We start from the raw sequence: 144,179 nt of genomic DNA, 5'->3' as shown, positions 1-144,179 counted from the left end.
TATATGCTATATCTCGCCACATAGAAAATATTTTCTGGGATTGCTGTAAATAAAGGTATCGAAGTATGGACATGTGCTTTCGTTTTTAGGGTTGTCAAAGTGCCATTGGATTTGTTATTCATCTATGAAGTGAAACCCGCCTTATGAAATATTATTATTTGCTAAGTATATGTGAGAAAACTTCAAAAGCTTCACAAATTGTTACACTACATATCAATGCATGGTAAACAAATACATGATTTGATGTTATTCCCCAATGTTTTCCTTCGTTCAGCCAAAGAAAATACGAGTGACCTAAGGAGCCTTTGTCACAACGAGTCGCTAGACGAGTAGTAACAACCTTTAGGTCCCGAATATTTTCCCGCTTATGAAGAAAAATATTTAAGAATAACAGAATTATACAAGAGCTAGTAATATCAAAGAAAAATCGGCGAAAATAATGACAATTTTGAACGTTTTGACTCGTTTTTCGAACACAGCAGCACCAGTGACGTAGACACGCGTTGTTGTGACATAGACGCACGTTGTCGTGACGTAGAACGACCAGAGTATATACATGTATATAGTCCATATTTTTGTTGAACCTGGCATGGTATAATGACTAATATTGAACATTTGGTCGTGTAATTACAGGCACAGCAACGAGGTCATGATAAGAAGAAAAGGAAAAATTATAAACCAGTCGAATATGGATACTTTGTTTAAGCGGCAACAGGAACACACAAGAGATTATAATTACGAAAAAAAAAACATTAGAAAAATTACTTTTATTCTCACCATTTTTATGTATCGTGTACTTTTGGTAGATATGATCTAGTTGAATGTTATGTTGATGTGTATTGTTACTGAGCTTAATTGTAAATAGGGAATGACTGTAAAATAAGCACTTCAAAGGAATTTCACAATTATTCTAGGTAATGTACGCACACCCACACGCACCCAACCTCCCACCACCCAAACAGACAGACAGACAGACAGACAGACAGACAGACAGACAGACAGACATACATACATACATACATACATACATACATACATACATACATACATCCTGTTGTCATCATTACTGAACAACACACGTATTGTCCAGTCAAATCTGTAAATTTTAGTTTAACCAACTATAGCACATGGTTTGATACACATAAAAATAAAGTAATCAACACGAATGGAATATTTCAATGTTAGACTATATTTCATGAAAAAGGTCAGGACATGAGATTTACAAATGCGTGTTGAGCTGTGGGTGTCTTGGCTTCTTATGACACTTGCTCACAAACACTTTCTTTACACAAGTGTATGGATGTCCCATGCTTGAGAACAATATCGTCAAGTATTCCAAAATAAAACGGTTGGTGTTCAAGAACTTGAGTGCTCTAGATGAAAACTTAGTACACCTGCTTTATTTCTGATTCTAACATCCTGTTGAAAACAATGCATGAATGTCAGCATCTACATTACAGTAACGTCAGAAAAAGTCGTTTCATTAGCGAAACTGGAACACCTGCCTTTAAGGAAATTATACCACAGATCGCATGCCGAGCAAACCACCTTGGCCGGAAACCACATTGAACAGTCATGTAAGGTTATGTTTAATTGTCCGTAACGATTTCCCCCACAAATGTCAAAGGGTTACCCATGAAAATTGTTGGTACAATGAAAAGGGAAACGTTCATTATAAATTCATAACAGGATGGTAGTCGTGATACAAAGACTCAAATATTGTAAATGTTGGTATGTAGATGATGTCTGAGAACGAAAAGTGAAGTGCTAGACATTCACAACTTATCAATTCCAATTTCTGTTATCAAGGATATATTACACACATTATTCGACTAAGTTAGTAAAATCGCAACCGTTTAGGAGATCTAAAATTCGAAGAGAATGGACTAGTATTCTGTTCTTAAAGGTCCTCTTCGGATCATGATTAAAAAAATTAGGGTGTAAAAACAGTTGTCTAGCAAAAATATTATAGAAAAGGTTAGTCCAGAACAACAGCATGTATGTTATAATTGTGTGGTAAAAATTATGCGAGATTCTGGGATTGATTCCATGTCCTTTAAGACCACAGGTCAACATCTTGTGATTAAAGTCAGTTATTGCATTCTACCCATTTAAATGCAAATCACGAAAGTTCAAGAAAGAAGTGTGTCTTTCTTTTTTATCAGCTGCATTTAGGGAGCAAATTTTCATCATTCGTCTTCTTTATTTCTCGTGGTTTTTCAAAATCGGAACGACTTTATTCAAACTCGTAGCCAGGCGAAGAGTGCCTCTGCTGTTCACATGTACCCCATCCCTGGTGAAGAGATACGAATCCAGCGTTCCCGTCTTTCTGATGAAGGCGTCTTCGTGGTCAGCGAAAGGACATTTTTCCTCTTTACACAGTTTCCGAAAAAGATCGTTCATCACACGACAGTCGTTGTAGTAGTAGTCATTTCTTGGTACAACACCGGACACAACGACGTTCAAATGCTTGTATTTATCACGCAAATCTTGTAAAGTCTCTCTCATCTCAGTCACGGATTCTTTGATGGAGCTCATCTTCCCTTCTTCGCAGTCGAAAGTGCCGCCGTGGATAACCAACGTATGAATTCCCCGCAGATCTGCCTGCTTGGTGACGTGCTTTCTGATACCTTTAATAGTCGACTTTTTGAGTATGGTCGTTTTGACATTACCAAGTAACGTTCCTTTGTTGAAATTTGTGACGACACAGTCTCCGACGATCGCAATGGATTCATCTGGCACGTCAACATCGTATTTCTGTTTCTCATATTTCCGTATTGCTTTCACTCCCCGTGTGCAAACATCCAGAGGGGGCTCGGCCAGAGGGTTGCCGTACAGAAAAAGTTTCTTCAGTTTCCTTAGTCTACAACCAAATTGCTTCGGTAGCGATGTAATCTTGTTATAACTTGCATCAAGATATTCGAGAAGTTCAAGTTCACAAATACTTTCAGGGAATGACATCAGGTGGTTGTAACTGATGTCTAACACTGCAAGGCTGGTTGATAAGCTGCAAACAGTGGATGGCAGTGTTGTGAAATTGTTACTTCCTAGCAATAGGATCCGTAGATACTTAAGTTGTCTGAATTTGTAGGGCAAGGCAGATAAATGATTGTGCTTGCAGTCCAGTGACCGAAGCGATTTCTGATCGCACACATCCACAGGTAATGATAGCAACGCCCTTCCGCTTAAGTTAATTACTTTCGCCATATCATTGACTGTGCGCTTTATGAGAGTCAATACGAATTAACTACCGCACGTTTGTGGCTGGTGCTCCTTTCAGACAACCCAGTCTTCAGAGTGCCTCAGTAATTTCGTATAATATCCAGCCCGAGACAATGTTGTTATTCCAAATATCAGACCAATTCACACGTCATCTCGAAGGAACAATTATTCAGCGTATTGTCACACCTGAAAAAGGAATAGAAATATTTCTTTAACCCCACAAGTAACTAACGTGTTGGCACGTTAATCGAATGTGGAATCCACGGAGTATTGTCCGGGGACTGTTTACATTGCCGTTTACTTTAAAGTTAAATAGAATGGACGCATACCTTTCACTTGCGTTCGCAGGTGACTGTAGTCTACTCGACTAACAATGGCGATTAAACTCCGCCTTACACAGTGCTATAGGTTTAGCTTGCGAATTCTAAACACTGGGGGATTAAATCAAAGCTCTCTCATAATCAAATGAGCTAACAAAAACTACACGGCTATTCATGCCTAGTTGTACAAATACTGTGTTACCGTCGATAGCAGCTGATTATGATAACGGTCCCGATATATTGCGGTTCCAAGGTACCTGTTAAAAACAGACCGACTACCCATTCACCTCGAATGAATGGCTAGTTGTTTTGATTGTGCTTTTGCATAAAGGGCCTAGTGCCGTTGAGTTGAACATTCTGAATAGGGCGATCCGCTCCATTAACATTTGTAGGTGATTTTGTTTATACAAGTCAAAACCATTCTAGCGAAGGAAATATACGAAAACGTACCAGTAATTTAGTTAAAATCGATGTTAAAGACATTACAGCAAATCTAGAAGCTGTATCCTATAGCCTCATATTTCACAGCTTACATGTTAAATTTTAAACATGCAGCACTCTCATTACGAAAAGATTAGTTTTTTTCCAAGGACGCCGAATGGTGTTATGAAGAACTTAAATTACTGAGGGGAATTGAAACATTCAAGTGTTACTGCTGCTAAAATGATTACTGGGATTTAAGCATTAAACTATTGAAAAGCTTTACCTTCAAATTCCGATAATGTAATCAGCTGGTTGCTAACGTGGCCGTGTGGATATGATGCAACCAGACATATATATATGTGTGTCCTGATTATGTCTGAGATAGATAATTCGTTGCCAATGGACTGGTTAATCTCAATCATTCAGTGATGAGAAATGTGAAGAAGAAAAACAGCTAAATTTATGAGTTCATCCCGTCGTGCTCAATCCACGTACCAATTTCCACAATCGCCAAATGCCGGTAAAGTATTTGTGTCCAAAATGAGATCAGATCGGTTATTCACGTCATATATATATAAACACGACAAACTGTCCCGTCCATCAGAACAGTGATGTTTGCTCACAAACTGTGAAACAATAACAGTTAGTGTTTCCAATCACCAGTAACTGTTGACAGCAGCAAGCAGTATGCGATGTTTTGCTTGTGATTGTGCTACCGCTGTGCGTAACGAAGCGCCGGCTAAGATCTGGAAGAAATGAACCCTTGACCTAAGTAAACTATGTGACGTCACCACGGCGCCTCTACAGCGTTGCATAGCGACCGTCATTTTGTTTCAGTCAAGATGTTGTAAAGGTACTCAGTTCCGTTCTATTCATGAATAACAACATTGTTCACGTGAATTTGTAATGTATCACCCCGACTGACCTCTCCAGAAGTTCAACTTCTGATAACTCTTTTGTGTTATTTGATCAGTATTAAAGGCATTTATTATGACATTCTTCCACGTGAATTACAGCTCTATCGCGTGACTTCAAACCGCTTTATTTTCTGGCTGGCTGATGGGATATTGTTACTTCGAACAATCAATAATATCTGTGTGTGTACGTCTACCGTAAATATGAGTTTTAGAATGTAGCATTTATTGATCTAGGCCGAGAACATTGTGATAAAATAAAGGCACAAAGAAATTTGATATTGATAGTTGGTGATTTTGAATTACATCACTTTGTAATATTCCTTGTGCATTGATATACAATATATGGCCAATATCCTCAACATTTTACTATGGTCATTTTTTTTAAACATCCACTTTTCTCAATTCTCCCACCACCACCACTACCCCATCCCAATTCATTTTTCGAAAGCTAATGTTTGGAGGAAATTTAGATTGAAAAAAAATAGGTTTTAATTTGTATTAGCGGGGGTCTAACGCCATTTCTACCTCAAACCTAAACATAAGTACCTGGTGTCGATATAAATAAATCCTTATTGTACATGCACAACTCCACTGTTATTTATTTTCTATTTGCTCACATGCAAGTTGAATGGGATACGGATAAGTCAGCTTCATGAAACATTTTATCACCGGTAATAAGTTTCCGTTTCAGTTGTCAACTAATTTCAAAGTGGTTGTTATGTTTTTGTAAGGCTACAATTATTCAGCGAAAAAGTCAATCATTGCACCTTAAAACTGTTGCAGGCCTACATCTTGCTCCGTCAGCTAATTAATGCAGTCAAAACAGTGACGACAGGTGGGAAAATCGTTCACATCTCTAGCGTAACGATGACACCTACGGGTAACGTAATTACACTTCTTTTTCAAACGTATGCCATCAAATTACGTGCCGGGCACAACATAAATAAATAGGTGACAAAACCTTGGAGTGTGTACTTTCTTACGAAAATAAGCTCTAATTAGCTGAATACATTACACTCTCTACAGCGTTGTGTATTGGTTGGAATACGTACTTTGTGCCTGAAGAGAAAGCGCTTGGCTGTTAAAAAGTCAAGGCTTGCTGAAAGCACTCAGATCTAGATATACAGAAATATAGCATTGCTCGTAGCACAATTCTGTTCTCTTTATCCATAGTCGAATGTTGTCATAGACGTAAGGTAAACATATCAGGCTATTAAATACCCGGGAATATTTCATGAGCTTTTCGGTGTCACATTTAATTGGTTACCACTGCTTTGAACAATACTGAGAAAAGATGGTTCTGTTGGAAAGCTGTACAGAGTCTTGAACCCCTACACAGTACAGATTTACATGTGTATTAATTACTTATAATTACTATATTTTGTGAAATTCTGAAAATACTCACAGAATTACATGTAGTCGGGGTTTCATATCTGCTAGCTTTTTCCAAGATCGCTCACGAAGCAAATATTTAAGATGCCATTTTTTTTCTACGCACAAAGGCGATGACAGGAAAGCTTGTAATTCATGTCACTGAATAAGCTATTAAATCTCAAAAACACCATTACCTAACAAGGACATTAGGTTTATTTCACCATATAACACCACTACTTTACAAGGTGAGTCTTTACTGATTGCCCATTTCTTCTGCCAATTTGACGAAATTAACAACATAAAAACAATTGTTATGTTAATGATACTAGTTAAACCTTGATATAGAGGTGAACAGTTGAAAACAAAACAAAAGGTGTCATTTGCTCTCAAACAAGTGTAATCTTTTGTCACACTATACTATAGTAGAACTCGTTGGGTGGTATTTAACAAGGTGTTAATGAGAGTGCAATGACTCCTTTTTTGAATTTTTGTGTCCTTACATAATGGAAAGGCATTGGGAAGTATTATTATGGAGGTACTAACGGATTACAAAGTCACGTAAAATACAATTGGTTCGTGTTTTTTTAATCTTGCATTTATATACTACCGCGTCACGCACGACTAACGGTATTCGACTCTTTGTGTGTTTAACATTGGCATAGCAAGGCTTTAATAATTGCATATCATAAGGAATTATTCAGGCGTGACTGTCGCTGTAAAACTGGATGCGCAATATACGACTATAATGGACGTGCGGTCCCCGACTAACAATTGAGAAATACGGTTGGCTAAGGGGAGAGATCAATAGTTCAGTGTAGGATTTAAAAAAAAACAATTCTGTTCGTTGAGGTAGGGGTGAACCATTTCAGCTTTCATCCGACAGAACCTATTGTACTGTTAATGATATCGGTTTTGTACCGTTAATAGAAATATTTCTGAAAATTGTCGCCAAATCAAGAATTGGAAGAACTTTCGCTATAGTAAATATGCATCTATTGGTAATAAAATACATTAAAAAGTCAATCAAAGAGCACTTTTCTCACTATATACTGGCTTTGTATCCATGGTTATACTACATGCTGATTTGAAATTGATTGTGCTGTCTGAAAAAATATCACCTTTGGCCAATTCAGTGAGAAGGGATGAGGGTATGTGGACTAACTAAAAGAATTTATTTCTATCAAAATTGACCTATTGATTTCGCCCCTAAGAATAACGCGTCAATAAGGCAATGAGACATGGACACGGGGATTATTTACTTACGTACAGAAGGGGGGGGGGGGGAAGATGGCGCACATACATACCAGGGGTAAGTAAATCATCATTCGAAATCTTGTGGGCCTAGTGATTTAAAAAAAACATCAGGTCTTGCAGCTCCTTGCCCTAATATTTGTTACTATAATGAACAGTCTTGGCAGTTTAAATTAGTAAAGAATTTTGATATCGAAAATAACTTTACCTATCAAAACACGTTTTTTTATTATTTGATTTTAATTATGTATGTGCCCATAAATATTTGTGTAATTGCTGCCCTAGTCCTGCAAATAGTAAAAATCAAAGCCATTATAATATGATAAAAATCACGGTAGGTACTTTGATGTTTGTTCAATTATCAATTAGCCAATAGCATCAGTCTCAACATATTAAATTCTTTTGATCGTATGGGTCAATTTGTACGAAACCTTGTTCAATATCGGGTATAGTAGTTCACATGGGTTCATCACTTCATTCTATTACTGTTGTGGTATTGTCTGGATGGCGACCATTTTTGCCATTTTTCAGACCAGTTAAACGTAGATCACACTTCAAGCCATCATGAATTCGGTAGTATGATCGCCCTCTATCAACTCGATCTTACAAATCTCTTAAAGATGATACCATTCATAGGATCTGTAGCTGCCCAGTCGATTATTATATACACAAAAAGTCGATAGTTTACACACACACACACACACACACACACACATGCTGCTCTATGAATAGCACCGTTCACCAGTGTTAACAAATGGATGACATGTACCATTTACATTTGCTCACAATGACAATTTTTAATGGTTATCATTTTTAAAACCTCACCACTGTATTGGATACCACATGCAATCACATATACATGTACCTACCTTTGAGCGTTTCCGTTTCTACACTGTCCAGTACTTATGTAGGTGAATAGAAAATTTGCAAAGATATTAGTTTTGAGGACAAGATCACCCTGGTTGAGTTTAGTACTTTTACTCAATTCCTAACTTGCATATCACTAACATTGTTCTGCCAAGGTTTGAGTCAGTGCAGCCTGACGACCGATTACCCGAAAATGTGGAATCATTTTTGGTAAAAGCAGTTTTTTTGTACCATCATGGTCACATTTAATTATAATACACTTACTTTACGATATGTTACAATTTGATTTACATATAAAACATTTTCAGCATATAGTAAACGTGGCATAAATAATCTGTTTGCTATGTACTTTGACATGTTAAAGACCACGGTGTTGTCATTTATGTGGGAAAAAGTACATTGGAGATAAACAAAAAATGAAATATACATTTTCATGATTAACAGGAAATTTTAGGTGGCACAATTGCTAGATATTGATAATTATATATTCAAACTGTCTGACGGCACCGTGTCATTTCCAGGAACACAACAGAGTTTTATAAGTTAGTCTTGGCACAAGACTTGGTCTGAGAGCGGTAGCATGTTATGGTACGAAGTGTGTGACATTGCTACTTTTCCATACTGTAGGTTACACTTCGTTCACGGAAGTCGTGAATAAAGAGCTAATCTAAACATAAGATTCAATAACAATTACTGTTCAAAACATACACAATTCACCAAAAATGAGCACCTAAATTTGTATACATGATAATACTTATTTCCATAATTCCTGTCCTTTCAAGTTTCAGCGCTGGGTTCACCTACTTGTACTGCTACATACAATAGCCACAGCCACTATTTTCTATCAGACTCGCCATACTTGTACATTTACTATTACTAAAATGATCGCTTGAAGATGTGACAACAAGTTTTTTTTATCAAACTTCATGAGAACTTAGATCAATATCTCAGACATCACAGCGGAGTTCAGAAAAGCAACGTGAACTGACAAATTGATTTCATTGAACCATGCGCGTTTGGATACCTCGTTTGTCACTGAAATGCATCTCAGAACATATATAATTGTTCACACCTATCTGCAAATGGTATGATCCATAAACGTTCTACTATATATCGATGTTCTACAAGGTTACACGTGTTTAAGAGTTTATTAAAATATTGTTTCAAAATGGTATCACAGGTATAGTATGCTACTACATAACCAATGATTAAACGACCCAACGTCACATCTGACCAATTTAGACTATTGGTAATTTGGTAGTCTATTTTAGTGTCATACACTTCAGAGAGTTTTTTTCTTTCAGAAATAAAAAATAGTAATATCTACAGAGACAGTGTATGGATGTCATTTATTTTTACAACACATACTTTTGCTATAACTCTGTCCAAGAATACTCCAAACAATTCTTAGTTGAAAACAAATAAAACAAGTGACCAACTAAAAAGTGCGAAAAAATAAAACTGCCAATTTTGTTTGCACTAATACTTGGGACTTTGGCTAGGCTATGATCCACTAGAGAGCTTTTTGACATCAACGGTTATATAGAACACGACAAAGGCATCACTGGATGCCATCAAATTTGCTGGGAAAACTAAAACGTTAACAATACATTATATATGCAAACACTAAAACTGTTATCAATTAACCACATGAGGGCATCTTTTCAAGATTCTTGCACCTAGTCAACGAAACCTGAATTTGATTAGCGCATTAATATTGTATTATAACCAGTTTTAGTAGTTTATGCAACAAGTTTGTTACGATCTTCCAGTTGGAAGAGTATTTTGAGGATATGTTTTCCCGGTTGCTTTCCTGTACCTTTCTTCCAACCAATGAGAGAGATCACGACGCTCAACTTCTTCCAACTGTGCATGAAGCTCGCAAATCATCAAGTCTACTCGACTTTGCCGGGGGTTGGCGTTCCTCCAATAGACAAGAATTTCAAAGATCTGTTGGCTTGGGTTGTTACGGTTAGATTCCTTGATGTGGCTGATCTGTGCTTGAGGAATTTTCAGGTATGTTGCTAATGACTCGAACTCCTCTGTAATCTGCTCTGCTAGTTTTCGAAATGTCACATCCGACAAGCACACTTGATTGATTGATTGATTGATTGATTGATTGATTGATTGATTGATTGATTGATTGATTGATTGATTGATTGGTTGGTTGGTTGGTTAGAGAGAGAGAGAGAGAGAGAGAGAGAGAGAGTTTGAAAAAAAATTATAAGGTTACTAATGATAGCAATCTTGGTATCATTATTTTATTTTAAAATAATCCTCTATGTATTAATAACCACAAACGTAATTTCTCATAAACGCCCATAAACGATTACAAGATGCTCTTATCCAACAGTAATTTAACCAATTGCAAACGTCCTTTCACACTCCACGTTAAATACAGTGGAGCACCAACTTTGACATACACAAACTTACACACAGAGGAACTCATACAGGTACACGGAAATGTATGTATAAGGTGAAAGGCACAGAGAAAAAAATGAACGGGGAGAAAGGAAGAGAGAACTAGTACTGTTATGATCCTCATTGCTTTAGTGAACCGATCCCTAATTTGGCAAACCTTTAGGCAGGGACCCTGTGAATCCATTGGATCCATAGGTTGAAAGGCTAAAGGTTACTGAGTTGGCTTCTCACCTGCCACGGAATAGCATGTTAAACACCACGACGCACACGCAAAATTGGACTAGTATTTAGGGGACGTGGGTTCGACTCCTACAGGTGTTACTTTTTTCTCTCATATGTATACGAAACACTAACCTCATTATCTTGAAGCTCCCGACGAAGATCTTGTAGTGTCTTGACTGGTGATTCAAGACTTATGATTGCCACATCGACTTGTCTGAAAACATTTGTAAACAAAAATAAATTAAAAATTAGTAGTAGGATTGTGTACCTGGAACATGTTACTCAATAAATTATTATATGAAAACATGTCAACCTTTTCTCCTAGAAGTTATCACCCTTACACAACTATTTTACAAATTGCTGTCTTTGATATATATTTCATGTGTTTTGGTGCCTTTCACACACAAATTAGCTCTGCTCCAGTACATCAAGCCAATTACTGAACAGTTTCAAAAAAATATACATCTGTAGATTCGAAACTCTGAATGAATGAAATCACATGAAGCAATTTCCCTATAAAAGAATGAATATCACTTTCTTCTCTTTTTGCGACAAACACATTTTTCAATATTCGTCTTCGTTCAGCCATGGCAAATATGAGTGACCTGATCAGTATAGCAGCTTTGTAAATACGAATCGCTAGACGAGTAGTGATGAGACAGTTAGGTTACGGTTGATTTTTACTGTGTGTCACAGTGTGAAGAAAAAAATATTGGGGAACTATAAAAGTATACCTCCTCGAGCTTAATTCAAGACAAAATGGGAAAAAGAAATGTGATTTATAGAACGTTTTGACTCATATTTTGAGCAGAACTGCTGAACAGTAACATAGTCAAGGTATGTAATGACGTAGAACGACCAGAGTCTGGAATTTTCTGTTCAATGCCAACAACTTGGCTTGGGCATGGAGTATACTTTAATGTCTAAATCGCAAGCTTGGCTGGGGCTACAACCCTACAGAAAAATAAAGTGAAATTGGTGATTAGGAGGATATATATGAAGAAATACAACCCTTACCTATAAAGTTCATCAAATCGACGGGTAAACTCAACCATTCTATTGGTAGACACAGAGGTTAAAATTTCCAACAATTGCCATGAACCGTCGTCAACCTTAACACATACCACGTTATAGTTATCAATTCCCTGGGTTAATGTAGTCGAATAACAGGGCTCTGGTGATGTCATTCTTATTGCGACAAAATCGGTTGGACGATGAGAGAAGACAAGCCGGTACAGTGTCGGATGTGCATGTCTAATTAGGTCTGGAACAGTGTTGTCCTCAGGGATAAAAGTCTGGAAAATTGTGGAAAAGGTAGAGTGAATTTATTATTGAGCTGCAAAAGAGAACAACCACAACATTTTTTATTTTGAGAGAAACATGGCTATTAGGAATATCCTGCCAAGCACATCCCACCTGAGCAGCCCTGGGGGGTGCCAACGCAAGCTCTGTTAAGAGAGTGATAGCATCTATGATGACTTGCTATCACCCTGTGAAGATTCAAATCCCAATAGGCGGAATTGTTTGGCGCTACGCTTAGACATTTTCTAGACACGCTGGAACTTAAATTTGACAATGCAATCTGGAAACTATTCAAGATGGGGGTTCAGTTGAAATATAGCCGAGGTCAGTCATTATTTTACTGTTTTCACATACAGTCAAAACCTTGTGTGGTGTTTCAGTATATTCTGTGAATTGATTGTTTTAGGATTTTAGTCAAAGTAGGAATAATTTGATATGTGGTTTTGGTCAACCCATGATTATATCCAAGCCACTGTTCAGCCCATTCTCTTTTTTGCAGCTTAGTGAATTTGCCTTATAAATATAACTATTTCAACAACGATTCAATAAATATTCTCAAAATAAATATTAAATGTTCATCTTAGCCAGTTTGAGTATAAAAACACTAGTATGCCTTGAACCTGCCTTGCAGATGTAAAACCTACATAACAATTCCCACCATCCAAAATGCGGGACTTGAAAATCCCCCATTTTGAATGGTGCTTCATGAGAAAAATCACCAGAGATTTTTATCTGAAGTTGATAAGTTTGAACATCAAGTGGGTTAATTTTTAGATTAACTTACCGATATGGTAACTAGACCTCTACCCTGTAGGTTGCCTGGTATAATAATGATTGTTGTTTTACCCTCACATCCGGGTATGATAATTTCACTACCCTTGGCACCAAAAGGTTTGGTGATGTTCTTTGTCCTGTGGATAACAGCATATCGTGATATAGACGACAGCTGTTGTATTGGTAATTCAGCAAATACTGTTTCCTGGTTAGAGAGATATATATCAATTTCTTATCATTAACTTAGCCAAGATTTAGGCTCTTAGTTGATTCTTCCTACCACCTGTCTCACCAACTCACGCCAAAATCAAGAACAGTGCCAACGGTTTTGTGATTTTAAACTACAATGGCACAGTCCCAACTTCGACAACTCCTCCATGATCTATCACTTTGTGGTACCACTCAATGTGATAGTTAAATTTACGTTACACAACTCCACTCTCGTTGTTTTTGATGACGTGATGGCACTACTAATGCCATTTGACTCAAATGGGCAGGTTAGATTTTGAAATTATTGGGTTAATAGCTAGCCTTGAAAGCTTTAGCTGTTCAACAGCTTAACAAGTTTAAAGTCACATCACTGAGAATTTGCGCCCATTTTCTGCTGTCCAATTCTTTATGAAAGTAAAATAGAAGAGACCTGCCAAGCCTAGAGTCTGGGCTAATTCTAAAGCAAAACTAATTTATTACTATATACAGCATACACATGAATATTATTTTGAACACTGGAGTACTTAGAATGGGATCAAATAAGAACTCGTTGAGGATATTGTGAATTTTGCATTTACCCCTAGATATTTGTTTCACAATGTTTTTAAGAACGTAACATGCTGTAGCAAATTTCCCCATTAGATATTTTTGTATGAGATTGTCGAATATATTTGCAGTTGCTTCGGATATTTGCCCCACAATGTTCTTGAGAATGTACGAAACTTGATGCTGCAGTACTTACCTTATGTTCATTAAACGTTTTCATTGGTTCTGATATGGGGATTTCCTGCCATGTTCTTGTCACATCCGAGTACACTTTGATAAGAACGTCAAAATTGTGTGGATTGTATTCGCATTTCCAGGGAATTCCAAGAAACCCAAGTTGGCACAGTGTGAAAGGGCACGCTATGCCGTCAATCTGCACTTTTACAATGTTACTGACTAGCTTCTCATCCTCGGTTACAACATTTACTTTCAATTCCTCGTTGTCTTCTATTTGCGCAGAAACGTGATTCTTTAGTGTTTGGTTGTCTTGCATTCCTACATGTATGATGCACAGTGGGTTTTGTTGTTCTGGCAAACTAAGGAACAAAAGACAAGAAAAATAAAATCCCAAAGTCAAACACCAGTAGTAAATTAAGTATTTCTCATTTCAGACATTTTGTGTGCGATATATAGTACTTTCTCATATTTCCGTTATTTAAAGACACCATATAATAAAATTGTACTCTTTGACCCCTGGGAGGCTGGGAAGCACTATTGAGAGACAACTGTAGTTTGGGCTGTGATAGTCCAGTGCAGCAGTCTCCTTTGAAAACATTGCGATTCGATTATGGTATCATCAGCCATTCAAGATGCTTTTTAGAAACTCGTGACTTTTTAGCCACTTTTTAGAAATTAGTTCATGTATGGCCATAAGATTTTGCCATCATTTTTCTCATCTTGAGTGTTCCGTTTCGAAAATTACTAGAAGGTGGGCAACTGAAGTATGGCGTATGGTATCGGGAGTAAATCTTTTGAATGGAAAGTTCACCATAAAATAGTCAAAACCTAAGCTATACCAAATTGATATGGTCTCTTTCCCCAGTTATATCTAAGCCAGTAACAATGTTTCCTAAATAAAGTTTCTATACATTCCAGTTATTTATTATGACATCTGGTTATTCATTCTTGCTAAGTTTCGACATCTTTTGTGTTACCATCATTTTACCTCATCAATGGCCAACTTCTACGATCAGCAGCTTCCACTCTACTATAGACGTCCCCAATGTTTTCAATCATATGTTTGGCTTCATCAATGTTATCTTGAGCCTGGGAGATTAATTCATTCTCGATCAAATGTCTTTTATGTGCCATCTGTTGTTTTGAAATGTTCAAGTTCTCTGTGAGCTCCCCCGCCATCGTCTCACTTCGTTGTATCGTCTGCCTTGCCAATTCATCCAATTCAGGGCTGCAAACAGTGCTCATTAGAAGCTCTTTCAACCGTTTGGAAGATGATGCCAATTCTCGTTTTCCATCAGAGATTGATGCCAACATTTCTTGTACCTTGGATTTATTTGAATCAGACTCGATAAATCTCTCGAAATTAGCTTCGGCTTGTTGAATATTTGTAGTGAGAATGCAAAGTAAGCTGTTTAGTTCAGTACACGAAGTTTCGAGTCTTTCACCGCAGCTGGACACGCCTTCTTCTGCATTACCTGCTTCAAGGATTGCCTCAGTTTGCTGCATTAATCCCAGAAATTCATCCAATTCAGGGGAAAATTTCTGGATTTGGCTATGTACGTTACTTTGTATCTCCCTAAGTTTATAAAGCTGCCCTGCTGTCACCATTCCCTCATTGTATTTGGTTGCATTCTCTTTCACGGTCTTTAAATCGTCTATTAGGCTTGATGCCCTATTCTTGATGTCTACAGCTTTGCCATAAAGTTCTTTCGCAGGATATAATTTCTTCCTGAGTGTTGATTTTCCAAGACTTTTTCGAGTTCTTCTCAACCGATCAATGTTCACTTTTAAGTCCTGTGTGGCCTCCAGTAGCGACTTTTCGATTTTGCCCTTCTCACCTAATGTTCGATGAAGAGATCGAAGTGACTTTCGCAAGACAACCTCTTCATACACCATCCCTGTAGTTTGCACTTTTTCGATTTTAATCAGATCTTTCTCCAGCACAAGCAAATATGAATTCGATGTTTCCATAGTATCTAACAGCTTATTTCGCAACCGTTCTCCTTCTTCAATTAAAGAGTCAACCGTTTCATCGTCGTAAAGGGTTCCTTCGGCAGCTATACTTGCGGAGGTTTCAGTAGTGTTATCGGCAATCTGTGTTTTGCGCTTTATTACGTCAATTACTTTCTGGCTCTCCCGGGTTAAGTTCTCGGCGTGTTCGAAGAGCTGATCTGACTTTTCATTTGCCATGACAGCACTGCGAGACAATGCCTTGTTCACGTCGGCCATTTCTTCTGCCGATGCACATATTTCTGATGCCACCAAAAAAGCAGAATCTATAATTTTGGTCAGCTTCATAGCGCTATGACGAAGTCTTACAAGAGGATCTAGTCGAATACCTTTACTGTTCGGATCGTCCTGACTATGACTTTCTCCTTTAGATCGATCCCGATTTCCTGATAACGTAAGAAAGAGTTAGGCAAGTTAAGTACTGAGAATAGGAAAGCGAATACAGTACACATATGTTCCTGGGGAAGCTTGTTAGGGAGAGTTTGAGCACGACATACCCGTATGTATATATGTATGTATGTATGTATGTATGTGTATGTATGTATGTATGTATGTATGTATGTATGTATGTATGTATATGTATGTATGTATGTAGGTAGGTAGGTAAGTAGGTATGTATGTAGGTAGGTAAATGTGTGTGTGCATGCGTGCGTACGTGTACGTACATACGTACATATACATACATACATACATACATACATACATGCATACATACATACATACATGCATACATGCATGCATGCATGCACGCACACACACACACACACACATACACAGAGACACATACATACATACATACATACATACATACATACATACATACATACATACATACATACATACATACAGAGAAATGCATAAGGAACTAGCGAGAAAGTCCGAATAAATAGATGTAATCCGACGTTTCGAATAAAAATTCTTTTTCAAGGTATTTATAGACAAGACATATTTGGTAAACACCTGAATATATCTGGATGTTATGGAACAGAACGACAACCGCGCGTGATTAACGGTTACGTGTGAAAAGTTCTAATATTCGCACGCCCCAAATAGAACCCAATAGAATACGCCTGAAATATAAGATAAGTGTGATTAGACTGGGAATGACGTGAATAATCTATTAATTCCAAGGGATTCCAGCGTAATGATTTCCTCTTCGAATTCCTTCAACCTCAACCTTCCTACATACTCACATGCATATGTGTAGCTGGGTGGATGGCACAACACAACACAACACAACACAACACAACACAACACAACACAACACAACACAAAAAAGATACTAACACGAGAGTACCACTTGGAAACGAGGTGGGTAATGTAGTATTGTATAAACCTGCATGGGGAATTGACATTTTTTTTCGTGTACCTTTGTGTTTTCTTCTCGTTCTTTCCAATTTCCCATTTGAATCGCCACCTTCGTCTTCGCCGTTGTTTTTTTCGTCGTCTTTAACGAAGTCTGTTTGTATGACCATTTCAGCTCGATCTATAGCATCGCTGATTGCATCAGCTAAATCTTCAATAGCACTTGCAAGCGCGGAACCGATAACCTTACAATCTTCCAATAATGGCCCTGAATCTTCCACCATTCCGTTCAGTTCTTTCAAAACCTCTTCAACGGAATTGGTATCACTACCTTGTTGAACGTTGATTTGACGAAAACACTGAGCTAGTACTGCCATTTTGGCCTTACAGCCAAGATTGTTTCCTTGTGTTGGATCTTCAGTGAACATTTTGTAGACAGGTGGTGGTGGTGGTGGTTGTGGTGGTGGTGGTGGTGGTGGTGGTGGAGGTGGTGGTGAGGATGGTAAAGATGATGTAATTGTAAAGATGTCTGAAAAATTGAAAATGTATATTTTAACAAAGTTGTTATATATATGATTTTATTTTGCCGATTAAAAGTTTAAAAATATCCAAGTAAATATCTGAATAATCTGTATAAGTTCTGGTGAAATAAATTGCAATTCAATTCAATTCAATTCAATTCAATTCAATTCAAGTGTTATTTTTAAAACAACTCGAAACATATACAGGTGTATTGATTTATTTTCCGTTTGATGATGAATTCAAACAGGTATATATATTGAAAGGAAATTTATTGGACATTCATGAGAAATTATGCACAGACTTGTCACCATATATAGGTATATGGTCATTTGTTTTGTATGCAAATCAATCTTTGTGAATAATTGTGAACCACCCACAAATTCGACAGTACTGTAAAGGTAATTTCATCACATAATTTCTGTGTGCCACGCGGACACACACAAAGACACAGACACGTACGTACGTACATACATACATACATACATACATACATACATACATACATACATACATACATACATACATACTTGCATACAGACAGACAGACAGACAGACAGACAGACAGACAGACACGAGTACTCACGCACACACACAAAGCACCATTCACCCTTACATACACCTTGGAACACATAGACAGAAACACACATAGGCATGGACATACACATAGACAGTTTGGACAAACACATAGGTTGAAACACACATACTATGAGACACGTGCGCGTGCAACTTAAAATGTACACAGAAACGAACACACATACACATTCACGCATACAAATGCACATACACACGTATGCATTCACGCAATATACGCATTTGGCACCAATTATTTCTTCCATTATACCTTGACCTTGGCCCTGACGCATTTTTCTGAACGATGACAGACCGCCCCTTCAACGCTCACTTTCCCCCACTTAAAACTATTTGTACAGACTGAAGTAAATATACATGGAGCTACATGTCTTGACACGTTAGGGTGCTTCGAGGAATACAATAAGTAGGTCTTAAATTTCAAAAGCAATGGATGACTTAGGCTGTTCACTTCCAATAAGACATCTCTAAGTTATGGACAATTTCAGGAATTCGCAATAAAAAAACCGTCTTGGCCAACTTGGGGACTTCCCCGTTTATTTCCCAAGCATATTCCATCATGATGATGAGGTTACACAATTAAATTATAGAGAATTTCAGTACGTGACCGTTAACATTTGCACCAAACAATGGAGACGATATTTTCTTTTGGGGGGATTTCCCCAACCGGAGTCTTCTCTGACACAATAAAGCTTATTTGATGACCAGCTGTATGAATTGTTACTGTAATTATGTTTGGTTTTAGTCCCACAATTTAATATACAAGTTATAATTTGAGTAGTGTTATTTCAATCAGACAACTTAAAATCAACTGCAAAATGTTGGCCATAATGGTGAGGATTGTATAAAATAAAAATTTCATCATGGCTTCTTACCTGAAATATCAATGCGAAACAACGTATGCCAAGTCCTTGTTTGTAACTCAATAAATTGCAAAAGATTAATAAATGCGTACGTACAATAACAAACGTTTTACACATATTTTGTAGCTTTTCTCAGTGTATTGAGTCAATCATATTGCTTTGTTCAGGCAGGATTCCATGATAAAAGTGTTTAATAAATTAATAAATAAGAACCAAATCCTCATCCATATAGCCACGTTAAAATACCAATTACTGGACATTTTACATGTTAATCAGGGGTCAATTGCATCCATACATTAAACAGCAACAGGTTGAATTTGTGATCGCATGTGTGGATGGGGGGGGGCGCTGATCCAATAACCAATTTGATTGAATTTATTGTACCATACTATGTGCACTGTCGTAAAAATACATTTACCCACAAGTAATTCAATACTGTTTAGGGCCTACAATATTACGAGTAAGTTATTATATCTAAAATTATACATAAAAATAAAAAAAAAATCGCTCCAGTTGCAGCTAGTAAATACAAACATGTAAGTTCAGCATAGCATAATACTGTACTTACATAGTGATTATGCTTTAGTATAAGTCTCAACGACCATTCATTTTGCCTTTTTCCGTTGTTCAAATTTTAGTTTATAATATTATTTTTTTACTTTAATTATTTGAAGTGGTATACAAAATAACAAATGGTAAAGCCCCAATGTCTCCTCCAAAATTACAATGTATTCTTTCACCGATACAAGCAAAGCTATGGCCGTGCACCTCTATCCTGGGACAGTGTCAAAGGTCATAGCTCTTGGGTTTATTTATGTATCATGCATATGTATAATACAAGAAATAAATAAATGTTAATTAGACGTCACTCCCCAATATTTTTCTGCTTTCAGCTATGGCAAATACGGGTGACCTAAGAGGCCTTTGTTATAACTAGTCTAACGACTCGTAATGACAACTTTTAGGTCACAAGTATTTTCCGGCTGAATGAAGGAAAATATTGGAGAATAACATAATTATACCAGTGCCAGTAATTTCAAAGAAAAATTGGGGAATGTAATTGTAATTTTTAACGTTTTGACTCAAAAGCAGCACGTGTTGTCGTGAAATAGAAGACCAGGGTATATATTCCATATTTGTTGTTCAACTTGGTTCGTGCATGGTATAATATATTGAGTATTGGTGTGTCGTTGAAAATATTAACGTATAGGTTGGGGATATTTGTGCATCACGGCTAAGACAATAATCTACAATCTCCGATGACACAAAGAGATAACCGAAAGTTAAATCATAAAGCATCAGATTTAGACTTCCGCAGTTGATTTCACATGCAGTACACATTTTAAAACATGCGATCGCTGAACTCGTTCGACATAAATGAAAGGTTGTATCTTCAGGCATTGATGTAACAAAAGCCCATTTACCTTATGTGACCTGAGACAACTGTACCTTAGGGAGGTCAAGCCTGTCCATTGTGTCTTTCACAAGTTAAAAAATTGCAAACTCACTGTATGTATAATAAAGAACAGTTGTTCTAATGTCACATTCAGGGGTCGATTTGGTATGAAAAATAACTAAAAATAATCAGACTATCATAATGGAAATGAAATTATAAGTGTTACAACACAAAAGGAAGGAACACATATAGCTCTACCATTTATGAATTCATATGTTCAGCCAATTTGGCTGTATTGCTGCCAAGTCTGCATTTAGAGAATACACGCTAATGGAGCTAGCTAGTAGACAAGTCCTTCAAAAAACAAAACATATCATTTTCATTGGTGTATATCTGTCTAACAAATTGTAAATATGATTTTTAAAAATCTATTTCAGATCACTTCAATGTCACGTTAATTAAACATCTTCAGATTACTTTTCTTATACGACAGATGTCAATATTTAGTATGGACACTTTCGAAAATGTGTTCGATCTCGTTACACTGGACTGTAGTTAGCTAGTATTGTTACAGACAGTAGAATTGTTCTATAAGACGTAATAAAAAGGCGGAGCGTTTCCATTTATCTCTGTGTCTGACCATTTAGAGTATGTAATCGAGAGTATAGTGAGAATATCATAATGATAACATCATCATATAGCTCCAAATTATCAGCAATGACGTAATAACTTTACATACATGTGATACAGAATTGTGTGAATATCCTAACCTGATCAATGTCTTCAGCCTGTGTTACTTTCCCAACCAAAGGTGACTGTAACGTACGGACCATACAAATGAAAGTTACTGCAGTGGGTCGGTAGTTTGACGTGGATATACTGTTGTTATCGTTCCGAATCACTGGTTTCCGAATGTTTGCGCGAATCGTCAAAAGGACTGGCACTGATGCTTTACACCACGCATGCTCACACTTTTATGAATTCCAGGAATATCTAATGTGATATAAAAACAGGGATTTCCCCTACTTTGCCCTGGAATAGTTTTCTATAGAAGATAACGTAAGTAAATTGTAGACATTGATTGTTTCATCGCCGGATTAAGAAGTCAAAATTGAAGTTTTTATTCGGGTTTAAATCTGCCCGCATTCCAACACTCTTGACCAGACGAAAGTCTTTATAGATGTCATGTTCTTGTACAAGTCGGTGCATAGTTTGCATAATTAGATTGCAATTATTAACTTGTGAAAGACACAAGGACAGGCTTGACCTACCTGAGGTACAGTTGTCTCGGGTCATATATGGTAAATCGGCTTTTGTATGTTAATGCCTGAAGATACTTCCTTTCATTTAAGTCGAACGAGTTCTTTTGGCGATCGTATGCTTTAAATGTGCACTGCGTGTGAAATCAACTGCAAAGGTTTGAATCTGATGCTGTATGATTTAACTTTCGGTTATCTCTTTGTGTCATCGGAGATTATAGATTATTATCTAAGCCGTGGTGCACAAATATCCCCAACCTATTAGTTAATATTTTCAACGACACACCAATACTCAATATATTATACCATGCATGAACCAAGTTGAACACAAAATATGGAATATACACTCTGGTCTGGTCACGACAACCCGTGTCTACGTCACTGGTTCTGCTGTGTTCGAAATATGGAAATTGCAACTAATTCCCCAGTTTTTCTTTGATATTATTGGTGCTGGTACAATTATGTTATTGTCCAATATTTTTCTCCATTCAGCCGGAAAATACTCGGGACCTTTTTCCATGGCTGAACGGAGAAAAACTTTGGGAATAACATCTATTGTCATTTTTTCTATTTGTTGTATTATGCATATGCATGATACATAAATAAACCCATGACCTTTGACACTGTCCCAGGATAGAGGTGCACGGCCATAGCTCTGTTCGTATCGGTGAAAGAATGTAGTATAATTTTTGGATTGAGGCTGTGCTATTTTTATTATGCATACCACTTATAATTTTACAAACTATTTTTTTTTACAACGGTAAACATGTGTCGTTCCCCAATAATTGTTCCACCCGTACCGTAAGTGTCTCGTCATTACACGCCGTCTAGCCACTCGTATTGACAAAACCCCTGTACTGATGAGACCACCTATATTGGCCATGGCCAAGACAAATATTGGAAAAAGTGTTTGTCGCAAAAAGAGAAGAAATGATATTCAATCTTTTACAGGCTTCATTTGATTTCATTCAGCGTGTCGGAATTTACAGATGTATATTTTTTCACTTCACAATAGGGAACTTGCAATCCAAACTGAGCATGCTCGGATACCAAAGGACTATAGGATTTTCTGTGGTTATCGTAATACCTAATCTGGAGCTACCGATGAAAAAAACCTCCCACAATGGTCAGGGTAACTATGAATTGATTATTTGTGGTTACAAACAATGTCTCAACATTGTTTACAATACTAATTATTAATTATTATCACATTTTCCATGGGGCAACATTCAACATGGCGGGTTTGCAAGTTCCCTATTAGAGTCACGTGCGTTTCATCGTACCTTTAATAAGAATTACAATGATAATTCATAAGTAAGATACGAATTCGAAGTACTATATGTGCAGCATGATTATATAAGTCAAAAACGTCAATACATACAGAGTCCGTTCAAGTGTCTAACCCCATATAACATTGTATCATCAAATCATCAAGACGCCCATTTTTATTCTACTCTAGAACTTGTAATCACACGATCTCCATATGGCGAGATCTACTTTTTTTATGGGCTGAGACTAATCACACCACCAGTAAATTGTGCATTATATCTCTCTAACGCATGGGAATCATTGTTGATCAAGTTTATTAGTTCGGTGTTAAGGATATTTATTATTTTTGTAAACTGAAAGACAGGTTACCATAACTCGAGGAGTTCATATACTGTGTTAAAATAGTTTTTTGATTGTGAAAACTTTACTAGTACGTATACTGAGAAACATCATTGATTGTTTCCTTTCCTAAAGAAGTTGACATCCCATATCATAAACAAAGCAAGCAAGAGTAATTTACTCTTTACTTTCTGTAAGTCTGAAATTTAAAACATATATCTATATATATATATATATATATATATATATCTATATATATATATATATATATATATATATATATATATATATATATATATATATATATATATATATATATATATATATATATATATATATATATATATATATATATATATATATATATATATATATATAACTCGGTGAGTATCAATCTGCTAAGACAGTGCTCTATACCGCAGTGTCAGAGTGTAATAGTTTTGGAAAACTGCAAAAATTCTGGACCTTATACCAAAACTAAATATATATTTATATATATTCACACACACTCACACACACACACACACACACACATATATATATATATATATATATATATATATATTTATTTATTTATTTATTTATTTATTTATAACGATATAATGAAAGAAGACGACTTCGTTCTTTCATTTTATATATGTATTGCACACACGCGCACGCACACACACACACACACACACACACATATATATATATATATATATATATATATATATATATATATATTTATTTATTTATTTATTTATAACGATATAATGAAAGAAGACGACTTCGTTCTTTCATTTTATATATGTATTGCACACACGCGCACGCACACACACACACACACACACACACACACACACTCACACACACACACACACACACACACACACACACACACACACACACACCAATTTACCTGTATCTATGCATGGATAACATAGCCTGATATAGATTTTATTCATGAAGTCTTTGTCACTTCAAAAATACAAAATAATGGCAGGAGTATTCAACTGAAAATAACCAATAGAGATATAATCTATACCAAAGTCCATATATGTGTACAATTTATTCATGTAGAGTATCAACAAAGTGTGTTACTATGTACACAAGGACACCCTGTTCCATGTCACCGTAATAAAAAAAAATCAGAATACATATCACAAAATGTGACGTGTATAGTTCGGTTGCACAGCAATTCTTTGAATAACGGCGAAAACAAATTGTTAAATGAATTTTGAGATATTGATTTTGTTTTGATCAAGTTAAGATAAAAACATACCTGTAAAATTTCACCTAGCGACGGCCCTTCTACTTACATATTGACTGTTTTTATTCTATGTTATTGATAAATTATTATCAAATACTCGCCGAAGCATTATGTTCGTCTGTCGGTCGGTAGTATGTATGTATGTATGTATGTATGTATGTATGTATGTATGTATGTATGTATGTGTGGGCGTGTGGGGGGTAGGTAGGTAGGTAGGTGGGTATGTAGGTAGGTAGGTAGGTGGGTATGTTTGAATTGGTTGGTTAGTTGAGATAGATATTTCTTTGTGTGTGTGTGGTTTGGAGGACGTTATCGTAAGGCAGCAACAGCGATCAGTTGTACTTTGTGGCTCTATCTAGAAATGTCATCTATGGTAAGGAGTTTTTTGATGTCTATAATTTGTACCAAGTCAATAGCAAACTATGGTATGTAGTCTTATGACGTAGAAAATAGAATCAAAGTATTGTATGGTATAGCCCTATACGTATGTCGCAAGTTGGGTAAGTTTAGAATAGGATCTACCCAAGTCCAAGACACTAACTTTAAGTCGCTGAGACATACACACGTATTACAATATTAAAGTCGTAATTCGGACTAAAATGTTTTTGGGTTTAATTTGTTTGCACTTCTTGTAGAACATTACCTTGTTTTGTTGTCACCGTGATGAACAACAAATATAGTATTTAAACTTTGAAGTCTCTTTGAAATAGATCGAGTGATCAGACAGGGAGTGACAGGGATAGAACTAGATCCCACAAGTATGACAGTGATCTGTCTAAAGTTTAATTAAATTTAGCTGAAGAAAACTGCAAAAATTGTGGACCTTATACCAAATGCAATTTTACTTCATGCAAATCCATTGTATAAAAAAGTATTTCTTCATGCGTGTTGTTGGATATCATAGCCTTCGAAAGAACTGGTCAAATCAAAACGGAAAAACGGAAATAAAAGTGAAAAAAGAGAATAATTTTTAAGGACAGTTATTAAAAAAGTCTTTCTAAACTGTTACGACGACCTACGACTATCTACATTTTCCATCCGGGTCACCGAAGACATCTGGCATAAATAAAGTACCCCTTCCAATTCTCTGCTGTTCCACCATGTAGGACCACGTAGAGACAGCCGTTCCAATAAACATAGATGCCCCTGTGGGGAAAATTAAAATACAAAATATTATATGATTATTTTCGCAAATCAGAGCTGTTATTTCTTCCGCGAGACTGCGCATGCGACTTGGACGGTGTCGTAAAAGAGGGTGGTGGTTTACGACTTTGAGATATGATGCGATATCTTAGTTACGGACAAGTAATTATATGGTGTCTTTAGATGTACGGCAAAGCAATAGAATACTTTAGTATGGAAATACTTACAGGAGAAACAAAGACCTCGATGCTCGACCTGGTAACTTGCAGACTCCAAGCAGGCTTCTCTAATCTTTCGAAGATCACGACTTTTTTCTCATAATTTGTTTCGTTACGGTAGTTGACAGATTGCTGTTTTAATAAACTTAACTCTGTTCATATATCAAGTGATAGTGACATATCTAAGAAACTCAAACATTTCTAATTTGTCCTTTTACCTTGTCGACGTGTAAAATAGGTTACATGTGATTACAGCGCAAAAAAATTGCAAGTGTGTACTGTACACGATTCAATTATTATATAAAATGACGAAAACTTACGATAACATAGTTCTTGCTCGATAAGGGAAATGATGTAATTGTCGTCTTCTAATGGTGACGTCAGTTCCGGAACATCCAGATCCCGCAGTCCTGATAGTAGGTTTGTTGAGTTAAATGCATAGGGAATTTTTGTTCGCACGTTATCCCAAACCCTTTGCTATAGAATACAAACAAGAACACATACATTGCTTGTATAGATCAAACAAGATGGAAAAAGAACAGTTATACAGATTACAAAACTCTCTTTATATATCTCATCAATAATTTTCTTCAGAATTTCACATTATTACCATGGTTACTTGAAAGCTCAACTTTTAATAAAATCAAAGTCTTGATTTTACATGTTTACCTGTCTTACTGAAACTTTCTTGCCACTTTCGAAATCTCGATGGTTCACGACTAAAAAACAAAAGTATTTTAGACCGTATTGAATGAGGGCGCAATTCCTCAAGATGGCGCCCATGAAAGTCTGTGTACATGATAATATGCGTTATACGAACAGTGATTTGTGGCATTATTATAAAGCAAGGGTTAATATCATTCAAGGAATATTGAATACTAAATAGTTACCCTTTGCATAGGTGGCGATGCGAAGTAAATAGCACTAAGATTAAATGCTTGCATAATGTTTACAAAATAGGACGTAATTTCTTCTGAAGAATTTCGTTTGTAGATATATTGACAACCCCAACGACACTCCACACGGCGACCACACCTGTAAAGTCAAATTATCATTTTTATGTTTATATAGTCATTTTATATCATTTCTGCACTTGCCTTACCATGTACGCACTAAGGTTGTTTTTTTCTCCCGGTTACCAGAAGCCGAAATCATGACCCAATTTCGGGTACATTCATCATTTCAATTAAAAGATTTCAACAAACTGCGTCTGGGGATCTATAGTGCCTTCCTCTTCCTTTTAAAATGCTGATTTCTTCATTTTTCATGAACAGGGCAAATTTATTGAATTTACCTCTAAATCCACTTCATAAATTCACATTTATATTTTGTATCTTACTTATTACTACATTTTTTTTTACTTTTTAAATAATGTTTCACATTTTTGATAACTACAAAAAAGAAATCCTCATATTTAAATATGAGCCTTAATTTTTAAACTGTTTCATTTTTTCTTTCAAATTGGTAACAAATTTCACTCACTTATCTAACAAAAAATCTAGGTACACACTTCAAAAAAAAAATATAGACTCAGTCGACTGTATAATTCATTCTAAAGGAACTTGACTTACTCACCAAACTATTTTGAAATCATAATTTAGTCTCCAGTGCACAGCCATAAATGGTCGGTTTTCCATCGTGGTTCGGATGAAATGGTCGGCCATTTTTCTTATATACAGCGCCCTCGCTAGATGTTGCTCCAATTTCATATAGATATCATTGCTATATGCCCTCATCATGAGTTTCATAAACGGGAAAGGATAAAACATGGCGGCGCATTCAGAGTCTGTCCTGAATGAATCCTTAATCCTGTACAGATAGTCATAAATTGATTCGTGTGTGAAGATTGCAGGGTCCGTTGGCAACATGGTTATTGGCATTTTTGTTTCGTCCCCATCTTCGAAACTTTCTTTTGACGGAAATTTTATCCCTGTTAAAATTTCAAAAATTGGAATCATAGTCCGATAAATAGAATCAAAGTAACACGAATGAGGATTTACACAAGGTTTTGTGTAAAGTACAGCGTCAACTTTATTGTGACAGTCTCTTCTGAACTCGTCAAGGGTAGCTACTCGTACAATGCCCCCTAGCAAGTTTGAGTTGAAAGTTTCCTCGAACGTTCTGACGTCATCCTCCGTTATACGGTGATGGTTAAAAAATGGCGGCAAAACAACTGTTTTATTGTGCATCATGGCGTACAGGACGACCGCCTTGAATGCGAGGTACTGGTTATTGGGTCCTTGCCCAATACCACGAAATACTGGTAAAATATATTGAGGGCGCTGTACGATGTTAGACGAAAAATTTGTTATGGGTTCTGCGACAGGGGGCGCTTGCCACAATGGAGCCTCGTCTTCCTCAGATTGCTCCTGTTCTGTCTCTTGTTGTTCTTCCTACAGTAGAAAATAAGTTGGCAATAAATCAACCAGTCACTTAATTATTTAAATCTGACATTATGCTCACTCTGCCAAAGAAATGAAATTGCATTATAGGGAACGTATATACATTATTTCAATGGAATGATCTCTTCAAAATTGGGAAATCGTGATCAGAGGAGGTCTGCTGTACTGTACATGGGGCGAGGCATTATGGGAAGTACATACTATCAGTTGCTTCACATCTCTTGGAGATTGCTACACAATGTTGAAGCCAGCTGGGCGAACAAAAAGAAACTCCTGACAATGTAATCAAAATTAGTCTCACCTCTGTTTCCAAACAGTTCTGTAACGATTGAAAAAAACATTCAACTTACACTTTCATACTCTTCGTAATCTTCCCCATTATCATAAGTGTCTTCCTCTCTCTCGTCATCGTACTCATCTTCCATGACGTCATCAGTTTGTGGGTAGTTTACCTCGTCATCGTTTTCATCCTTTGGATACTCCACATCATCCATCGTGTCGTCTTCCTGTTCATCTTCGTCGTAATTAACTTCAAGTTGGCGGTCATCCCCCGGTGATCGTGAGTTGTAGGTGAACATCATCTGCGTAACGTCCTACCAATGAGAGATGGGAAGATATTTTGGCAAGCATAATTATAGATTTTGAAAACATTGCACAATAACATACTTATGCTGTTCTGAAGTTGCAATTTTTTTTTCAAGGTCGTGAAGAATATTATATTTTTCTCACACCTTCGTGTTGGATAATGCAAACCAGTAAGTGTACTTGTTCAACAGACTTTCTGGTGACTGTAACAACTTTTTTAAAGTGTAAATTTTCTCATTTTTAGGCAATAAATTTTGACTTATTATTACACTGTACATGTACACAATCAGGTAATTTACATACTATTTGCATATTCTTTTCTTTAAAGTTTCCTGCTTCACGTACCCGTTTCTCAATTACATTTGAACTGTGTGCGTTATAATATATTGTGTACTTCATTTGATCTACCAAGCTGATAAATCTTTTTTTGTAATGGTTCAATTTTCTATAATATAAGTATATTTCATTATGGAACAAAAGTGACCATCAAATCCCTTAGCTACAGGCTGTGGGACTTTAATATTTTGTACCGTTGTAGTCATTTGGTCGGTGAGGGCGTCATAATAGGCATCTGTACTCGCGGTTTCTTGATCGAAAGAATACTCCCAGTCTTCGTCATAGACATTTGATTCTGAAATCTTAGACTCGATCTGTTCTGACTCAGCAAATGAACTCTCTGTTGCCTCTGGGCTTTGCTGGAGGTAAAATAAATAAAAAACAATATATATTGTATTTCGGTCTTGCCATATATGTGCCCGCGTTGGAAGCTTGGCAAATGAACTGGGTCATAGCCTGTGGGTTTTTGCACTTAGTGGTGACAACTGAAGTATACAAATAAAACTCATACTAAGTCTATAAGTTGCCACATCTGGAAAACATGTCCTTCCTGTCAGCTAATGACCTCTCCGTTGCCTGCGAGTTTGCTGGAGGAAAAACCAATGAATATAAATAAAGATTTTATTGATGACTAAACCTTGACATTACCATATCTGATCTGTACAGCCAGCCCCTTGTTGTAATTTGGCAAATTAACTGTACAATTGCCTGTGAGTTTTGTTCGGATGTGATCATGACTAATAGAAAATTTATATTTAAAGGTACAAGTCGCCAAACGGGACAGAAAGTCCCTACTGCGACTAACTGGGTAAACAACCTCTTCGTTGCTTGCAGATTTTGTTGGAGGAAATACAATCATGATCAAAAATACAGTGAATTTCACATTACCGTGCAGCTTTTCTGTTTGATACAACCATGCAGACACCAACAACAAACCGAACATGCTACACTTTATGATAGCAAGATTAAATGAATACAGTTTCTTGCTACATTTTGTCTAAAGTGAAATGAACTACACATGCCAACATACAGACATCAAGTGAACACCACAAAGGACATTTACGCGCCCTTCATTGGATGTTTGATACAAACAAAACATTGGCGCCCGAATGTCTGCATGGAGTTACAATACATTTAAATGGTATATTTCATTTAGACTAAATGTGATCTTGCTATTGAAGTGTGGCATGTGCCACACCAGATTTGTGTTGGTTTCTGCGTGGTTGTATCAAACAGAAAAGCTGCATGGTATTTTGAAATTCACTGTAATAGTCAAGGCTGAAAAATAGCTACTGGGTGTTTAGCAGGCTACAGGTTGGCGGACACACGAATTTGGTGAATTTTGCGATGGACAATTAAAGCAAATACAAAACAAGGATGTTTACAATCTGAAAATGTCCACGACTGTGTAAAGCAAATCACGATTGTGACTGGGCAAGTGAACTTGCATTAATGCTTATGGAAAATTATACTGGAGGAAAAACAAACAAACAAAAGGCAATAATGGTACTTAAGTCTACAAATCGCCACATCTGTGTGACAAATATCGGAGCTTCATATTATCTATAATCCGTGCAATGAAACGTTTTCTACGTTGTAAATTTAGATCCGATTATCATTTGACGAGATGGTTTGTCTAATTTTGACGGATTTCAGTCCAGCTGTGCGTAAATTTAATGTTTCGGTCAACACAGCTTGTTAGATATCACAGTGAGTAAAATTATATTCATTCAAAAATATATTTCCATCTAATGAAATTTTGAGGGCACACAAATTGGTTTTATGATTTCAAAAATAATCGTTTCCATAGCAATGAAAGAATGATTGAATTATTTTTTTTATTTTAGTGGGATCCAGTGGGATCACTGTGCATTTATATGAGACAAGGGTTATTTTATTACATATTGAATTGTTTTAACTATTCTGCAGGTTTTAAAGTGGCCATATGGATGAGGATTGGGTATTTATTTTGAATTTTGAATTTATGAAACAATTTTATCATGGAATCCTACTTGAAAAGTCAATTTGAAACAACATTGTCTAAGTCTGTCTTTGTCATTTAGTACATGCAAAAAGCAAAAAAATATATGAAAATGTTTGTTATTACGTACAATAACAAACATTTTACACATTTATTATGCTTTTGCAGTTCATTGAACTACAAACACGGACTTGGTATATGTTGTGTCATGTTGGTTTTTCAAGTAGGAAGCTACGATAAAATAGTTTTATAAATTAAAAATCCAAAATAAATACCCAATCGTCATCCATATGGCCACTTTAATATGTTATTGGGGAGAATTTGAAATATAATGTAGAAATGGCAATTAAAATCAGACTGATAGAATGATAAACCATTATGATTTATCAAAGTACAAAACTTCATGACAGCGATATAAAATCATTTTCACCCAGATACATCACCATCTTACTATCAGTCTCACAGTCATTACAGTCATTAGTACAAGTCTGGGTTACTCTCGCCGTTGAGGGCATCACCCAGAATCTCGCCTTTGGGGGCATGTCCTCAACGGCGAGAGTCTGGGCAACCCAGGTTAGCGCATTAATGACATGTTATTTTTTGATACAGCCATAGAGGGCGTTGTTTCATTGTTTTATTCAAAGCATCTAGGGTCGATCTAATTTTGATAAACAGAAAGTAAGAAAACTGAAAAAAAAACTACTTGAATTTATGAGATCTTTCTTGTGAAAATCATGGCGTTTCATTTCCTACACTGGCCTTACGCTTTGTACTGTATCAGGAATTTTCAAAGTTTTGTACATACCTCTTGAATACTACTTGGTTCATCTTCATTAACATAGGTATCTGTGAAGTCGTCTCCCGTTGACGTTGCCACGGTTGTTATCTCAAAGGGCATTGTAACAGTTGTTGTTGCTTCGGTTGTCGTCATCGATGACGTCATCACTGTGGTCGATGCGATGGTAGTGTCCACGACTGTGGTGGTTTTCTCATCTCCATAGTCATCATGCTCAATGCCATCGTAGTCTGTAACTACAGTTGATACAGGTTCCTTGAAAAGAAGAAGACTTAACCAGATGCAAACTGAATGTCTTCAGTGAGGATAAAAGAGCATCATGAAGTTGTGATTGTTGTTTGGACACATGATTTGTCTATACATGAAATTGCAATACCATTAAAGTGTGACAGAATGAATACAGCGCCCCCTCTCGATAGAATCCGAAGATAAAATTTTACTGCTTAGAAATCATAATCAATATTAACTGCATTGCCATGAAGGCAATATGACCAACATAATTAATTCTAAATCCAAAGCTAATAATATTAATCTTTCCTAATTAGTAAACATAATGTGTTATGCAAATTAGTATAATATGCAAATAGGGCCTATCATATTTGCAATTGTAGAATGTAATTATATAATGGTGTCATTACTATAGCCTCTATGTTGTGTATACCTCTGAACTACCTTACGTGATATATCCCAAAGTTGGTATTTGTCACTAATTAAGCAAATGATTAAGATATTATGCAGGGATGACCATCATGTCTGTAGAACATATATCATGATGTCATCACTATATCCTCTTTAAAAGAATCTTTTTAAAGTCAATAATTATGTAAATGACTCACTAATTTAAAAGCTATGCCCACAAGCTGTATAGAACATTGTGTTTCGTTATCACCAAGCTATGTTTCCAATTGTACGAAATGCAAAAGCCTGCATTCTTAAGATATAGTATGAACCAAAAATGACTCATTAACCCTAAAAGGTGCGTCAACATTGAAGCTTTATAGGACACTATCATCAATCTATGTTTCAAATTATATGAAATAAATTTACTGTTTGTATTCTTAAGATATTATCTAATTGCAAAACAAATAATTAATCATGCAAAATATCTCATTAAAAATAGAAGCCACGTAATACGGTGTCCTTTTACGAAATATTAGCCCATTCCTAAAATAAGTTGACTCAATAATTCATTTCAATTATAAGGAAATTTATAATATTTTAGTTGGTTCCTTAGTTTCCTACTCTCTTCCCTCCTTGCTCCCTCCCTCCTTCCTTCCTTCCCTCATTCAGTACTTTGGGAAATTGGTAGTGAACAGAGAAAAACTAAGAGATCTTTAAACCCAGATTTGTATAATTATGCCATTATTAGCATATATACCCCTGTTGTTGTCGTTATGCCAAACCACTCGTTCAACTCATCGTCCAAGAGTTTGCCTGTCATTTCGGTGTCAGCAACATCGTCAAAATCGGTTGTCTTCTCTTCTAGTTCATCTTGAAAAGTCTGAGTTTCCTCATCTCCAAATTGTTCCTGTATTGAGAAGATACATACATATTAGTAAGAAACAGCTTGGTAACCTTGATAACCCGAATAGTTCCAAATCCAAACACTTACACATCTGTTCCGAGTGTTGTTCCTTACGTAATAGTTTGGTACACGACTTCAGAGCACAAACAAATTACCACTTTTTACCACAATTTCTTTGAAAAGTATAAAAAGTTTTTATTTTGTTGTTCTATTGAATGTGACATGGTGATAATAATGCTGTTTTCAAATAAACTTGATAAAAAAAATCGTACAGTACAATTTTCACTACAGGCTAAATACTTATCCAGTCTTGAAAAAAGAAAACAAACAAGAATTATTTTAAGTATGCATGGCCTATAATTTTTCACCGTAAAAAGTCGAAAAGATCATTGATATCCATAATAACCACTATAATCTTGCTATGCGTATTATGCAAATTAGCCTCATTAGTATGCATTACCATTGACATGCTAAAGGATTAAACTAAGTGGCTGGTCTCACATGGACGACTTTGTGGTGTTTGAATGACTGTTAATAAATCATGGTAATGCAACGATTATGATGAGCTGTATTCCAGTGTCTGATTCTTTGCCTCTATCTACTTTATTTGAATTTAAGGGATCTTTTAATTGTCATGTGTTGATAGATAAGTTTTGATTATGAAGGAGTGCGAAGGGCGCAAGTAAAACTGATCAATAAGTACAATCCTGCCGATTTGAATGAATGATTATTCTTTTACAAAGGATACATGATATGTGTGGGTTCAAAAAAATTGACAAATATCGAGTGTATTGATCAAGAGTGTTGATTTTGGTTAGATCAGTCAGTTAGTCAGCCAATAAGCCAGCCAGTCAGCCAACCAGCATGCCAACCAACCAGCCAGTCAGTCAATGAGTCAGTCTGTTTGTCTGTCTGTCTGTCTGTCTGTCTGTCTGTCTGTCTGTCAGTCAGTAAGTAAGTCTGTCAGTCAGTCTGTCTGTCTGTCTGTCTGTATATATATATGTATGTATGTAACCTACGTTTGTGTTCATCATTGCTTTCCCAAGTACACCCAATATCTCTGTTGTATTCAATGCACATCACTTAATATAATTGGACTAATGACTTCATTATTTCTTTGACTATGCCACTTGGTGAATTGCCCTTGAAAATATTTGTAACATGTTGTCAGTGATAAATGTATGTGTTATAGACAGAAAGTTACAATGTAACAATAATAGACATGGTTTAATCGATCAAGATTTCATTATAGACACAACAGTGTCTATATGTTATGGGTTTGACATGAGAGATCTATCTAAATTTAGATCTAGCCAATTTTTGGCTGGTTTGATTATTGACAGTGTCAAAACTGTCACTCGGGGGGGGGGTGCATACAATAACTTGATATGCAACAATGTAGCAACCATGCCGTGTTAGCACATCAGTGTGTAGACACTGGGCGGAGCCTGTTGTTCAACTGCTCTCAGTAAGAAGTTTTCTTCTTTTAAACAGAATACTAGCAAGTGAGCCCTCTCAGTTGTACATACCCATAAAGTGGAACGAAACAGCAATCGGAGCTCAATGTGATCTTTCGTCCACGATTTATAAATACATGTATTCATAATTTTATTTCAACAATTTTTCGGCTCGAATTATTCTCAGGGAGACAGCCTTAATCATCTGAAGTATTTGCTAAGGTATATTGTGAGGACAGAGAATATTGCCATCAACCAATCATAAACAAACAACAGGAGGGTGAAGCGCGAAAATGCTTAATTTCAAATAAAATATATTTTAAAAAAATAGGGATTTCTCGATTTTAAGATAGAAAAACCCAGTATATTTGGAGTGTTAGCACAGGTTGGTAAACGTTGCTATTGGTTGATATGTTGAGGTCGACAGAGGTTGACTTCTAAGAATGAATATAGCCAACTGTTTCTTGTATAGTGTTATGTCTAGTACCCATGATTGATTATCACTTTAGTCAAAACAATATGTTGCCGTAATCTGACATAAGCTTACTCACACAATTACTAAAGACTCATAACCAGGCACTGTAACCAAATTCTCACTGAGCAGTGTTTTCAAAGGCGGAAAAAATCAACGGCTGTGCAGAGTGTACTTTAGACAGGACAGTGGTCGTGGCTGTAAATACCATTCCCAAATGACATGATGTCAAATATAAAATATACATATATACTAGCAAATCTGAGTGGCTATACAGTTTCAATTAGGCAACACAATTTTTTACACCTTTCACAACATTTTTGTTACAAATTGCATAAACACAAAATACAGACTCTGATAGCGCTCAAGCATACAAAATGGTACATTTTACCCCACTGTGAACACAAATCAACATCACTGTCGGATGAAATAAGGAAGATTCAAACACAGAACTGTTTATTTGTGTTCACAGTGAGATAAAATGTAACATTCATGTGCGTGTTTACTATCAGTGCCTGTAGTTTGCTTGTGTAATTTGTAGCAAAAAAAATGTTGTGTGAGATGTAATAAATACCGCCTGATTGAAACGCTATAGTCACTTTGGTTTGGTAGTAATAAATGAATAACAAAATGTTATATCTGTTATTGTTTCTGTCGAAACATGTTGATTATTCTTCAACATACGTATTACTTTGATAAATTATTAAATAATGACATAATAATCGATTTCTCAAAACTTAATACACATCCATCATCATGTCTTAATTTTGAAATGTATACCTATATTACCGGTGATACTATACAGACCTGCAGGGTCGAATCTAAAAGTAAATACCCATATTTAATATAGTAACATCTGCGCTGTACTTCCGCATTGACCACAATAGGCTTAAAATCTGTGTGTATCTATGTAGTTCGTGTCACTGCAAAGGATTTTAATTTTTTTAAAATGACATTTAAAAATTCAAAATGTTTTATGTTACGTTTATTTAAATTCTATCAACCTTTGCATACTATGTTTGGACAATTGTCAAAGCTGTTTGTTGTTATTCTGTGGTATACAACCATGTGACAAGCAACGTGTCGCCAGTATTACATATCACGGCATACGTTTCCTCTTTTCTGTCTGTAAAAAAATGATTATTTGATAAAACGTTACCATGTCTTCAAAGAATCCTTCTGTCTGCATGTTTGTTTGTACTGTCGATGTAGGCCATTCGAAGTCCAATGCTTGCTCCATTTCTCGCTTCACATCTTCAAATGTTCGCTCTTCTTTCGCTTTTGAAATCAGGTCGTTCAGTCTCTTTTCCGACAACTCGTTGGCGTAGTCATCGTTCAGCATGTACATGTGTCCGATCAACGTAGCTATTCCCGTGACCACGATCAAAAAGACAAAAATGCGCATCCCATACTGCACTAGTCTCCGAGTTCTCCTTAAAGGGAACGCCATACCACCGATGTGATTGTTTTTCTACGCCAATAAACAATATTTTGATCTCGTACTCTATTTTGATCCCCTTCAAATAAAATTGCAGATTTGTCCCCAGTATATGACGTTTCCTGACTGAACAATTAAAAACCAATGAAATCACGTCTTTGATGATACGGAACACTTGTTGCAAGAGCGTGACGGCATAACAGGCACATCATCACAAACGGAAGCAGCTGTTACATGTAGCGACAGAGAGAGGATTATATCAAATTTGCATCAGTGTGGTATATTTAAGCTTAGTTAAGAACACAGTTCATAAATTACGTGATCTTCAGTAGGCATATTGAATATGTAGTGTATTGCTGTTTTGAATTGTTAAGTAATATATAGTCAACGAGTTCGGGAAGGTTAGCCTACGAGTTTTTGGCACATAACCCTACCGAACGAGTTGTCTATCGTACTTATACTACGGCGTGATTGGCTTCTGGATTTTGATATAAATTAGGTGGACGGTGAATAGTCTGAAATGTAATCAAGATGATGGAAAAAGAACTTTTACGTTATAAATCGATATTCGGCGACGGGAGAGAGAGAGAGAGAGAGAGAGAGAGAGAGAGAGAGAGAGAGAGAGAGAGAGAGAGAGAGAGAGACGAATGGCTGCTGTTAACATGTTGATTGCAATCCGACGTGCGCCCTCAACGTCTGATTGAGCATTGCTTTCTTTTCTATCTTAGGTGTTCGTGATGAGAGACCATTTGGTGATTCACAGTGATAGAGGGACTGTGGCGATTCCTTCACTTCACATTTTCCCATTTTTGCTTTTCCAGTACGTAATTGCAAGTGTACTGTGATTTGAATGTATTTTTTTCTCTCTAAATAAAGTTTAATTGAACATTTGTCTTTGGTGATACTTGAATGAATAGAATATAACTATATAATTCACTATCACAAGGTAGCAGCTAATTTAGTATTCCTCTTTTTGGACTTTGTCTCTTGCTGAAAACACCTCGAAATTGTGGCTGAAAGTAAAGTAACATTTTGTAGAAGTATATGAGAAAGAGCTGCAATGGATGTTGAGAAACAGACTACGGTACAAACTTCCTTGGGAGGACAGGGGAGGATGGAATGGGGTTGTGGAGGGTAATGGAGAGAGAGGAAGAAGAAAACACAAACAAACATATCTCATAAGCATTTCCTTGTTTATTGGCTTGGTGTCCCACATTTTTCAGAAATTAGTTGTTATTACAAAGTTCAAAGGTGACAGACAGCACCATACAAGTGGAGCAGACATAGGTACAATTTGAATCCAGGTTTAGGCCTAATAATATAACAATAGCGAAAAATGGAAATACATCGGTTTAAAGGTACACACCTCCAGCACTTTTTGGTTTTACGTTTTTGCTGTAATTGTTTGTGTGAAAGACTACTTGCTGATATAATATCATTTAAAACAACGAGGTATGGTTTGTAATGACTGATTAGTCACAAGTTATTCATACAATGTTGAGAAATGACTTGATGTATTCTATTAGGTCACACAGAGCTAGTCATTTACTGATGATTTTTTCAGAAGTACCTGCATAATTCTCCTCTGTAATCATCATTATGATTTGATGACATCATTTTTTCACTCTAAGAAATTACCTAATCACGTTTCTTTGTACTCTAAAACATTGTCTCATGACAATTTTTCATTGATAACAAAATGTCACGTGACATAATTTTTTTCACTCTAAAATATGACATCATGACATACTTTCATTTTTCTAAAAAATACACGTCTGACAATTTTTACCCTTTAAAAATGTATCATAACGTAATGAATTTACTCTACAAATATTACGTCATCAAACACTTTACTCATAATTATGAATGAGAGTTGAATTATGCTGGTAACCAGCATTATAAACAAAAGTTTTTTAAAAGTAAAATAATAACAAAATAAAACAAAATAACGAAACAAGTAATGTAATAAAATAATATATCAGTAATGTAAATAGCTTTTCACACAAAACTAAAATGCAAAAAAAAGGCGTAGATTTCTTGACTGTGGCCCTTTAATGTTTGACATTTTAATTTAGCTTGCAGCTGAAGGCTGTACTTTTTTTTTGTTTGAGGACAAAATTTTGAGCTTTTAGACTCTGCAAAATGCACAAATACACACGCACATCTATATATAACCTCTAATATTTACACAATTTGTGCATTCAGCGACAACTTTTGAGCTGAAAATGTCAAATCACACTTTTAAAAATTTGGTGATTTCTGATTTCCTTGGGAATGGGAACTTGATTAATAAAAACAGGGAATATTGCATTCAAAATATTAGGCTAAGAATATGCATACATGAACATTGATTTTCGGTTTACTCTTAAAACACAGAAACCGTACGGATTCTTGAAGCAGCATAACACATATTTCACATAAAATTTAAAGCAAAGGATGTAAAAGAAACTTTGGTGCAAGCAGCTCAAATTATATACAATTTATACATGCAGAAATTTTTTCTTTTTACAAAATTTATAAACTTAGACCCATTGTGGTGTCATTTGTAGACTATGCATATATATTACTTTATCTGCCCAATCAGATATCTGATCTGTGGTCACCTGATAGTTATGCAAATGTCTGCAAGTCACATGACTAAGAGCACTCTGCTGATTGGTCTATATGCTTGATCTTGACAACAGTAAGCTGACTACATCTGCTGTTGATGTTATTTTTCCTGAATATGAAATTTCTATCTTTCTCTGCCCGTAACTCTAGATACAGACTACTTTCAGCTTGCCACCCCTGCATCTACAAAGTAGTTTGAACCTTGTTTAGGATTATTCCATTTTGAAATGAATTGGGGGTGAGCTGCACTGTGGCATCCCAGTCTTCGGCACACTTTATAACAAATTTTCAATAAAATGTTTCATTTTCTAATGTTCTCACCTTTGTTACATCTAAATCATAAACCTAGCTGAGACATAATTTAACATTTCTATCTACAAATAACTATTCCTATCACTTATTCATGACCTAGACATGAACAAGACTCCGTCTGATTGGTAAAATTCATAGAAATATGTATCACATGACTATGAATGGACAAATCAGAAACAATCTTGTCAGTCAATCTGGCACATCTATAAGACTTCTTCTGATTGGTTAAATTCATAGAAATATATATCACATGACTATGAATGGACAAATCAGAAAGAATCTTGCAAATCTATTGGTTTTTATCATGGCAGTAGTTCCTCTCCCAAAAAAGTCTTTTTACTATTTTCCATAATAAACGTATTTTGCCTAAAACCTATTTAAAGGGGTAAAGTTTGTAAATTCACTTGTTTTTCATAAATGTTTCAAATGGAATAAACTTATTTTAAATGATATGAAACTTGATATTGGCCGAGTGAAAATCACCATGTCAACAAAATCTGGCCACTGTCAATGTTGCTTGATTCGAACCACTTGGGTCAGGTAGCGTTATATATGTTGACTTCCCTATTTTTCGAACATACAACGTTTCTGGCACCAATGGTTTAACTTCAAAAATACAAATGATCCCAATTTTGAAAGACATCCATAAATAATTGTAGTAATTTTACATATCAAGAAACATATATTCCTTCCAAATTTCAGACATTCTGTAAAATACATTCTGATATGAGTTTGTAACTTTTGGTGGGAAGAAACATTTGGTTACCTTAGTTACAGTATGATGTGCAGTGTTCTCCTTAGAATTTGCATACAATTTCAGTTAATTTGCATAAATTTCAGTCGTACCAAGAAATCTGCATAAAATTTCAGACATAAGTGTGAAATTTGCATAAAATGTCAGTCTTATGAATGAAATTTGCATAAAATTTCAGTTTACAAATGAAATATGCATAACATACCAAAAGATTTTTTTGTAAATATGTTTAAGTTTGCTTTGATTATAATAAGGAATGAACCTCTCTCCACTCTTATGGTCTAAGGAGAACACCAACATATACGAAGATTGCACTGGATTTCTTTTGTATGAAATTTTTACAAAAAATTGCTCTAAAAACCCTGTTTTTGTCATCAGTTATGAATTGATAAATATTTGTCATGCAAAAGTACATTGTTTTTCTTTTCACAAGACTGAAGATAACTGACTTGAACTTTTCAAAATAAAGTGAAAATCTGGAACTTTCTAAAAAATTGACAAATTTTTGTGGCGGGAAAGTTTATTTGCATAACATCCACTGCAAACTATTTTCAGTCTTACGTTAAAGTTATGCAAACTTTTCCTTCTACAAAAAATGTTCATCCAAAGACATAAAAAATTCAAGATTTTCAATAAACTTATCATCAATAAACTCGCAATTACCGAAATTAAATAACTAAATTTTTTCTTGTTAAAAAGTGACCCATTTCAGACAGATTCTTTGATATATTCTCAGAAAATTCGAAGCACACAAACGGATACGAAATGCAGCAAATCATAGACAATTCTGTAAATCTTTTTTGCACACAAACACAAACAGCTTTCCCTGTACGTTATTAACTTGTGTAAAAGAGATTTCTGAGACTAAAGAATTTTGGACGAAAGTGGTTAAAAAAGGAAAGTAAGCTATGCACGAAGCTGTGAAAACAACTTGTAAAGCAAAACCTAGGAAGGGAAAGCATTGTTTATACAAAACTAGTACGATTGCACATATAGCTTTGGCACATGGATGCGAAAAAAAGGAAAGAAAATATATCAAGCTTAACATAAAGCACAAGTATTGCAACTCTTCAGTTCTGGTTGCTTCGATCTGGTCAACAATGTACCAGCAGTTCACCATCCTTTTGATATATTCCTTCACATTTCCATCTAGAGACCAAAAAAATCAACTCTGACGTTATAACGACATTGTATTTTACTTGGTATGTCTGTCAGTGCATGCCAAGTATTATGCAATATTTTTAACATCAGAACTGATTTTTTTACATATCACTTGTCTGCCCCATCTTAAGATCTTTCAAATGCTCGGTACAAATAAACTATTGTCTAGATAGAAGCAATTTGGGAATTAAGAGTGACAATGGTTGTATTTTTGACTTCGTAGTTTTCAGAAAAAGATCCCTAAACAAGATTTTGCCAATTTTGCTGCAATTTGTAAGTATCTTTAGGACAGTACTTTCATTTGTAATATCAAAGCAACACATTTTGAGTTGTGTTTTTGCAATTTTGGTTTCAATATTTGTTAATCTTTAAATTTATCAAACACAATATTTCACCTTACATCCCCCCCATGTTTTGGTATGTTCTTTAGTTTCTGTTGCCAGGTTATCCCATTGTGTTAAGTAACAGGGGTGGCAAGATTGCAGCAAATTTGTTTATTTTTTTCATTCATGCAATCATGAGACAGTCAAAGACAGAGCATGCCGAAATTTGTTGTGTTTCTGAAAAAGTAATCTTTCAAATGCAGTACTTTTTAGCGCTTTATCAAAAGCAGGAATAGCAGACGTGTTCCAGGAGTTACTGAGTAATGTTTTTGTCTATAATTTGCATGTTAGCGTGGGTGCGCTACTCAGCAGCATTTTACTCTCTAGTTCTCACAATGCTAAGAGAGTTTAGGACTGTTTAAAACAGCCAAATGTCAACATTGTTTTTGGGTCAAAACCCAATCAATATAGTCAAGTCCAGTAGTCTTTCATAAAAAACAAACAGTAGAACTCATTCCAACTGCACTGTGTCCCCCACATCCAACAAATAATAGACTGTTCCATCCAGTATTCAAATGGGTGCAACTATTATTTATAGGTAGTTACAAGATTGGTCCACCTTTCCTTATTGATCGCAAGGCAGCAAGATTTCCAGACAAGACTGCCATGGGTCCGCTGATTGCGTGTGTACTACTAGATGTAGTCGTGCTATCATCCCTCTTGAGTAATGGATTTGTGGATACCGAGGACGTCACTTGCGTGCTCATTGTCGAGTGCGTCATCATTGTATGCGACATACCCATACCTTTGATTTTGTCCACAAGACTGAACTTTGGCGGTCCAATACTTGACGTCGTCATCATTATAGGTGCACCTAAACTTGATGAAGACGTACCAGTAACTGCGCCTATCCTTGGCATAGATGTACCTGTGCTTATCCTTGGCGCAGACATGATAACATTGCGTTGGATGATTCCACTTGTCCCGGGGGTGGTGGTTGGGGGTGGCAGAAGGGGTGCTACTCTTGGTGTATGTATCAATGTCTTTTCTTTGTCAGTTTTTTCTGACTCACTTTCTGATGTTTGAGGAGGTGTTATTGAGGAGATGCCCCTCTCTTTTAACAGTCTTGCGAGGGGCAAAGTTGTACTGAAGGTTGTTGTAGCCTTTTCTTTCTCTTTTACCGGAGAATCTAACTTGGGCGGGAGTAACTTTAGAACACTTGGTTTTGGTCCAGCACTGTGTGGAGGAAAGAGAAATCAAACAATCAATTCTATAATATGCTTTTCTGACAGGAAAAAAATTTCGAAGCATTTTAACAACAACTTCTGACAACATTATAATGACAACGGAGAATATTTTGTTCAAGGTTCCAAGAGTCATTAGGAAAGTACAATATAGTTACTTTGGAACGGTAATTGGAAACAAATGCAAAAGCGTGCACAATTTAAAATACCTCATACTCGAAAATACGAAATGTTCTACACAACTCAAAACTTACTGAAAATTTACTTTTGATTCAAGGAGCCATCTGTCAATTAACCCCTACTCTCCCGAGGGTGCCCTTTTCATTTGTTTGAGTCTATTTATTTGTGCACGTTGTAAATTTGCAGGGCTCTAAACTTATGGAAAGTTTACTTTGATTCAAGGGCGCCCTCTATCAATGAGCCTAACCCCAAGAGGGTGCCCTTTTTTATCTTTTTAGATCTATTCATTTGTGCAAATTTTCTCCCTGACTCCAAACTCATTGGGAGTTTATTTTTGATTCTGGGGCACCCTCTGTATTAATGAAGCTCATCCTCTCAAGAGGGTGCCCTCTCCATCTCTTTAGGTCTCTCTGAACACAAATAGCAGTACTGACCTTGAAGTAACTTGAGTGTTGTCATCTAGGTGTAATATTTTACTATTTGTAAAAGTTAAAGTTGTATTGGTGTTCTCATATTTACTGGGTGCTGAAAACGGTTGACCTGTAAGGTAACAAAAATGGGAAAGATTATCAGCTTCAGGGTAGAATGTGCCCCGAGGACCACTTTCCCTGAAAAATCAAAATTATTTCAATCTCCCAAACTTTGCCACAAGAAAGCTTGTTCTTTAGTCCTTCTTGAAATAATAACAGAAGTTTCCATTTTGTTTTGAAGTTGAAATTGACAAAGGCAGGTGGGTGGATGGGTCACTGTACAGGAGTGGCGGGTGGGGGGGGGGGGGTGCTTTTTTTATTGTAGCACTGTTGTTCATGGAGTTCTAAGTATATCTTGAGCAAATTGCAATTACAAGATAATTAGAATACAAATTATATTATCGCATTATCACATGCATATTAAACTTAAATAACATAATACTCAAATTAGACATTTGCATGTGCAACTCTGCAACTAGTGTGTTAATAAAGTTACAGAGGGAACACTGTTATCCACTTTTTTCTCTTCTCAGTTAAGATTAACAATCTAGAGAAGTGAAACGATGAAATAAAAGACATGCTGTTGATGTTGAGACTCATTCTCTTGATTTGACATAAAAAGTCGAAAGAGTGTAACATGCTGAATTATCAGTATTATGTATTCATGTATTACCATTATGTTATTATGTATTCATGTAACTATTATGTTATTATGTATTCATGTAACTATTATGTTATTATGTATTCATGTAACTATTATGTTATTATGTATTCATGTAACTATTATGTTATTATGTATTCATGTAACTATTATGTTATTATGTATTCATGTAACTATTATGTTATTATGTATTCATGTAACTATTATGTTATTATGCGGTCATGTAAATTTGTCGGTGTTGAACCCAAAAATGCACATTTCTCCTACAAATCATTACAAAAGAAAACATGCATTCAAATCAATTCTTACACCCAAATCCACTCCTTACAGAAACGACAATAAAAAAACCCACAACCATAAAATATAACTTAATTATATCAAATAAAACAACCACCGATATTCAAACTGCAACAGTTTCATCAGTACAAAATATAAATGCAAATTTTTGACTCAAATATGGAAAATACCACAATCGCCATATTGCTCAAATTCAAAACATTCATTATGATGGCAAATGGCACAAGATGCAAAATGGAATGAGGAGGATGGCATTCAATATCACACACAGGAGGCATTATTACACACACCATCCACAATAGAGGGAGGTGTTCATACTGGCATGTGTCACAGAGGGCGCTGTTCAAGATATATGCCATAGAGGGCGCTGTTCAAAATGATACTCAGGCCATCTCAGGCTGTCAAAAGACAGACAGGCAGTCCACAATGACATATCCGGATCCGTGAGGGCTGGCCAAGATGAAATTAATCACAGACAATGCACTCTTCACTTTTATGATCAGATACGTAAATTGCAAGCAAAGACCGACACCATACTTACTCACATTGTGTTCTACGCAGGCGACGGCGTCTCCTCCCTGCACACAAAGAGCACAGCCGCAATGGAATGGAATGGGAATGCATATGATGTTTGGTCCAATTGACCAAGTGAGTGTGTGTATACCATGATGACATGTATGTGAGATGTAGCGACAGAAAACACCATCCCAAAACTGTATATACATAGAGCTCTATGAAGAACAGTCACACCATGAACCCAAAAGAACACAACAGCTGTCCTCAGTACAAAACCACGACACAACTTTGAACAACTCACCAAGTTTAGAAGAAAACGCTTTTAGCCTTTCTGAGACTAAACTCCCCTGAAAGACCAGAATTAAAAGTCTGACTAACACAGAACAAGGAGGAATGGTTTGCACCCAAAGAAAGAATACAGAACCAAACTTCATTTCACTTTAAGAATGGTACATACGTATGGATACAACAGTTGGACAGAAGAGACCCATATATCCCATAATTACACCAAGGAAGACCTGTGTGACAGTAAGTTCTCATATACAAATAACATGTATATTTCAAAAGAGGCAATAGTAAATATTGACTTCTCGTGCACCTATTATTGTAGACACTGCAAATAGTATGGATGGGCAATAAACTTTGATATTGAATTCTTCACACAAGGTCAATATCTTTTGAAGTGCTAACTCCATGAGTTAATTTGGAAGTCAACAGTACTGACATGATGACTCCATAACTTAACTTGGAGGTCAATAATACTGACTCCATAACTTAACTTGGAGGTCAATAATACTGACTCCATAACGTAACTTGGAGGTCAATAACACTAACTCCATAACTTAACTTGGAGGTCAATAATACTGACTCCATAACTTAACTTGGAGGTCAATAACACTAACTCCATAACTTAACTTGGAGGTCAATAACACTAACTCCATGGGTCAATAACTTAACTTGGAGGTCAATAATATTTTGATATAACTTACTTGTTACATTGCCATCATCTTCCACATCATCTAATGAAAATATCTCTTCTTCGTGTTCTAAAGTTCTGTATCCCTTCACATAGACACCAGGTCTGGTGTCTAACATACTTGCCATGTCTGGCGTGGCTAGTCTTTGCCAATGGTGCAAAGTCATCGAACCTGATGAAGGACAAAAATACACAAGATTAGGATATGGGATGAAGACAAGAAGGTATAGGTCTCTATCCAAGTTCCCCTAGTTATTTGACACTGTTTTTATTGACGTTGGTAGTAGGTAAAATCTTCTAAAGTTTCCCAGACATTTTAAAACCAGCCTAAAAATTCCCAGGTAGGGTTAAGTAGATATAATGTACCAGGGTTCCTCAGTCATTTGACTAAGGTCCATACCATTACCAGTGTTTTTGTTAAGGGTGGCATTAAGTTGGTAACAATCTACCCGAGTTCCCTAGTCATTTTACCAGGCTTTCCTACCAGTGTTTTTGCTAAGGGTGGTACATACTAGGTAAAATCTACCTTATTTCCCTGATCATTTTACTAAGGTCCAAATCAGTGTTTTTGTTAATGGCAGTAAGAAGGTAATAGCTAGATTTACCTGAGATCCTTTCATTTTACCAGGGGGTGAGGGGTGGGGGTTCCCTACCAGTGTTTTTGTTAAGGATAATAAGGGGATAAAATCTACCAGAGTTCCCAAGGCATTTTATCAGTGTTCCCCATCAAAATTATGCTAACAAGGTATGGTTAGCTATAAAAAATTTTCCAGATTTCCTTCCTTCTCACACTATGGTTACCAAGTTAGCAAGAACCATATTTTATTTCAAAATAAAAACTAAAACTTTAAAATATCTCACCTTCCATAGGTTTCACAATTTGAAGTTTTTCTGGTAGATAAGATCGTATCCCTAGAGAATGTAGAGATGTACTAGAGAATCCAGAGATATCAGAGAAGCTACCAGTCGACATAATACTCTCTGGCGACCTGCCAAGAGGTGTTGTGTTCCCTGAATTATCGTGGTTCGTTTCAACGTACTTCCTTTCGAACTCGCGGTTTTGTCTTCTCAAGGAGAGTCGTCGGAGTGCAAGCTCCAAGTCGTTTGAACCTGGAATTCCTGGACGACCAAGAAAACGTGTTGAACTGAAACGGAAAAGTTTGAAAAAGTTAAAGATGACATGAAGTTCAAAATTTTATTTAATGTTTAAAGTTCAATTTCACCCCATGTCTGGATTTTATTTAGTCTAGAACTATCTATGTATGATCACTCTCTCTCTCTCTCCACGTATAGACAAATTCTACCAAAAACCTAGCCAAATCTCCTGCTGGGGTAAGGATGAATAGCGCATGTGTATGTGTTCTATAGGGTTCTTTTTGGTGCACATGACTTTTAGAACTTTCCTCGCATATTTTACCACTTATAAGAACTTGCTGTGTGCCGTTCTACTCCGTAACATTTAGATATACAGTCAGGTGATGACCTACTATATATCTTGCCTTTATCCTATGAGGAAGAATATTGATTCGAAATGTCAGGATTGAATTTATTCATCAGGACTGTTCTACTCATTACTTTTGTACTTCAATAGCACATGTCAGTTGTTCTCCCCACCCCCCATCCCCCAGCACTGTTTGCCATGATCTACCAATATATATCAATGAAATGATGACATCATTCTTTACCTTCCAGCTTCACTGCTTTCCCCGTCTCCATGGTAATGATCACTAAGGGGTGTGTTTCTGTCTGAAGGTGCTATAGAACTACAGGGTGATGTTCTTCTACTTGTGTAGGTAGAAGGCATACTAGAGCCAGGAATGCTAAGAAGACCAGCTCTTGTCTTGTGAGCTACTTTCACTGTCTTCATAATATTCTTATTGCGTTCCCTGTAAACGAAAATATTTTGTTAAATTTAGTTCAAGATTTACCTTTTATAATAATATAATAATAATGTTACTATTGTTAGTTTTTATACAACGCTTTCTCACTCTGGGCTCAAAGCGCTTTACAATTATTACCCCTGGCGCGGACCTACAGCAGCACAATGGCCCTTTATACTTCCTCAACTCACTGGGTAGCATATGTTCCATTGCAGCCTTTATAAGCACATATGATTAAAGCATTCACATTGCAACCTCTACCCTACCAGGTCCCCAATTATACAGCTGGGTGAACTGAGGCACAGTCTTGGCTCAAATCTTGCCAAAGGACTTTAGCCACTCGGAAACAATCGGCAGTGATGAGGCTTGAACCTGCAACATGCAGATTCCAAACTGGCCACTGATCAATGACAAATTTGGTCACTGTAGATTTTTGTCTAATCTTGGAAAAAAAATTTAAAATGTCAAGTTTTCTTACGTGTTTTCCTTGGGAGAATATCCCTCAGCTTGCATCAAACTGTGTTTGACTGTGCTCTCTATTTCAGATGCCAGGGAGTCCTACAAGTCAAATTATTGAGAAGATAAGTGGTCATAAAGTGATAAACACAAATTGTTACACATAGTGAAACTTGTTCAAATGCAGTGGTTGAAAGTAGAAAATTAACTGCATGAACTTTTTTGTTGAAATTAATCAAAAGAATATCTATGCTAGTAAAGACTATACTAAAACGCATTTTGGCCAATGAAATGAGTTGACACAGCAGCCACATTTTCATCTGATAAGTCATGTACTGTGTTGTATGTACGCTGTTGATTGGCTGATATACACTGTTTACAAATCTGCAGGAAATATTTTCATATCATCAGCTAATCTTAGTACAATGTATCTTGTTTAAGAAAGAGCTAACCATTCATATCTTAAAAGCACCCAAAGAAGATTTTCAGTAATTCTTTCCATAAAAAGGAACATACTTGAAGTAAAGGTAATTATGGAAAATGTCCATACCTGGGGAAAGGCAGATAGTGGTGTATAGGGCATTGTAGCACCCATACTGGGACGTTTGGCGGATTTGGCCGTCTCTTGGTATTCACGGACCATAGCCATACACTCGTCATACTTCTCTTTGAGTTCCGACAGCTGCAACAGATCACAAGACTTTATTAAATTTGAACCGTTTTACTAGTTTTGAATCATAGTCTTTGAAAAATCCCACTGGGTAGCAAAAGACTTTGTGATATACTGACAACATTTACTCTATTGGGACATAGAGATGTCTTGAAAATCAGTAACTGTTTATGAAGTCGTAGTTTTTGTCAAAATCGGATGGATACTTCTTAATAATATGCTTGATATTATTATCTTTCACACCATTTTATAATAAATTTGAGATTTTACAAAACACTCACCTCAGCCGTGAGCTCATGTTGAGCTTCTTTACCCGCTGTCAACTCTTGGTGAAGCTCATCGTTCTCAAAAGTTAACTATAAATAACAACGACAACAACAAAATTTTGATTAAATTAAACTTGGCTTAAAATCTTTGGAGATAGTATGATCAACACCATTAAACTGGTGATATGGATGAGGATTGGATTTTTAATTTATAAAAAATTTGTATCATGGCTTCCTACTTGACAAATCAAAGTGAAACAACATTGACAAAGTCTGTGTTTGTATCTTAATACATAGCAAAAGGATGAAAAAATGTATAAAATGTTTGTTATTCTACGTACAATAACAAACATTTTACATATTTATTAAGCTTTGGAATTTATTGAGTTACAAACAAGGACTTGGCATATGTTGTTCACATTGATTTTTCAAGTCAGAAACCATGATAAAATTGTTTTATAAATTAAAAATCCAAAATAAATACCCAATAAATAAATAAATAAATAAATATCTCATCCATATGGCCGCTTTAAAATCATTGGAGAAAATACGAGCAATGAACCTTTAAAGCGTTTCACACTCAGAAGAACTCAATAAGTTTCCTACCTTTTTAACTTTTTGTTGTAAATCAACAATTTGTGCAAGAAGGCTTGTGATTTCTTCTTGCTGTCTTTGATTATCTTCAAGTTTCTTGATAAGTTCATCTTTTAAGATTTCAACTGTGGTGTTCACCTCACCTGTAAAAAGTGAATAACGTTCGTATTTTGAGCTTTTTGTTCTTCCTCCGTTTTTTAACACAGATAGATAAATTAGTTAACAGTTAGCTTCCTTAACGCTCAAGATCATAAATTTCATTCTTTCTACCATTGGTGCTTCGTCGTCACATGGTCGTCACATGACATCTTGGACATTAATGGGCATGTGATTATCACATGACAAAGTATTCCTGGCTTTCCATGGTCACATGACACCCACATGACAACTTGCCCTTATATGATTGGCTTGTCAGTCACATGACCATCATACAAAATGGCTTTTTCTTTCACATGATACATGACAAAACTCTTCAATGACAGGTCTTCCATGGTCATGTTAACTCACATGGACCATTTTCTGTAACAACTCAACTTAATTTTACAGTTTTTCTTCAAAACTCACCAAGTTGTTTGACACAATCATGTACCAATTGAGTTTCTTTCTCTTCGTAATTAGACGTATCTGTTTTCAGTTGCGTTGATTCCAGTCGTAACTGTAAATTTTCTTCTTCTAAATAGTTAATTTTCTTTTGCAGTGTCCCAACATTGAATGGTGACCCTCTGAAGGAGCCTGATCGATCTCTGTGAAGTGGTCAATGTAAAAATATGTATCAATAATATTCCTGAATGGATTTCCATTGACAGAAAAAAAAAACATGTGAGAAGTGAATGCTGGCACCCTTCATCCCCACCCCCACCCCCCTGCATACACATCCATTCATTTACAAACACAGTATGCTCATGATTATCTTAACTCTACCTGTGATTTTACTAATTTAGGCCATGAGCACTGTATTATAAACATATACACATACATACATATGTACGTACATATGTATGCACGCACGTACACATGCATGCATGCATGCATACATCCATACATACATACATACATACATACATACATACACACATACATACATACATACACACATACATACATACATACATATAGACTGTCGACAGTCGCTTGCGCCTTTTTTTCCCTGCGTTTTATCTAAACTTAAGTCGTTGCTGCGCTCCGATCTGGCGCAATACTACTATAATCGCATACTGATATCAAGGGCTGAAGGCCCGAGCTCGGGCCAAAGGCCCTCGATCACTTGGGCCTTCGGCCCTCGATATCAGTATGCGATAATCATTATAGAAGTGTTGCGCCAGATCGGAGTTTAGATAAGACATAGGTAAAAAAGGCGTGAGCGACTGTCGACAGTCTAACATACATACATACACACACACACATACATACATACATACATATACACACATACAAACCACACACACATACAAACCACCACCCCCCACACACACACACACCTAGTCCCTAAATATTTGGTATCAAAGCAAGTTCATACCAAATCAGACATGATAAAAACTTACCCCAATGATGATATGCTTTCATCTTCTGATTCACTGTAATCTACTTCATTTGTATAAATCTGCAACAGATCGGTTTTCATTTGAATCTCGTGTGACAGCTGGGCATTCTGGGAAAACAAAAAGGTCAGTGACATCAATCATTATTACCCAGTATCATTTATATTTACTAAAACCACTGACAGGGTGTAAAAAAAAAAGACAGAAGAGAAACAAGGCCACAGCAATTAATTTCCATGGCCACAAAGAAGCACTCTACTGCACAAACCTCTACTAAAGTAGTCACATGTGTCATATACAGTGAATTGTCTAGTATGCCCACGCCTGGTACAAGATTGATGGTGACTACATACAAAGTCATCAATGTCAGCTTGGTTGGCTATGTTCACGGTCAGTTTATAGGAGCCAGGACTAATTTGGTGTTCGAGTTTTGATAAGTTACTGCCACTAATTACATTGTATGTCTTTGCATGAACCTTGTCTCATTCCTGCTTACCACAAACAAGCAAATGCATCGCTGTTTTTTCATGAGTTGTACCACCAGTATACACATATGAAAATTTCATATGTGTATACTGGTGGTACAACTCATGAAAATTTCATTGAAATGGTTAAATTTGAAAATTTTTGTTATTGGGGTATCCAAAGTAAAACAGTGTCATTTGTTATCATATCTGAATTCCTGGTAAGAGTTCTACCTTAGTCAAACGTGAGTCAATAATATTTAGAAATCAAAACGACATGCGTACATATCAATAAGAAACAAACGTAACCACCAAATCCCATAAAATTATCTACAATGTCTCTTTAAGTATTCAGACATCCCGAGAGTTATTTACAGAATTTACAGTCTCAAACTTTAATGTTAGGCCCTCTTTACGACTACTTTTAATGAATTCAACATCTATAAGTTATACAACTTTATGTGCGAAAATGAATTTTTATGGTTTTCTCTTTTTACAGTTGTGGTTTCTAACAACCTACATGACTGTAGAGTCCCTTGAGATCAACCTTGCATTCAAGTGATTTTCACATGACCAACCTTCTGTGTACCAGTCTTTGTCAGCGAAAGTAAGTCTCGCCTGACAACCAATACCAGAAAGTTTAAAAGGTACCAGTAGTTAAAGGACTATGTTTCAAACCCATGTCATAACGTATCTTAATAAGGAGTCATCATTTTTTTTTTGTGGGTCAAAATTTTCTGCCGCTCTGCCTAACAACCAGTTTTTACACCCAGATGTTATTCCTGAAGTGAGCCTTTAACACGCTACAGTTTAACTTACTTTTTCTGTGGCCAAAGTGAGGTGTTCTTCGAGCTGTTCATTTTTCTGTTCGAGGTTTTTATTTCTTTGCAGTAGAGTCTGTCCAATCTTCGCTGCAAGCTCTAAATCTTTCTCTTTCTGTGAGTTTAAAAAAACAGTAAAATATTTATGATTTTTATAAACTTCAAGACATACATACACAGCACTATCCAGGGCACATAAAACCTTGAGTAGCCTAATGGACCTTGGTGTCTCAACCAACCATTCTGCTTGTATGCTGTCTCCATGGAAACAATTTCTGAATTTATAAAAGCGACCATCTGATACAAAATGTGCAGCAATTTGTGAATTTTATCTTTGTGGCACTATTTTCTATACCATAGTACAGGTGAAATATTCACATTCATCTTGATGTATTTTTTTTTTGTGTATTTTCCATTGTTCATGATACAGAATTAAACACTAAGAACGTATGAAGTATACTATGTCTCGCATACGTTATAATACCAATACAAAATTTGAATTTCTATCCAATTGTTTTATAATTTCTGTCTGAGAGACATATCTCGCAGTCATCTGTGTTCATTATTTGATATTTTTTAGCTAAAATACTGCCATTTTGTTATAAAAATTCAAGTTTTCTGTCAAAAAAGTGTCAAAACTGACCTCTTCCAGAAGTCTTGTCACTGCATCAATGTCATGGTACGTTTTGGTCATCTGGCTTACCCGTTCAGCACATAAAGCTGTGATAAAAAAAAAAACAAGACAAATTTAGATATTTTTTTAAGTGTAAGATTCAACAATAAATTTAAAACAAATTCTGATTACATAAAGTCAAAACTTACAAATACACACAATAGATAAATATAGACCTTTCACAAAATTTCCAAACTTGAAAATGTAAAATATACAATTCTAATTTGCTAAATCTGAAGTATTGGCACATCATATAGCACCAAGGAAAATCTGTTACATGTATTTCTGCCTTTATAAGTAAAATGCAGGTAATAAGTTTTGCACTGTTTGTAGTTGAACTATGTAATGTACTATTTGATCATAAATACATACATACATACATACATACATACATACATACATACATACATACATACATACATACACACACACACACATACATACATACATACATACATACATACATACATACATACATACATACATACCTATATAGACAGACAGACAGACATACATACATGTACATACATACATACATACATACATACATACATACATACATACAAAAAATGTACATACATACATACATACATACACACATACACGTACCGTACACACACACACACACACACACACACACACACACACACACACTTAAATACAAAAAAAAACATCCACACCAATATACAATGTATACACATATCCATATACATATACATATAACATTGACAAACATAGACAAACAACATACATAAAATGCAACAAAAGTGTTTAACAGCTACAAAGCTCAGTACCAAGTCCCTCTTAGAGATATCAGTATTGCTACAAAGGGTTTCACGTCTTCACAACAAAACAAACGCTTTCTCTTTTACATAATTTCTTCTATTTTCAGTAATAGTACTAAACACAATGACAATCAACTTAGGAACATAACTGTTCTAGCAAAACCCAACACAGTAAATTAAACTTGAGAATGAGAGTCCAGAATTCATGTACAAGAAATGTAGTATAAACCAAACAGGACAAAAGAACCAGACAAACAGTATCACACGTCAAGTTGTACTACTAGAAACCACGCCACATCATTCTCAAGACCCTCACCAGTTGTCACCATTTCTTCCTTCTCACCATCGGGAGAATACTTTCCTTTAAACCACTGTTTAGCTCTATAACATGTCCACACATACAACTTTGACTCCAACAGGTTCTTCCTTTTCTCAGCCATGTTGTCCAAAATGTACTACAAACTTAGTCACACCACGAACACAACCCTCAAACGATACAGTCACATTTTCACTCCTCTAAGTTTTTGGAAAGACCTTTAAACGACACCCCTGGAGGTACTATTTTATTTGTTTTGATGTCAGCAATCAATATCTACTAAATTATTGACGACAACAAAACCAAACGTCTGCAAGACTGCTTTCAAAACAATAACAACGCTGCGGAATCCACATGTCAATAAACGTATACACAGACTTCAGATCAATATTTCCTTATTTTACAACATCTATTGTCATCTCAGTCTAATTAAGTGTACTTGGCATTCCAAGCTGTAATTTGCATATGCAAATTGATTCATTCATATTCAAATTACATTACATAAACAGACATTTGTATGTGGCCGGCTTGCTTTGACACTGAATAGGAGACTACTGACTCAGGACTACCAACAAATATGACATTTTAAATATAAAGTTTCGTTCATGTTTTAATTTTTTTAACCCATGAAGACATCAGATGTTGGTGATCCCCATTCTCCCCTCTCTTGGCAATTTTTGACATTTCTAACTACCGGTATACCACAATTGGAATCAACTTTGTTCAGATTTATATAAAGTCTACTGCCATCCATATTATGTGTCATCCTCTGTGTATACCCACCCTCCCCCCCCCCAAAAAAAAAAAAAAAAAAAAAAAAAAAAAAATTCAAATATTCTAAAATGTACACAAAAATAAAATAAAAATAACATATGCATATTCATACCTAAACACAGGGTGAATGTTGTTAGGTAATCCTATGGAACTGTTACAATACTTACACACAAAATATCAAATAGACCAATTGTACATAGGTTATAACATTACCATATATAAAAAGTACATGTAATATACATGTACTATGGAGACGAAAAAGTCTAAAGATTCTATGAATCGACCGAAAAATATTAACACTCAAATTGACTCTACTGGTATGTACAGTCGTGAAATTGACCGATACGTCAACGCAATGACCTAAATTTAACTCTGATGTCAAACTACTGATACATACCGTTTTCTCGCATGTTTGATTACGAGTAGGAGAATGACAGAAAACTGTGAATGTTGATGTATAATTTGTACACCCATGCTGTGAATGTCAGCGCAAGCACATCAGATGACAACAAAATAGGGATTACTTGGATATCATGTCAATATCCTGGGTGTATAACAACACACCTTGTAACACACATGTGTCATGGCACTCCCTCACCTGGACATTGGCGTTGTGGTACAGAGTGGATATGATAAGGACTGTTCAAAGTACAAGTAGGTAGCTATGGGTAGGTATAACGACTTATTGTGTAAGTCCAGGCTTGGTGAGAGAGGTACTATCTGATTTGTTGATAGGAGTAGACAGCCATTTTGTCCTTGAATAATTTCAGTGTCTCCAACTATGTGGTTTGCGACATTTAAATTTAATAAATAAATGTATTATATACTGATGATATACTGGGGTAACTATGGATTTCAAGATAAAACTGTAGATTTATAAATAAAGCTCCCAAGTATTTGTAAAATCATCAATATTTTGAGTACATATTCTTTAACTAGGTGGTCTTGTAACAATAGTACTATTTAAAAGTCAAGTCTGTATGTTTTAGCAACAGTTTTTTCCCACTGCCGTTCAGTCACTGTCATGATAACCTTTTAACTATTGCACAGTTTTAACAGTTTTAACAGTTTTATTCTTGTCGTATGTCACCAGTCTTTGTTTAAAGTGACATCACATTTAAAAAAAAAAATGCATAATGGTAATAAAATATATTATAATTTATTATTACACTATCACAGAATGGTACGGCATTTCTACACACATCTCTCCATATTTCTAAACAACGCTCATAATCAAACTGTCATCTGTACTCCAAGTTTTCATTTTGCGTTGCTAAAACAATCAGCTGCATCATGTACATGCAAATATTATGAATCTTCATTTTGGGTTATATACATGTGATTGACTCTTCTAACTTTTTTAATAATAAATCTACATTTTACCAACAGGTGATACGTGGATTTAAAAAAAAAAAAGAAAATTCATTCATTTTCAAAATACCTAAAAAAAAAATTCCCACCTCGAAATGTATGCCGAGTCAGCAAAACATGATATAAATACAATATATATAAACTTGATATCATGGTCATGGTATGATTCTGTCTGGTAGTTTATTTGAAGACTCCCTATGTCAATACACCAAGATAATGTTATGGAAGAAGTTAAACATCAACTCTAGTGTGAAGTACCTGCTGAGATAACAAAGCCACTCAGTAAATAAATCAGTTGCAAATTAGATAATATATGCTCTAATTTTAGCCTTCCTGTCTACATTTGAAGTAGACATTTATCAGTCTAATTTCTACAAGCTTAAGGGGTCTTTGTTGACAAAATTAAGGACAAGAGATGGATGTAATTTCTACAACCTTAAGGGGTCTTTGTTGACAAAATTTAGGACAAAAGAGATGAATGTAATTTCTACAAGCTTAAGGGGTCTTTGTTGACAACATTTAGGACAAGAGATGGGTGTAATTTCTACAAACTTAAGGTGTCTTTGGTGACAACTTTTAGGACAACAGAGTTAATTTTAGTTAAATAAGCAGTACACGTCATCATGTGTTTTTAGGAAACAGACATTTCAGGGCAGTAATCATTCTTTGAAGCAGAAAGATACCTTATAACAAGTTTTCATGTATATTCTCACAAATCTGTCTAATGAACAGAATTTTACTTAGAGATGGACTTTGCGCAGACATTATTACAATTTTGAGTGTTGGAGAAAAAGTGTTTACAAGTTTATGCGTCAGAATAATACAACCTACATGCACCTGTGGTCTTGACTTGGTATGAATTGGACAAAAATTTCACTTGTGAACATGCACTGTGCATGTTGTGAACTTGTCTAGACAACAACGTATACTCACTAACTACACACAACAAAACTTGCTATTAGCAAGTTATCAACAAATGACTGTTGGTGCATTCCAGGGGTTTAGAATCTCATCTCAGTTTGAGCCAAGTAACTATCTTTCTTTCTCTAAGGGGATCAGACTAAGATTAAGATAAAACCAGAAATGATACTAGCAAATCCTTGTTGAATATCCCAATGATACCTTTATCTTGAATTGCCTAACACCAGTCTGACCTGTGAGGGCGCACTTTGACAGCCATAGTTTCTTGGCAGTTTTCAAATCAAAATTGTAATATTTTTGGTTTAAGGTGGGGGGGGGGGGGGGGGGGGGCAGTTACAGCAGAGTCCAGGTAGTAATAGTCTGGATGCCAACATGGTCTTTTTGTGAGTGGAGGTGTAAATCATAATGATTCCATGCAAGGACTAGACTAAGACAGTTTTAAAACAGTATACCACGACTTTTCAAAAACTTTTTGTCTATTAAAAATTTGATTGATATGAAATCAATACACATGACTAAATTTAGCCTGGATGTTTGATATTCTTATCATAGCTATGAGGTCAAAGGTCATTCAAAGTTATCACTGTCAGCCATGATTAATTATATAATTTTACAGTACAGATAACATTATGAAATTCTTGACATTTTTATAACATATCTACTTTATAGCTGTGATATTTCAATCAAGCTCATGTGACTGGAAATTACACATTTCAAAAAAAAGTTTAAGAGGTTTGCTGACATTTTGGCCTTTCCAACAAGTAACGAGAAGAAAGTTCTCAACTCTCGTAACATTTCAGATACAAAATGGCCGCCATAACAAGCGTTCCAGCTTTGGCAAAAGAATAGATTTTCAAATTTCTTGAATACAAACAAGTTGATGAACATATTACATAGCACTTTCTGATTAGTTTTGCACAGTTAATTACAACTTTCATTTGATAAAATTTAGTTAAATTTTATATTTTCCAGAACATTACCCTCTTTCTTTTTCTTTGATAACAAAAAAAAAATTAGTAATGATTCATATATGTAATAAATAATTTTGTCAAAAGTTCACTCTGGGTTACATTACCCATTTCAAGTTTTGTTTTTTTGTTTTTCTTTGTTAAATTCACTTAAACTTGATCAATTTCACTATTGATCTTAGTCAACACTAACATTCACAATTGTTTGTAAGAAATCTCATAAGGTGTAAAAAAAAAAAAAGTGTGTGGTTGTGATTACATTCAATTTTAGAATAGGTGGGGTAGGTAGATTTTTTATTTTATTTTTTAATTTTTTTTTTTCATATATGTGAGTGTCTAGCTCAGGTAATTATGTTTTCCATATGGTCTCTGTGTTATTGGTTTCTTCTCATCAGATGTACATTGCAGATTGGAAGAACAGTTTTATACTGTCTTTTTTCATTGATTTCAGTTTCCGCGAGCACTATTTCTTGCGAGACTTCACGATTTTCATGATTTTATTTATTTTTCCCTCAAATATGTATAAAAAAAAAAGTTTAGGGTTGGCGTGAAAAACTAGGTGGGGTCAGGTAACCGGAACCAAAAAAAAAAAATTATTTGGCCTAAACACTTTATCTCTGCTCCATTCTCTGTTGGCTGAAAGGTTTCTCATTTTGGCACTTATGTCAGTCACTGATTAACAATATACAAGTTAATGAGTCTCTCAATCTACTCTCTCTACTTGGCAACCCAAATCTATGACCATACCCGTATAGAGTGAAGGAAACCTGACAAAATAATCAACAACCATACCTGCAACAGTTCTAGAGATGGCAAAACTATTTAATGACTGTCTCTATCGTACAACCCAAATATCTGTCATCCATACCCGTATTAAACTGAGTAAAGCCTGACAAATTAGTACATTACGACACTGGTAATCCGGTCTTCAGTTTACTACGATAAACATAAGCTAAATCTAGTGTTCTTCAATATAGTAGATTTACACAAGTGGGTGATAGCTGTTCCTCTGTTGTGTGATTCTAATCACCCTGTGATCAACATACCGTAGTATAAACATTGGAAGTCCCAAAACAGCACTGTAAGTTCTTGTATAACTCTAATAGTTTTCAGAGAGATGCCTCCCTACTGAGACTATAATTAAACCAACATCCATTCAATAGCTTATCATAGTTGTATCAACATGTTGCAACAATAGTTTGAGTTTGTGTCTATCTTAGAAAACCGAAGGCTCAACTACCAGGTAACTGATTTCTGAATTGATAAAAACTACTATTTCCAACTGTGTTGTTATCATTATGCAATGTTACTGTATCACAGTAACATAATAAGTTAGTTGACTGGTTGTTGAAATAGGACATAATATCTAGGACAATCTGTTGATATTAGGTCATCAGGCCATGTAACACTCAAAAGGTAAATTGTGTTTCCTCTAATTTAATTTTTAGTGGACATGCTTTTATGTTTATTTTGACGTGCTACCCTGTACACTGCAATGTTGAGATGCATTGTTAGCTGGTTGTACGGCCATATCACTACGCTGTTGAGGTACATAGTTAGCTGGTCGTACCTCCTAGCCCCTCGTCACTGAGCTGTTGAGATACATTGTTAGCTGGTTGTACCCTCTATCAACGCAAGGGCTAGGAGGTAAGACCATCTAATGATGTATCTTGACATGCAGAGAACAGAATATTCACATGTTGACTGCAAGATTTGACCATTTCAATAAGTGCAATTAGTAAGTTGATAAATGCACAAACAAAAACACTTGCACTTACAAGTTACAATTGGTGCCAAATTTTATGGTATTTTTAAATTTTTAGCAATGGAAAAATTATTCCCTACATGTCATTTCAAAAATAAGCATTTTAGTTTACGTGTTAATGATGTCTAAGATAGAAAATAGATATTTCGTATTTTGTATTTGTTTCCTTTAATTCATCTCTTGGCATTAAATGTCACAAAATCAAAGCCATACAGCAATTTTGAGGCTGACTAAAAGTTCAAAGTTGTGTTAACCGCTTCAATGAACACACACTGTCTGAATCGTGTCCCTGGTACAGTCATTTACATATTCATGACTTCATTCAGGCAATAGCCAGTCATGAACCTTTGTTCTTTTTAGTCTCTCTATTAAATTTTGCTACCGTGTTACTTCCTTTGTTTTTGTTTTTTAGTTTATATTGGAACAACAAATTAGTATATATTTATTTATAACACTAATCTGTTTTTTAGGGTTTGTTATTTTGTTTGTGTTTTTTGTGCTGTTTTAGTTTATATCATTGGAAAAAAACAAATTATTAGTATTCTATAGTTATTAAAAGTGAACAAATTTGCTAAACACCAATTCATTTTCTTTTTACCTGTGTTTTACTTATATTTCAAAGACTGACCCCTCCCAAAATATGCTACCTTACCAACCTCTTTAATTTTATGGTTCGGCTCAACAACACAAGATGTCTATGTGGATCATTCAACCTTACATGCAATGTAGGGATGTTACATTTTGATGGCTATGTGAATTTGAATAAATACAAGAGATATATAGTCTAGATAACCTTGGCCTTCAGTGTTGTAAGAAGAAAGACTACGTTTTGTACGTGCAGGTGTTTAGTGAAAGTATACACGTACATGTTTACCTGTGCTTGACTTGTCATTTTTAACAAAAAAAATTTGCTTTCAATGTAACATTTTGCATCTAAATATTCTGTATGTCATATTTTCATACTTATTTTCAAAACAACAAAACGACCATCGTAAATGATCTACGATCTATGAAAATAGGAACAAAATTCTTAATTCAATATCTATGATAAGACTTGCAACATTTTGGAGACATTTTGGGCCGAGTTGTTTACATCAGCCATCTCTATAGTCACTTATCACATTTTCATCCTATTTTTCAAAATACAACAAACATATCAATTATCATCCTCAATCTACATGCAACCTCAGAAAATGGAGGGGAAAATAAGAAAAACATTCTCATTTCAACTTTTATGGTCAAAAGCTTGGAACATCTTGCCACAATTTTCAATTTTCAATCTATCCGTTCATTCACCCTGGACTTACATTAACATATGGCATAACATATGCGAAGACATTAAAACAGAGATGCCTCAGGACGAAATGTCATCTTTTATGATGTCATCATATACAAATATATGCAGTATTATCTCTGGCTGTCTGTCTTGTAGACGATATAATTTTCATGCTCGTGTCATAAGTTACAGTTTGCAAATCCATCAACCATAATATTCTTGCATGCTGACACATTCCTTTCTCTGTTATCAAAGCTGGAGACGCTTAATATTTTATCAAAAAAAAAAAATTATTTTGTCCACAGATTTATGTACAACAGCATCAACAACATGTGTGGCATAATTGTCATAAATTTAATAATTTAAAACTATTTGTGGTGGCAATAGCAAGCTTCAGTTACTTCTATCAACAACAGATACATCCATACATATTATTTATGGTACTGGTATATAGATAAAAAATGCCTGCCATGATTAAATGTTTTCTCCAATTTCATTACGTAAAACTTTCTAAATATCTAGGCCACGCATCTCGAGTTTCAGCTATTTGTCATATCAGTTAGTTTACTCAGTGCCATGCAGTCTGATACTTATATGTGCTTCTTTTCCTGCAGTAAAATTCAATTTTCTTAATTTAAAAATGTTTGGGTTTTTCACTTTTCGAAATTTTTCGAGTCTTTTTCTACAAAATGATTTTAATTTTTTACCGTTCAAGATTGGTTTTCTGACAGAATTTCTTACCAGGTCAATTTGTTTCCTGTGTCTAAAAAGTTAGCACTTTAAAAAAACACACACCCAATTTAATGAATTACAAACTTAAAATATATAACTATAACATGGACATTGACCTACTGCAATTCATATTTATCCTAAATCAGAAATAAAGTACCGATTTTCAGACCATCCCTAGTTTTGACAACCTTCAAGTGTACCATTATCAACTTATTTTGACCACAAAAGTGACAATAAATACCCCCAAAAACAAAACACCAAAAAGAACATAATTTACCTCTCTTCACTTGAAGTGTGAGATTTTCCATCTTAAAGACAACATCCTCCTGTGCATACACATTAGTGACTTCCACTTTCTTAAAAGTGGGACCCATGTGTACTTTGTCGTCCTTTGGGTGGACATCTTTTTGGCAGAAGCGACACATCATCAAAGCATAGAACTACAACAACTGAATAGAACGTTTTTCACAACTACTAGCTAAGCATAAACATGGTCTACTCGCCGCACATCATAACATACACTAAACAACCTATCTGTTTTCCTGTCACTCTGCATTTTCCTCATTTGCATAATTCATGCAAATTACAACCAGGAAAAACATCACCTAATTTGCATAGGATTCTGGTTGGCTGGAAGTGAAGCTCAATAAAGGATGTTCTGTAATGACCCTGTGCATGGGTAAATGCTTTATAAATATGATAATAGGTTAGTGCCTACGTGCAGTATACAACACAGTCGAAGGAATTCAATAAAGTCAGGTCTTTGACTGTTCGGTTACCTTTCCCCAGGTACTATTGTTCTACAAGCTGTGAGAAAAACACAAAATGGCCCAATTTGTGGACTGTTTCTAATTTGATAGGCAGTGTTCTAGAGAACATTCACTCAACGCAGGCTGCCACGTCAGTAATATACAATTACATGTACGTCAATATTGCCGTCCAACCAGCACCTAGGAACGCAATAAACATGGTCCACTTACATGATAAGATAAGCTACTTGTATATTGTTGTGTACCCAATACAAAGGAGCTGCTGTGTAAAACAGAGTCAACAACCAGAAAGTTTTATTGACACAATTTATCAACATTTCCACAATAAATTTCCTTACTGAGCTTAAAAGTTAGGAAGCAACATTTAAGGAGGTCTACCCATTTTCGAGGAGACATTTAATACTCTAAAAGTGCACATAATTTTTATTATGCAGTTTTACACAATAGTACTACTGTCTCATTAGTAGTACCCTCTAATGATACATAGCCAAATTTTGTTGTTGTGAGTCAAAATGAGAAAGCATGACATTTCTTGTGAGTCACTACATAGTAAGAGATAGGAGAACACCAAATTTTTGTGACTGTGTGTGTCAGTGGCACGTCAAATTGGCTTAGAGGGTACACTAGAGTTCAACAGTGGCTTAGTCAATGATTACCTATAGCAATTTGTTCACCAACAAAGTGCATGTATCTACAAACAAGCTGTAACAACAAAATTCACTTTAAAAAAAATATTTCTCTCAGAAAAATAGTTTCAATTCCGCTACAGAATAATTTGCCATGAGCAAAAATTTTTTTTTGACATGGAGTGAGTTAAAGAAATGGTTATGATTGATGTTTAATTTTTTTCAAACTTTTATCATTTTCGCTTGTTTGATGAGATGTTTGAAGCGTCAATCAAAACAATGGTTTCAATTACTTTTTTAGTTCTGCTACACTCACTCGCCTAATACCCTAAATAAATACATCTTATGATTTTATTTGATATATTTGTGTGGTTGGTGAAAGGATGAAAACTAAAGCCATTACTCAAAAATATAAATGTTCCTGGACTCTGGATAAAAATGTCAGATATCTCATCAGAAAATTTGAAATTTACTTTTTCCCCATAAAAATCAATAATACATGAATTTTCCAAAAAAAAAAAAAAATTAAATTTTGGTTTGTGAAAAATGAAGCATTATAACCAGCAAAATGTTGTAAACATTGTGTTTTGAAAAACAGTTTCAGCTAGTGACTTGGCAGTGCCTCAATAAACGTTGAGAGCCCTGATAAGAGAGCTATTTTGATTCCAGATTTAGTGAAGTCTCTTAATTCTTAGATACAGTCGGTCAAATATTTCTACTTTCACCCATATAATCAATTCGTTACAGCAGTAAATGTAAGAACAGATAGTAAGAAAGTTGAGTGAAGCTAGTCAACATTTCTGAAGAAGAAAAAAAACACTGTTGTCCTGGGGTTTTTTTATCTTACAGTGCACACATCTGTTTCAACTCCTAGGGAAATGTGTTTGTGACACCACGTCAGTAAAATTATTTGTGAGTAAATACATCTGTACATAACAAAGTAATGAGATTTTGAGGTACGTGAGAAAAAAAACACAAAAACTGATATCGACTGAGAAAATCAAACTGTAGCACCATGTGTTTGATTTGAACTATTTGGTTGGGACAACTGTAAATATGCTACGATGACGTGGGATGCGCAGAGCTGCTGATAAACCAGACATATTTTTTCCACTCTGGCAAAACAAATGTGATTGATCTATTAAACGTTTCCGCACACACGGCTGAATGACAGAGGTTCATATGACATTACAGAATATTATCCACCTAATCACTTGATCTACACCGTCTATAAAATGTGGAAAAAAACAAACACACACTAAATAATATGTAAACATTCCATGATACATAACAGGATGAAGTAACTATCAACACTTTCGAACATGTACTTCAAAAAAAAAGTATGTCTAGATGCCAACGTGGTATCCAATCATCCCTAACCCAATCATCATATTGACTGTAAACAGAGATCTTGAGATTCACAGGATAAAATAACACAAAAAAAAACCTGCAGAGGTACAGAAGTGGTCAAAGTTTCCAGTCACTTTTGCACTCATTTAATCTTTACTGCTGATACATGTATTTTAACAACCAAAGATATTTCACTGTTTCAAAAACAAACCTACAAAGAAAATTCATAACAACTAACAATTCTTACCAGAATTTTACCAGAGAATGTTCACAGTCTGGTACGTTTGACGAAATACACTCCGACACCAAATACTTCCTAATATCAAATCTTGGGCCAGAAAACACTTGTACGTACGTAGGTACATACATGTACGCACATACGTACTGTGATACCTTTTGTAGGCTTTTGAAATCTGTTCACTATGTACCATGTGTATAACATTGTATAAACATTGTATGGATACCTCCACCCCTCCTCATTCATATTCCTATCACATCATGGTGTACACAGGAATGCAATCATTACTATTTGGTTTTTCCCTCCTATTTAAATGATACATGGTATACGAAATAGTAGGTTATACAAGGGCATCCAGGCCAATAACATGTTTAAAAACAGAATCTAGATTTTCACCTGGTCAGAACGATCAGCCATTTCATGAAAACTTGATTTTTCTCAAAAAATTCATTGTTGGCTTTTGTCCTTTAACTAATTACATAAAATATTGTTTGAAACAGTAGGTCGATCAGAACGACGAGGTGATTCACATAAAAATTAGCTTTCCTAAATACATAAACTAATTGTCACTTTTCGCTCTATTAACTATTACTCCAATTCAAACAGATCTCATATCAGATGTGATGTATTTGTTACGTGTGAAATATCACATCATTTGCATTTTTCCTCTTTGGAATGATATATATTGTTGGAAGCATCTCTACTGGTACAAAACGATTACCTGTTTCATCAAAAATTAACTTTTTAAAAAATATTCCATTGTTTCTCCAGATTACATTATTGTAAGCAAAACGCTTATAACCTGTGATGCACTCGTTACGTGTGACATATCTCGTCAATCATATGACACCATTAACGGGTGATTACACTCACACGTAAGAGGTTGTTGTGATGCTTCTGTGTGTACAACGTGCACATCATAAAAACAAAATACAATAGCTGACTGGGGTTGTCTACACTCTATGTAAAGTTTACTTCCTATTCACACACAGACTAAATAAACTTTACACACAATACAGACAGCTGGCTTTCCTGTCATTCAGGATACGACATTTGAGTCACACTACTGTAATAAGAACAAACAGGTTATTTTGTTTCTCAGGACAGGAAGCCCACCTTTGGCAAAAGTTACAACCTGACAGGAAACATAATTCATTAGACAAAAGGACAATTAGTAGTAAATTACTTCCCAGAATTTTATGTTTCTCAGTAAGTCATATAATAAATAAAATATATATTGTTGTTCTTATTTGTTTTTTTCACGACAAAGAAGCTGGTATGCCAATGCCTTCTGTCATTGCTAGTTCGAGACCAGGTGGGATGATATGGGGTCAGGTGACTGTAATTAAAAAAAAAAAAATCATGTTTTTTTTCAAAAATCTTATTTGTTTCAAATGTAACAATCAACATAATATATACAATGGATGTTGGTGTTCTTACTAGCTGTTTTCACAAGAGGACTCACAAACAAGTATACCTTCCGCAATTGTGATTTCAAGAACTGGATGATGGTGGTGGTAGTGATGATGATGATGATGATGATTGGTGGTGGCGGTGGTGGCGGTGTTGGTAGCAGTGACAAGATGATAATAATGGTGATGGCGATGGTGGTGGTGGTGGTGACAATGACAATGACAATGATGATGATGACAACGACGACAACATTAAGCATTTTGACATGCACTATTTTTCAAAACTTTACAATCAGAATCATTTATAACAATCTGTTGAACATAACTTATCAGTACATATCAGTAGTTACATAGTGTGAAAGTTGTCCGAGGCCATCTCTGGTCAAGTGAATGACATCATAAATATCCCCAATTGTCATGTTATGCTTCACTAACTATCACGAACCAGGACAGTAGGACAGTCCTGGGCACAACAAAGTGAGCGTTGTCGAAATAGTGACAGAATACATTTGTATATGGGGCAAAGTACAATAAGCAATAAGACGTTGGCATAGCAAGCTACCCGTATCAAAACTCGGTTGGCAAGTTTTGCACTTCTGGAACATTGTATCAGCGACAATGTGTACTTCGAGAACATGGTACACCTCATCGACAATGTGTACGTCTGGAACTAAGAACACCTCATTGGCATATGTGTTTATACAGTATCATTGTAATGCAGGATGTGTATGGTACTACCACCATTTCATTCTATTGATATTAAGTGGATAAAAAAAATGAAAGTTCGCAATACCAATGAAAAGGAATATTATTTGACTGTTTGTTCATTTTTTTTATAACTTCTGAGGACAAGTAGAAATTCGACTTTGCCAAATTTCACATTGCTAGAAGTTGCTTTTTGCCTTCATTACACAAGTACAATAAATAGTGGAAAAGTAACATTACTTGAAAGTTGATCACCGACACATACGGAAAAACATGAAAAATTTACGCAGGCTTCATAAATTAGTAGAACAGTTTGATTTGGGAAAAAAACGATGTCTAAATACAACAGAAACATACCTACCCACGAAGGAGTTACTGCTGAAACATTTGACCCAACAACTTAAATACCACGATAATATTTGTATATATATAGAAAGCTTTCACATCCGACATTAGAAAACCCTCTCTGATTGGCTAACACACTTCCATATGTAGGAAATAGAGAGAGCTAGCCCAATGGAGACATGTTTTACAAACCCATGACATAGTAACAGGTAGTCTCATTTAAGCTATGCTGTTTTCATGAAGGTGAGTATTGACCTACAGAATATTATTATTATTCCAAACTTAAATATCAGTTATTGCAAAATTTTGAGAAAATGTTTTAGCCATTATATGGCACCAATGGAATTTTTTGTTTGCTTGGAAAAAAGTACAGGCGCTTCAAGTACCACAGAGAGAAGCACATAGGTGAATTTTTCATCATTACAAGCTGATTGTAGGAGGCTATTTAAGAAGATTTGGATCAGGATGAAATGTTCACTATCAATAGGAGGTATGTGATAACCTAGTACCTACAAGTATATTTATTAGTGTTATCTTATCTGTATGGCCATAAGAATTACATATGATCGTTCCTTTGTTCTGGGCCAAATTTTTCTAAAGCTCTACCAGACAACTGTCTTTCACACCTAAATTTTAAACATAATCTGAACTGAGCCTTTATCAATATCATGAATAACTACAACAAAATCTAAGTACACATATACATGTATGTCTGCAGTTAAAATGGCAAGATTTGGTCAAATGGCACAACACCCTGCCCAGACTGTACACTACTAATTATCAGCTGTAATAATCTGTCCAGCTGACTGCATAACATTGTCTATATCCCACCAACGTAAAACCTTTCACACATCATTGGTCAAATTGTATTAAAAACGTCTACAAACTATTTGGGAAAGAAACCTGGTATTCAATCAAACCATAGCATCCACCCAACATGTGCACTTTTCACCTTTTTTGTTGTATCACACTGACGTCATACTAGCGAAGAACAAAAACGAGTCTGACTTTGCTTATTTTATCACACGTACGACATAAGCATTCCTAAAAGGGAGAACAGAAAGATCCATTCAGATCAGTTTAGAACTATTTTCTTTGTACTTTAACAGACTGTTTCATCTGCAATGGACTGTTTTGTCTGCAATGGTGTTTTTTGGTCTACATTTGTACTCCCAGGCATATTCCTAAAAGCTTAATTGTAAACCTACTTACGCAGATTCAACACGATAAACAAGTCTTGCATTCTTTTTTATCCAGTTTCATTCATGGCAAAGCTGTTTGAGTCAGTATTTTCGTCATTCATTCAAAATGCGCATATCTAATGAGGAAAGGTTTCATACGTACCAGTTGTACCACAGCATCACCAGATGGTTATAATGCCATGGTAATGCTGTTTTCATTTTTAAACAAAAGTGGTACTACGTGAGTTATTGCAGGTACGCAATGGCGCTCGATAACCAATGAACGAAGACCGCGTATTTGCAATGTGGCAATGTTTTGATATATTTTAGCAAGACCCCTACAATTTGCACAGCCACATATCTGTTCCATATCCTTACAATCATGGATGTTTTATAGAATAATGGGTCAAAACTCAACACGGAAATTTGCAGCTTCTGCTCCTCTCTTTTATCATGTAAAATGTTTCTGTACACACAAATTTAGCATGTTCACCATGAAAAGTTCCAATAATTCTATTTCATGCACTAAAAAACCTTATATTGGAGGCATTACTGCAGGTTTCCTATGTTGTCAACAAAGCCTAGGATAGCATATTTAATGTTTTTTCTGTATTACTTCTCCCTTCAACCTATGTCAAGACACATACAGTATGCATCGCTTGGTTAAACACTGCAATTGTACAAGTTACGGTATTAAACAGAAAGCTTTTTTGTTGTTGTTCACAATCCTGTAGTCACTCGTTAGCTTAAGGTTAACAGGAATGTAAACAACGACAACTCTTTTTTGTCAAGAATTTTGGTAATCCTAAAACCGTCCACATTACTAATTTAGTAATACTTTAAAGTTTTCAAAAACCATCAAATTTTATATGCACTGATCTACATAACAAACATATGGATATGGTTTATAAACAAGTGGGATGAAACCTTGAGTCACAAACATCAATACTTAATAATTTCACAAACTGAACTATTTTCATTTCATTTTTCAAAACAGACAAAAAATTACAAAAAAGGTGCTGGTAAAATATTTTCATTTCTTAAGTCATTCAGACTGGGCTTTACTACTGAGGCGCATAGCTTGATCATTACCTTCAGACATGAGGGCACTGACCTGACACTAGACCAGGCTCCATGAATGTTAGAATTAACCATGGGCACTCTACAGTACAAAGAATAAATAAACCATACGGACTATCTGCCATGTCGTCTACTCACAGACACCAATCAAAGTAATGTGATGTACAGTAGTGAGATGTTATGCATTTACTATGGCATTGTGACTGTGACTGACTGTGACTGGAAAGCAAGGGACTTATAAACCGAACAGGTAATTTCTCATAACAGATACTTGAGCATACATACACAAGTTAATTATATGTATAATGTATGAACATCTGAAATAGATTGTATGTTACCTGTAATTGTGTTATGTTATTTTTACTTCTCATTTAATAATCATAAATACACTATTAGTTCAACATACACTTTTCTTTTGATTCATATTCATATCGATACTGCCACCCTCATTCCACAGCAATTTCAGTTATGTCGAGAACAGCAATATTTTTAGTGGCGTTAGTGATTTCTATAATTCTAGTTACGTATAATTGGTTTAAACAATTTTCAGCATATTATTTCTGTAAGGTTAAGTTTTTCAGTTATATCGAGTACAAATATGGCAAAGTTTGTCTTGCTATTTTCAAGGGACTACAAAAAAGTTGGGTGGTTGTGGTTGTTGTTGTTGTGTTGTTGTTTTCCATATTTCAATTTCTTAGCTTTGTTGCTATTTGATACAATATAAATAACAATGTTATAATACTTGGCATATTTATATCAACAACTGGTAATATTTGGCTAGATGTTCCCTTTTTTACAAGGATTCTGAGACATGTCTTGCCAATGTCTGCTTCTTACATCTCCCAACTTCTTAAGCTTACCTCGATTCATTTTTATACCATGCATTTCGGCAGACATCATGATAATACATGGTATTTTTCTCAATTTTTTGAATTTGATATTTCTCCTTGTAAACATTCTCAAACCAGAGTAACATATTGGATTTCACACAGAGCCTTTCGACTTCATTCTCCATAAAAATTTATCTCACCATCAAATTAAATATTTATGGCAACTCTCTTTAACACTGTCTTTTCAATTCGTTGGTACATATACTAGTAACCTTGCAGCTAAATTAAAATTCCCACAAGACTATGAAAAGATTCCTAATATTTACTTCAAAATATTTTACAGAGCAGAAAGTTTCATAGCAACCATGTAGTATATTAAAGTGGCTTGCTATAATTACGCATTTCTTAATATTTCCAAAGTACAAATTTCTGCAATTTTGTTAATTAACTTTGAAAACACATGGTGTTCTCCCAGTCAAAAAATAGACTTCAATGCCACCATAAATAATCTCAACTCTCTGTTCACAAGGTTTCAAAACCATTAGAAAGGCTAAGAGTGAGTAACAAAAGTCTCAAGGTAGAACTGCATGTGCAACCTGGGTTCTTTGACTCACACTTGTATTGCAGTAACCCATCCCCACCTGAACTGAAAGACAATTCCACAGAACTACTATGTACAGTCCTACAACATGTATAAGCAATAAGTCAACCCCAGACTTTACGAGTAAAACATGCATACGTGGTAACACCATACTGGTCAACACCTCAGACATTAGGACACATACAAAGGTATACAAAAACATGCCTAAGGGTATGGAATTAGCACTGTGGAATGGTTATGGACTACGTGCATCATCGCACGAAACAGGACAGAAAAGCTGGCACTAAACAAAGCATTATACGACTTTGTTCCATTTCACTGGTTGTGGCCATCAGCTAGAATAACCTGTACTTGAGGAAACATCACGTCTGCAATTGTAGTCAGAGAGGTCTTTATAGTTTCCTTTGATTTCCTTTGTGTGGAATGCTTGGTCAAATTTTTTCTTATTTCTGCCAAATTTTATCAGAATTAACCGCTAACGTAGATTTTTAAGTAATTACTACAGATTTGCTGTAGTGAAATGCTAGTTAAAAAGATCAGAGACTCCAGGGTCTGTGAGCAGATGGAAAAAATTACCAATTACCAAAAATTCAAAAAAAGATACTAAAAACAAAATTAGCCTTAAAAATTGACTGTATAGTATTATATGCATATAGTAAGAAACAAATGCTGGGGGGAACATGGTGAAAAAAATGTGCATGGTCCAATGAAGTACAATTTAAAAGCTGATGTTGTGGGATTCACCTTTTTCTCACAGAACTAAAATCCTCATTGAAACGTCAGCTTTTAAACTGTACAAACTGTATTTCTGTGGACCGTGAATATTTCAAATGACCAGTTTTACTTCATTATGGTACTAGCAGCATTGATATTTAAATTAAAGATTGAGGGAAGATGTGTTCAAAAATTTGACAAACATGAAAGAAAACATTTTTGTCTGTGGAGGTGCATCACAATTTTGAGCCACCCTGGCTGAGAATTAGACCCCTGGCAGATTATTTATTAAACTCTAAACCTGTCAAAATATCACTTCCTGTTCACGTGAACAGTTCATGTATTGTAAATATACATAAAATACCTAACCTGATTGGCTGAACATTGTTTGCCTAATTAAACTGGGTGTTAACTTGTAGCTGATTGGCCAATACAATGTATGCTTCATGAACATCATGACATCAAATTTGATTGGCTAACTACTATCTTCATCACATTCACAACAGTGGAAATACCCTGTCTGTTGTGAAGTACATGTAACATCACCAACATTTTTAACCTTTTATCAAATCAGCAAACACACCTGTACATACGTACAAATGATATGGGTTTGTTGCGATAAACTTGTCAGGTTCTGTCAATATTACTTGCATGGAAATATGCATCAAATTCCAACCCATCGACTGTAAACTTTGATAACGCACACACTCTTCAGGCTATTAATGTTATCTTCAATCGTTACTAAACATTAGCAATTCTCGCCCATAAAAAGATTGCACTAAAGCTCTGGTTAAACTTTTCAATTCAACTATACTATTTTGTTGATGAAGTAAGTCACTCATTCTTAAGTGGTCAACATTAAACAGTTGCACACGTACACCATTGTAGACATTTTTGTCAAACCAAAGACGTATAATAATTTACATGTATTGTGACAATCCAAAACTTGGTGGTCCTGCGTGTATACATATCCTTTACTGTATGGTGACTCACAAGTAAAACATACCCAGTGGCAGGGATCTTTTTTAATTTTAACTCAAAACAACACATCTTTTTGTTTTTATAACATAGTTGCACACTCACTTTACTTTTTTTTCCAACATAACCGAAAATTCATTTTGTCAAATTTCAGGACCTAAACACATCAAACTAAACTAAAGCTACATTCCAAAGTATATCATAAAATCATTGTCCTGGTTACTATAATAATTTCTAGTTGATAACTTTGACAACAAGTATTATCATAATCAGTATATTTCTACCATTTTCAAATGTAACTAAAAAGTTTCTTCTCAAGATTAAATCCGTTCCGTTTTTTTTTTCTCGAAATTAATTTATATGTAGTTTTTTGAAGAACCTTGATAAAAAATGCACCAAACTGAAAAAAAAATTATTGTATTATCAGTTTTAGAATGCGTTCTGTCTTTGCCCTTGTTATCATTCCATTATTTAGTTGGTAACTTTGACCAAATGTGTTATCCTAACTAGAGTATCTATGTCCTAAAAGGCTTAAAAATAAATTCAAAAACTTCCCTCTCAAGGTTACACTTGCTGTTTTCAAAACAACTTTTTTTTGGTTTTATGTGTATACCTTTGATATAAAATGAATCCAACTAAAAAATATAATAAAATACTGTCATGATGTATTTGCTCTGTTTAAAATAATTTTCTTTCAGTTGGTACCTTTGACCAAAAGTGTTTCCAAGAGTATTGTATCTGTATCATAAAGATTTTTTTAAAAAAAAACTAATTTATTATCCCAGAGTTAAACTTGCTACGTTTTTAAAACAACTTTTAATGTTATTTTATGTGTAGAACTGTGATACAAAATGCATCAAACTGAAAAAAACCCAGTTAAATTGTAGTAAACTCTATGACTAAATAATGCTTTTAATGTTAGTCACATTTTTCAGTCAGTAACTTTGACAAAAAGTGTTATACTTAGCATATCTCAATCATAAAGAGTTTTCAAACTAACAAAAACGTGGGTTTTTTTCAAAGTTAAAACTTGCTATGTTTCCAAAACAACTTTTAATATTATTTTATGTGTAGAACTTTGATACAAAATTAATCAAACTGAAAAAAAAGTTATAGAGATAAACTTTATCACTAAATACTTTTTTTGTTCAATTTTAATGCATTTTTCAGTCAGAAACTTTGACCAAAAGTGTTGTCATACCGGTACTTGGCGTATCTTATCCATAAAGAGTTTTCAAACTAACTGAGAAAAGTTTTTTCTCAAGGTTAAAACTTGCTGTGTTTTCAGATATTGTTTTATGTGTAGAACTTACCACAAAGTGTCAAACTAAAAACGTTATAGTGATATGTTAAACACGACAAAGTCAGTATTTAACATCATATTTTTCAGTCAGAAAATGTAACCAAAAGTGTCATCATATTTAGCTTATCAGAATCTTACAGAGTTTTCACAATAAAGTACATGACGAAATGTTTAACCTGCCGTGATTTTAAACAACTTTTGATATTGCTTTATGAATATAAATCAGATTGCAAAGTGTATCAAGCTAAAAAAAGTTATACAATGATATACACTATCACTAAATACTGTCTTTGTCCAACTTTCATGCATTTTTAGTCAGAAACTTTGACCAAACGTGTTATCATAATATTAACATATCTCAACCATAAAGAGTTTTCAAACTAACAAAAAAAGTTTCTTTTCAAGGTTTAGTCTGCTGTGTTTTTAACATTTTTAGCATTGTTTTATGTGTAGAACTCTGATAGAAAGTGTATCAAGCTGAAAAAGAAGTTATACAATGATATACTCTGTAGGTAAATACTTTTGTCGCCCAATTTTTGTGCATTTTTCAGTCAAAAACTTTGACTCAAAGTGTTATCATGACTAGTTTATCTCAACCATAAAGTTTTCTTGCTAAAATAAGTTTCTTCTCAAGGTTAAACTCGCTGTGTTTCCAAAACAACTTTTGATATTATGTTATAAGAACAACTTTGATACAAAGTGTATCAAGCTTAAAACAATATTGCGATAACGTTTACGACTGAAAACTGTCTTTGCCCTGTTTATCATATTTTTTTTTCAGTCAGAAACGTTTACCGTAAGTGAAATTCTTAGAGTACATGTATAATAAAGAGTTTTTAAACTAATTCAAAAGTTTTATCAATTATAGATAGAAAGTGTATCAAGCTGAAAAAAGTTATACAATGATATACTCTGTAAGTAAATACTGTCTTTGTCCAATTTTTGTGTATTTTTCAGTCAGAAACTTTGACCAAAAGTGTTATCATAGTAAGCGTACCTCAAATATACAAAGTTTTCAAACTAATTCAAAAAGTTTCTTCTCAAGGTTAAATCTGTTGTGTTTTCAAAAAAATTTACAAATTACATATTGTTTTGATCTGAATTAGTTCGATACGAAATGTATCAAAATAAGAAAATCTAACAAGATGTTAAAGTTGAAGGACAGTTTTCCCTGATATGGAAAATTCTTTTTTTGTACAAGGACAACAACTTAATACAGAGCAGATTAAAAGACTAGTTCAGTTCGTTTGAAAAACAAAAAATATTTGTAGTAGATGAAAAAGATTGTTCTGTTTGTTGGAAAATGCATGGATAGCTGCTTGGAGCAGAAGAAAAATATTCATTCAGTTTGTTGACAAAAAAAAAATATTTACTTGCACAGTATTTTTGCTAACGGCACTAAATTGGAAAAGTCTTCCATAAATTGGTAAAATCTTCCCGGGGGCCCAAGTCTGTTTACCAGGGTTCCTAACAAGATTACAAATACAGTGTATGGGAGACTACATGTACTTGTTTGCAAGTTTCTCCCTCTCCGTTATTGGGGGTTCTCAGAACTTCGCAAAAACTATTGAAATGAAACTTCTACTCTACTTTGAGGTGTTCCATTGTACCCTGAACCAGACTGTAACGTACTTGTTGCATCATCAGGTAGGAAAAATACAGTATCAGGAGAAAGCAAATATTTTGGTACAAGCAGTTTTTAGAGATTTTAAACCATGCTCGAATAAATTCATTGTTAGAAGCACACTCTCACTATCCAGCATTGCATTCCACACTGAAAACACTCTGATGCTAAACCGGTAGTCGCAACATTACACTATAACATCACATTCGCACACACAAACACAGCATAACAGTTGATACACAAAACAGAACCCAAACCATGTACTACTACACAACACCTACCAGGAAAGCTGACGAATCCAATATTTTCAACCAAAATAATTGTTGTCTCCATAGCAACACTTTGATTTTTCTTGGTCTCACTATTCTATTACCCATAATCTGGTGGACTTTAGTGAGGAGTCCCCAAATTCACCAACACGGTGTTCGGGACGATGTTAGTCTTCGCAGCAATATGTCGTAATGAATTACCAACGACAGTCTGTTCCAGTGTTTTGTTTAATTACAAAGTTATTCAATAACTACATTTGACATATAAAACAAAGTGACCTAAGTCTTACGTGACCACACGTAGTCATTTTTTGAAGTATCACATATATCACATACACATTCATCAGAGTTATCAGATTTGAGAGGTTTTGGTACACAAAAAGGATTTCAGCTATATATTACTATTAGTTGGCAGAATTGACAGATTTCACACACACACACACACACATACATATCACAACTGTTAGAGAGTTGTGAAAATATTTAATTGATTCAGAAAACTTTGCATCTAACACACCTGGCCTCTCAGATTTTAGATTGCTGATTCCTTGAATCACTAATAACCTAGGGAGTCATTTTTTGTTATTTATTACTAGCTTAGGGGGGTCACAATTGACATTCGACAGGTTGATAAAGTGTTTGTTATCAACAAATAACGTAAGTGTATATTGCATGAACATTCAAACAATTTGTTAGAGCAACTGGGGCCAAGGATGAATAATGGAGAATTGGGTACTAATTGGTACCATCCATCAACAGACCAAAGACCTTATTTTATACTTCATGTGACCAAAAATGCCCCATTCCAAACAAAGTACTTGTGTAACAAATTCTCCTTTTTGTGCTAGTGTCAATATGTGTACACTGTAGAATTCCACAGGTAAGCATCCAGAAGTCTAGTCTTGCATCAAGACCCAGATCTGCTTCTAGAAGTTTGGCAACCCGGATCTTCCTCTTGGAAGGTTGGCGCCGAGAATGACAGGACATCTGGTGTCTCCCGGCAAGCACTCAACAGTGTCTTTGGTGCTATGCGACCTGTGCTCACAACAAAGTTGCCTAGAGTCTAGCAGCTAGACTATCAGAAGTCTTAGAGTAGAGAATAAAAAATTTCATATGACAAAATTGCTCCAAAACATCCATTTCTGATGGATAGTGTGTTTGCTGAAGTTTGGAAATCAATTAATCAATCGATCAATTAATCAATCTATGGCCGCAGTGATCTCCAGAGCAAAGTTCTGTTCAGTAGCACTGAATGGCTAAAGCACACTATAGGCTTTGCTGAACCAATAAATCTTCAGATTTTTTTTGAAGCAATCCAGGTGGTAGCAGAGAGGAGAAATTTGCTAACACTGCATTATGTTTTCCGACAAGTATACAGAATATGCACTGCTCACATGAAATGGATGCAAGGGGAGGGCCACAGAAGTGGTGATTGTTCTTGCATTTTATTTTCATTTTTAAAGAGAGAGGAAATAACTCATGAACAATAAGTCCATCAATCATGCTTATTTTATTGCTGACAAAAAGTGTTAAAGTCACGATGATCAGAGTCTCAGAAGTGTTGTTTCACAATATTTATCATAACGAGACACCAATGAGAACCTGTCGCTGCGTTGTTGTCTACATCGCATAAGCTTGGTTTAATCTCCCTAATACCTCTCCCCAGGGTTGTAGGCATTAAAGTGTACATATACTGTCCTCGACATATAGATGAACTTTTTTTGATAACAATTTTACCACGTGAGAAGTCAGACCACTTGGTGGCCCTGTCTTCCGCACCTCTTTAATCACAATGATTGTGGTTAGATTGGTGCGGTAACTGAGAAACACTGTAAACGTTGACAACACAAACACGACTTGCATAATTATTGCACACAGCGATCCGATCAATCATGCTGGTGTGAAGCATTTTGATTGCTGTGTAAATGTTTAGATAATGAAGGAATTTTAATTTTTTATGGTGTGATCTCTTCAGTTTCAAATCTAGTAAAATCAAGGTGATAAGTATACAAAATCTTCAAATGGACTTTTCACAGTAGGAGATTATCATTCTCCTCACCGTCATGGTGCATCGTGGACGATGCCATAAACAAGGTCTCCTCACCGTCACGGTACATCGCCGACGATGTCATATATGAGGTCTCCTCTCTGTCACAGTGCATCACAGACAATGCCATAAATGAGGTCTCCTCATTGTCACGGTGCATCCCGGACAATGCCATAAATAAGCCTTAGGTCTCCTCACTGCCACGGTGCATCGTGGACTGTAAATAAGGCCTCCTCATCATCACGGTACATCGCGGACGATGCCATATATGAGGTCTCCTCATCGTCACGGCGATTTTGCACAAAATTTTGCCAATTGAAAAAAAATGCCTACTATGGGTCAATCAATCTCATCTGCATCACCTATCTATTGATCACTGTGGTATTGCGTACTCTAACTTGATGTCTGTATGTAAACAGTTATAAAATCGGTGCAGACGGTTAACTCACTTGTCAACAAATTGTGTATTTGTAGGCCGTTGATGGTTTTATCACTACATTCTTACGCGAGAGTTTAAAATATGATTCAGTTCCAGCTATCCAAATTATAACAACAACATGTCATTTCTCTCTGACAGCATCAAGATTATAAATCATAAAAGTGAATCAAAACATGGTCAACAGGTGTTTCTAAAGTGACACTCAAATGACATTACGCTGACTAGTACATCTTGTGCAAATAAAACATTCAAACTTTTTTTCACGACTGCTCAGTTGAAGGCCAGGCCAACCAAAAACCAGGGCGCTGTTAATAAACACAACACTGCCAACAAGGCGTCTCCCTAACGTCAACTCTCCCTCAGTCGGATTAACTATTTACATAATATCTAACCGAGAGTAAATATTGTGGAGTACAGCCAGCCTAACAAATACCCAGTAATTATACAGGAATATGAATATCGGCATGTCCTTACCAGGTCAACATTAATACAAGACATTCTTGACCAAAAAAAGGTTTATTTGTACAATATCTGCAAATATATATTTATCGATACACAGGCTATCACCATATGTTTCGATACATGTTTTTTTATAATTATATTTTGATTGAAAAGTTTATGGCGAACAGATCTCTTTTCGTTCACAAAAAGTTGAGAAAAGTTTTGTGTGAAAGTCTATGATGAAATAATTTCATATAATTAGTATATTTCTGTATCAATAAACTGAAAACTATTGGAAAGAATCCAAAATTTTTTGCTGACATCTTGCCAGCAGTGCATTACTACAATGACTGTCTTTTACAGTACAGACACTGGAGAAAATTTATCTGAGTTTTCATTAAACAAGTCATAACATATGAGATTGAGAATGAATGTTTATGGATGCTGGATTCACAGTTACTGTATCAAATTTTTCCTCACAGAGTCAAAAAAAATTTTGGGAGCGAATCTCAAATTCTTGCTGATGAGAGAAATCAGCTGCAATAATTTGGGATTTGCTTCCAAATTTTGTTTTGACATTGTGAGTAGGAACTTTCATGTGATATTCTGAACATGTTGTAAAATAATTGCAATAAAATCGGATTTGTACATTTAGGAAAATGTCAGCTTTTGGACCACAAACATTTATTTCCACACAATGGACTACTTTAGATATATTGCTGGATGTACGACTCATTACCAGTAATACACCCTCCTTCATAGCTGAAAAACACATCGGGTGATGGTACCTTCAGTCACCTGAGTACACAAAGACCTATTAAAGCTCACTGAAACAGGTATGAGGGATGAACCCAACGTAAATGTACAATGTATCACGCCACATCAAGATGAAACCAAGGTCACGCGATATCCATCGCAAACATTCACCCCTATCATCCACCGACAATGCAGGTGAAAATTTCCTGACACCGGCCTACTTTGATGACCACTAAGGTAAGAGAGACGCACATGTGATAACACAGGAATGTTGTGCAGTCAGCATATCTTTGCAGAGGAAACGAATCCTACGGTGCTGCCAATAAAATCTGATAATTTTTCTGAATATGATATTTCTTGGTCACTGAAACCCATCTTTGTTGTGAAAAATAATTTCACTGAAGATCCCACAGAACATTTTAAAGAACCAGTTTGATTTAGGATTAAAAAATGTGTATGAAAAACAGCTGTCTACCAAAACTACAGAAAAAGTTGTCCAGAATAGAATAACTTGAGTCCTATATAATCTGCATGGCACCACAGCACTATTGTAAGAACTTAGGATTGAATCATGGGCCTTTAAGGAGAACCTTTGAACGGGTATGATGCATTTAGTACTTGTTTTTCATTTGCAATCATGCCATCACCAGTATGCTGCTGTCAATTCAAGTCAACATGAGGTTCCCTTTGATGATGTAAGTACATAGTAACCATGAAATCTTCAAGTTGTGAGTTTACTTGTGCCTCACTGTATTTTCATGTGTGATGTGTGTTGAATGACGAAAACTCATCTGTGTATTTATATGTGTTGCTTTTGTCAATTTTGTCATATTTAACAATTTGTATATTCATTTGTCTGTTTTTTCCACTCCTCCTCCTCCTCATTCAAACTTAATGGCAGTTGTGAGGTGCAAACCTGCAACCTGCAGATTCAAAGCCTGCCACTCTAACCATTCAACCATTAAGACTCCACAACCAGCAATGTACAGATTCAAAGCCTGCCACTCTAACCATTCAAACATCACAACTCCACAACCAGCAATGTACAGATTCAAAGCCTGCCACTCTAACCATCATGACTCCACAACCTGCAACCTGCAGATTCAAAGCCTGCCACTCTAACCATTCAACCATCCTGACTCCACAACCTGCAACCTGCAGCTTCAAAGCCTGCCACTCTAACCATTCAACCACCATGACTCCACAACCAGCAACCTGTAGATTCCAAGCCAACCACTCTAACCATTCAACCACCATGACTCCACAACCAGCAATGTACAGATTACAAGCCAACCACTCTAACCATTTAACCATTATGACTCCACAACCAGCAATGTACAGATTACATTGAGCCAACCACTCTAACCATTTAACCATTATGACTCTACAACCAGCAACCTGCAGATTCAAAGCCTGCCACTCTAACCATTCAACCACCATGACTCCACAACCAGCAATGTACAGATTACAAGCCATCCACTCTAACCATTCAACCATCACGACTCCACAACCAGCAATGTACAGATTCCAAGCCTGCCACTCTAACCATTCAACCACCATGACTCCACAACCAGCAATGTACAGATTACAAGCCATCCATCCACTCTAACCATTTAACCATCATGACTCCACAACCTGCAACCTGCAGATTCAAAGCCAGGCACCCAATCTACTCGATCCTCACGTGAGGACAGCACAATCAGTACACTGAGAATTAGAGACATACTTAAGCTACCATGATATCCCCACTTATAAACTGGGTCCAGGTGACTTTAAAGATTTACATTCAAGTTAATAAGAGATTTCCATAATGACATGCTTATCTAATTTGTTATGTGATAGATGAGAACGACACTAACCTACAAAGGAAGCTAGACTCTAAATTACTGATTCTGAGGAGCTTATCATTACCTACCCAAACCCTTCCTGCCATTACTGACCACATACACCCATCCACCCGCATACAACTACAAGCCTACGTAATCCATCTTTGCACAAATCTGTAACTTATCAACAAGTTGTCAAGATTTCTTGCCAACTACTTTATGCACTTTGGCCATATCAACAGTACTTAGTACTTGCGGAATGGGCTCACTGGATGTGAACATCTCATTGATTGTCTTTTCCTTAGCCCTGTCAGTTAAAAATGTTAACATCAAAGTCACCTTTGCAATGGAAGTTAATCATCAATTCACTAATCTGATCAACACTTCACAATCATGATGGTGTCGTCTACATCCTCGCTAATGTGATGTCATTTATATCTCAAGCGTTGAGGTGATGTCAATATTTCTACTAGCTAGACTAGGGTGGTGTTAGTGAGTCATCTCTTGCTAAGGTGTCATTTACATTTATAACTAGACAATAGATACCGTATGGTGATATCAACATTTCTACTACCTAGGGTGATGTTACTTATTTCTTGCTATGGTGCAATTCATACCTCTTATAGACGATCGCTCTAGGTGATGTAAATATTTCTACTACTAGGGTGATATTATCATTTCTTGCTGAGGTGCCATTCATACCTCTCATAGACAATCACTCAAGGTGACGTCAATATTCTACTAGCTAAGGTGTCACTTACAAATATCTCCATGAGACTATACCTTAAGGTGATATCAGTATCTCTACTACATGTACATGTAGCTGTGGTGTCACTTATATCGGCAGCTAAGATATGTCAAGTGCATATACAGTGTGCTATGTTATTTATAGTAAAGTTATCGATGATGTCACGACATCATAGGTGTCCCCCACCTGTAAGCACTATCATACGGTGTTCACACAAGTCACCATACAGATGCTGTTGTCACTAACAACTACTAATTTATACACAAAACATAGACTGTCCTGTAACACGTCATTTCTGTAATCTACACAAACATCTAAGGACTGTCTACAGTGTAGACATAGTGGTGGCTGATGGACAGATACATTGTATTACCACACTGAGGGAGGAACTACTACAAAACACAAACACTTGTTGTTCAAACAGTTGCTCTTTTCACTATATAATCTTTCTGTTTTGAAGTTGTCATCCAACTATATCAAATGCTATCTGCAGTGTAGACATAGTAGAGTCTGATGGACTGACAACCAGACGGTTTGTCCTAAGGATGGAACTAAAAAATAGGAACTCCCACATACATGTGTAGCATCACAAACAACTTCTCAGTATATTGACACCCTATCGTAATTATTATTAATCAGCATAATGCCGCAGTTACTGTAATAACGACACAATTGACTTTTGACATCACTAACGTTGTCACTACCTTATCATATACCGATAATTCTTTCCGATTAGGATAACCTCAATAATTAGCATAACGTCACAAATGACACCAGCATATTGTCACTCCCTTCTCACAATTACTCATTGAGATAGCATCGCTATTATTAGCATAGCGTCATGAATGACTTCCAGGTATATTGTCACTATCTTATCATCATTTCCGATTAGCATAACGTCACTGTAATTAGCATAACGTCACATATGACCTGTCAGTACATGTATTGTCACTCCTTTCTCACAATTACTCATTAGCATATCATTACCATAATTAATTAGCATATCAATTGCATCATGAACAGCTTCTCAGTATATTGATACATTATCATAATTTTTTATCAGTATGACATCACTAGTCACTGAAATCATGACTTCCCATTAGTGTGCCAATTTGACTAACACACAGAGTTTCTAGTGACACATCAAGATTTGGTGTTCCCCTATCTCTTACTATGTGGTAATCGACTCGCAAGTAATGCCAGTTTTTATCATTTTGACAGACAAAACAAAATTTGGCTGTCATTTATTAGAAGGGTACACAGCTCCCCATACTAACACTGTCACTACCTTGTCACAATTCTTTCCGCTTTACAAAACATCACTCTACTTAACGACGCCGAATGTCACTTATGCTGTTCTGACCTTATAACTATCCAACACTACCAACAAGAGAGATATCAGAATGTGACAATCCTGTAACTGTTATCAAATTCATGTGAACTTTGTTAACGAAATCCTTTCTGTTATAACCCTATTTATATGGGTCACTGTGTGTCGAGTTTGTGACATTGTGTCACTGTGTCAAACAATAATTGTAGCAGTCTCACAGTTGACGTCAACAGATGACGAAAATGTGACAGTGACAGCGATAACTGTTGTTGTTAATATCACTGATGGATATCTGAGATCCAACAGGTGGCCAAAAAAGTTACATTTCCATCACAAGATTATAGACAGCAGCAATCATTATGTCCACACATACATGCAGGTTATCAGATATAAACCTACAGAGTACTTCTGCCCTTCCCTCCTCATCCCGAAATATTAAATGTACTTTTAACATATCCAATAGATTACCTATGTAGCAATAATACGTGCAGATTATGTACCAGCCACAGTATGTGACAATGAAAAGCAATACTTGCTCCATTAGATTAATTAGCAATGTAATAATGAAGATTAGCATGACATCATTCTCAAATTATGAAATATATATGTACTAAAAATGTTATGAAATGCTAGGTGTAAGGATGATGTAATGAATGTGTCATCAATATACACATCTTATTGGATGATTCACCCGACAAAAACATCCAGATTTCTACAAATTAGTATTCTGAATCACACGCTACAGCCAAGCTTGAAGAAGATGAAAACAACTTTGAATGAATGCAGAGATGAATTAGTTTGTGAATATTTTTCAAATGGAATTACCCAGACACAACGTCGTAACTTGCACAATGTACAAGTACCTCCACAAATTTCTCCCCAGCTAAGTCTATTTGCTCTCTCTAAGTATGAGCAATTATGACTACCTCTTTCAAAGTCTGACAAGAAGAGAGTGATATACATTGAGCTGACAAACAACTCTTCGAGATCGTCTGTATTGATCTGTACAGTAGTACCAGCTAAACTCCTTTTGATTCGGATATCACAGCTGGGGATGATGATGTGCAAGAAACCCTTTCCATTGATAAATGCAATTCTATTTTATAAATTTAACAATATTCGGATTATTCCTCTGTTTGTTGATGAAATAGTTACTACCAAAAATAATTGGCGAGTTTTATGCAACGTCATAATGACACTATTTTAAGAAACTGTAACATTTGAAGTTCTGAACAGTAACATTTAACATCATGTTATAAACACAAGTGTCAACACAAGAGCCATACATACAGAAACATCACCGACTATTTCAGGGGGTAAATTTCATGCATTACCTTTGGGTTTGAGCCAACATATCTCCACAAGTCGCCATGGAAACAAAGTATCGAAAACAACCGTTGACAGTATATACACATGTGCCTTGCAATCTTCCATCTGACTTCACTAAAATTTGCTATCAAACATAAGAGGTGCGGAGAACAAACATGAAGTGTGGACGCCTGGATGGAGAGTAACTGAGATTACTAAATGTATTGTGACTCACTACTTCATGTAAAATACATATGATACATAAACTTAGACTGCATGTCTATTAGCTGAGGTACTTTCGCAATCATCAGAGATCAATTGGGAGTTGTTTCCAATCACACAGAATCACGACGTCCACAGTTCACTAGCCCTGAAGGTACTAAAAATGTAGGTGTATACTTAATCTAAATGCTGTATTTTGATGACGAGAGTGTTGACCTTTGCTGAAAGTTACATCTTGAAGTCAGTCTTCGTTTCTCAATGTTCTAATCTTTCTAGTTTCTTTCAGTGCAGAAATACATCGTCCATCCATATGAGGGTGCATATATACAATGTATGTGTGTACGTGTATGTATGTACAAATGTACCGGTATGTATGTATGTATGTATGTGTATGTACATTGTATGTGTTTGTCTGTCTGTCAGTCTGTATGTGCATATGTAAGTATGTATGTATGTACAATGTATGTACATACGTCTATGCATGCATGCCCGCACGCACGCACATACATACATATGTATGTATGTATGTATGTATGTAAGTACGCATGTGCATGCATGCAGGCACATACGTACGTACGTACATGTGTATGTATGCATGCAGAATACTACTTTTTGTATCATCTATGTATGTACATTGTACATGTACGGTACTGGTACATGTGATGGAATGACCTGATCTGACCTGATCTACAATGTACTCATTTGAATCAAAACAAATCAATTGGACTGGAAAAAATATGTAGCAGAATGGTCTGAAGACATTCAACATAGTCTCGCCTTCTACATACTAATTGTATAGTTCTAAATGTATACACAGTTCATGAGAACTGACAGACTGCATACAACTATTATAAAATCACTGTATACATGTAATGTAGACTTTTCACAAATATAACTTTCAAGTCACATCTAGTCTGCCATCACTACATGCTCTTTACGTCTCACATTGAATATCATTACAATCACACTTTCTCAATTGTTCACCCCAATATTTCACAAATCAATTATTCTCCACCTTTCATCCTCTCAGCTTATATATTTACAGTTCTTTGAGTTGTCACCTTTGTAACGCTTGTCTGGTTTCAGTCGCCAGTAATGTAAATTCTCACTTTTTCAGGAAATTACACGAGTAATTACGTATGCAGGGCATGCTCCTTTGATCTGTAGTCGGGCATTTATCGTCAATTCTACATTTTTCTGACGTGGAATAGATTCAAACGTCATCAATGTTACATACACTTCATTCTAAGTAGTATTTTGAACCCTTAATGTTAAAAGTGAATTTAAAGTATGAGTTAGGGAGTCAGAACTAGCATCGGGGTTGGAATATGAATATGGTTAGACCCTCTAGCTTACATGTATATGTACATCCAATTTGTACCATGATATCTGATTACACTTTTACAACTTTTTTTAGGACCTGTTTTATTAATCAACTTTTTTTTTTTTCTCAACATGTTTATTTTACTGATATGTGAACTCAACTAATTTGAGCATTTTATTTTGGTCACGTTTTTGTTTTGAAATAAACTATGTATTAATATTCCTAAATAGGTGAAACACAATCCTCTCAGGCTGATAAAATAACCATAAATATGAAAATAATACAAAGCAGATTATTAAATATAATAATAAAGGCGGCCTAAATATATGTCACTGTATGATATCCTCACAAAGGTTTTGAATTAGTAGAATTACCGTTATTAATTTTGGTTGTCTGCTTCAACATTAATCGAAAGCCAATCATACTGTACTTTAAGCTTGTTACAGTTATTCTAAAAATAGAAGTTTGTCATTATTGTTAATTTTGAAGTAATTACTGCTGGTAGGTAAATTTATATCAATATCAATGATTGGCGAATATGAACAATGCACTGAAATGATCTGACTCAAGTTTGATAATAACAGCAATACATTGAGAGATCAGGAAGGCTTGATAAAACTTATAATATTAATAATGATGTCAGTGTTTATATAGAACACTTCAACACTGTCCTCACTGCACTTTACAATTATTACCCCTGGCATGGACCTATATTAGCACAATGGCCCTTTATATGTCTTCAAGTCCATAGGAGTACACAATTACAGCCTATATTAGTGCACAGGATTAAAAACATTGAATTGCGACCTCTATCCTAACAGGTCCCCAAATTATACAGCTGCAATGACTGGGGTGTTAACTTGGTTCAAATGTTACCAGGCTAGCCAGTGCAAATGTAGGTGTTATCATTTGGTGCAGGTGTACACTACCATTCCAGGTGACAAATACTGTTGAGATGTATTACTATTAGTTAGTACCAGTCAGGTGTCAATAACATACTGAGCCTATGTTAGCACTGAGCTAGTGTGATGCTACTCAATCAGAAAGAGATTATGAACTGTATTGTATGCCTGGCGTAGCTATTAACCCTTCCACTGTTCCAGTTGACGCATGCTACTCAGATGTATGATGCCCTGTCAGAAAGTGATTTCTTCAGCTACTATTATACATGACTGTGTGTCGCTGATATAGGGATCATTAACCCTTCCAGTTGATAATGAGAGGTTAGTACCAGTCCAGTGTCAGCAATGTGCTTGTCTGGTGTTAACATAGGACTGGTACAGGCATTACCCCTTCCAGTTGCTAACACATGTATGCTGATGAGGGCTCAGGTGTTAGTGTCAACCTAGTGTTAGCACTGAGCTAGCCTGGTGTTAACATATAGAACTGGTGCAGACATTACCCCTTCATGTTGCTAACACATGCTGATGACAGCTCAAGTGTGAATTAGTACCAGCACAGTGTTGGCATAGTACATGTATGAAAGCTACAGACATTCGTGCCACGCTATCAACCAGCACTCATTAAGATACAGGGCTTAACAACATGACAATATCTTACAGTCTAAGTGTTGGCACTAAGCTAGCCTGGTGTTAACATAAAACTGATGCAGACATTAACCCTTCCTGTTGCTAACACATGCTGATGAGGGCAGGGATCAGGTGCTAGTACCAGCCTGGTGTTAGCACTGAACTAACCAGTGTTAACATATACATGTAGGGTTGGTACAGGCACTGACCTTTCCAGTTGCTGACACATACTGGTGACAGCGTGAGATGTTAGTGAAGCACAGTGTTAGCAATGAGATGTAGTCAGATGTTTGCCACAGATTAAAAAGGCAAATCTTTAAGTTATCCCCTCAATGCTAGAGAAAATTAATAAGCAACTTCTATCACGTTCCTTTTCAATTCAGAATAAAAACACTTATCCTGTTATATTATATTATAGTGACCAACACAATCAAAATTTTACAACACTTCTCGTCACTTCCATACAATTAGTAATTCTCTCTGTTTGTCATTTTATCACCTAGGCAACCATTTCTAACCATATATTATAGTATCCCATCATCTGTATGATGACATCAATGCATGTTAAAATCAAAATGCCAGACTTTGTTTATATTGCAGGTGTAACCATGGAAACAATCGAACGTCTCAAAGTTTAATCTAATAAACCATACACACTTAGGGTAATATCTTCTAGGTAAAATTGGATATGGTCTACAAATTTACTGTAAAAGTACTGTAAATGTCAAATTTTTAAAATGTTGTCTATCTCAAAAGGTATATTAAGGTAATATATATAAATATAAATATAATATATAATACATATATAATGCGTGTACATGTATATATATATCTATATATCCTTTAACTTTATCAATTAAATTCTACATAAAAATTTGAACTAGTCAAAGTAAATATTTGAATGTGTGTGTGTGTAATGGAAAATTCAGTTTCAACCAATGTCACGGTGACACCCATACATACATGTATATGCATATGGTAGCAACAATCTAATCTGAATTTTTTTTTCGAAATCTTGTGGAATTTGCAAAGATAATAGGTGTTACTTCACCTGAAAATGTAACCCACATGTAGTCTACAGTACACGTAGGTCATTACACTATAATATCTATATGAATTGTGAGATGTCCTGTGTTGGTCAGACTAACAGTAATACACCATTGACACTATTTATATATAAATCATCGCTAATTTCCCTCGAGATGTCTTCACAAACACCTGACTGAGATGAAACCACTGAAACTTGACAAGTCTTCTACTACACGAAAACAAACACTGTGTTTTTCATCTCCAAATATTTAAAAATCTGTCAATTACGAGGTCATTTAAGGTCATGCCCTTTCACACAGATTCAACCCATTAGGGTCATGACCTTTCACACAGATTCACCCAACCAGTGATTACATGTACATAATGTCTTGCATATTTTTCTCCTGGCACATTACACATGATCTGATATTCCTCTCAGTATGTCAATCAGAGGTCATTTAAGGTCATAACCTTTGACCCAGATTCAACCAATCTGTGATTAGGGCTAGGTATACAGTTTTGTATAATTTTCTCGAGATAATTTATAGATGATCTAATATTGATTTTAACATGTCAAAGCAAGTGATGTGTTCCTTCAAAATTAATATGAACAAAGCAATATATCAATATTACTATTACGAGTAATAATTTTTCAAAAATACAAAGCAGAAGTATGATTAATGTGTTTCTATATCTATAATTTAGAATTTCACTTGGCATACAAAATGGCTGCTTCAGGCATTGATTGCAAAAAAATGATCGCAGGCATTGATTGGAATTCTAGCAGACACACACGCATACACACAGCAGTGATTGAATGCACAGTTTAATCATGATAATCACATTCTTATAAGGCAGATAATTTACGTCACAGTTGGCAACACAGTAAAGATACACAGATAGCAGACAATGTCGCTTCCACTATAACAGTATAGATAGACAGATAGTAGTCAATGATGCCACTATAATAGTATAGACAGATAGATAGCAGTCAATGATGCCTCTATAACAGTATAGATAGACAGATAGCAGACAATGATGCCACTATAACAGTATAGACAGACAGATAGCAGTCAATGACACTTCCACTATAACCAGTATAGATAGACAGAAAGCAGCCAATGATGTTTCCACTATAACCAGTATAGACAGACAGATAGCAGACAATGTCGCTTCCACTATAACAGTATAGACAGACAGATAGCAGTCAATGACGCTTCCACTATAACAGTATAGACAGACAGATAGCAGACAATGTCGCTTCCACTATAACAGTATAGACAGACAGATAGCAGACAATGTCGCTTCCACTATAACAGTATAGACAGACAGATAGCAGTCAATGTCGCTTCCACTATAACAGTATAGACAGACAGATAGCAGTCAATGACGCTTCCACTATAACAGTATAGACAGACAGATAGCAGTCAATGTCGCTTCCACTATAACAGTATAGACAGACAGATAGCAGTCAATGACGCTTCCATTATAACAGTATAGACAGACAGATAGCAGTCAATGATGCCACTATAACAGTATAGACAGACAGATAGCAGTCAATGATGCCACTATAACAGTATAGACAGATAGATAGCAGTCAATGACGCTTCCACTATAACAGTATAGATAGACAGATAGCAGTCAATGACGCTTCCACTATAACAGTATAGACAGACAGATAGCAGTCAATGACGCTTCTACTATAACAGTATAGACAGACAGATAGCAGTCAATGACGCTTCCACTATAACAGTATAGATAGACAGATAGCAGTCAATGACGCTTCCACTATAACAGTATAGACAGACAGATAGCAGTCAATGATGCTTCCACTATAACAGTATAGACAGATAGATAGCAGTCAATGACGCTTCCACTATAACAGTATAGATAGACAGATAGCAGACAATGACGCTTCCACTATAACAGTATAGATAGATAGATAGCAGTCAATGACGCTTCCACTATAACAGTATAGACAGACAGATAGCAGTCAATGATGCTTCCACTATGACTCTACTGCTAACACAATACTTATCCAAAAACCATGGGATTCATACATTGGGCTTTAACGATGATAATTATCAAATTCTCTCTCCAGTGCCTAAACACATCACTGTGGATAACAAAATAACCCACTAAGATTTAATAACTGTACTTTTTGTATGTCTACGATGGTAGCCATAGCAACAGATCTGGGAACTCACATGTGTCTAAGAGACCTTCACTGACCTTTCCCCTGTAGAAAAGAAAATTGAATTCAGTGCAAAGACCTTCAGTAGAGGAAGTGGTCTGCATTGTAATGACCTCTAGATCTGACATTCATCTATATACAAGCTGACTTCAGTGCAATGACATTCCAGCAGTAGCTTTGTGGTTTTGATTGTAGGTTGTCTACTTAAGACTGGGTGCTATGTATGTAAATGGTATATCATCATCATCATCATCATCATCATCATCATCATAAAAATTTATATATCGCCAAATTCAAAAAAGTCAAATTGTTCAAAGGCGCTAGATGGTGTTCAGTTTACACAGAATGCTCGCATAAACATATGATGTTTCAGTCGTTTTTTGAAGATTTCCAGGCTTGTGGACTGGCATATATCCTGTGGTAGGTCATTCCAAAGCTTTGGAGCACAGATTGTAAAGGCGTGACCACCATAGGTTTTATTGTTAAATGTACGCTGGACTAACAGCGTACTAACAGGCTTTTTTTAGTAGTCAGAGGTGGGGGGTAGTTACACAAAGAGCATTGTCATCTTTCATTACAAATGTAATCTCATTGTATCTGTCTATTATCAAACCAACAAGACATTGCGTAATGACATTGACAGTCCTTCTAAACAATACAACGGCTGCTAATGGTATCTTTTGCTGTATTTCTTAAGACCCTTGCATTTTAGAAGAAAACATGTCATTTCTTAAACCACCTGTATGATTTTTTTTTCCTGACGTTAATGACACTCCTTGAGAAACATATTTTTGTTATTTCGTTTTCTGACAGCCTGAACAATCAATTGAAAGGTCTTAAAGTGGCCACATGGATGAGGATTGGATATTTATTTTTATTTTTTTTAATTTACAAAGCAACTTTATCATGGCGTCCTACTTGAAAAAAATTTGAAGCAACATATGCCAAGTCCTTCTCTATAACTAAAGTCAATAAATTGCAAATTAGTAAATGTGTAAAAATCTTTGGTGTGCCCGTAAGTACCATAACAAACTTTTTAAACATTTTTTTTTAGCTATTAGCAATTTATTGAGTTACAAAAACAGACTTTGTCAATGTTGTTTCACATTGATTTTTCAAGTAGGAAGCCATGATAAAATTGTTTATAAATTAAAAATCCAAAATAAATACCCACTCCTCATCCATATCACTTTAAATAACACAAGACAGAAAATTGAAAAATGCATTATCCTTGTAACTACTGAATCCTTTTGCAGTATGTGTCTAGTACGTATGATTAGTATGTGACACCCCCAGGAACAGCCCATTTGCTGCTGCTCGTTAGTCGTTACCTTGGAAACTGTAATTTTTAACAATATGTTAGCAGATCAAAAGTACCGTATCATCAATAATAAATTGAAATTTTAATTTTTGATACCTAGGAAATGTTTGCAAAATGCTTTTTCCCATTACAGCATTGTGGCTTTAAACATAGTATTGCATGTGTAAGAGATATTTCATTTGATCCAAGATAGATATAATTATTAATATAAAGCTAGTACAAAAAGATGACATCTTAACTTCAGCAGAGAGAATTACACTCGGATTACCACTATACTATCAACTCATAATTAAAGCCTTTTTACTTCATCCCCCACACATCAAACCTCAATGTTCGCAGAATCAATTTTATTTTAATCAATTTTTTACCTGAACAAAATGAGTTGAAAGCTTTCCTTTATATTATTTCTCCTGTCAACAGGAGCCATTACTGTAATTATAAACCATTCACAGCTAATATTTCTCCATCAGAAAGCTTTTATATCGTCAACGACTAATAGTTATAATTGAGTTATTCTAATATGAACCATAAATATCAGATATAATAAGGTTTTGTATTTTCATGCAATCACTGACGCATTGCTACTATTTCTCACTTAAAGGGGGCACACCCTGAATTTACATTTTTGGGTGAGATTTATGCTGCGTATTTAAAAGTCACTCATAGTATTCTACTTACTGAAGCATACGTAACCATCACTTGCAATTATCTGAACTCAAACCTGGTATCAAGATATAACATACAAACGATCTGATGATGTAATTTTACATACGTATCAAAAATTGTCGAGGAATCCATACTAGGCAATCAACTCTTCTAAGAATGCCAGAAGACAATTGTAATGTCATAGAAGACAGGCATAACATTATACTAGAATAGTTAAATCGAGATTTTATGAACATATTTTCACTTGCGTGAAAAGGTTTATAAACTCAGCTTGTGCCACTTTAACACTGAAACTGGGTTACATTTCAACCAACATAATTATATTTTTTATGATTTCATCCCGTCAATAAAACTTTATATGTACATGTAACATTCTAAGATGTATTTAATCTATGTGTATATAAAGAATGGATACTGTAGAATGGAAACTGAATAGTCAAGTTATGTACATACAATATGTACATCTGTAAAAAAAGTGTGTTATATTTGGGGTATTTTCACGCATGCTTGCAATTCTGTCTGCGGCTTCACTTGCAAATGAAAGTGCACCAGAAAACATCACAAGCATGAGCACAAAATGCCCCTGAATACGCTACATTTGCACTTGTATGTCATGGGGTTCTGTTATTATTACATGTTAATCCGAAACAGCAAATATCCTTGGAAATCATACTGTGCGACCACGCGTTCTCGTGTAAAACGAACGATCGAATGCTCATTGCATATCATATATGTACATACATGAATGCAGTAATGTTTTCGGTGTTGCACGGCAGTGGAAATACCACTAGTATGCACATGCACCAGTGCAAGTAATCTCTGGTACATTATTAATTATTCTTATTTACATTGAAATTAAAGAAAAGATACTTTTTACATCACTAAAACAACCCCTGCCACTGGGAGAATAGCATGGCACTAATAGAGAATGTGATAAACAAAGTACAGGGAACAGGTGTCACTGTTTACCAGGATTGAGGAGAATGGAATTACGTTTGTAATTTGAAATGTGGCAGACAAGAAAATCAAGACAGTTGTAAGCCTTCTTTAATGAAATGAACAGACAGGGCGTATCCACAATCTATAGTTTGACATGTCTTGAATCATAGACCGTACACGGAAGTAGGGTCTATGCTTGAATACAAAACATATATACCTCCACATTGGTGTTTAAACAGCTTACAAGGCTTGAATATAGCAAATAGGCATTGTACTATGACGTCAAATTTAGCCAAGTGTACTACTACAATGTATTTCAGCTATAATTTTCTATTGATTTCCATTGATAAACTACATGTACCATCTTATAAGTTTGGTAGTCTAGATACAATATTTGGTAGTCTATGTGTCCTGGACTACTATGATGTTTGGTAGTCTATGTGTCCTGGACTACTATGATGTTTAGTAGTCTATGTGTCCTGGGCTTTGCTAATTTGGTAGTCTACATACAATAGTCTACATACTATGTAATTATTTATTACATAGCCTGTAATCTTTGTCATCTTGGATCGATGTGAAGCAAAATTTCTTGGACTGATCGGCCTCTTTTTATTATATATTATTTTAAAAGAGATTCTATTTTCATTTACTGAATTGAGAATATGCAATAAAACTAAAACGCTATATATGAACATAATATTTTACTTGCCTTTGTTCGTGATATCATTTTCAATTGAAGGGTATCAAAATGAAGATTGCGAATCTCAAAGTAAAAATGCACTGATCAAAGATTCATAAAATGGCCACATAATCTTTCTTGTGTGTTGGTAATAAAATATACCAGTATAAATTACAATGTAAACACACATAGATTTTAACTAAACTGGAATTATACCAGTCTGAACATGTTGGCAGATAGAGTCTATACATAAACATAGTATTTAATCTGACATTTTTAATGGTCCCAAGTGAATTTCCAACTTCAGAAAAATCAAAATGTAGATAGAAAATTTGATACATGTATGAAGTTCAAATATATCTTGGAAGCAAATCCAAATTTTCAGCAGCATCAGGAGACGTCTGCAAAAATTTGGGATTGCTTCCAAGAAATATTTGGACTCTGTGAGTGTAAATGTCATTACTACAGTAAGTATGAACCCAGCGTTCATGAACATTCATTCTCATAAATTTGATACGATTCTCAAGGCGAAAATACAACTATCAAATTTTAAGTGATCGAAGACCGAACATTTATTACAAAAAATATTTTTTCTGTTTCAGTAATGAAATACACAATGTACAGAAACATGTACAATTCCAAAGCATTTGTAGTAGGAAGTCTGATAGTTAGTAAACATAATATTTTAAGTCTTTTTACTGGATTAAACTTTCAATGAATCTTCTCTCATTTAGTAAAATACAGTATTCATTTCAACCTGCTCAAAGACAAAAAAATGGCCACAAATTATTTCTTCTTGTTTTGGTAATGAATACACAAATATACATCCATGTAGGAATTTCAAGGTCATGAACTGGGCTACGTCAACACTCCCCATGACCTGCCAGGTGTATTCTCACTTGAAGTTATTGTTTATTTCACTGTCAGTTTCTTATAATATCAGAGCTCTATTTCCTGTATTCCTAAATATCATAGTCTGCCATATATTCTAGAAGATACAAATCCATATAAACTATTAACTGATTCTCTAGGGTTGCAGGTAATAAATACAACTCTCAGAACACAACAGCGATGAGTACTATTAGATGTTATTCCCCCAATATTTTTTTTCGTTCAGCCAATGAAAATACGAGTGATACAAGGAGGCTTTGTCACTACGAGTCGATAGACAAGTAGTGACAACCCTTTGGTCACGAGTATTTTCCGGCTGAATGAAGAAAAATATGAGAATAACATAATTATACCAGCTGCAGTAATATCAAGCAACAGTAGAGAAAGTAGGGGTAATTTTGAACATTGTTGTGACATAGACGCACGTTGTCGTGACGTAGAACGACCAGCGTATACATTCCATATTTTTTATTGAACCTGGCTCACACATGGTATAATGCACAATATATCATTTTTTCTGACAATGCAATTTTTAGTGATAACCTGTCCTGGATGTCTGCTACTTACTAAAATATGACATTTCAAAAATTAAGATTTTTTCTTAACTCTATGCAAAGTTACAAAGAAACTTTTTAATTGTCAGGCACGCATATCCAAAAGTCAGAGAAGGAATTTGCAGAGAGAATGTTCTAACGACAAAATTCAGTTTCTTTAAATTATTGTCAGAAATACTGTGACAGCTTATTTATACAAGGACAATTTTTTTATTAGTTGTAATAAAATAAAACAATTTCAGGAAATTTTATGCAGACTGTATTAAAAAACAAAATTTCAAAGAACACAAAAATTTTCATAAATTTAATGTTATAATGAAATAATTATATGGCATACTCAAATAGACTATCAATAACAGGTGAAATTTTTCCATTTGCCAGAATCAAATAAAGAACCAGTCTCAGAAATTCTAACATAAATTTTGATCAAGAAAAAACGTTTTTCCTGTATTTTGTGTGAAATTATAAAGAAATCATCAAAAAAATTAAGTTTATTGATCAAGGTGAATATTTCGATTTGTTGAAATCAAATAAGTGATTTTAGGAATTTTTATGTCAGGCTGTGGTATTGATTACCTATAGCCCAGCTGTTCATGTGTATAGCATCGATATCAATTACTCGGCTACAATTTGTGTGTAAATAACTAAATGAATCGATGCCGATAGCAGAGGATTGAAAAAGTATACCGAATTATTTTCCCTTAATACATTCGTTCCTGTCACACCTTCCACTGTGTTGATGTTTATACGACCGCCACACATATAATAGAAAACCCTGAACGGGTCAATATTGGTTTTGATGACCTATAAAGGGCACTGACATTGTTATTCGATGACTTCTTTTTTTCCCATTCTATCGTTTATTTGGTCGCCATTCAATGCACACTGACAGACAGACTGATAAATCACAGACTGGCTCATCATTGAATCCCGATAAACCACACTTGGGCAGAAAACGACATCGGATGCCTGACATCACCAGTCAAAATTAATACAAGATTTCTATCTCAGATTTCTAAATATTGAGTTCATTCAGTAATGGAAAGTATCCACCCGCCATTTTATTACTAACAATCCCATGGCAACAACTTAACTGTCATATGGTAGGTACATTAAAAGCTAGGTGACCTAAAACGTGTAAATTTCATAACATGTGCTGGCATTCTTACAGCCGTGTGAAATGGACACAAAAATAAACCAATAGGATGCAATCAGACCACAGTTTTCATTTTCTATTTCTGTGTTACCTACAAAACATTGTGGTACACGTATGTTTCAGTCATATTAGTGAATCATACATCTGATGACAAATTTGTAAAAACCAAACCACTTTCACATCAACCAATTTATAGATTTCATAATATGGCAACAGTACAAACTTTAATATATAGCATAGTGACACCTTGACACATGGCCGTGTACATATTTGAATACAGTTCACTTGTATAGAGGTGTGTCTTTGACATTCAAACGACCATTAGTACTGGCAAATATATGTACACATGACAAGTCTCTCAGGTGAGTTACAATACAATACACAGACAACCGGTCACTTAACATAACAACCATACCTTCTGGAAATACTGAGGTAGTGTTGGCACATTGGGTCGCTGTCACTCCGGCAAAGCTGTATTCCATGAATACTGCTACGGGTGTGTACAGGATGTCTGATACATCGTGAACACACTTTCACTTTCAAAGGCACAAAATAACATTAGTTTGATATCCATAAATGGCTTGGAACACTGTAATGAACCTAAGCCGGTAAGATTCCGTGCACGTCACATCGTGGTATATTACATTCTAACATCCACACGTAAGACCTCAATGTATAGAAAATCCAGTATAATATACCGGCAGCTATATTCACAATACATTGAATACCTTGACTCATGAATGATTGGACACTGCCCTTATTGTTATGTTAATGAATAACTAATTAGCATATTCATGAGGTGAGATCTCCCATTCACTTTCACAAACTGTTTACCTGTCAATGTGATCAGAAAACAAAGACTTGTAAGTGTCTGAAACAATTATTGATGCCACTCTCTGAAAACACAAATCTAGCTTATGTAAAAACAAACATTTTTTTACTCCATACAGTACAGAATTTCATATTTTTAAAAATAAATATCGCACAAAATTTGCAATGGTATTCTGACTCTAAATATGACATTCTTTATTACACAACTGTATTTCCATTATAATAATTATGAAACAAATATATATCTAATTATAATATTTATTAGTTTTACACTGTGTTTTCGCCGTTATTACAACAATGTAACTAATTATTAATGTTGTTTTTTTTTCAACTGTGGCATAATTGGTATTCCAAGTGTTTTATAACCATGTCAAAATTCTGACACCGCAAAAAATGACATGCAGTTGTTTTTTTCCATCTGTTGTGGGTTTAAATTTCTATACAAGCTCATGCTACTTAAATTGACAATTTGGGGTAGTTTATTTTCATGCATACTAAAAGGTTCTAGTAGTATTTCAAATCTTTACTATGGGGTTTTGGGGACCGAGGTTGTACAACGGAAGAGCCCGACTTTAGGAGGGCCCATAAGCTGTACCACCGATGTCCGCAAAACCAATATCTGTAAAGGTTTTATCATATACCCCATGTAATGTTAGGGACACATCATTTGAATCATATAATCACATAAATTGGCACTAAATTAGTTAAAATAGTGAATAAATTAACAAAGCCAACTCACTTCATGAAGGGATATCGATAAGCACAACACTTGCCATATTTGGGCATAGTGTGACGGGCCATGATATGGAAAATTATTGCCTGTATTCGATGAGCGTGCTCTCCATTGAAGTGCATTGGAATCGATACTGGGTATATGATAATACTTACTAAAACATACCTAGGTAACAATCACTAAACTTGCTATTGACAGCATTCAAATCTGGTATTCAGCCATAATCAATGAACTCTACAAAAGTTTGAGGAAACCCTGTTATGCAATCAAGTATACTAACAATATGAAATCCACTGAAGATGTGCATGGTGCAATCAACGTTTTATGTAAATTTAATTATAAATTACTCTTAGCAATAAAGCATACAAAATCAGCTGTGCCACTTTCATTTTGTAAACATAGGGACACTTTCTACTACTCTAAAAAAAATTCTTTTAAAACCCAAGTGCATGTTTTTAACATGCACTATCAGAATGAATTTATTTTTTTTTTTTTAGAAAAGATACCTTTAGTAATGTTTCATTCACACTCACAGACACAGGTGTCTAATACATGTAACACTAATCAGCTTAAAGAATAAACTTCCACTAAGATTAGTTTATACCTAATTCTATCATGACTTCATTATTGAAACTTCTTTTCTCAAAACGTTTTACTCCAACTCAAACTTGAGACCTATACTTCAATTTCTGCTGATGTCTTCTGAGCATACATGTACAACCACATTTTATAACTATTTCTACATTTCTGTTATGGTCTATAATTTATTCTTCTCTCTATGTGATGCATTATTTGCAGAGAAATAATAGAAATATGTATAGACTTTGAGTTTGAAAATCTACTGGTACCCAGTAATACTTAACAACCTGCTCATTAAAAGTACATGTATATGAATATGGACATAAATGTGTATTTCTGTAGCATTTATAATATTTACATCACTCCCACTTCTCTATATAACAATGAATATAATATACACAATGCCATCATGAATCAACAATACTGGATACTTTTCAAACCACATGTATGCATTAAAATCTTTAACTCAATTAGTGATCTACACGAACCACAGTTTAGTTCTTATACATTATCGTTACCATTTACACCTGCACTCAGTGTTTAGTTAGAAACTACGTTGGCATCCCAGACTACACGAACCACTGCAAATTGAATTTGGTGGTCTAAAAGCAAACATCAGTGGGCTCCAAGTCGACAACTGCTAAAATCAAAATATGTAAAATTATATAGGATCACATACTGTCATCTCATCAATTTGTAATTTGTATGAGCTGTTACAAACAGATTTATCTGTACACTGAGAATTTGTACTCACAGAGTTACACAATTTCTTGAAAGTGAACAACAAATTTTCATTCTCAACAGGTTCATCCATAATTACAGACTGGAATATTTTATCATAGTGATCATTAATATCAGTGGTCTGTGCATCTGTGACACTTCACAAGCTGTTTTAACAGACAGATTTTAACAATAAACTAACAATAACATTGATAGCATGACACTGACAGAGTGAATGATGTCATTGTGAGTTTACCTGTGTGTCAAAGGTCAGGTTGAAGTCTATCAAACATCATATCCTGATTTGATACATGACACTACAGCAACATTTATTAGTATTTCTGAAAAATATTGACCAATAATTCAAAATATTAATTTTGTCAACTTACAGATGTGGCATTCTTCAATTTCATCCAAATCCATGAGTTTTTTCACAGCCTACATGGTGTAACATTTGTCTAAATTATTTTATTCTTTCGATGTTCAGTAACTATTGAATCTGTGGGATTGTTATTTATTCTAAGTTAAATATTGTACCCACTCAAAAGCACTCAAGTGTCTCTAAATATTTCACCTTCATTACTGTTAACATAGTTACACAACTCGACCATGACTCCATACATCATGAATATTCATTAGTATGGTGCAGCTGACATATTTGCATGACAATAGAACCCATTTTCAAACTGACAAGGTGTTCTAACAAACAAAGATAGTTATTTAGAAGAAAAATGTTTGAAGTTTTAGATAATTTTGACATCTTGTAATATATCTAAATGCTTTGCAATATTTTATTTAAACACATAACACTACCTATGTTAATTCCCGGAGTTGACTTGCCTGGCTGGTCAAGACCATATGCCTTCAACATGCACAAAATAATGAAATGCAAATATAAACATTACCCAGGGTCCTCCTTGTGCGTCTCGTGTAATTTTGATGTTTTTTTGTAGATTTTCACAATATTTCTCTCTCAAATCAGACAAAAAACTTTAAATACAATAATTAAATTATCTTGTAGTCTTTGCAGGAACAAAATATGAACAGAAATGATATAATTGTTGAATACTTTTCAAGAAATGTAGCACTTCAAACTACTCACTGTACCATAATTTTCTATTCTGTTATACATATACTGAGTGCACCCTCCTTTACAGTACTCTGGTTTTTCTGCAGTACGCATAAATCTTTCGCCTTTTACTAAAGATTTCCGTGCAGAGGAACAACTAATGAGTTTATAACTAATTTTTGAAGACCCCACTTTAGTGGGGCGATAATAAAATTAAAGATCAGAAAACATCCTAAAATCTCACATGCCTATAGTTAACATGAAGCTAAAGTTGTTTTTTGACTGGTTGCTTCCACAGGTGGTACTAATGGCCAACTCTGGTAGTGAAGTACAGCCAATGCTGCAACTGAAGACCCCAGGTGGCATCAGGTAATACCCCATTTCAGTTTTACAGTTTTTGAGTTATGCAGTAAATATTTATTTTTAACTACAAATATGGCTGTCATTCAATCAAATTGGCCAATATCAAAAAACAAATTGACATGCACGTGTCACCTTTGTATCAGGTTTGAAAGAAACCATATGTTGTATGTCTGAGAAATGACGCTTTATGGACGGATGGACGAACAGAGCTCATTGTAAAAAAAAAAAAAACTATTTAATACACTAAATAAAATAGTTGCAAAACACATCCCAAGAGCAGCACATATTTATACAATGTACATACAGTAAATCAGGGGGAGAGCTAAACTTCTTGCGAGTTCGTACAAATTAACTGATGATATGATTTAATTCCAAATGATTTGAACACTTTAGTATCATTGTAACGCCCCAAATTCTGATGAACCAAATTTGCTCAGGGTGAATTTATAGCTAAAATGATGTATGCTTGGTCTTTCACTCATGTGACATTAACATATTTTAACCCTAGACTAACCATAACAACAGAGACACAATAAACAGCAGGATCCTTTCCCCAATCACATTGAACACTGATAAGCAATGCTTTTATTTCACAGTGCAGTAAAAACAGACTTCTAATGAAAACATTACACATGGACTTGATGATTTTAATGGCTTTAATTGTTATTTTCTAATTGATAATCAACATATCAACTTGACTACTTCTACACCCCCATTGTGCACGACACCTATTTATTTATTTCCTTTTTTGACTTTACGTTGTTTTCACACAAACACACACACACACATACATACACAGACAGACACTTTGCCATGCCTATAGCACTACTGAACCTTATCAGTTCAGTTGTGCTGAAAATTATATAGTTTTCCATGGCAAGCATCAGAAGGTATACCAGCATGGATCTCTTTGTGTCAAAGATTATGTTATAAATTATCTTTTTAGATCTCATTATTATTAACTTTTAACTTTTTTTACATTTCAGTCTTTTAATTGTCATTCTGTGTCTTTGTATTTTTATCCCGTTTCATATCATGTTTATACTTGTGTATATGTACCTTTTAAAATAATTGTATACTTTTGTTCAGCGCATCGAGATTGTTTTAATGTTATGCGCTCTATAAGAAATAAAATATTATCAAATGAGGTAGACAAAGTTTCTTTTGTTGCATGGGGTTACCATTGATAAATACCTGACTTGGAAATACCATATTAAGGTGACAAAAAAATATTAAGAAAAAGTATGGTATTCTATTTCAATTGCGACACTTTGTACTTAGACGCATTTTACTCTTACTGTACAAAGCATTTATTCAGCCCAAGATCACCTATGGTTTGGAAGTCTGGGGGACTATATTTCCATTGTATTTACTGAAGAAGTGCTAAGCAAAATGCGTAAAAGAAGAGGACGTCCTTCCAATGTAAAAAAACCCCAGATGCCTAATAATGTAAAGAGCGAGCTGAAAAAATCTGACAAAGGCTTATACTATCACCAAGAAGAATGGCTACAATCAGGCTCAGATATTTGTGCAACAATGCAGGACAAGGATATTTCAAAACGAAAATACCTGTGGAAGAAACGGAGGATGTGGAAGAAGTTGCAGATTGCAGAGGATCGCTTCATTTTATCGATATAAGTATAATTTCTGAACAACTCCGTAAACGAACAGTCTGTGTAGGGTGCAAAACAGGTAATCTAAATCTCAATGAGAATCCCGAAACGCGAAAGGGATGGGTTTATATCTGGAGCTGAAAGGTTCCAACCCCAACTGTGATGCCCCATTGGAACTGTTTCCATCCTCAACAAAGAATGGAAGTTTTTTTTTAAAGAAACCGAAAATTTTTAATTGAGGGTAGAGGTATTGGAAAAGGTCGCTGTGGTCTGGCAAAGTTTGCTAGTTTTATGGGATTACCTCCCCCAGTGCGGAAAACACCCTTTTCAGAAAACATCACGGTCTTGGCAGATGCGGCCAATAAGGCACTGCTTGCTGACCTAAATGATGCGGCCAAGGAGGTGAAGAAACTAAAGACGGGGAAGGACTGCCCTAACGTGCGGTGTTTTAGGTGTATGGAGCTTGGCCACACCGTAGAGAACTGCAACAACGAGGTGCTCTGTACAATTTGTGGCGAGAAAGGCCACGTGTATCGTGGTTGTCCTTTATCTTTCGCCAATAAATTGGCTTTATCACAGGATTGGTCGACTAAAAAAAGTACAGAAAATAATGACAATCAGAGCGACTCACAGGTTCACACTCAGACCTTATTCAGTCAACAGAATAGTGAAAAAAGTGACAGAGACGGTGACAATGATAACGAAATTGATATTGGAACGAATACTGTGCAAGAAACTGATACGAGTCAAGCCTCAGAAAACGAAAAGGTTATCACACAGTTTGTTGACAATGACAAAGACACACACACATACATACACAGACAGACACTTTGCCATGCCTATAGCACTACTGACCCTTATCAGTTCAGTTGTGCTGAAAATTATATAGTTTTCCATGGCAAGCATCAGAAGGTATACTAGCATGGATCTCTTTGTGTCAAAGATTATGTTATAAATTATCTTTTTAGATCTCATTATCATTAACTTTTAACTTTTTTTACATTTCAGTCTTTTAATTGTCATTCTGTGTCTTTGTATTTTTATCCTGTTTCATATCACGTTTATACTTGTGTATATTATGTACCTTTAAAATAATTGTATACTTTTGTTCAGCGCATCGAGATTGTTTTAATGTTATGCGCTCTATAAGAAATAAAATATTATCAAATGAGGTAGACAAAGTTTCTTTTGTTGCATGGGGTTACCATTGATAAATACCTGACTTGGAAATACCATATTAAGGTGACAAAAAAATATTAAGAAAAAGTATGGTATTCTATTTCAATTGCGACACTTTGTACTTACACGCATTTTACTCTTACTGTACAAAGCATTTATTCAGCCCAAGATCACCTATGGTTTGGAAGTCTGGAGGACTACATTCCCATCGTATTTACTGAAGAAGTGCTAAGCAAAATGCGTAAAAGAAGAGGACGTCCTTCCAATGTAAAAAAAACCCAGATGCCTAATAATGTAAAGAGCGAGCTGAAAAAATCTGACAAAGGCTTATACTATCACCAAGAAGAATGGCTACAATCAGGCTCAGATATTTGTGCAACAATGCAGGACAAGGATATTTCAAAACGAAAATACCTGTGGAAGAAACGGAGGATGTGGAAGAAGTTGCAGATTGCAGAGGATCGCTTCATTTTATCGATATAAGTATAATTTCTGAACAACTCCGTAAACGAACAGTCTGTGTAGGGTGCAAAACAGGTAATCTAAATCTCAATGAGAATCCCGAAACGCGAAAGGGATGGGTTTATATCTGGAGCTGAAAGGTTCCAACCCCAACTGTGATGCCCCATTGGAACTGTTTCCATCCTCAACAAAGAATGGAAGTTTTTTTTTAAAGAAACCGAAAATTTTTAATTGAGGGTAGAGGTATTGGAAAAGGTCGCTGTGGTCTGGCAAAGTTTGCTAGTTTTATGGGATTACCTCCCCCAGTGCGGAAAACACCCTTTTCAGAAAACATCACGGTCTTGGCAGATGCGGCCAATAAGGCACTGCTTGCTGACCTAAATGATGCGGCCAAGGAGGTGAAGAAACTAAAGACGGGGAAGGACTGCCCTAACGTGCGGTGTTTTAGGTGTATGGAGCTTGGCCACACCGTAGAGAACTGCAACAACGAGGTGCTCTGTACAATTTGTGGCGAGAAAGGCCACGTGTATCGTGGTTGTCCTTTATCTTTCGCCAATAAATTGGCTTTATCACAGGATTGGTCGACTAAAAAAAGTACAGAAAATAATGACAATCAGAGCGACTCACAGGTTCACACTCAGACCTTATTCAGTCAACAGAATAGTGAAAAAAGTGACAGAGACGGTGACAATGATAACGAAATTGATATTGGAACGAATACTGTGCAAGAAACTGATACGAGTCAAGCCTCATAAAACGAAAAGGTTATCACACAGTTTGTTGACAATGACAAAGACACACACACATACATACACAGACAGACACTTTGCCATGCCTATAGCACTACTGACCCTTATCAGTTCAGTTGTGCTGAAAATTATATAGTTTTCCATGGCAAGCATCAGAAGGTATACTAGCATGGATCTCTTTGTGTCAAAGATTATGTTATAAATTATCTTTTTAGATCTCATTATCATTAACTTTTAACTTTTTTTACATTTCAGTCTTTTAATTGTCATTCTGTGTCTTTGTATTTTTATCCTGTTTCATATCACGTTTATACTTGTGTATATTATGTACCTTTAAAATAATTGTATACTTTTGTTCAGCGCATCAAGATTGTTTTAATGTTATGCGCTCTATAAGAAATAAAATATTATCAAATGAGGTAGACAAAGTTTCTTTTGTTGCATGGGGTTACCATTGATAAATACCTGACTTGGAAATACCATATTAAGGTGACAAAAAAATATTAAGAAAAAGTATGGTATTCTATTTCAATTGCGACACTTTGTACTTAGACGCATTTTACTCTTACTGTACAAAGCATTTATTCAGCCCAAGATCACCTATGGTTTGGAAGTCTGGAGGACTACATTCCCATCGTATTTACTGAAGAAGTGCTAAGCAAAATGCGTAAAAGAAGAGGACGTCCTTCCAATGTAAAAAAAACCCAGATGCCTAATAATGTAAAGAGCGAGCTGAAAAAATCTGACAAAGGCTTATACTATCACCAAGAAGAATGGCTACAATCAGGCTCAGATATTTGTGCAACAATGCAGGACAAGGATATTTCAAAACGAAAATACCTGTGGAAGAAACGGAGGATGTGGAAGAAGTTGCAGATTGCAGAGGATCGCTTCATTTTATCGATATAAGTATAATTTCTGAACAACTCCGTAAACGAACAGTCTGTGTAGGGTGCAAAACAGGTAATCTAAATCTCAATGAGAATCCCGAAACGCGAAAGGGATGGGTTTATATCTGGAGCTGAAAGGTTCCAACCCCAACTGTGATGCCCCATTGGAACTGTTTCCATCCTCAACAAAGAATGGAAGTTTTTTTTTAAAGAAACCGAAAATTTTTAATTGAGGGTAGAGGTATTGGAAAAGGTCGCTGTGGTCTGGCAAAGTTTGCTAGTTTTATGGGATTACCTCCCCCAGTGCGGAAAACACCCTTTTCAGAAAACATCACGGTCTTGGCAGATGCGGCCAATAAGGCACTGCTTGCTGACCTAAATGATGCGGCCAAGGAGGTGAAGAAATTAAAGACGGGGAAGGACTGCCCTAACGTGCGGTGTTTTAGGTGTATGGAGCTTGGCCACACCGTAGAGAACTGCAACAACGAGGTGCTCTGTACAATTTGTGGCGAGAAAGGCCACGTGTATCGTGGTTGTCCTTTATCTTTCGCCAATAAATTGGCTTTATCACAGGATTGGTCGACTAAAAAAAGTACAGAAAATAATGACAATCAGAGCGACTCACAGGTTCACACTCAGACCTTATTCAGTCAACAGAATAGTGAAAAAAGTGACAGAGACGGTGACAATGATAACGAAATTGATATTGGAACGAATACTGTGCAAGAAACTGATACGAGTCAAGCCTCAGAAAACGAAAAGGTTATCACACAGTTTGTTGACAATGACAAAGACACACACACATACATACACAGACAGACACTTTGCCATGCCTATAGCACTACTGACCCTTATCAGTTCAGTTGTGCTGAAAATTATATAGTTTTCCATGGCAAGCATCAGAAGGTATACTAGCATGGATCTCTTTGTGTCAAAGATTATGTTATAAATTATCTTTTTAGATCTCATTATCATTAACTTTTAACTTTTTTTACATTTCAGTCTTTTAATTGTCATTCTGTGTCTTTGTATTTTTATCCTGTTTCATATCACGTTTATACTTGTGTATATTATGTACCTTTAAAATAATTGTATACTTTTGTTCAGCGCATCGAGATTGTTTTAATGTTATGCGCTCTATAAGAAATAAAATATTATCAAATGAGGTAGACAAAGTTTCTTTTGTTGCATGGGGTTACCATTGATAAATACCTGACTTGGAAATACCATATTAAGGTGACAAAAAAATATTAAGAAAAAGTATGGTATTCTATTTCAATTGCGACACTTTGTACTTAGACGCATTTTACTCTTACTGTACAAAGCATTTATTCAGCCCAAGATCACCTATGGTTTGGAAGTCTGGAGGACTACATTCCCATCGTATTTACTGAAGAAGTGCTAAGCAAAATGCGTAAAAGAAGAGGACGTCCTTCCAATGTAAAAAAAACCCAGATGCCTAATAATGTAAAGAGCGAGCTGAAAAAATCTGACAAAGGCTTATACTATCACCAAGAAGAATGGCTACAATCAGGCTCAGATATTTGTGCAACAATGCAGGACAAGGATATTTCAAAACGAAAATACCTGTGGAAGAAACGGAGGATGTGGAAGAAGTTGCAGATTGCAGAGGATCGCTTCATTTTATCGATATAAGTATAATTTCTGAACAACTCCGTAAACGAGCAGTCTGTGTAGGGTGCAAAACAGGTAATCTAAATCTCAATGAGAATCCCGAAACGCGAAAGGGATGGGTTTATATCTGGAGCTGAAAGGTTCCAACCCCAACTGTGATGCCCCATTGGAACTGTTTCCATCCTCAACAAAGAATGGAAGTTTTTTTTTAAAGAAACCGAAAATTTTTAATTGAGGGTAGAGGTATTGGAAAAGGTCGCTGTGGTCTGGCAAAGTTTGCTAGTTTTATGGGATTACCTCCCCCAGTGCGGAAAACACCCTTTTCAGAAAACATCACGGTCTTGGCAGATGCGGCCAATAAGGCACTGCTTGCTGACCTAAATGATGCGGCCAAGGAGGTGAAGAAACTAAAGACGGGGAAGGACTGCCCTAACGTGCGGTGTTTTAGGTGTATGGAGCTTGGCCACACCGTAGAGAACTGCAACAACGAGGTGCTCTGTACAATTTGTGGCGAGAAAGGCCACGTGTATCGTGGTTGTCCTTTATCTTTCGCCAATAAATTGGCTTTATCACAGGATTGGTCGACTAAAAAAAGTACAGAAAATAATGACAATCAGAGCGACTCACAGGTTCACACTCAGACCTTATTCAGTCAACAGAATAGTGAAAAAAGTGACAGAGACGGTGACAATGATAACGAAATTGATATTGGAACGAATACTGTGCAAGAAACTGATACGAGTCAAGCCTCAGAAAACGAAAAGGTTATCACACAGTTTGTTGACAATGACAAAGACACACACACATACATACACAGACAGACACTTTGCCATGCCTATAGCACTACTGACCCTTATCAGTTCAGTTGTGCTGAAAATTATATAGTTTTCCATGGCAAGCATCAGAAGGTATACTAGCATGGATCTCTTTGTGTCAAAGATTATGTTATAAATTATCTTTTTAGATCTCATTATCATTAACTTTTAACTTTTTTTACATTTCAGTCTTTTAATTGTCATTCTGTGTCTTTGTATTTTTATCCTGTTTCATATCACGTTTATACTTGTGTATATTATGTACCTTTAAAATAATTGTATACTTTTGTTCAGCGCATCGAGATTGTTTTAATGTTATGCGCTCTATAAGAAATAAAATATTATCAAATGAGGTAGACAAAGTTTCTTTTGTTACATGGGGTTACCATTGATAAATACCTGACTTGGAAATACCATATTAAGGTGACAAAAAAATATTAAGAAAAAGTCTGGTATTCTATTTCAATTGCGACACTTTGTACCTAGACGCATTTTACTCTTACTGTACAAAGCATTTATTCAGCCCAAGATCACCTATGGTTTGGAAGTCTGGGGGACTATATTCCCATTGTATTTACTGAAGAAGTGCTAAGCAAAATGCGTAAAAGAAGAGGACGTCCTTCCAATGTAAAAAAACCCAGATGCCTAATAATGTAAAGAGCGAGCTGAAAAAATCTGACAAAGGCTTATACTATCACCAAGAAGAATGGCTTCAATCAGGCTCAGATATTTGTGCACCAATGCAGGACAAGGATATTTCAAAACGAAAATACCTGTGGAAGAAACGGAGAATGAGGAAGAACTTGCAGATTGCAGAGGATCGCTTCGTTTTATCGATATAAGTATAATTTCTGAACAACTCCGTAAACGAGCAGTCTGTGGAGGGTGCAAAACAGGTAATCTAAATCTCAATGAGAATCCCGAAACGCGAAAGGGATGGGTTTGTATCTGGAGCTGAAAGGTTCCAACCCCAACTGTGATGCCCCATTGGAACTGTTTCCATCCTCAACAAAGAATGGAAGTTTTTTTTTAAAGAAACCGAAAATTTTTAATTGAGGGTAGAGGTATTGGAAAAGGTCGCCGTGGTATGGCAAAGTTTGCTAGTTTTATGGGATTACCTCCCCCAGTGCGGAAAACACCCTTTTCAGAAAACATCACGGTCTTGGCAGATGCGGCCAATAAGGCACTGCTTGCTGACCTAAATGATGCGGCCAAGGAGGTGAAGAAACTAAAGACGGGGAAGGACTGCCCTAACGTGCGGTGTTTTAGGTGTATGGAGCTTGGCCACACCGTAGAGAACTGCAACAACGAGGTGCTCTGTACAATTTGTGGCGAGAAAGGCCACGTGTATCGTGGTTGTCCTTTATCTTTCGCCAATAAATTGGCTTTATCACAGGATTGGTCGACTAAAAAAAGTACAGAAAATAATGACAATCAGAGCGACTCACAGGTTCACACTCAGACCTTATTCAGTCAACAGAATAGTGAAAAAAGTGACAGAGACGGTGACAATGATAACGAAATTGATATGCGAATGAATACTGTGCAAGAAACTGATACGAGTCAAGCCTCAGAAAACGAAAAGGTTATCACACAGTTTGTTGACAATGACAAAGACAAAGACAATGGCAGTGACAACGCTAGGTGTGGACAGATTGGCCATTTTGGCAAAGAGTTTCAAAACATACAGTGTTTCAAGTGTATGCAACTAGGTCATACTGCAAAAAATTGTACAAACGAGGTCAAATGTTCCAAGTCCTAATTTAAGATCAGCTGATCAGTTCAAACTCTGCCCCATTCAATCACGTACTAAGACATATGGTGATCGTGCTTTTAGTGTTGCTGCTCCCACTCTCTGGAATAATCTCCCACTCAACATCCATCAGTCTTATCTCCTTTTAAATCTAATGTTAAAACTTTACTTTTTAAAACTGCTTTTAACTGATATTTGTATTGTATGATTTGCTTTTAGCGGCTTTGATCTCATTTATTGTGGATACTGACGGTTTATAAATAAATGATTATTATCATTATTAAATGCAGTATGTTGGAAGGCGGGTCACACTTAAAGAACTGCGCTCACTCCTTTGCAAACAAGCTGACACTGTCTCAAAACTGGTCTTCTCATTCCACCACACAGACCAGCGATATCACTCCAGTAAGTGCTCTCGCTGAAGACGGTGACATTGACACTTCAGTAACTACTCTCACCCAAGACAATGACAAACCAAACAAGCATGCTCACACACCGTTAGATGTGTCAGGCAGGAGCCCCAGCCCACACAATGAAACTCAAGCTCTCTTTTCTGGTCAACTGGTAACTGAAGCAATAAATTTGAATGTTAATGATGAAGCCAATGTAGAAAGTACAAGTGAAACTGAAACTGAATCAGTAAACACCGAATTCCTTGACTGTACAGAAAATGAAAATACACAATGGAAACCAGGACAGCCACAGAACGACAACGATGACATGGACCACACTGACTCAACACAAGCTAGTCAAAAAAGACCGGTTTACACCATAAGCTTAATTTGCATAATTATGTAAAGGAGAAGGCGTACCTCTGCCAAATATGGAAGTGGGGTAATGAATGACAATTAATATGCATAGCCTTTGGAAAGTCAGAGTTTCATTGTATTGCAGTCATGGCACCTACATTGAAGAAATCGCGAAAGAATAAGAAGATAAAAAGGAACAGTTGTAGGATTCCAAAAGTTACACCTGCAATTACTATGACAGTAGTAGAAGATGCCAAGTCTATATTACACCAGGGAAATATGGAATTTTTTGAGAGATTCGAAGCCAATTTATTTGAAAGGTGAAAGTTGCGATGTTGAAAGCCAAGTCAGCTGTTCAAAACACGGGAGCTGTCGATGCAAATACAAAATGTACTTGTGTAGATATTTCTGTGATCAAAAGAATCGAGGATTGTGCTTGTTACATGTAATGTTTGAAAGGGGACTGTGGTTTTCTAAACTAAATAACACGTTTGCATTCGAAACACCACAAGATATTCTTCTCCATCTATGTCTTGAGACTAGATGCAGAAATACTTTGGTATGTGAGGTTAGATTATAAAATATAAATTTATGTTTATTTCAGATATGATGGTGTGACGTTCACATATAAGGTTGAAATGTTTTTAGACAATGTGAAAGCAAGGAAGAAGGAAAGGCAGGAGCAAACACAAAAATGACTACATTATATGTGCTACTTGGACTGGGTGAGAAAATTACACGTTGGTATATTGTGATTTATTTGATAAGTACAAAGCTTGTGACTTGAGGACGATATGATTATTTACTGTATTGTATTTCAGAGAAATTTGACGTACTCATCGTTATCATTTAATTCATGTAGGTAAAAAAGTTGCCCCCCTCGAGCAAAGTATTTTCAATGGGTGGATGGCAGTCATCAGCCACAGCAAAGAGGAGCATACATTGAGCAAACTGACTGTCAAGTGTACTGTCAATAAGAAGAGTAGCAAATTCACAACACCCAGCCTTCATCCTCGCTAAAGTAAGCACCTTTTTTATTTTGATCGAATACACTTTATGTTCTTGTTAAAACAACAGTTTCGACGTAACGTTCCGTAAACTGGTACATAGACGGGTTTTTGAAGAAAAGTTAGCAACTGTAGATAAGTTCGAAACACAACCGTACAACGATGCAACGGTCGTCACGGCGTTGTACATTGACCACGCTATGGACGACAACTACGTACGACACATCTTGTCACAGTACGGCGAGGTTCTCGCCTCCCGTTTCTGTGTTTATCAGAACGAGAAAATTTTCAACGGTACACGTCAGTATAGAATAAAGCTAAAGAAAAACATACCGTCCGTAATAAGAATTGGAAATAGAAACGTATGGCTTTCCTACTTGGGTCAGCCCCGCACGTGTGCTAGATGTGGGCAGACGGGTCATTTTGGTAAAGAATGTGTAAACATACGGTGCTTCAAGTGCATGCAACTCGGGCACACTGCAGAAAGCTGCAAAAACGAAGTTAAATGCACAGTATGTGGAAAAGAAGGACATACGTATAGAAATTGTGCTCTTTCTTTTGCCAATAAACTGACACTGACACAAAACTGGTCGTCTCGTCCATCAACACAGACCAACGACAACACTCTTGCAACTTCTCCCGCCCAAGACATTGACAACACACCAGTAATTACTCCCGCCCAGGACAGTGACTCCGATAAACAAAACGAGTATGCACACACACACACGCACAAACCGCTAGATTTGTCAGGCGCGAGCCCCAGCACATACAAAGAAACACAAATTCTCTTCACTGATCAACCGGAGACGGAAGTAATAAATTCAAACGATAACGCCAATACAGAAAGTTTAAGTGAGAGTGAAACGGAATCTGTCAACATTGAATTCATTGACTGCACTGAAAACGAAAGTACACAATTGACACCAGGACAGCGACAGAACGACGACAACGAAATGGACCAGACAGACACGACTCAAACTAGCCAAAAAAGACCAGTTTCCACTGATTCTGACGAGCATGGCGACGACTTGAAACGCGCCCGGCCTGTATCTTCCTCTGATAATGATCTTGCCGCCGCCCCAGTACCCGGGCCTTCAGCTGTAGTGATTGATAAGCCGGGCCCTTCTTTCCAGTCCAAGCTGTGTTCTTCGGAGGAAGAGGCTCAGTCCATTTCCATTATGCCATGCTTCCCATGGTACGCAAAGATCGGGCAAATTTTTGAGAAGTTGTCCAGTATTGACAAATTTGAAACGCAAGTATAGAACGGTGTGACGGTTGTTACGGCCTTGTATATCGACCATGCAAAGGATGACAATTATGTTCAAAACATGGGAACTGTCGATGCAAATACAAAATGTACTTCTGTAGATATTTCTCTAATCAAAAGAATTAAGGACTGTGCTTGTTACACGCAATGTTTGAAAGGGGACTGTGGTTTTCTAAACTAAACAACACGTTTGGACTTGAAACACCACAATTGACAGCGACAGAACAACGATGAGGACATGGACCACACTGACACAACACAAGCTAGTAAAAAAAAACAGTTTCCATCGATTCAGATGAGCACGGTGACAACTCGAAACACATCCAGCCAGAATCTACCTCTGATAATGCTTTTGTCTCCGTCCCTGTACCCCAACCTTCAGCTGTAATGGTTGATAATTTGTGCCCTCCTCTCCAGTCCAAGTCATGTTCGTTGGAGGAAAAAGCTCAGTCACTTGCACATTTATCCGTATTAAATAATATATTGTCCATCAAAATCAAATGTATTTCAGTGTCGAGTCAGCCGTGTGAAAGTATTTTCATAGGATGGGAGACAGTCATGAACCACTGTAAAAAGGACCACGGCATGTCTAAACTGTCAATCAAGTGTTCCATCAACAAGAAATGTAAGAGGTCCCGTTTTTCATCCCTGACAGAGTGGCTAAACCACATCGTAAAGCACCCCGCCTTTGTCCTTGCAAAAGGGCTCTTGACTTGTACTTTGACAATTATTTTGAGCAATATTTATTATGTTCTTGCCTTTATCTATTTTCCCTCTTTTAGTTATGTTAAGCTGCCTTTCCATTTATTTAACATTAACGGGTTGAACAACCAAATGAAAAAGGCATAATTTTTTCCAGTTTTGTAGGATTCCAAGTTTGATATTATTTGCATCCAGGAGACCCATGTTGGTAGTACTAAAGACATGGAAATTTGGGGGCATCAATTGGGCGGTCCAAATTTCTGGTCAATGGGTACCAATAAAAGCTGTAGCATGGCAATACTAATACTAACTCCTCAGTCCTCGTGGCAAATAAAAGACATCTTAATAGACACAGAAGGTCGTCTCATCTCTGGTATTTTATACAAAAACAAATTCTCGGGCCCGTCTTTTTAACATCTACGCCCCAAATAATCACTCAAATAGAGTTAATTTTCTTAATAATCTTCATTTATTTTGGGCCAATGCCAGAAATATCCTTCTCTGCGGGGATTTCAATTTTATTTGCAAGGCAAATGACTGTTTTGGGAGGACTGCACCCAGCCCCAGTCGCTTTATCGGGCGCTATGTGATGCAGGCCATTTGTCGAGACTTCAATGTTGTAGATATCTGGTGCATTTAAAATCCCAATAAACATGTTTACACTTGGCATAACACAGATACTAAAACTGGAAGCCGTCTAGACAGGTGGTACGTCTCCGCTGGCTTAACCGCTCTCTCTCTTCTTCCTCTGTACTCCCTTGTACACTGTCAGACCATGAATTCGTTCTTCTGTCCCTGAGTAATATTGACAACACCGCTCCAGTAGGGCCTGGTGTGTGGAAGTGTAATCTCCCGTCTGCAGAATGATGATCTTTTACAGAAGCTGTGCTCCAAGGTATTCGACTGGGAAACAATGAAAGCTGGCTACGGTAGCATTAACAATTGGTAGGATGAGTCTCCGTGAATACGCCAAGAGTAAAGCAAACCAGCATCGAGCAAAGCACAATAAAATCATGAGCTCGCTCAAGGAGGTCACAAATCAGCTCAATGGAGACGTTTCCAATGAGAATTTGAATAAACATAGGTTGTTGAAAGAACAGTTCAACAAACTACTCCTCGATAGACGAGTGGGTTCAATGATAAGATCGTGTGCTCAGGCACTTGATACTGAGGATAAGTGCTCGCATGTTTTCCTTTCAAAAGAACGGAGGCAGGTGTAAAAAAATCAACCGGAGAGATAATAGACCCAGAGAGAAACTGCACTCAAAACAATGCAATGTAATGAAAACACTTTGCGAATTCTACACACACTTGTATGTGGCTGTGGCAAATATCAATAGTAAAAGACAAGATAATTTCCTTTCACACCTTAATTCAAAGCTAACAGTTGAACAACAGACCGAACTTGATAACCCTATCACACTGGCTGAACTAAAAAAGCATTACATGGCATGGGAAAAGATAAGTATCCGGGGCTCGATGGTCTAACGAAGGAGTCTTATATTGCAACCTGGGATTTCATAGGGCCAGTCCTTCTCAACATTTTTAACTGCTGCTTTGGTCACAAGTCTCTGACTCCATCCCTGCAAACGATGAATTGCAGTTATGGCACCTACATCGAGGAAATCTCAAAAGAATAAGAGCATAAAAAAGATTTGTAGGAATCCAAAAGTTACGCCTAGAAGAAGCGGCAGTGGCGAGGCCTGCCCCCCAGCACCAATACGACCAACTGGGCTACGGCGCCAGCCAGATCCAAATCTGTGGGGCCGATCTTGAAGAAGATACCTGGAACAGTAAACTGGGGAAGGTGGGTACACTCATCAATGACCTGGAAAACGACGGCTTCACTGCCAGACAAGACCTACGGGGGCAGCTCCTGAAAGACAGATATGAGCTGGCCATATGCCAAAGGTAGACCAACTGGGTGAAAGATCTGTGCCAGGAAGTATATGAATACCTGGAAATCTCTCCGGCATGCATAGTTGAATACCTCCCCCACAAGACCAAACTGCAACTCCAGCAGAAGAAGAGGAACATTTCTAAATACATGAAATGTGAATGTGTAGTGGATATTGATATTCAGCTTGAAAATAAAAATCCTGAACTTTACTAAATAATTGGTTTTTGTCATTTTGTATTAACTACAGGGTATATGACCGCCGACTGCGTCATGATTATGTCAACCCGGAAGTACGTAACACGAAAATAGACTAACAGACTTTTACATGTAATTAGTAACAAAATTTTACTTTAACTACTGGTAACGTTCAAATTTATTTATTTTTATGTCATACATTCTATAAAAGGATGACACTATAGTCTCAAATAGAGACTTGCCTTATGGGAAAGTAATTTTTTTGTCTTTAAAAATGCTATAATCAGATATAATGTACAAGAAATGTTATATAAAATTTAATAACTATTGATATATTTTTCTCTACTTAGAGTATGGAAACTACTCTCACAATCTGTGATAATCTAGAAAGTCAGGAAAGACAACATTAGAAGAGATAGGATGTGATGTTCCTTTGACAAATGAGCTCCTTCTTAGTCTTCACTATGGGCTTCAGACCACAGGTACAAATATTCAGCAGGTGTTGCCTTGTGTCGTTAGGTTCATTGAGCCGAACATGAAATTACCATCTAAAGTTAGTAATCTAGTCAGGAAAGTTAGGAAGATAATAGATAGAGCCAGACAGGAAGGGAATGAAGCAGATATTATGCAAGCAAATATTCCAATTACAACTTCCATACCAAAATTGCCATTTACTTTTCAAGACAATTTTAACACATCACACCAGAGATATTGAAAACATGTAGCTTTGCTCAGAATGAAGATCGTACAATGAACCTAGAAGTTAGGCACATATTGGAATTAAGGAATTTCCAGGTGAGGGAAACACCTTCAATGAAGTCATGCTATAAAGTGGTTAGGTGTATTTATCTTAGGAACCTGTGACCTTGGTGTGACAGCAGTTTAATAGTCAGCAATGGACACGTCTACATGATAAGTATTTGAAAATTTAACGAAGTTGTAATGATGTGGAGAGCTTTCTAAGTCAACCCTATAAGGTAACTCCTTGTGGGTTCCTCAAAATTTAATGATTTATCTACAATCTGTAAAAATTAAATGTCTGTCTGTGTCAGGTCAGCTCTGCAATTATGTATTTCCAAAGGGTGGGAAACAGTCATCAACCACAGCAAAGAAGAGCATGCAATGAGCAAACTGACTGTCAAGTCAATAATTCTACAAATAGTTGGTGTTTAGGAGTTTCGTTTTTGTTGAAACTGTTTTGTGAACTAAAGTTTAGACAAATTTTCTTTGTGTGGTGTTCACTGACTTGTGGGGTAGAGCTTACCAGTTGGGCAGGCCCCTACAAAGTGCACCAGACGTTTGATTTAGTTAGGGACTTGTAATTTTTTTGTGTGGTGTTGCTAAGTCGTGGGGTAGAGCTTAAAGGATAGGCCGGCCCCTACGCGAGAGCGCACCACACCTTCAATTATAATGTAACTTTTATTTTTTCGGTGTTGCCAAGTCGTAGGTCAGCTTTAAAAATAAGCACATCCTACACGAGGGCGCACCATGCCTTCAAGTAAAAATATGTGTGTGTAGGCATACAAATGTAGTTAGGTTAGATAATAATCTGTGTTTAAGCCTTAGAGTGTACACACCAGCTGTTGGAAATAAAAGAAAAAAATTGTAAATTTCAAAAAAATTGTTAAAAAGACTTGGAAACTAGACTGATCGTCAGCAAGGTGTTACAAACTGACTTTTGTTTGAAAAACCCAGTGTCTGAATATCTGTAACCAATGTAGGAGAAAGTGAATATACTTTGTGTACTCACTGTTGAATATTTGCAACTTCAAATTCTATCAGAACTTTTGAATTATTTTTTGTAACTTCGGTAGGAGATAGTGTTCACAATAATTATTGTCTTCACTGTTGAATATTAGTTGTACATGTACAAAGAGTAAATCCACAAGTCACTTGTAAACATCAATTTCTATTTGTGATATCGCTGAGAGAGAGTTGGCATTGGCCAGCAGCATTATGCCAAAAGACTTGTACATGCAGTTTTCACTCTGGACGCACAGTTGACCAGGACGGTGACAGGTAATACCTGTAGAGGCCTCACAAAATTACCCTTATGTCCAAGAAAGATTAAGGCTGTAAGAGCGGCAGTGTTTGCATACTATCCAGAGTACAAATGTATGTACCTCAGGATAAGAGAGAAGGGGAATGGAAGCGATGTATTGTCGAGATTGACAAAGCTTTGACAAAAAGTTACTGTGATTATTTTTGACAAGATCGGGGGACTGTTTTGATATTTTTTGATGATATATTCTATTTTTGAGGTGACTTTTTTATTTTTTGATGAATAATTTATACATGGAGGTCAATTTTTCCTTGAGTGTTTTTTTAACCTCATCCCAGGGAACGAGCCTTAATCATATTGGTTAACAAAATTGACACCTTCATGTAGACAATGAATGACCTATTTCCTTATTTAATGTTGATATTAAGCTCATAGCAAAAGTTCTTTGTAATTGGTTTTATACTGTAATGCCTGATCTTGTGTTTCAAACCTGTGGGGTCAAGGGAAGGTCAGTCAGTCTGAGTTATGTTTCTGACAAATATGACCACTACAAAAGAAATTATAAACAAAAGAAAATGGTATAACAGAACTAAACAAGAGTGAGCTGCAAAGCTGGCAAGTTATCCAGTGAAAAAAAGACAAATTTTGAAGTTGTTGTTCTATCAACATTCCAAAGCAAGTTCTCCACAGGAAGAAATCATCTGATCCACGGTACAGATCGCTTACGAGCCACTGTCCAAGAACAAATATCTTCATTGGTATCATCGCATCCGGTTTCAGCTTCTTCCAGTAACGGCAACACTGCACAAAGTATGCAAGCTGGTCTCCTCGATATTAGAGAGTTGCCAAATGGTAAACTGTCGGAAATGCGGTTTCTTGGCCTACGGAAACTCGTTCCCCTGTTGGTGACTAATAGTTTACCAGATGACAAGCACCAGCCTGGGTGGGGAAGTGATAACCGTAGGCCAGTGTGGTGGCCGCATGATGTACCATTTGTCAACCCCAGCCGTCCCCTGAAATTAACCGACAACGAGTCCTGGACACGACGTGCAGCAATGTGCTGTTACAAGCACTATGGTGCAATACATTTAACTGGTGAGTTCAACTTCTTATCCACTTCCCTTTTAATTTGTAATTTTAAATTGGACAACAATACTGGCTATAGTCTAAGGAATATGTAGATCCATCTCGATGAAATTCACAATCTTCTGAGAACTTTTAAACCCCTTTATACTAGCACTTTACCAAATGTCAAAGTTTATCAAGATCTATGAATGACTGCTCAATCTAACATGCCAGTGTAATTGTTTTTAAAGGATTGGATCCACAGATTGCTCAGTTAAATAGAGTACACTATATATAGTATTTACTTGTATATATATTCATATGTGTGTGTATGTGTGTATATGTATACGTATACAGAAAAAGTTGTTCGGTTTAGAGAGGTGTTTAGTTTATAGAGGTTTTATTTTAATCGTGTCTATTTGCAAGTGACTGAGATCCATGTTCGGAATAGACAGTGTTCCAGTTTAGATGGTTCAGCTTAAGCACAGTACAAAGCGTGGGGTTTGTATGGGTAGGCTCAGTATTGCCAACAAATAAAAACAAAATTACTGTTAGGTCCATTCTTTTATTCCTACAGTGTAGGTTGGTAACCCAGCCACCAGTCAATTGTGGTCACCCTTGAATGCCTGTTTTTACCATGATTTGTTTTTTTTTAATTCCATCTAATTTTGTCACTTTTAAAAAATTTTAAAAATCACCAGTTATCTTCTCTTCTCTTCTATTACTAATTTCAATTTACTAATGTGACTTTTCCTTGTAGGTGATGTCAAATACTTTATTTTCAAGATTTTCAAATTTCATGATTTAAGACAATTCATCATGGCATCTGCAGAAGGAACCATCAAAAAGAAGACAAAACAAACTCCCAAAATATGGTGGTACCATAGAAATAACAAAACCCTATGCTAAATCACGGCTGAAACGGATGAATTTTGTGAAGCGGAAGGGTACTAAAGGCGTGAAGCATCCCCCGAAAGACTTCAAAATTATCAATTCAGCATTTCTTGAACACATAAAGTGGTCACAGAACACAACATTCCAAATGACTTGATCATGAACTGGGACCAAACTTGTGTTAGTCTTATCCCTGGTGGTGAAAAAGCAGTTCAGATCACCATGACGTCGTTATCAACGGATTTGTACTATGTGGACTTGCTTCAGAAAAGACATTTTACACTGAACAAAGATAACATATCAGAACTCATACCCTAAGTAAAAAAGCGAACTGAACATTTTTATTACGACATCAAGTACGTACTAACATGGAAGAAGGAGTCTCAGAGCTCTATTCTATACTAGTGTGTGCATGATTGGTTGTTTGTCTGGTGTGATAATCTCCAAGAAGATATGATATAAAGCAAATTTTCACAGTAACAGATCCATGCTAGTTATGATGAGATTAGGGGTGTTTTGTTTTAGATAAAAGGAGAAGAATGGACAAGGTGTCTTTATTTAGTCAATACAGAGAGAATTATGTAAAGCTGAAAGACAGAAAAGCTTAGCTAGGGAAAGAAGAACAAAAGTTTTATACCACCAAAAAAACCAATGAGTCAATTGATCAATATCACACACAAAATAAGTTTTATTTCACAACAAAAATAATCATTCAATTGATCAATCATTCAACCAAACAATAGATTAATAAATCGATCAATCAATCGATTACATGCACACTGATCCCTGTGGTAACAGTCAGCTATAGTAATGGCATGTTTTGGTGTAAACTGGAGAAAAGAAGAGACAAAATACTTGATTTCCATTTGGAAAGGTGATCTGATGACTGATCCAAAACCTGATGCGAGGTACGTGTAAAGACAGAATCATGTATAGTAATAGCTGACGGAATGAAAGGAGGAGGCTTTGAAAGAACGATTGACCAGTATTGACGGAAAGTAAAATTACTAAAGCAAGAGTATATGACAGTTATCGACAACAACAGGACTAGCGGACGTGGCAGCGTAACGTGTATATATTTTGAAGAGTTACAAGAGATTTTTGGTAGAAGTCCAGTCGTTAATCCGAACCCGGTAACAATTATGGAAAGCAGTGTCAGCGAAAGCAGAGAAGGTAATACTAGTATACGATTGATTAGTGTTTGCATTTGTCTATCAATCATTGGTGTGTGACAGTATGTCATCATTGTGTGTACACGTGAGATGTTGTAAGCATGCCATTGCAATTGTTCACCCAGCTAATTAATATTCAGATGCACATATAATATGGGACAGGAAAATAAAATAAAATGGTTTTCAGGTCCGCACCTAGAAATCAGTGCCCCAATGCGATCATGATTTCAACCTGTTGCTGTACTTAGTTTAGTGTACTTCTGAATACAACTGATCCTTAATTTACATACGTGTACAAATGTATAATGACTAATTATTGATATTTTAATAACTTTCAGTGAATATATTGTTGGTTGTCTGATCCATAAAATAATACTCCAGTTACAACTTGTGCAGCTTTTCCAACCATAAAAATGCAAACAAGACAGCAACAAGAAATTGGGATCCACTTCCAGAAATTATTTGACTGTGACTCGTGCAAGGAGAAATTTGCATTTGATAGCTAAATGCCAACAGAAAAATGTTTATAGTGTCAGAGAATATTTATAAGATGTTACCAACACTTTATTAAAGGCCAAGGTTTCAATCCCTGGTTCTCCCATTACTGAATTTTATCAGTGGCACCATAAGGATTTCATAGGCTCCTTATGTTGTGGCTCAACCAAGTTGTCAAGTTGTACAAAAAACAAGTTTTTAGCAAAGCCAAGACCATACTTGAAGCAATAATCAGCACCCCCTTTACCAAGAATTTAAAGTTTTACCATCCCATCGGTGCTATAGAATTCAAAGACAAAAAGCTAACAGAGCTAAATATTCATTCATTCCGACAGCAATTTCATTACTGAGCCATGTGAGAAATGATTAGTATCTCATTATTCCATTGTTTTAACGTGTCTGCCTTTGTTTTTATTTGTAATTCTCTCTTCATTTTTGAAACGTCGGTATTTATTGTACTCATGTTAATGTATATTGTGACCTTATTTAAATATTTTTTTCATGCATGGTTTTTATTTTTCTGTCACACAAAGAATTGCCAACATTGAGATAATAAAGATGTATTGCATTGTATTGTATTGTATTGTATTGTATTGTATAGTATTGTTCTGTATCGTATCGTACTGTACTGTACTGCATTGCATTGCATTGCATTGTATCGTACTGTACTGTACTGTATTGCATTGCATTGTATTGTATTGTATCGTATCATACTGTACTGTACTGCATTGCATTGTATTGTATTGTATTGTATCATACTGTACTGTACTGCATTGCATTGCATTGCATTGTATTGTATTGTATTGTATCGTACTGTACTGTACTGTATTGCATTGCATTGCATTGTATTGTATTGTATTGTATCGCATCATACTGTACTGTACTGTACTGTACTGTACTGTATTGCATTGTATTGTATTGTATTGTATTGTATTGTATTGTATTGTATTGTATTGTATTGTATTGCATTGTATTGTATTGTATTGTATTGTACTGTATTGTATTGTAATGTATTGTATTGTATCTTATATCCATACATACCAGTGTTGTAAAAATGTCTCTTCTAATCACTTTCTTTCGTATGGTGCAAAACTTTTTATGAAAAATTTCAAAATCGTTACTGTATCCTGTGAATGCAGTCCAAGACAAGTAGATAAACTAAGCTAAACAATAGACCATAGATCCTGGAGTTAATTTTACGGTCTATGACTAAACAGTAATTCCATCTGTCAAAAACAAATTAAATGAAACAATATTTTTTACAAAACAATGTTTTTTTTATCTTTTGGAGGACACTTCAAGAAGTCACAACATAAGTGTGATATCTAGAATGTTGGATAAAGAAGAACAACTTTACAGACATGGGTCAAAAACAAATTAAATGAAACAATATTTTTTTACAAAACAATGTTTTTTTATCTTTTGGAGAACACTTCAAGAAGTCACAACATAAGTGTGATATCTAGAATGTTGGATAAAGAAGAACAACTTTACAGACATGGGTTGAATTAAGGAAGCCATATGCATTCATCAAAGGAATCTCACTCTAAACCGGAATACAGGTACAGTGAAGATCCCAGCAGTTTCTCTCCGGCTCATTTCATGTCTCCCTTCCGAGACATGTACCGGTACACCCCTGAAAGACGAGATGTAGGACTTGCTTCCAAGAAATATATTTGACTCTGTGAGTAGAAATTCATTACTGAATATTTTTTACCTTCCCTGACACTTTGAGGTAAATTAACAGACCTGTATATTTTATCTACTGACAACCCAAAGCAATACTAATTGTTAGAAACTCTAAAACATCAAAGTACTCATCAGGTAGGTTTTACCTACTAAATAGTGGAATCCTAGTAAATGACTTTGAAGATCTGGTACATGTAGATCATGGCAGATTCTTATTAACTTTATGAATCATGGTCTATTGAGGCCACAGCAGATTTCACACATACATTTGTACCAGTGTTTATCACAAGCTTTCTTTGATTTCATCTAGTGTGTGTACCATCCAAGACAACATCCTATATACATGTAGTCTGTAAGGTGTGCAGAGCAACACATTGCATCTTACAGTCGACATACTTATGGTACAATGATGAGAACTCAGCTATACCAAAACTATGACAGAACCCCTGTGACACATGAGTGCAAGTGTGATGTACTCGGAGTATTGCTCAACATGATTAAAATCTAATGTAGGAAACTTGCGGGATTTCTTTATTTACCTCCTACTTTTATTGACATTTGTTCTTTTTTTGGTTCTGTGACCATTTGATACTTACATCTGACACAATACCATAGGTGTTCGCATTCCGAATCTCGTATTTACTTGTAGCCAACCAGAATCCATCTTACAATAATACACTCAATGTCGAAAATGAGACAGAGAGAACCACCAAACAATAACAATACCATTGTCTGTGCTCTGCACATACTCAACACATCAACAATTATGTACATTTGAACTAATGTTCCTTCAGCCGAGAGGTGACCCTTCGTATCTCTCATGAACAAAGGACTGACATACCTATATCAGTACATAGACAGACAGACAGACAGACTCACACACACACACACAATATACACAAATAATGACATACATACTAGCAGATAGACTGACACGTGACATGCCTGTAAACATGTACATAGACACAAATACAGAGACAGACAGGTTGACAGACAGACAGACACGCACAGACACACACACACACACACACACACACACACACACACACACACACACACACACACACAATCAAAAAACAAACACTTACTGAAATACTTGAGTGTTTCTTCAGCAAGGATTGGTGACAAATCGTAATCTTCCCCTAGTTGTGGCTGTACTTGTATTGGGGCAGAATACAGCCAGTCCTCATGATCATATGTAAAATTTGAAATTGTATCAGCTCGTAATTTATATAAAGGTGTCTTCTCTTCCAATAGGCTGATGATTTCAACTTCTGGAATATTGGAACTATTGCAGACATCTAAAGAGGCAAACAGACAAGTTTTAGATGATGGAGTAAAACATGACTATCACCGACATACCGGTAATGGCAGCCTGAGTATATGGAACAGAACAAAGAAGTCTTTAGACAACAGAGTACTTTCCTTGAACTTTGCTGTATAACGTGACAATCGGATGATTACGTACCTAAAAGAGGAAAGTTAAAACTTTTAGGTATATGTTTAATTAAGCCGAACAATAATATCTAAACTATCCATGGATATGAAAGCAGACAAGTTTCAGACAACGGGGATCATTCCTCCAATTCATCAATATCATGGCATCAGATGGTTACATACTAAAATCAGGTGAGTCAGAACTTTTAAGTGTGCGCTAAACTGAACACAATGTTCAAATTTCAATCAGTGTTTCTTGGTAAGGGTGGTAATAAAGAGATATAAAATTTAATCGAATTCCAAGTCACTTTCCTGGCGTTCACAAATAAAAGTATGTTATGAAAGTATGTCAGTTTTACCTGATTTCTCCCTTTCTGTAACCATAGCAAAAACACTGCTAATGCTGAATTTTTATATTTGTAGCTCCATAAAAAGCATTATACCTTACTCAAGCCAAGTTATTGTCCTTGAACAGAAAATATGGACTATATACCCTGGCCATTCTACATCTCAGCAACTCATGTCTACATCTCTGGTTTTAACGGTGTCCAAAATATGGATCAAACATTCCAATTTGCCATTAGTTTTCCAATTTTCCTTAAATTATGTTGTGCTTGAGGCGATATAATTATATTATTCCCCAATATTTATTTCATTCAGCCATAAATACTCGTGACCTAAGGATTTATAAAGTACGGTACTTGTCACACAACTTGTAGTGACAAGGTCCCTTAGGTCACTCATACTTTCCTCAGCTGAACGAAATAATATCTGATTACTAGACTGATGGAGTAAGATTCTAGAAAAGCGTTGAATCCCTTCACTTTTGATTTCATTGGTTTTGTCAAAACAAAAATGTTGAAATTAATGCAAAATTACCTGGTTGAAAATCAATATCAACAGAACTTCGAAATACAACACAAAACAAAACTGCAGTAATATATAAATACTGTGACTGGAACTGGGTGAAGTTTTTGTCAAAAAGTGTAATGCCTTGAAACTCAAACACCCTGAGCAGCATTTTAAGTAAACTGAAAAATTTGGCACAGTGGACACTCCTTTGTTTGTTCCACACAAAAAAATATGACAGTACCCATAATGCTTCATTCAGTCGACAAGCTTGATCAAAATTCTAAACACAAATTTTCTTTCCAGTAAGAAATTGAAGAATTTGGCTTTCAGTACAGTCAAAAAATAACCAAGCTTATTTACAACTATAGTATTATATACAGTGCAGTTGTGATGTGAACAAAGAAATGTTAAAATTCAAGAATATGCTATTTAAATCAAACTTCTTGTTATGTAAAAGCCTGCTGAGGCATAAAACTTGCAAAAGATTCAAGCTGTTTTTGTACTCAATTACTGCTGATAAATCACAGAATCAAACACACTTTGGAAAGTTGGGCAGAAATTACTGTGGTGAAGAAAAGTACTCAAGCTGCTATTACAAGTGTTGGAATACCAGTGTGATATCGAGTGCCTTTTGTATGTGATGTACATGTATGGTCAAACTTACGTGTAATTCACACAAAGAATTAAATTATAGTTTTTTCACATACTGGGTACCCCAAAGACTTGTCATCATTTATCTCTGTCCAGCCTGTTTTGAGGATGAGTGAAAATTTAAAAACCAAAATGACAGTTAGGATAGCTGAAATAGTGTAATAATGTCAGTCCTTCGAGACTACATGTACATGTAGGCTCCCAAGCTAAGTTTCATGTGGTTTGATAGGTAGGCTTGCAATAGTGAATCCGCGAATTCTCTGAGCTACATACTGGGCAACACTTGATAATACTGTAATGTGGTGTCTGAGATGCAAATATATTGAAATATGATTTTTATTAAGTATACACTGATACGTACTCTGCATGTTTCAAAAATTGTCACAGCCAACGGCCATGACTCAAAAACCCAGTATGTACATCTCCGTGCTGAATTTGAAATTAGCATAAGAAGCTGTATGAAATCTAAATCCAATTGGGCAGCAGGTGTAAACTGATGAATTGCATCCCAATATGGCTACATCACTATCATAGCCAACTGTGTCACTATCTAATTAACTGAAGTAATAATTTGAACATAACACCCAATTACAAGCACTTGTTAACTTTAATAGGTCTCAACTTCACCAGTATAGTCCAGGGCACATTAGCCAAGATCGATGCTACATGTATCCGTGGCTAAATCTGGCTATACAATGCCTAAAAGTTAACTTTGAACCTTGTCACAGATAATATGTCATGGGTTACCAAAGCTAGATTTCTTGCTGTTGTGTACTTTCTATGGTTACATGTAAATGCACAATTGGAAGTCTGTCAGTTGAGTCTCAGATCTGACAGCATGATTGTGAAAAGTAAGTCTCTGTATTAACAACTCCCACCCCTCCCACATCCCATGAAACTCTAACCTCATATCTTAGGCTCAAACACTAAATATATATTCAGTTTGACCCATCTATTTGTGATGAACTTTGTTCTACCCAGATCCTTGTCAATTCTGGACAGCTTGACCTTTGAACTTTAGATGTGTCTATCTATATATAGCTTTGACCCCACAAGGCCAGACAGCTGTCATGGTATGCTGAAAACATGAATTTACAGCCAGAATTTAAACGACACCTTTCACAGAAACAAAGGACTGTGATCATTTCATCAAAATTATTTATACATCTAATGTAAAGTTAGCTATGAAGTACTGGATCACAAACATAAGATTTCAGTTGCCAAGCATTCCTCAACTACTGCCAACATCCAATCCCTATACATACATCCACATCATACACACTTTTGACAAGCTCACGAGAGTGCTTCGTAAATCTTTACTAAGTTAAGGGGGATCAGTGTCCACTTTACTAGGTCACCTATTAATAACTTCTCTCTACTACTTGGCAAGGTTATTGAGGTTACTGTTGTTATCAGGATTGTTGCCAAAAAGTCAGATTTAATGTGCGTTCCTTAGATTCCGACACAAACACAAATACAAATGCAAGCTCAGACACACAGACACAGACACAAACAGACTACTGCCCTCACACACAGACAAATGTACACTTACACATACACATATTCACAAATGCACAGATCCCTAGGTCCCACTACCTCATATGTACAACAGCACAGACATACTTGTGACATGCACATAGACAGACAGACAGACAGACAGACAGACAGACAGACAGACAGACAGACAGACAGACAAAAAACAAAGAAACAGACACATAAACACACGACAGACAGACAGACAGACAGACAGACAGTTGCATACATACAGACAGACTGATACACACACACAAAGGCAGACAGACAAACACATGTACACACACACACAACACTGTAAGTCATTACACCTTCCTCATTTGAGAACTAATTGAGACAAAAAGTAAATGAGAATGAAGATTCAGGACTGTGACATGTATACAGTGGTATATATACAGTTCAGTACCTGTAGAGGCAGCACTGGCCTCACTCTTTGTGGCTCCACACTCCACTTTAAAGTAGCAATGGATAAAAAATGAAAATAAATGAAAATAGTCACACTGTGAATAAATCCTAGATTAGGTAAACATGCAATGCAAATAAGAACAAGCTGACAACATGCATAGTGTTTAAATTTATACCTAAGTCTTGGTTACTTTGGTATTGTGTTCTTGGGCAGAAAGTCTGAAATTATTGATAGTGCTGCGAAAATAATTCTCAAAATTAAAGTGGTCTGGTTTTATGGCAAACTTTGCTCATGCTGGCAAGTGCATGCAAATGACTTTATTTATTTGTGCAAGTTACAATAACATACAACGTTAATTTCCTTTTGTTTTTCTGATATCAGCCACTGGGGGCGCTAGTGATATGGCTGTAACATTTAACAAGAGGGTGACATTTATTTCATTAGTCAATGTGCATGCACATTGCAACTACTTGAAGATTGTTTATTGCATTCTTATTTTGTGCTTATTCTTCCAGTATTGCAACAAAATCAGCATGCTGTAAGCTTTTGAAATTCTGGCAGAAAATCTTGAGCTCACTGTATTGTGCTGTGCCATACATGTATTTATTATATTGTAGTGCTTTACAGTGTCATTGTCTATAGTTGTGTCTATCATTGTGCACAGAAATTGAAAAGTAGGCATTCTTCAAACAATGAAAAACCTAACCCCAACATAAACATTCAGTTTCTTTTGTTTTTCTTATATTCACCGCTGGTGGCGCTAATCTCAACATCACCAATCCAAACACCTATACTTCTATACAGTCACCCATTAGTTTGCTCACCACAGCATTACAACACCACAATATTAGTAATAACTGTGTTAAAAGTGACTAAAAGCAAAGCAGATCTGTGCTGAAAGATTGATTTATCAAATATGACAGGTGAAAACATCCCAGAGTGAAAACAAACATCTTAAGACGACAGAAGACAAGACGTTTTCTTTTACTCTTACGACACCCAAAGTCAGGTCAGAACACAACAAGCCAAACAAAATCATCATATATTGTTTATACCTGAGACGACACTACTGTCCTCGCTCTCAGCTGTGAACAATACCATGCATGAAATGAAATGAAACATGTTATGACATGATAAGTAATGGAGGCATGTAAATTTCATCAACATAATTATGTACATATATTATCATTTCTATTACTGTCACAAATTATATATAAGAATGAGTGATCTTGGTGTCAGACCTCACTATAAGGCCTATGGAGTCATAAAATATACCACAGTGTACATTATTCTCAATCACACACAAAGTCTGCATTTAAATGTAGTGAAATTATAATGTTTTGGACCACAACAGTAGTCCCATGTCCACAGACTACTAATTTTTGTCATGGGGCTACCATAATTTACAGCTTGTAGCCCACTCAGACTACCACTGATTATGCGATGATTTAAAGGATGGGAAATTAACAGAAAGTATTTTAGTTACACACATGTAGAGGAACTCTGTTTTCAGTTCAGGAATATAGAACTACTGGTCACCTTCCTAGGGCTAGCCCACTAGGACTTCCCATACATAAAAGTTAATTTCAATTCCTGAACATGCAACCTACATTGACTAACCCTTTACTGTCAATGTCATTCTTTGGAGTAAAAAGGCATTTCTCTGTGAACTTATGTTTGTCAGATGTAAAACTACAGAAGGTGTCACACCAGTCTCTCAGCCCTCTTTTGGACAAATTCTAGGGATAACACTGAAATAATTAATAATATACAGAGAAATAACGAATATTTGACCCCAAAGAAAATGGGATTGTACTTGTAGCTAGAAAGTATCGTAACTGAAAAAGCATTCTGTATGTAAACATTTAACTTTATTTTTTTAAATAAACAACATTTTTGCAATAATCATACACAATGACAAAGTTGATGCTAGATGTCACCAATTTCAGATTAACAAAAACATGGACACCTTTTACTGTGACTAGATAGTTTAACCACCCAGAGCCAGACAAGGGGAAGATTCACCATTTTGTGTTAAAAGGATTTTACAAAAAAAAAGGTACTGCCAACAAACCCAGTGCTAATTATTGCCAACTTGAGCTCATATAAATGTGAGTAACTTAATACTGTTGACAAGAGAATTTAACCACCCTGAACCAGAAAAGGGAAACACATATATAGAATACATGTACAAGATAAAATGATCAGTTCAGATGACTGTGATCAATCAATTAGTTGATTGATCGATTGATTGATTGTACCTTGGGAGATCTCTGCAGCCCCCTTGTCAGTGGATTCACTGTCAGCTGTTAGACAGACAGTATTAGATACAATGAAATGAAGTTAGTACATCAAGTTGAAAATTACAGTTTAAAAACAAAAATGAACACACGTGGAAAAATGTTGATGATTTATGAGTTATTCAAACACTATAACAATTGCGATATATATTCAAATGTGAAATGAAAATAACAACCTGAACTATGTATGTATCGTCGTGAACTGCAAATACAAACATAGATAGCACATTGCCTTTTGTTTTTGTTTTTTGTGACCAGTGAGGGCGCTCTACCACTTTGCCTTCTCTTCCGATGTGACAAAACAAGTTTGTCAAATCATCGCTAGATGAAACTTGGGGATAGAATATCTTCTTAGCATTTATTATAACCTTACCTCAAATAAAACACCTCCATTTTTGTTTAAATATTACTGTTGGGTCAAACTTAGCATCACCCACCCTTTCTTATGTACAGTAAATCTTTAATAACGTAAAGATAGTCAGACTACCAAAACACCTCTCAGATACAAGTTTGGATATAGATTGTACCATCAGTCAGTCTTAAATATGAGAACAACAGTCTGCTAAGATTGTTGCAGAGAATAAGTACAGAGTGAGTACATCATTTTTCGTTGACTTTCAACACTCCCAAGTTGTTTTTTAATGATAGCTATACTGGCCAAATGCAACCATGATACAGGGAGCAAATAGAATGTGAAGTAACTCCATCATGGTCAAGAGAGAATACCTAAGCTTTAAGGAACTCAATTTTTCCCCTGGTACTGCAGTTTTCTCCTGCTTTAACTCGATGGCACTGTTCGCAATGCTCAGTGGCAACCAGATCAACAAATTTCCAAAGATATTTAGACACGTATATGAATTAAATTCGTGATTTTGTTGAATGATCAACACTAACTAAGAGGAGCCCTTGTGTTAAAGTAGGTGGAAACCATTAATACCTGGGGTAAACCTGTATTGTTTGGTAGGGTCAAACTGAGCATCATCCTTCTCTCATTGATCTATCAAATCAACTCCAGCCAGCACTGGGTGGGTTTGTTGTCGGTGACCGAGTGGTTAGCTTATACGCCTCTTACCTCTGCAGCCTGGGTTCGAACCCACCACCAGGGTGTCGGCTGGGTTTGATTCAAAATTTAACCAGGTCTGTATGTAAGAAGGGTGATGCTCAGTTTGACCCTGCTGAACAACGCAGGTTTTCCCCAGGTACTGCGGTTTCCTCCTGCTTCTTCAACCCTAGGGCACCATGCACGACACTGCTCTTGTGGTGACCATTCAACAAATTTCCAAATTTATTTGGACGAATAAAGATTATTATAATAATATCATTATAACTCAGACTGCAGAGGTACATGTAAAAGGCATACAAGCTAACCGCTCAGCCACTAGTCTCAAATACCCAGACTCTCACCGATGGGGGCTGTACTATGAGACCACCCAGGAGAGAGTCTGGGAAAACATAATCCAAAGTCATTTGCACCGGAAGTTACAAAGTACATTTCTTTTGAGTCGTGAAAAATGAGCTTACAAGGCCCGTTCTTTGTAATTAAGATGTATCAGTCGCTTGAGACTTGCAAACGTGTTGTGAAGGTACCTGGAATTTCCCAGAATGCACTGTTCTGGGAGAGAGATCCAGTGCAGCTGACTTTGGAATACATTTGAACTACAGACTCTCATCTAGGTGGTCACATAAAAGAGCCCCTGACAATGAGAGTCCGGGTAACAGAGACTATGGGTGGGTTTGAACCGAGACTGCAGAGGTACATGTAAAAGGCATACAAAATAATCGCTCAGCCTCTGACAACCCTTGGTAACTAGGTACTCTAGAGATAACAACACGCTTGTCTCTTACCTGTCAAAGTACTAGCTTCCCTAGTATGCGTTACGCCATCATCGGGGCTTACATCACTAACAAAAACCTCCTCGTCATCAGGATGAATAGAAATGGCTGGAATCTTTTTACAAGCCAGCTTGACAGGCTACCGGTGTCTAAATGACACTAGCATATTCTAAAAGCACCAAGGGTACGATGACCTCTCTCACCGTGTACCCCTTATTTTACAGTAAGTAGCACCTCCTGAGAAAATTGGCAAACAGAGATAAAATCTGGAATGAAAACAGAAAAATATTGTCACTATGCAGAATTGTTTAAGGTTAAAAAATTGCTATTTTATTATATGAGTAGTATTATTTATTTGTGGAGAATTTTCTCCCAGATCAGAGTATTAGGTGTATTCAGTGCTTCTCTCTTTAACAAGGTAAAATGGGTACTGAGCCCTCTTGTAATTTCTGACCAAGGTAAAAGGGGTACTGAGCCCTCTTTTAATTTCTGTACAAGGTAACACAGGTACGAAGCTGTCTTGTAATTTCTGAACAAGGTAAAATGGGTATTGAGCCCTCTTTTAATTTCTAAACAAGGTAAAATGGGTACTGAGCCCTCTTTTAATTTCTGAACTAGGTGAAAGGGGTACTGAGCTGTCTTGTAATTTCTGAACTAGGTAAAACGGATACCGAGTTCTCTTGTAATTTCTATGTTATCCCTGAACAAGGAAACTGTGGTAATGACATCTCTTGTAATTTCTGTGTTCTCTCTGAGCAAAGCACAAATGAAACAGACACACTGAACCACCGTAAATTTATTTTCTCACCCTTAATTAACAGGGTAACAGGGCAATTTCTGCATTCTCTCTGAACAAGGTAGCAGACACACTTATAGTAATGTATGTGTTCTCCCTTGACAAGTAAATAACAATGCAATGTGTAGAAAATAGTAATTTTACGAAGTTTCCCTTCATCTGCTCACTGGGTTCAACAACCTTTGTAAAAACACTGACATAACTGAAACCAACTGGTTGGCCTCAGGACATAGGAGATTATTATCACCACAACGCTAATATCAAATATCACAACAGCTGATTTGAACTAATGACACCATAGCAAACACTCTAGTCTAGGCAGTGATTTCCATCAAAATTACAAAATATTATATCAGCTTTGGTACTCTTACACAACAACTAACTATCAATAAAATTTTTAAAACGTGGATTAGCTAATGGACATTATCATTCATTGATGGGGTAATATATTCATGATTTATTTTACATCAGCTGACACCAACGTTAACGCCATTTGTTATTTTATGAAAATGATGGACATTGAAATAGAATCAAAGGGCATTAACTGCATATTATATACCTAACAATTTATTGTTTGTACAACTGTTGACTGTTGAATCATAATTTTTTAAGCCTGAGTTATACATGTATATTATATATTTATTTATTTATTTTTTTTGGGGGGGGGAGGGGTTGTAACTGATGATCGTGACACAGGCATGTCTACATTTGTCATTATAATTCATTATTTGCATAACTGCCGAATAGCAAATCATGCAACACTGACATATAATCAGTGTGCCATCTAATGATAGCCAAATTTTGTTGTTGTGAGTCAAAATGATAAAAACTGGCATTTCTTGTGAGTAAGGGATATTGGAACACCAAATTTTGGTGTGTCACTAGAAATTGTGTACATCAATATCACGTCAAATTGGCTTTACGAGGGTACACTGATGATAAAATGGCAGTCTGTGTAACTGAACACTGAATATAGAATGACACAACACAGATACAGATACAGATGTATATGTCCCTTTGTACATGTATAACTGCTCAATATTAGATTCACAAGGCACTAACTTTGTATACTTCTGCGATATGTCATTTTGTATAACCGCTGAAAATACCATCGCATAAGAAAATACAATCGCACAACAATGACGGACGCGATTTTGTTGATTTTTATAAACCGATAAATATAGTCACAGGGCGCTAGCATTGTATGCGTTTATGGTTTTGTCATTTTTTGCAACTGCTGAACATACAATCACACAATAATGACTTGGATACAATTTGTCGTTGTGTAACTGCTGGAAATAGATGACACTGACATTGTATGCATGTATAGTTTGTCGTTTTCTGTAACTGCTGAATGTACAATCACACAATACTGACATGGAATACTTATTAAAACTGATGAATACTATTTGTCGCTTGTGTTAACTGCTGAGTATAGAATCCCTAGGCGCAATACCGTACATGTACAAATGTATGTTTCACTGAGGGGCATTTGTAACCACTGAATACTAGGAATCACACAACACTGACAGGACTATAAGTCATCGTTCATACAACTGCTGAATACAGAATCACAACACACGTATTCATGTACAATATATGTCACTTTGTGTAACAACTGAATGAATATAGAGTCAAACAACACTGACAAGTATACATGTACGATTTGTTCTTTTAAAGAACTGCTGAAAATAGAATCACATGACGTCTTATTGCTGATGTGATTTGGGATGTCAGTTTAGACTTTGACTCACATTCATTTGATTGTTATTGTAATTTATCGTCAAACAACTATACCGCTGTGAAGTTTGATTTGATAAACAGACCAATCTGATCAAAGAGAAGGCTCAATTTGCCTTATTCACCGTATATCAACAATGTACTCTGCTTGTCTGTTATGTTCTCTTTTGCTTATTCATCAGATGATTGCCTTCAGTCAACGGATGACTGACAAGCACAGTAGACATGAAATACAATAAGTAAAAGTAAATCCAGCCATCTCTTAGATCAAATTTTAATTAAGTTTAATACTATGCAGACCTACCAGACTTGACATATGATATGTAATATTTACAGATTCATCAATCATTTAAGTAATAATAATAATACTAATGTTGGTTTTTATCACTTTCCCACTCTATGCTCAAAGCGCTTTACAATTATTACCCTGGTATGGATCTATATTGACACAACAGCCCTTCATACTTCTTCAACTCCCTGGGGAGCATACAATCCATTGCAGCCTTTATAAGCGCATATGATTAAAGCATTCACATTGCAACCTCTATCCTACCATATCCCTAATTATACAGCTGGGTTGAATCTCAAGTACTCATTTTAGACTTTGGGATCTCGACTGGAAAATAATTTGTTCTATCAGAACACAACCATGTCTTATTTTGCTTAACGTGGCACAAGCTTCAAGTTTATACATGTAAGCTTCTTTCCCCCATGTTAAAAATACTTACATTTATAAATAAAACCTTTTAGTATTAATGTTAAGTAAATGTCAATGTATGTCCTTCCATTAAATTATCAATCATTTTCTAGTATTGTTATTAATGTTGGTGACATAATAGAGGTTTGGTATTTTACTTCTTGTATACTAAACCATATGTCATCTTATAAATCTAATTATTTATGTAATAGCAAATGATGGTTTATAAGTGTGCTTCAATAATACAGGGACCTTTTAATTAAACTTTTAAAGGGTGATATTTCAATCCCAGGCCATTGCTCTGGTGTTAACTTATCAGCGAAGCCATACAGATTATATAGGTTCATTCTTTTGTTCTGGACCTCTAAACATTTCTCAGACAACTACTTTTCACATCTAAATTTCAACCCCCCCCCCTCCTCCCACACACACCTCCCCACAGCATATAAACTCACCTCATGCCTTTTAATAATCTCAAAATGCTAAAATATTCAAGAAATGGTTTCATTTTGACATTTGACCTTGAAAGTTAAGGTCAAGATCACAGCTAAAATCTTTTAGGGCATCTATATCTAGTACAATGTTTTAGATTTTAGATGTCGCAACAAAAACATTTTATAAAGATGAACGTAAGATAACCTTGAGGACACTACTTGATTGGCTTTTTTCTTCAAAACATTGATAATTTTACTGATGTTTGGGGACTCTACATGTACTATACATGTACATGTACACAACCTTTGAACCAAGAATTCTACTTCAACCATGTACAAATGTACACTAATAATCAAAAAAAATTTAAAATCAAACCTTTAACAACTGATATGATAATCTGATAAAAATCTGTAAAATTCCAACTTAAAACAAATCAAAATCAAAAGATATGTACATGTATATGTAATATTTTTACTATGTTGACAATTTTTTCCTTCTCTGTGGTGGTCAATTCATAAACTCAACCAGAACCATAAAATATTGAAGAATTGCATTTAACTTTTTCTGTTAACATTGCTGACTGATATACATATACACATATCAAATAGTTAACCTTTGACTCCTGACCTAAATTAAACTATGCAGATGACCTTTAACCTCCTGACCTTCATACATAACTGTCTACAATTAGCATTCTAGTGGCTGATGACTGCGCTGCCTGCAGGATAGAGATTAAAGTAACAGTATATCATGTAGTCATGTGGGGTTAAAAAAGGTTAAAAGTAACACTTTCATTTTCCTCCCTTGGGCACCAGCAAGCAATTCCAGAGAATGTGTCAATGTGATGTATTTATCCAACAAACAGCGATGACAATTTTCTTTGCTAACATTTACGATATCGTAAGTAGCAAAATTTACAATATCTTATCTAGCAAAATTTACAATATCATACCTAATAAATGAGAAACCCTACAAAAATATACATAATTTCTTCAAAATTGCTCATGGATGATTTTTGGGGTGTCCCTTTGTTTCTTTTTTTCGGGGGGGGGGGGGGGGGGGGGAGAGAGAAAGTACTTGAACAAAACTTCAGAGAAGGTTGGGTTCGCCTGACAATGTTGTTGGCTAAAAGTTACAATAATTTGTATACCTTAAAACAAAGGAGAAAACCTATGAATATATCTATGTACAATTTCTTCAAATATTCTCCATAAATTATTTTTTTATGTTATTTTTCAACGAGGACTCAACAAAACTACAGAGGGGGAGGTTAGGGCTCACCTAAACTTCAACTTTGTTCAGCTGCAGAAAAATACACTAAATGAGTACAGGATATATGACTAACAACATTAAAAGAATCAATTTGATCTGGGAGATTTACAAGTGTCATTTTTATCTAAGCAAAAAAAAATCACTTAAATGACAAATCCACTTTATCGTACTAAAGTTACGGGTATTCCATTAACATGGAATTTTCTAACTACATCAAATGGATATGTTGCCTAGGTTACAAATGATTTTACTAATGGTATCATCTAAGTATCCTTCACTGAACCACAAAGAATTCACTGTTAAAAAGTAACATGTATTGTATAATATGCAAGAGTTTTAATGTTAGCATCATGTTTTCTGAAATTCAAGTTGCGATAAAACCAAGTTGTAGACATCACTGTCACATCACTGACAAAACTGAGATAATCAACTTGTGTCATTGTGAGACACTTGCATTCAACTAGGAAGTTAGGAAAACCTGATAAAACGAGTTATATGTACGACTCCAGATACTGATACTCATGAGAATGCATTGTACGTTTCATGGAAAGTTCAAACTGTGTTGAGAAATCGCGTTATGCACTCATGATTTCTTAAGCTGCTTACATTACGTGTAGACTGTGAAATTTCTTGTGTTGTTCTACCCTCAAAGGCCTAAAAGGGCTGACTGATGTGAGGATGCCATGTCATTATATACCCTACATACTAGGACAACATTGACATTTTGGGTAAGGGGTATGCCATCTGATTCCTGGGGGTGGGGCAGGAGGGTTTACGAGAGAAAAAAATTCTCAGAGGCCAAAAGTGGAGGGAACAATATTTCACACTGAGAAGAATGTACCAACATATATAATCACTTGCTAATCACAAGTGACAATCCCTGCGAGATCGAAGTCAATTGTACATCTATCAGGAAAGAGTCTGGCTAGATAAACAGAGACAGGATGTCCATGTACATGTTATGTATGACAATATGGCTAGACAAGATAAGGCAGCTTCAGACAGTAATTGGATAAGTCCCAATGGTGTTTCAAGGTAGATGTACATTTGTATCTATACAGACTTCATCATAGAACAACAAGTAATGTTTTGTTAAGGTTGATTGGCCAATGTGAAACCACTGAGAGTTTCTCACTTATTGGCCAATGTGAAGCCACTGGAAGGTTTCCACTGATTGGTCAATGTGAAGCCACTGAGAGTTTCCCAGTGGTTGGTCAATGTGAAGCTACTGGGAGGTTCCCACTGATTGGTCAATGTGAAGCCACTGAGAGTTTCTCACTGATTGGTCAATGTGAAGCCACTGAGAGGTTCCCACTGATTGGCCAATGTGAAGCCACTGAGAGGTTCCCACTGATTTGTCAATGTGAAGACACTGGGAGTTTCCCACTGATTGGTCAATGTGAAGCCACTGGGAAGTTCCCACTGATTGGTCAATATGAAGACACTGGGAGGTTCCCAATGATTGGTCAATGTGAAGACACTGAGAGGTTCCCACTGATTGATCAATATGAAGACACTGGGAGGTTCCCAATGATAGGTAACTGTGAAGCCACTGAGAGGTTCCCACTGATTGGTCTACGTGAAGCCACTGGGACGTTCCCACTGATTGGTCAACGTGAAGCCACTGAGAGGTTCCCACTGATTGGCCAATATGAAGCCACTGCGAGTTTCCCACTGATTGGTCAATGTGAAGCCACTGGGAGGTTCCCACTGATTGGTCAATGTGAAGCCACTGAGAGGTTCCCACTGATTGGTCAATATGAAGCCACTGAGAGTTTCCCACTGATTGGTCAATGTGAAGCCACTGAGAGTTTCCCACTGATTGGTCAATGTGAAGCCACTGTGAGTTTCCCACTGATTGGTCAATGTGAAGCCACTGGGAGGTTCCCACTGATTGAGAAGCACACAACTACACACATTCTTATTACATCAGTAACACTACAAGCCACAGATGTCATTCTCTACATTGTCCTAAAACCAATTACAGAAGACTGCACATTTGAATCCACTGAGGGGTTGAAATAGAGCCATGATATTTTAGTGTACAACGTACGTACGTATCCCTACAACAAAAACTTGGAACGGATTCAAACCAACGACATAACTCAATTGGATACCCTACACCTACTATATATGTGATAATGAGTACAATCAATCATTCCATATTTAAACTGGGTGAACAAGAAATGTAGAATTTCTAGTAGATTACACTTCATACTGTTACACAAAATCCTTAGTCTCGGCAAGTGCTTTATTTCAATGACAACAAATACACAGAAATTACTTGTACACCGGCTTTCCAGTGTTTTTGCTTGTTTAGGAACCCCAGTGACTCCGACACAGATTTCCATATACACAATGTACCTACAGAACTAACTCATATAGTTTTACCTACTTACCAACCTTAACAAATACATTGCCTAGTGTTGGAAATACCTCAACAGTATCACTGGAATTATGCCAAGTCATCAAAATGAACCTTTTTTACAAGTTGAGTTTAAAATTGTGTAAACAACACGCACATGAAATCATTGCCAATAACTTCCATGCAAACAAAATGTATCTGTGGTTCTTATTTCTAGATCCTATCTCATGTTTTCTACCAAACATTTTGGTTCTCAGTTGTTCGATGGAAAGTTCAAATTGTGTTTGGCTTGTTTAGTGAATCTTGAAGTAAGTGTGTCTTTGAATACATTTAATGGGATAATTAATTTGAAGTACTTGTTCGATAAAACTAACATTTGAGTGCTACAAGAAAACATACTTTTACAACCCACAACACAAAAGTAAAGCGTTTTCTGTATGTACCACAATTGTTTATAGCATCCATATCAAGTGTAAAAGTATAGTTTCATTTGCTAATTGACCACACTAGGAAGGCTTGTAAATAAACCAACTGAAACACTACACTTGATATGAATGCTACAAATGAGTGTAGCACATACAGAAAGTGTTTTACTTCAGTGTTACTAGTTGTAATATGAATGCTACAAATGAGTGTAGCACATACAGAAAGTGTTTTACTTCAGTGCTACTGGTTGTATATGAATGCTACAAATGAGTGTAGCACATACAGAAAGTGTTTTACTTCAGTGTTACTGGTTGTATATGAATGCTACAAAAGAGTGTAGCACAGAGGAAGTGTTTTACTTCAGTGTTACTGGTTGTAAAAGATTTCACGCATACAGTACCTTAGCAGCTGCCAACAAACAAACAAAGAATTTTATCCTCCTAAAACGTTCTTATTTACACAAGAACTACTATTTACTTTACAAGTAACAAATCGACAAGTTTTGTCAAATTACCTACATTGTATTTGCTGTCTTGACTACTAGATGACATTGTGGGGACAATTTGACAACGTCTGTCAACTTGAAAAGGTGACTCATAAGTAATTAAAACCCCTAGTCATGGTACAAGAATTATTACGATGTTTTATTGAAGTGATTCGCATATTCATTCAATTTTATTAATTATTCACGACTACCAACTGTTAGAGCTGTGATCAGGAATTCATATCTGATATTAAAATAACAATGACATAATTTCTTAGTTACCAATAAATTTGAGAATTACCAAAGACCTGGTAGCCCAGAAACTCCGCTATCTTAGTAACTACAAATGTAGCTTTGATGGCATTCACCAGACTGTCAAGCCAAATATCCATGACTCTGAGCTGCAGTTTCAGGTGCCCGGCAGAGACTTGGTTATCTGTCTTTGATGTCATTCACCAGACTGTCAAGCCAAATATCCATGACTCTGAGCTGCAGTTTCAGTTGCCCTGCAGAGACTTGGTTATCTGTCTTTGATGTCATTCACCAGACTGTCAAGCCAAATATCCATGACTCTATAGGTTGCAGTTTCAGTAGCCCTGCAGAGACTTGGTTAGCTGTCTTCATTGTCATTCACCAGACTGATGAGCCAGATTTCTAAATCTCTGGGTTTGCAGTTTCAGTCACCCTGCCGAGACTTGGTTATCTGATTTCAATGTCATTCACCAGACTGTCAAGCCAAATATCTAAGTCTCTGGGCTGCAGTTTCAGTAACCAATTCATTCTGTTTACGCTTAACCAACTCTTTTATAATTACATATGAAAATTTTTACTCACAAAGTGAAAAAAATTCTGGGAGTTATAATAAAAAAAAAATTGTTTTAAAGTCTCCTCAACATTGTCAGGGAGCACTACAATGGGGTGTCATCACTATGATTATATGAACCCACAAACATTCATTTTGCAATTCATTTGTCAATTCAGATTTGTTTCCACATAAATTTTATATGTATCCTGGTGGAGTCATGATGGTCAAATGGTTAGAGTGGCTGGCTTGGAATCTGCGGGTTCAAGCTGTGTCACTGCTGTTTGTTTCTGAGATATAGCTCAAGTCCTTTGGCAAGATTTGAACCACGATTGTGCCTCAGTCAACCCAGTTGTATAATTGGGGACCTGGTAGGATAGAGGTTGCAATGTGAATAGATTTTAATAATCCAATGCGCTTATACTTATAGAGGCTGGAATGGATTGTGTGCTCCCCAGGGAGTCAAGGAAATATAATAAAGGGCCATTGTGCCACCATTGATCCGTGCCAAGGGGTAATAATTGTGGGAGCCTTGAGCTCTCAGGAGAAACGGTGCATTATAAATTTGCATTATTATATTCACATCATTATTATCCTACCAATATTTTGTACATGTACATTAACCTGCTGAAAATAGGTCACAGTTACAGACTGAATAACTCTGAATTGGGATGTATCTGACCTACTTACAAGGTCAATCAAGGTCACCAAATACTGGCACCTAACACAATAGTGATTCAGCAATGCTTAGCACAGTGTTTGCTCACAAAATCTCTCGTTCTCATTTCCTCTTTAACTCTTTCAAATTCACAACATTGGTTTGTAATATCTAAAAACTTTACACAATACATGTGGGTAGTGGAATGACATACCAGAGTGTAAGATTTCTTTAACAATTGCATAGCAGCATGGATGGCTGGTTGTGATGATTTTGGGTCAAATTTTTTATGGTTGAGTGGTTAGTTTCTTTTTGTTGCCTGTGTATTGTTTATTTATGTGGTTCATTCCTCATTCAGCCTTTGACATTTTAATTATTTATATGTACGCATAATAAAAAATACCCTTACATGCTGATATACATGAATACTGCTATTTAAACTTATAATTATACATGTAGTATAACCTGAAGTAGTGAGTAGAGAGTTTAACCCTTTCACCACCAATTGCCTCATGGGATTGTGTGTTGTCCACCAGCCCCCTCACTGACATAATGTGAGAGTGAGTGTGGTGTAATCAAACTG

The 144,179-nt window shown here is 35.9% G+C and overlaps 3 protein-coding genes and 1 non-coding gene across 7 annotated transcripts; 1 reads left to right on the top strand and 3 right to left on the bottom strand.

Moving 5' to 3' along the window:
- Positions 1-1,242: 1,242 nt before the first annotated feature.
- Positions 1,243-12,160, bottom strand: LOC144450827 (uncharacterized). 2 transcript variants are annotated; one of them, XM_078141565.1, is made up of 3 exons: positions 12,035-12,160; positions 11,150-11,231; positions 1,243-3,408 (listed from the first exon to the last, which is right to left on the bottom strand). In XM_078141565.1, the coding sequence occupies exon 3, from the start codon at positions 3,205-3,207 to the stop codon at positions 2,203-2,205; it is 1,005 nt and encodes a 334-aa protein (XP_077997691.1). In that variant the 5' UTR covers positions 3,208-3,408; positions 11,150-11,231; positions 12,035-12,160; the 3' UTR covers positions 1,243-2,202. The 2 variants fall into 2 exon arrangements, with proteins under 2 accessions (XP_077997691.1, XP_077997690.1); XM_078141564.1 differs by lacking the exons at positions 11,150-11,231; positions 12,035-12,160 and adding an exon at positions 4,249-4,671.
- A 13,683-nt stretch (positions 12,161-25,843) lies between these two features.
- On the bottom strand, positions 25,844-37,245 carry LOC144450576 (uncharacterized). Its single transcript, XM_078141218.1, has 9 exons — positions 36,904-37,245; positions 33,669-33,818; positions 32,300-32,545; positions 29,708-29,872; positions 28,943-29,185; positions 27,766-28,583; positions 27,081-27,225; positions 26,511-26,667; positions 25,844-25,975 (listed from the first exon to the last, which is right to left on the bottom strand). Exons 1-9 carry the CDS (start codon positions 37,192-37,194, stop codon positions 25,851-25,853), a joined length of 2,340 nt encoding a protein of 779 aa, XP_077997344.1. The 5' UTR covers positions 37,195-37,245; the 3' UTR covers positions 25,844-25,850.
- A 1,119-nt stretch (positions 37,246-38,364) lies between these two features.
- Positions 38,365-98,907, bottom strand: LOC144450471 (trafficking kinesin-binding protein 1-like). Of its 3 annotated transcripts, XM_078141086.1 has the most exons (16): positions 63,234-63,459; positions 54,019-54,095; positions 53,374-53,490; positions 52,094-52,200; positions 51,117-51,295; positions 50,565-50,695; positions 49,974-50,048; positions 49,573-49,704; positions 49,045-49,124; positions 48,372-48,572; positions 47,548-47,831; positions 46,700-46,858; positions 45,740-45,772; positions 44,201-44,306; positions 43,271-43,578; positions 38,365-43,216 (listed from the first exon to the last, which is right to left on the bottom strand). In XM_078141086.1, exons 1-16 carry the CDS (start codon positions 63,382-63,384, stop codon positions 42,945-42,947), a joined length of 2,412 nt encoding a protein of 803 aa, XP_077997212.1. In that variant the 5' UTR covers positions 63,385-63,459; the 3' UTR covers positions 38,365-42,944. The 3 variants fall into 3 exon arrangements, with proteins under 3 accessions (XP_077997212.1, XP_077997213.1, XP_077997211.1); XM_078141087.1 differs by lacking the exons at positions 45,740-45,772; positions 63,234-63,459 and adding an exon at positions 98,797-98,907 and having other exon boundaries at positions 38,365-43,578; XM_078141085.1 differs by lacking the exon at positions 45,740-45,772 and having other exon boundaries at positions 38,365-43,578.
- A 3,493-nt stretch (positions 98,908-102,400) lies between these two features.
- On the top strand, positions 102,401-102,517 carry LOC144451079 (U5 spliceosomal RNA). Its single transcript, XR_013482275.1, has one exon. It is a non-coding gene; the product is annotated as a U5 spliceosomal RNA (small nuclear RNA).
- Positions 102,518-144,179: the final 41,662 nt, after the last annotated feature.

Source organism: Glandiceps talaboti, chromosome 20, assembly GCF_964340395.1.
Source record: "Glandiceps talaboti chromosome 20, keGlaTala1.1, whole genome shotgun sequence".
Classification (NCBI taxonomy): Eukaryota; Metazoa; Hemichordata; class Enteropneusta; family Spengelidae; genus Glandiceps; species Glandiceps talaboti.
This window is presented reverse-complemented; position numbering and strand designations above follow the sequence as displayed.

What these genes read in the sequence shown, in the direction of transcription:
- LOC144450827 (XM_078141565.1), bottom strand. Translation starts at nt 3,207, where the DNA reads ATGGCGAAAGTAATTAACTTAAGCGGAAGGGCGTTGCTATCATTACCT.
- LOC144450576 (XM_078141218.1), bottom strand. Translation starts at nt 37,194, where the DNA reads ATGGCGTTCCCTTTAAGGAGAACTCGGAGACTAGTGCAGTATGGGATG. An exon ending in AACCAAGTAGTATTCAAGAG is followed by an intron (nt 29,873 to 32,299) that starts GTATGTACAAAA and finishes TTTTACCTCCAG; the next exon opens with CAAAGCCCAGAGGCAACAGA. An exon ending in CCGACCAAATGACTACAACG is followed by an intron (nt 29,186 to 29,707) that starts GTACAAAATATT and finishes TCTCATTGGTAG; the next exon opens with GACGTTACGCAGATGATGTT.
- LOC144450471 (XM_078141085.1), bottom strand. Translation starts at nt 63,384, where the DNA reads ATGATGTGTCGCTTCTGCCAAAAAGATGTCCACCCAAAGGACGACAAA. An exon ending in CACACTTCAAGTGAAGAGAG is followed by an intron (nt 54,096 to 63,233) that starts GTAAATTATGTT and finishes TTTTTATCACAG; the next exon opens with CTTTATGTGCTGAACGGGTA. An exon ending in AGATGATGGCAATGTAACAA is followed by an intron (nt 44,307 to 46,699) that starts GTAAGTTATATC and finishes GTTACCTTACAG; the next exon opens with GTCAACCGTTTTCAGCACCC.